The sequence below is a fragment of the Dromaius novaehollandiae genome, chromosome 6 (genome assembly GCF_036370855.1).
Source record: "Dromaius novaehollandiae isolate bDroNov1 chromosome 6, bDroNov1.hap1, whole genome shotgun sequence".
NCBI lineage: Eukaryota > Metazoa > Chordata > Aves > Casuariiformes > Dromaiidae > Dromaius > Dromaius novaehollandiae.
This window is the reverse complement of record NC_088103.1, coordinates 5,333,835-5,473,565: the sequence shown is the minus strand read 5'-3', so window position 1 is coordinate 5,473,565 and position 139,731 is coordinate 5,333,835. Positions and strand designations below refer to the sequence as shown.

The window sequence follows — 139,731 nt, the reverse complement described above, 5'->3', positions numbered from 1 at the left end:
GCCGCCTTCTTTCCAGGTTTCAGCTTCAGACCGAGCTTCGGAGAAGAGCCATGAAACCTGCTGTGAAAGACAGTGCAAAGCCTATTCGAGCAACAAAGGTGAAAGAAGAAGAGCTTAGCGATAAGAGGGTCGAAAAAGGTAACGTCACAGCTGACTCCTTACAGAGCTGTGTAGCTTTCCCTGTTGTCCGTACCCCTAGGGAAGCAGAGCCAAGGTTATCATGGGATGTATGGGAGAGTCTAAAGGGCTTCCTGGGACTTTATTTCACCCAGCATGGCAAATCTCTGGGGACTTGTTCTGGACCAGGAGCCCCCAACAGCCCTGCACCACCAGTTGCAGTTGACAGTGGTGCTCGTCCCACGGGCTGCAGCCGACACTGGTGAAGGACACTTTCTCACTGCACTCCATTCCCGAGCATACGTTGCAAGCTGCTCTTCTCTTTGAGGAGTTTGTGCAGGAAGGCGACAAAAGCTAGGGAAATCCATTGGCTTTGTGAATAACAAATTTTACCTTGAATTCAAAGGGCAGAAAGAACGCTGTAGTTCCTCACAGAACTACTGCGTTTCAATTTGAGGAGAAAAATGACCTAGAGATGATTGTCAAAGGGCTGCCAACCTGTGCCAAAGCTCCATTTCCCTTTCAAAACTGGGAATTTCAAAACGAGGATCTTCAGGCTGAATACGACAAAGTCATGCCCATGAGACCAGCCACAGAGATCAGACATTCTGCTCCTCTCGTGTGAAATTCTTCCCCCCAGAGAGACTTTCTTAAGTCACCATCTCCTCCCAGCAAGCTGTCTTTTTCAGAGTATGGAGCAGGTAAAGCAGCACAAAAGCCATTCCCTGGAGAGCAAGTGAAGGAAGAAACGGAGCAGAGAAAAAAGTCCTCCGTGGGGTGAGTCTCTTGTCGAAAGGGATGAGGGTGAGGCTGTGCTGTTGTTCTGGTGCGAGTGAGAGGTGTCCTTTGAACGCAACTGTCTGCACCAGCTTTGAAGGGCTATGACCACAGGCCACAACAACGCCTGCTTTCTGGCTGCATGGCAAGTGCGTAGTGGGTGTTTGTGAGACTCTCGTGTTGCCTGCATTTCTCGCCTGCCTCTGCTTCCAGGACACAGCTCTTTTGGGCACCTAAAGGCAAGTTGCGACTCCACAAGCTCAGGATCTTTTTCTTCTTCCCCTCAGAGCTATCTGAAAGGATCTTTCTGTTTGATGAAACTGGTTCAGGGTCTATAGACATTTCCATGAGAGCGCAGAGGGATGCAGAAGCTCTCAAATAGCTCTCGGGTGGTGCACGTGTTTGTCTGAGCTGTGTCCTGCTCTGGGTTACTCCTGGGGCTCAGGCAGAACTGGCACAGATAGCATTAAACATGAAGCAGCTCCGTGCTTTAGTTTAACGGATGCTGCTTTACTGAGCTTTGGGGCACTGTTTAGTTCACTAGGAGTCTGTCCCTTTCTGTTGAATGCCAAGAGAAGTGCTGTAGATAGACACGTGGCAGGCTTGCTTTTCTCACTGCATCACTTCCTCCTCCTTCGAGACTGTCCGCAAGTAAGAGTCCTCTTTCCAAACCTAAACACACAGTACTGGAGGCCATCAAAGAGTCTATACTGCAATTGCCAGGAGAGGGGAATGGCGTGTCCTGTCATGTCAAGGGAAAGCGGAGATCCTGGCCTTTCCTTTGCCGACATCACGCCACACCTGGGTGTTACAGCGCAGGCCTATCCCTCTTCTTCTGTTTGCATTTGAGCACAGTTAAGACATTACACCTAACTCTGCTGCGCAATTGCCTTCTGCTGCAGAAGCAGGTGCAGAGCTTGTGAGCCCAGTGTGGAGAGCAAGCTACTGCTGAGCTCATGCCAAGTCTTCCCGCTGTGCATTTCAGCTGGCTGCCAGCAATCCCAGGGTGCTCCTTGAAGAAAGAGAAAGGCAAGCAGGAACCAACACCTCAAGCCCAACGCAAAACCAAGCTTCCCCTTTGTGAAGAGTATCAGAGAGCCAGACAGGTATGTGGTATGGATGTGTGTAACTATTGTGTCGCATTCACTTGTAGAGAAGCCCAGTTATGCGACCATTGGTTCTGAAAAGACCAGACCTTAGGGTGTGTTCCTTGTAACATTGGAGTGTGGCTTTTGGATCTTGAAAAGGGGCAGGGGAGTCGGTACTTTTTGAGCATACTGTTCACTTCTGCAGCCTCAGGAAACACAGCAGAACACTTGCGCAGGCATCATTTGTAGTGGAAAGGTAACTGTGAGGCTTGTATAGGATGATAGAAAAGGGAGAGGTCCTTTTCAGTTCATGGGTTGTTTGCATCCTTGGTCAGAAGGGAGGGGCGTTTCAGGGGTGCCTTGATGAGCTTTACAGCAAACCGCCGCTAACAGAAAGCCTCAAGACACGGGGCAGAAAACTGGGTAAGAATAGCACCCCCTCCCAAAAGAAAAACCACCCACATGCTCTTGCATTCCTGTGGCCCTCCAGGAAATACACGACCTGATCCTGCAAAGGGACCAACGCAATCGCTGGGCCTCCTGGGAGGACAAGCAGCGTAAGAAAGAGCGATCAGAGATGGCAGCTCTGAAAGCTAGAAGAGCGAGGGAAGAGCTCCGAAGGGCGCAGGTACTGGAAGGCTTGGGAAACATTTGGAGAGAGGAGTCTTCTCCTCCTGTGGAGGAGCTGAGTGTTAAAGGTGGCTCAAGTATCCAAGTCATAGCATTGCTGCCAGGCAATAGCGGGCCGTGGGATTGTTGCCTTCCTTGCTTGCCTGCTCATTGCTAGGAGGGAGAAGCTGCCAATAAAACCGGCAGGACAGAAATGGTTACCTGCTGGGGAGAGGGCTTGAAGTCATCATCCCTTCCTTGCACTTAGGCAATCTCTGCCTTCAGTGCATGCCGTGGAGCCTGAACACAAGCTCTCCTAGTCAAATGGCTTGAGCCAGCTGTCCTGAGACTGCATGCAGGGGCAGAGCTCTGAGGGTGGGGGGGCTGCCTTTTTTGTTACTCTACCTCTATTAGCGTAGTCAGTAGTATTCTTCTTAAGAAGAAGGTCTGGTTCTGTAAGTCTACCATAAATACATAAAAAGAAAGACAGAAATAAATACATCAAGAAAGAAAGAGAGAGAGAGACAGGGAAAGAAAGAAGAAGAAAAAGGTTTCTATTGGCTTCTGTGGCTGGAGAGAAGCAGCCTTGAATGTTGACCTGGCTGGAAAAAGACTTCAGGGCTGAATGTGGAGAGCATGGCTGTAGAGTCAGCAGATGCCTTCCAGGCTGCTCGGTGATGCTCCTTCTGGTGGCCTCTCCGACTAAGTGCATTCTCTTTTTTCCCCTTGCTTAACAGTTGGAAAATCAGGCAAGATGCCTGGGAGATTCTGCCATTGATGTGGTGGCTCTTGAAATGGAAAGAAGGAAGAATGTTAACTGGATCAGAGTGGATGAAGTAAGACCTTTTTAGGAAAGGAAAACCTACTTCCCACGCCGGTAACGTCTTTCTCAAAGCTGTGGCGTTGCTTTCTAGCGGTGTGTGGAACAGGCCAAGAAACATGAGGAACTGGGTCCCTGGCTCAAGAAAAGACCTCGTGTGATTAAGCACACGTTTCTAGGAGGACAGTTGTTGGAGGAGCAGCAAGGGTGGCAGTGAGCACTGGTGCTGAGGGTGAAGGCCGGGACCAGAAGGGGTGCTTTGGGTGGGCTGGTCTGACCTGCTGAATCCCTGGCAAGATTGCACAGCAGAGGTGCTGCTCCGCCAAGGGCTGTTCCTTCCCCCTGTTTCTGAGGCCTGGAGTGATCTCAGAGTGAGAGGGAAGTGCTGGAGGGAAAGTGCTGCACAGCCTTGCTCAGACACAGACGTAGCCCTGCGGCAGGCTGAGGCAGTTCCCCCGGTTGTCCAGCTACGGCTGCAGCGTTCCTGCCCCGGGGCAGCTGTTGTCCCTGGGGTGTCTGAGGCCAGAGCAGCAAAATGCTCGGTGCGGCTGCACAGGTCCTGGGGTTCCTGGCTTCTCTAGCGCTGAATCCCCAGTGTGTTGCAGTGAGGCTAGAGGCAAGGCAAAATGTTTTCTCTTATTTGTGCTTCAGCTGGAGCCAAGTCCTGGAACGCTCCCAGCTTTTGACCCTGACTTCTTCCGGTTCCCGACTGACGATGCCGGGCCAAAGAGAAGCTGCCAGGAAGAACAGTCGGCAAGCAGGAAAGCCCTCCTCCGCCAGAAGAAATGAGCAGAGGAGAAAAAGACGACTTCACTCTTCAGTTCTGCAACAGAGAAAAAGGCAGAGGCTAAAGACCAAAGGCTGAGTGTGTGTGTGCCAGCTGCAGGAAAGGCCGGGGACAGGCGCGTGGCGATGCCCCACAGAGGTGTCAGGGATCCACATCCCAGAGCCTTGGGGCTGGATACAGCACCCTCTGGCTTTCTGCAACATGAGATTGCCCTGGGTTCGGCCTGACGCCAGGGGCCCCTCTGACAGCCCAAGCAAATGCCTGCTCCTCATGCTGAATTGAAGAGGCTGTGGGCACAACGGGGACCATGCACGCAGGGCTGGGCCAGGGGCTCAGATGGAGTGAGAAGGAGAAGTTGTCCCTGCTGCTGTGGCCACACTTCACCACGAAGAAGCCCCAGGGCCATGGATCAGACAGCCCTGATATTCGGAGAGTGTTTGTTGGGCACTGAGAAAAAGATGGAAAGAAGGGCCATGAAAGTGCAGGCTAGCAGAAGGGGGTTGATGTTTGGCTCTCCCTTCTCAAACCAGAGAGTCTGTCCTTCCCTCCCAGAGTCTCAAGACTGAGGCGCTTTGCCCTGAGGGTCGGTGCCTGGTCAGTCCGGCGTCTCCTGCCTGCCTGACTCACCAACAGGCTTTGCACACGAGGGTCGCTGTCGCCTGACGGAGGGCACTGAAGCTCCAGCAGATGCAGGTCCAGGTCACCACGCGCTATTTCTGTGCCTTCTCCCTGTGCATCACCCTGAACCCTTCCTATTCACTCCTTAGCACTCGGGGAAGTCTTGGCACCATGACCAGTATGAACAGTGCCAGAGGGAGTGGTGACAGTGACTGCCAGCTGTGCCAGCACACTCTGAGTTTTGTTCGCTTGAATTAAACCAAGGCCCCAAACTGACGGGACTCTTTCCCTGGTGGGGCAGAAAACTGGCTCTTAGCAACATGTGAGCTTTGGCGGGGCAGGACGAGGACAGCTGCGAGTCAGGGTTGCCTGCCAGGCCTTGCTGCCAGGACAGCCGTCTCCGAAGGTCGTGCCGTAACTACTCAGCCGCAGCCCTGGTTGTTGTGACTCAGGGACCTCCCAGTCTCCCTTGGTCACTGGCAGCGGAGGGCAGGGGTGCTGCTGTGCCCAGCACATGCCCTGGTGATGGGGACTCTGCGGGGAGGAGGGAAGAGCTGGCCTAGCCCTCTTGGAGAGAGGAGGGAGCGAGCCCAAGCCTCGCTGCCTGATGCACAGCCCTGGCTGCGTTCGTGTGCGTGCGTTTGGCTTGCCGGAGCGCTGGGCCTTTGGGGTGTGAAGGGGAGAACATGGATCCCAAGAGCGGGAGGTGGAAGCTCAGCTCCAGGCAGCGCTGGGCACTCATGGAGCAGAGCTGCAGGGCCCTGCATCCCATTGCAGGAGAGCAGCAGGGCTTATCAGCCAGGGGCAGGCACAGCCAGGCAGCTCCTGGGTGCCCAGGCCAACCCAGCCAGGGGTCCCCAGCACTGGGCAAGAACTGCCACTGCCAGGGAACAACCTCGTCCAGCAACGCAGCCCCAGGTGACTTTGGGAGCACCTCTTTGAGGGCAGAGGGCAGGGAACGAGATTGGATGGAGGTACCTTCCCTCTGCCAAAGCTGTGTCCTGGGCTTGGGAGTCTTTTCCAGATGCCCCCTGGTCAGAAATGCCTGGGCCTCTCCTCTGAGCAGGTCCTGGAGGGCAGATGGCTGCCCCTCTTTGGCTCGTCCCTTGCCCCGCTCGCTGAGGAGTAAAGACTGCATGGAGCTCCAGACTGGCCAGTCCCTGGGGACGGCACCTCCGGGGCTGAGGGCAGGCATGCTGCTGCGGGACTCCCGCTGCTGCTGTCACTGTCCTGTCATCCTTTGAAACCTGGGTCTTCATCAGGAGGAGCAATGGTGCAACTCCATGCCCTGACATGTCATGTAGCGGGTGAAAGGGGGCCTCTGGCTTTCTTGACAAAACCCCAAGCAGAAGGGCCTCGTGGCTGAGGTGCACTTTGCACGACTACTCTGCAGAGAGCTGTTGCAGGATGTCAGAAGGAGGAGCAGAGAGCATGAGGGGAGATGTCAGGCAAGCGGAGCCTCAGAGGATCTCCTCTCAGGACTGCCTGAAAGCAGAGACCTCGACAAGTAGCCCTTGCTCCTACGGGCTCCTAAGGGGCTCTGCTGCAGGACAGGCAGGGTCTGCCAGTGCTCCTGCCACCACAGAGGGGACCCCACTGTGTGCCATTTTTCAACTGCAGGGGATTCGCCTTTTCTGTCCCGGACATGTTTCTGGACAACTGCAAGGAACCCCACGGTGGGAAGAAGGAGAGAGGCCCACAAGCGCGACGGCACTGGGGAGAGACGGGAGTGATCCAAGAGGCCCATGTCTGTCTGTTGGAGTGAGGGCAGGAGGGATGGCAGAGCCTCTCTCATTTTCTGCCCCACTCTCGAGGTCAGGGCACTTGTGGGAGGGCAGGTTTCAGCAGAGAGGGGCTCTGGGGTGGATGTTTCCGCTTTAGGCGCTAGGACAGAATCCCCTGGCGCTGCCCAGCCCCAGCTGTCCCTGCAATGGAGGCGTGCCTGTGCCTGCCATCAGGGAGGAGGCCAAGGGAGCCTGGGAGCAGGACTGGCAGGCAGAGACGAGGGTGTGCGAGGGAAAGGCAGCCCCCAGGAGTGGAGGATTTCCGCCCAGAGCCAGGGAGCAATGGGAGGCTCTCTTTGTCGACCATCTCTGCGAGGGGCCTGAAGGGCAGGGTCTGCTTGTTGCGAGGGCTCTGAAGAAGCCGCAGGAGCAAAATCCCTGTCTGCCAGGGTAGCCAAGGGCTCTTGTGCCCAGCTTCTGGCCCCCAGACTTCGTCTTCACATGGAACCCAGTGACAGAATGGTGACGGTGTCACAGTGGACAATGCGATGACACGGGTCACCAGGGCCAGGAGATAAAGGCCTCCTGGTGTCTGGCTGGCACTAGGTTGGGAGGCAGCACCTCTGAGCAACCTGGTGAGGTGAGGGGAGTGGGGGCAGGTGTCCAGCAGAGGGATGGCTTGGGGAGGGGTGTGGATCGGGGGTCCTGCGCAGGGCGGAAAGGGCAGCCGCGGAGACAATCCCACTTCTCAGGGGAGCCGCAGAGCTCAAGGGCTGTCAGCCTCCCGTGCCCATCCGCAGTGCCCCTCGCCTGTGGTGCGACAGAGCCTTGGGCAGCACCAGCCTTGCTTGAGTGTCAGGGCAACGGAGGGGCTTGGTGGGTGCTGCTGAGGGAGGGAGCAGGTGCCCATGCCTCTGAGGTCCTGGTGCTGTGCTGCAGTCACCCCCTTGTCCTGCTCGTCCCTCAGGGTCGGCAGAGGAGCCTCTGGAGGGGAAAGCCCAGCCTAGCTGTGGCAGGACCTTTTCAGAGCTCTCAGCACCGACCTGCGCTGTGGCCGCCATGAAGCGGAAGGCTCGCCAGTCGAGGGAGGATGGTGAGAGCAAAGTATCCCAGCAGCTCCCAGAAACCGGGCAAAGGTGTTGTGGGGGTGACTTTTGTGCGGAGCTGGGAGCGGTGGCAATGGGCTGCAGGAGGTGCTCAAGAGCCCCACTGCAGGGCCCCTCTTGAACTTCAGCCAAGGAGGCTTGTTGTGTGGGGAGGGAGGGCTGTGTGGGGAGGGCAGGCGCTGCCCAGAGCTTGCTGTGCTCCAGGAGTCCAGGGAGGAAAGGGGAAGGCAAGGGCAGGGAGAGAGCGGGAGCCTCTGAGGCTGTGGGGAGCTGGGAGGGGCCTTGCTTTGGGCCAGAGCGTGGCACAGTCGGGGAGAGGCGGGGGCTGGAGTCAGCACCTTCTTGGCTGGGGTGTCCGTGGGAGCGGGATGTGCGTGGGAGTGGACGGGGACCGGCTGTGAAGGCAAAGCCCCACGGCCTGTGGGGAGGCGCTCTGACTCCTGAGACCCAGCGACACCCTTCCGCAGGCTGTCTGCCACCTCCTGCCCATCGCACTCCTGGGCGCCTGTTGTGACGCTCATCCCAGCAATGCCCCCTTCCTCTCCAAGGCCCCCGAGGGCCCTGCCAGCGGCTCCAGGCCTGCTGCACCCCCGGCACAGCCGAGAGAGGATGCTCTCTTGGGGGAAATCCTCAGGCTGACTCTCCCCAGCCCCTGGAGAGGTGCTCAGTGGTGGTGATGTGTGCTCTCCCTCGCTGCTTCCCTTCCCTCCCTGCCTCCAGAGTGTGTGCTGTGTCGCAGTGCCCACTCTGAGCCGGATGTCTACGGGCAGACGTGCCAGGAGGACGGCCTCTGCGCACATGAGTTTTGCCTGGTGAGTTCCCCTGGGGCTGCCCACAGCTTTGCCCTGGCACCCCAAGGGGCATGTGTGCATGCGTGGAATCGCAGCCCCAGATGCCCTGTAGGTGCCAACTCCTCCTCCTGCGCTCCCAGCACAGCCCCCCCACCCAGGTGCTGCCGAGCCACCCTATTCCCTGTGCGGGCGAGATCCAAGCCTCCTGAGCTGGCCCTCACAAGCAGATGCGCCCGCCCTGGGGACTCCTTGAGTTGCTTTCCTGAGCCCCCTCTTGCTCTTCACGGCCACCCAAGCATGGCATCTGCTCAGCTCAACCAGACCCAGCCGGACAGCTCTGCAGTGGTGTCCACCAGCTCTTCTCCACAGCTCCCTGGGTCAGTGGCTTGCACTTGCAAAGCCACAGCACAGCCGGGGCTCGCCCCCTCTCCATGCCTTTGTGCTTCTTGCTGAGGGTGAGGTCTAAGGCGAGGACTATTGCAGCTCGCCCAGCCCCAGGGGAAATGAACACTGCCTTGCCTGCTGCTGCTGTCTCTCCAGGCTCAGGACAAGCCATTAGGAGAGGTCCTTGTCTCGCTGACCTCATGAGCTCCTGCACTTTTCTCTCTTCTAGTATCCTGCCAAGGGGCTTTTCCAGAGAGGCACCGACGGAGAGGGATTCTGCCGGTTCCTCCCTGGGGATATCAGGCGGGTAGTGAAGCGGGCAGCTCGGAAGGTGAGGATCTTGCGGAGGGGAGGGCTGTGTTGCTGTGACGGGTCTCCCTCACGGCCTCCCCTAGCCAGTCCCAGCAGGTCACGAGCCCAGATTGCACTAGAGTCCTGTCTGCATGCGGAGCTGCTGGCCTTGACCCAGCCAGGCCTCGACATCCTGCATCCCTTCCTGAGGTGCAGGGCAGGTTTTGAGGTCCCTGACCTGAGGTCACTGACGGGGAGTCGGGGGCTGCTGTGCTCTTTGCAGACCTGCTGTGTGTGTAGGAGGAAGGGGGCCACCGTTGTGTGCCAGCAGAAGCGGTGCACCCGCAAGTTCCACTTCCCCTGCGGGTTCGAAAAGGGCTGCGTCTCGCAGTTCTTTGGGGAGTACAGGTAAGGGCTGCCGTTGCTCGGGCTGCAGCCTCCCGTGCTGCTACATCCCCTCCTGCTCCCTGCAGCCAGCGCTGGCCAAGCAGACGGGGAACCTGCCTGCTCTGCCCTGCAGGGACACCCCTAGTGTCCCCTGGGGCCTGATCCAGGGCATGGAGGGCTCATGTACCCCCTCGTTTATCCCTTTCCTCCTACTCTGTGGTGCTGGAGCTGAATGGGAGGGTGTGTGCCCCAGGGAATGCCTTGGCCTCAGCCCCCGGGGGAGATTCAGGCTGACAAAAAATACAGCTTGTGTTGGTTTCCTAAGGGCTGAAAGCTGCCCAACTGTCAGGGCCCCCACCCTGCAGGCAATGTCTCCAGCTTGGCATGAGTGCCCCAGGGCCCACCAAGGATATGTGGAGCTCAGGCCTCAGCCAGGACATGCCGGGCCCTTTTGGTGGGCAGTATGCTGGGAGGAAAGGCATGCGAAAAGGGACACTTGCACAGTGCACTGCAGAGGTGATGGCCTTTACGGCCTTACTCTTGCCATTCCTCCAGGCTCACCTCTTCCTCCTTCACCCAGGTCGTTGTGCTGGGAGCATCGCCCACAGCAGACAGTGGAGACGCACCAGGATGGGGACACCACGTGCATCATCTGCATGGAGCCTGTGGAGGACAGGACCTCCTACAGCACCATGGTGTGCCCCTTCTGCAAGCACGCCTGGTTCCACCGTGGCTGCATCCAGGTTAGGAGACCCTTCCCTCACCTGCCTCTCCAGGCTGTCTGGGCTCCGCAAGCCACATTTGAGGACCCCCAAGGGTGAGGGTGCAGGGACTGTGGAGACTCTCCATGATCATGCAAAGCTTCTCCTGAGACACGGCCATGCTGGGGCCAACAGAAGACAGCCTGGAAGACCTCCTCCCACCTGGCTTTTTCCCTGGGGGCATGAGGAGGGCTGAGACCCTCTCTGCCCTCTCCCCACCCCCATCTCATGGCCTTCTGCAGAGGTTGCCCTCAGCAGACCTCCCTGGATGGTCTCAATCCCCTGAGGGGCTCAGTGCCCAGCAGCCTGCCTGCTGCTCCGCTCATGTCCCTGGGGCCTGCAGCATGGAACGGAAGGGAATCCCAGGGCCTCTTCCTCCATTGCTGCCCAGCTGGGCCACGTCCTCCACACGAGGCCTTTAGCCTTGCCTTCTCAGTCACTCCGGCCCCGGTTGCACGGCCCACCACGGTGGTCTCTCCTCCCTTAGGCTTCGGGACAGGAGGTGCTCAGCAGCAGTGTCCTCTTCAGGCTGGTTGTGTCTCCCCTGCAGGGACAAGCTCTGCGGTCTGGCTTCAGCAACTTCAGGTGCCCGCAGTGCAAAGACGGGGACAGTTTCCCAGCAGAGATGTTGCGCTTGGGTATCCGAATCCCCATCAGGTAGGTCCCTTGTTCCCTTCCGCCAGGCCTAGGAGAGAGAAGAATGCCCAGGGAGCTGCGCCAGGCCAGCCCACAGTGCTGCAGGCAGGCTGTGTTCCCAGCAAGAGCAGCTGCCTGGAGGAGAGGAGCAAAGCAGCCTGCCTGCAAGAATGCCCCAGGCCCAGGCCCAAGAGTCACACTTGCTGAGCAAGAAGGCAGCTCTTGCTTATTGGGGTATTGCCAGCTCTGCAGGCATTTGCTCTCCCCTGAACTTTCCCTGCTACTCCTTTTTTTTTTTTCTTCTTCTTTTTTTTTCCAACTGGGGTCAGCTTCTGGCCCTCAAAGCTCTTCTGGGGCAAGCTGCTCAGGCAGTTGAGAGCAGAGGTCAGAGGTGTGATTGCCATTTGGCAGCGGGAGAACCTCAGGCCTGGGGCGGGCACAGAATGAAGACAAGTGTGTTAGCCTGGTCCCCTGCTTCACTGAGGTGATGGAAAGAAGGAGGTTCAGAAGACCAGGAACATGCTGGCTCTGCCCAGGGGTGCCAGGGGTGGCCAGGCTCATGTCCTTGCCTTCCTTCGGCTGCAGAAGGCTGGCTCGTGAGGAGGAGGAGGAGGAGGAGAACTTTGCAGACCTCTTCGAAACGTACAGCCGCTGCGATGCCAGCCAGTGCCTCTACAGGGGAGGCAGGGAGCAGTCAGAAGAGGAGGGGTAAGCCTCTGCAGCAGCAGTTTCCCAGCCTCCTCCAAGGAGTGTGGCCAGATGTGTGAAGGGCTTGCAAGAAGGTGGAGGGACGCCCTCCCTGGGGTGGGGTGAGGGAGAGGGACGCACCTCTCCCACGGGGATGCTGTTCTTGCAGAGGAGGCATGCCCCTCTTAGCACTGAGCAAGGGCTCCTCCAAGGAGTGGAGGGTGCTGCTGGGCTCTGCCCAGGCTCTTTGGTCTCAGCAAGAATACGGGCAGCCAGGACACTTGAGAGCCAGGTGGGGCCAGGCCAGGAAGCTCTGTGGGCACCATCCCGCTCCGTCCCCTTGGTCTTTGGTTGGGGGGGGGGAGCTTCCTGGCATCACTCCCTGCTGGGACCTCCCTGCTCAGCAGCCTCTTTGCTTCCCCAGCCCATGGCAGCTGCTGCTGTGCTCCTCGTGTGCTGCCAGTGGGACCCACCGCCAGTGCTCCTCCGTGCGGGATGCCACGGGGCTGTGGGAGTGTGACGGCTGTGCTGGCCAGAGCACTGGTAAGGGGCTGAGGACCTGGGTGCCAGGGCTAGAGGCAGGTGCCAGGCAGGCCCTGGCAGGGGGTGGTCAGGGTGGGCGTGGCGGAGTCACCCAGGAGGGTTGCGGGACACAGATCTGATCTCTCCAGTCCAATGGGTGTGCGGTGGATCTGCTGACCTTTCTGCCTTCCCCTTACAGCATCCAGCATGCCGTCGGCACCAGGCTGCCCCAGCACCAGCCAGGCAGCGCTGGCATCCTCCCAGGGCTCCCCGGATGCTGGGAGCAGCAGCTCGGAGCAGTCTGGGAGAGACAGGAGGGCAGGCCGCTCCAGGTTCCTGCACCGGCCCCCACATCCCTACAGCCGGCCCTGAAGACCGCTGCTGAGGGCACTGATGCCCAGCCGCTGGCAGAGGCAGTCAAGGGGAACACCCCGGGGCTAGCTGTGCAGGAGCTGCCTGCGTGCTACAGCCCCACTGCACTGCCTGCCCTGAGAGGGCCGCTGTCTTCCCAGCAGCAGGGAACCACGCTGTGCCAGCAAGGGGAGGCTTGGAGAAACTGGTGAGGCACTTCTCCCTGTTTGCAATAGTGCAACTGACTGCTCTGTCGCAATGGCTGCAGCCCTGAAGGACGCCAAAGACGAGAAGACCCTTGTGCTCGGGGCTGTGCAAAGGAGTAACTCTCTCAGGCTCCACCTAGGAGAGTTGCCCAGCTGGAGTCTAGGCAGTGAGCAGCAGGCTGCCTAGGGGAGACAGTGTGCAATCTAGGGAGAAAGGCAGCTCTGTGTCTGAGCTGCTTCTGCTGCTTTCACCCTGGAGGTCCTTGTGATGCCCAGAGCACAACGACAAGCACAGGCGGGTTTTCCAGAGAAGTCTGCGATTGCCTTTGTGACCTTAGGAGACAGCGGCTCTGGCTGGGATAAGTTCCTCCGGCTGCTGACTCACTCACTGGGACTGTGAGACTCTGATTGCAGCCTTTTCCTTTGCTGGGGCACTTTCTCCCTTCCTCCTACCAGGAACAGACTCCTAAAAGGCAGCATTACAATAAATACCGATCCTTCCACAGCAGGACTTCAACACACTTCCACAAGCAACTCTACTCAGAGCACCACCAAATTGTCAGCAAGTATCCAGGCAAACTTAAAGGCGATTGAGCCAGCTGTGCTAAAAGGCACCAGGAGTTTGGTAGCAGAGCAAGCCCCTCAGACCAACGCCCAGAAAGACTGCATGCTGCTGCTACACCCACACCCCCATGCAATGCGATGCTTGCATTTTGCCTTCTGGGTAGCATCCTGCCAGCTCCCTAGAGATGTGAATTCAAACATTCAGAGGCATCCTCTCCAAAACGGAGAGGTGCTGTTCCTGAGGGAGCCGTGTCCTGCCAAAGCCCACCCTGGCCCTGCCTGCACCAGCCCATCTACCCACCCTCCCCTCTCCACAGCAGCAGGCTCTGGGCCCAGGGTCCCTGCCCCAGGGCAGAGACACAAAGCTCCCCAGCACTGGCCATGAAGCGTGCGCTTTTTTCCTGCTCCCTGCAGGGTCCGAGCAGCAGCAGAGGGCTCACACAGAGGTGCCAGCGCCTCTGCCGTGGTGCCGCCCCGGGTGGGGATGCTCAGGCCTGTGCAGAGGCCTGGGATATGCCTCTCCTGGGCCAGCTGTGTGTGGAGGAGGGACTGCTCGTGCTGCCTGCCCCACGGAAAAGGCGCTGCAGTATGGACACCCGGTGCTGGGGGGCCGCAGCACCATCGCTCCACACACCAGGAGAGGCTCAGGAGGCACCCGCTCTGCCAGGACCTTGCATGGGAGCAGAGGAAAGGGGCAAGAGAGCCCTCCAAGGGCTGGCATTGGGGCTAGGGGGTTGTTAACAGCTGACCAGCCCAGGGTTTCACCTTGGCAGAGCCACAGCCATTCCCAGCTGCGTCCTGCGCTGCTGAGTGGGAGTGAACTCCTCCTGAGACTGCAGGTCTGACGTACAGCCTGGCAGCAAGTACCTTCTTCGGAACAAAAATGTGAACGGGAAATGTTAACCCAGTCAGCCCTGCAAGGTATTCATTGCTGCTCTAGGGTTTTCTTCTCTCTCTCTCTGTAGACCTGCTCAGAAAGCCCCTGCTCTGCCAATTAGGGCTGGGCTCCGGAGCTGGGCATCTTTTTCTTCTCAGCAAGCCTGGATAGCTCAGTTGGGAGAGCATCAGACTTTTAATCTGAGGCTCCAGGCTTCAAGCCCCTGTTCAGGCGACAGCCTTCCTATTTACTCAGTGAGCTTTCCCCTTTGCACAACAAGTGGCACTGCCAAAACGGAGGAACCCCAGGGGCGTCCTTAGAGCCATAAATAAACTCTTGGCATCCAACTCCTGTCTCCCACAAAAGACACAAGCTCTCTCTATCCTTCCTCAAGGATGAAACCAGCAGAGGCAGCTCAGACACACAGCTACATTTCTTCCCACATTGCACTCTGCCTCCCCTAGGCAGCCTGCTGCTCACTGCCTAGACTCCAGCTGGGCAACTCTCCTAGGCGCAGCCTCAGGGATTTGCTCTTTTGCACACCTCCAAGCACTCCTAGACTTTGGTGTCCTTCAGGGCTGCAGCCACTGCCACAGAGCAGTCACTTGCACTGTTGCCAACAGGGACAAGTGCCTCACCGGTTTCTAAGACAAAATCCTCCCGCAGGAGACGATTGGGTGTGATTTACCCACAGGAAGGCCTGGAGAAGATGAGGAAGGAGCAGCAAAAATACATCTTGCAGGACAAGAGCCTAACAGAAGCAGTAAGTCACAAACTACTGACGTGGGGCTTCTCTCCCCATGTGCAGGCAGGGTGAGCGCCCTCCCCGGGGGATGCATCCCAGCCCTCCCATGCACCAGAGGCCATGCAGAGGGTGTGGGGAGGATGCCCAGGCAGCAAGAGCCAGAGCCAGAGCCAGAGCCAGGCAGGATGCTGCCCTGGTACCCAGTCGCCAAAACTGGCCTCCTGCTCCACCACCTCTCTCCATGTAGCTCCATGGACACTGGGCCGTGGAAGGGGCACAGCCTTTCCCTCCAGGCTGGGACAGAGCTGGCGACTGGGGATTAAAGGGCAGACTAACATGGGTGACACTGCTGTGGGTGTTTGCTGCAGGCCACCTGAGCAGGGAGGAGAAGGAAATGAGGCCTTCTACAGACAGCTGGAAGCAGCCTCACAGTCACAGGCCTTGCTCCTCAGCGGGTTTTGAACCACCCCAATACCTGCTCAAGGCACGACACAGCAAGGCACCAGCAATCCCATGCTGGGATGGGGCTAGAAAGGCCAAGGCCCATCTGGACTTTAAACTGGCAAAAGGTGTCAAGGACAACAAGAAGGGCTTCTCTGAACACCTCCGTAACAAAAAGAAGGCGCGGGCAAATGTGGACCCGCTGCTGAATGGGGCAGGGGCCCTGCTGACAAAGCATACCAAAAAGGCAGAGATGCTCAATGCCTTCTTTGCCTCAGCCTTTACTGGCACGACTGGCCCTCAGGAATCCCAGGCCCTGGAGACCAGGGGAAAAGTCTGCAGAAAGGAAGACTTTCCCTTGGTGGAGGACGATTGGGTTAAGGATCCCTTAAGCAAACTGGACACCCACAAGTCCACGGGCCCTGATGGGATACACACCCACGAGTGCTGAGGGAGCTGGCCGATGTCTTTGCAAGGCTGCTCTCAGTCATCTTGGAAAGGTCATGGCGATCAGGAGAGGTGCCTGAGGACTGGAAGAAAGCAAACGTCACTCCAGTCTTCAAAAAGGGCAGCAAAAAGGACTCAGGGAACTACAGGCCAGTCAGCCTCACCTCGATGCCCGGAAAGGTGATGGAGCAGCTCCTCTCGGACACCATTTCCAAGCCTGTGAAGGATAAGCAGGTGATCAGCAGTCGTCAGCACGGATTCACAAAGGGGAAATCACACTTAACCAACCTGATAGCCTTCCAAGACGGAAGGACTGCCTGGGCAGATGAGGAGAGACCAGGGGATGTTGTCTACCTTGACTTCACTAAGGCTTTTGACACTGTCTCCCACAACATCCTCACAGGCAGGTTGAGGAAGTATGGGCTAGATGAGCAGACAGCGAGGTGGACTGAGAACTGGCTGAATGGCAGAGCTCAGAGGGTTGTGATGAGTGGCACAAAGTCTAGCTGGAGGCCTGTAGCTAGCGGTGTACCCCAGGGCTCAACACTGGGTCCAGTCCTCTTCAACTTCTTCCTCACTGACCTGGATGAAGGGACAGCGTGCACCCTCAGCCAGTGTGCTGATACGAAGCTGGGAGAAGTGGCTGACACACCAGAGGGCTGTGCTGCCATTCAGAGGGCCCTCAACAGGCTGGAGACATGGGCCAAGAGGAAGCTCATGCAGTTCCAAAAGGGAAGTGCGGAGTCCTGCACCTCGGGGTCAGTTACAACCCCATGCACCAGTAAAGGCTGGTGGCTCACCTGCTGGAAAGCAGCCCTGCAGAGAAGGACCTGGGAGTCCGGGTGGACAACAAGCTGACCATGAGCCGACAATGTGCCCCTGTGGCCAAGAAGGCCAACAGTATGCAGGGCGGCATGAGGAAGAGTCTTGCCAGCAGGTCGAGGGAGGTGATCCTTCCCCTCTGCTCAGCCCTGGTGGGGCCACACCCAGAGCACGGTGTCCAGCTCTGGGCTCCCCAGTACAAGAGAGATGTGGAGCTCCTGCAGCGAGTCCAGCAAAGGGCTGCTAAGACGACTGAGGGACTAGAGCATCTCCCCTACAAGGAAAGGCTGTGACAGCTGGGACTGTCCAGATAAATATCTGAAGGGCGGTGGGGCCAGTCACTCTTCAGCGCTGCCCCCTGACAGGACAAGAGGCAAGGGGCACAAACTGAAACACAGCAAGTTCCGTTTGAACATAGCAGGGACAAACTTCTTTCCTGTGAGGGCAGCAGAGCACTGGAACAGGTTGCCCAGAGAGGTTGTGCAGTCTCCAGCCTTGGAGATGTTCAAAAGCTGTCCAGATAGGGTCTCATGCTTGAGCAGGGGGTTGGACTAGGTGACCTCCAGAGGTCCCTGCCAACCTCAGCCATTCTGTGATTCGGTGAACTTCAGGTGAACACATATTCTTGCAACGGCATCTTTCCTGGGACAGATCTTCACTTCATTTCCTATTTTGCTTCAACAAACTCGCTTTTTCTATGCAGGGCTAGTTACCATAGGGAAAAAATTACTCAAATCAGCACCAAGAAATACAGACACCGTCTTCCCTCCCGGGACCCCTATCTGCCATCCTCCTTAACAACTACTGCCTGGACACAGATCTACAATTACTGACTATACCCAGGATTCATAAGCCAGGCAATCAGCTGTTAGACCACCCAGAGCTCGCGTGCAATTGCCCAGGTTAAACACTGGCATTTTGTGGTGACCAAATTTTAACAATCCACTTTGTTTTGCTAAGCAGTCGCCTGCAGCAATGAAGACCAAGTTTTGCCACTTGACAGACGTGCACTTCCAAACCGTCCCAAGGGGTCAGGAAAATCAGCTCAATTCCTGAAGTGCTTTCGCTGTAGATCCCAAACACCAGCACCTCTGAAGTGCAAGTGCACCGGCTCTGCTGGCTTGTGAGTTAAAGCGTTGCTCATGGGACAGCTAGAGATGGGACTCTTACAGGACAACTCTGAGAAGCTCAGAAAGAATGTTTGAAGTAGGTAGATTTGGATAACTTCTATCTTAGATAGAAGTTGCTTAGCCTGAGTAGCCGCACACTTGCTTAGCATGAGTAGCTAAATTTGCTGAAGCCTTAGGCCGCGCTCCTAGTTCGGTAAGAAAGGGCCTCAGAGCTGGTGCAGGCTGGAAAGATAAGGGAGTTACAAGCAGTCTGCATTCCTGTGCCCCACTCTCCGAAAGGGAGGATGCCAAGGCTGAGAAATAAGGCCTGTGTGCCCCACTCTCCGAAAGGGAGGATGCCAAGGCTGAGAAATAAGGCCTGTTTGGGCGCCAGGACCTTGGGAAGCAAAGCTTCCTCGCACTGTTGAAACAGTGCTGACTAAGGGGTCTGGATTATGTCTTCTTCCTCAGGGCCTTGGGAGATAACACCTACTGACCCGGCTGGGGCAGTGTTAATTGACCAGGACCTTGAGGAGCAGGGGTGGGATCCAGGGAATGAAGAAATCACTAACCAATCAGTGTAAAAGGGAAAGTCGTAAATCTGGCAATTTGTGTGTATAAATGCTACTTGAAAAGTTGGGGGGGTGTGCTTGATTTGTGGGAAACCACCGAGCACCCAGGCTTGCGCAACTCTGAAATAAATAAACAAATGTCTCTCCTGAGTGTGTAATTATTGGCTCATTGCACACCGGGCAACGAATCCGCTTTTCGGACAACAGTGTTCTGGCGACCCAGGTGGGACTCTCACTGTAAAGCCTTGCCCGGATCGTCTTGCCAGTGCCAGCGGGGAGACACTGCTCATCGGACTCCAGCGCGCACCGACCGTTTTGTTCGGGGACTCCGTGAGCACTCTCCCTGGTCGGAACAGGTAAGCGGCTCAAAGGTGCAACGCAGTAATTATTAAGAGACATTGCATAAAGGGTATGATACAAGGGTAATTGGTTGTGGTAACCAAAGGTAAGCTTTGTACACGTTTGGACAGTGACGACTGGAGTGTACGAAAGCGTAATTGGTAAGAACGTTCTTTTAAGGGTAATAATATGGGAACAGGACAATCTGTGGGGGTATCCTCCTGTTCTCCTTTAGGATGCATCCTGAAACATTGGAGTAAGTTTGGTGGGAATCCTTTAACAAGGAGAAAATTAAAGGAATACTGTACTCAGTGGTGGCCAATGTATAAACTGGAGGATGAGGAAAAATGGCCAGAAATGGGAACGCTAAACTATAATACAATCTTGCAACTTACATTGTTTTGCAGAAGACAGAACAAATGGGATGAGGTCCCATATGTAGATTTGTTCTTCTCTCTGAGAAATGATCATGAAACTAGAAAAAAATGTAAGCTATTGATCTCTGACTCAAATGTGTTAATGATGATGGGAAACAAAGAGAAAATGCCTCGGTGTTGCTCTGCTTGTAGCATTGGGAAAAGATGTTTAGAAGTGGGTGATGAGGAAGAGGATGTACAATTATTGGTCTCTCCGGAAAGAGATCAAGATAGTGTCGATAGCAGAAAGAAGGGAAGTGAGGCATGTAGCCCGATTGCAGGCAGAACTCGGGCTACTCGGGCTCAACAAAATCCCGCGATTCAGGCTCCGCTGCGTCAAGCAGTCGGACCAGACGGGATGCCTGTGTATGTGAAGGTCCCTTTTTCAACTACAGATGTAATGAATTGGAAGGAGTCTGCCGGGTCGTACCGAGAAAATCCAGAGAAGATGTATCAATCCTTTAAAATGATAATTGAGAATCATAATCCAGATTGGCAGGATTTACAGGTGCTTTTAAATACTTTGCTTGCACCTGAGGAGAAAAGAATGGTATTAGACAAAGCTCAAGAGGAGAATAAAAGCCAAAATGCTAGAGACGGACCAGACCGTTTTATGCCGGCCCAGGAACCGGGTTGGGATCAAAACACAGGGGCAGGCAGGTTAATGACTAAACAGTACCAACAGTTAATATTATATGGGGTAAAGCATGGAGTACCCAGGCCCAAAAATATTGCAAAACTATATCAAGTCGCACAGGGTAAGAATGAGGATCCCTCTGCATTTTACGAGCGGTTATGTGAAACTGCCTGAAAATGGACAGACTTGGATCCCGAGGACGAAGCAAATAAAATGACTTTTACTACATTATTTGTAGGACAATCAGCACCAGATATAAGGAGAAAGCTTCAGAAAGTAGATGGTATGTCGGGGATGTCAATATCGCAATTAATAGAAATTGCATATAAGGTGTACCATAACAGGGAAGAAGTAGAGAGAAAGGAAAAACAAAAGGAGAAACTGAAAGATAAGAGGCAAAATGCTGCAATCTTGGCAGCTGCATTTGCCCGGGCACAAACTCCCTCTCAGGGAAGGGGTTTTCTGAAAGGACAAGGACGTGGAAGAGGGCATAGAGTAGGAGGGAATTGGGGAAATAGAATTCCGCTAAGGAGAGATCAGTGTGCAATTTGCAGGGGGAAGGGGCACTGGAAAAATGAGTGCCCGAAGAGACAATCAGATCATTGGAAACCTCAGTCTGCATCTGTTCCAGAGGCAGATTTGCTCATGATTGGTACAGAGGATTCAGACTGATGGGGACCGGGGGTTGAGGAATTGGATTCCCCAGCCGAACCCCTGGTTTCAGTAAAGCTGGGGAACAAAACAGTTAAATTTTTAGTAGACACTGGAGCAACATATTCAGTACTAAATAGCTGTAAGGGACCAATGAGTAAATTCTCTATGCCAGTAATTGGGGCCACGGGAAAGCGAGAGGTCAAACCTTTCTTTCAACCAATTAAATGTGAAATAGGAAACAGGGTGTTAACACATGAATTCTTCTATATGCCAGAATGCCCATTACCCCTAATGGGGAGGGATTTACTGAATAAACTGGGGGCACAGATAACCTTTGATCAAAACAAAGTTAAGGTGCACATTCCACAAAGTAACGCCTGGAAGGCACAAGCATATATGTTGCAGAAAGCACTGGATTCCGAACAGGTGGAGGATGGACCAAGCGAAATTCCCTCTGAAGTAATGGACGCAGTAGTCCCTTTTGTGTGGGCAATGGAGAAATCTGGAAAAGCCAGATGTGCAGAACCGGTAAAGGTGGAATTAAAACAAGAAGCTAAACCGGTAAGGCGCATCTTTATTACCACTTCATGAAGAGGGGAGGTTGGCTCATGACTGTCTGCAAACTATTGAGCGAGTATATTCCAGCCGTCCAGATTTGAGAGATATTGCAGAATCCGGACTGGGAATTATTTACCGATGGGAGCAGTTTTATAATAAAGGGAGAAAGAAGGGCTGGATACGCTGTTGTCACTTTGGAAGGAGAAATCGAAGCAAGATCGCTACCAGCAAATACATCCGCCCAGAAAGCAGAACTGATTGCTTTAACCCGGGCTCTGGAATTATCAGAGGGAAAACGGACTAATGTGTTTACAGATTCAAAATACGCCTTTGGGGTTATACATGCCCATGGCGCAATTTGGAAAGAAAGAGGATTGCTATCTTCTCAAGGGAATCCTATAAAATACAGTAAGGAGATTATGAGACTACTCAAAGCAGTTAATAAACCCAAAGAAATAGCAGTAACGCATTGCAAAGCGCACCAGTCCGGACAGACTGACATAGTTAAAGGGAACAAAAGGGCCGATGAGGCTGCAAAAAGGGCAGCATTATCCGTGTCGGTGGCAGCCTTAGTTCCAGAAAGAATGTTAAAAATGGAAATTCCAGTATACACTGAAAAAGAAAATAAATTAGCAGAAATACTGAAATGCATAAAAACTCCCAAAGGATGGTAGGTGACATCTACTGGACAATGTGTGGTAACTTTGCCGATAATGAAGAAGCTGATGAAGCAAATACATGATAGCACCCACATGGGAGCCGAGGCACTGGTTGAAACAGTTAAAAGATTTGCTGTGGGAGTCAGTATGCTAATAATTGTAAAGGGTATTACACAAAAATGTGAAATCTGTCTTAGAAATAATCCCAAGGTTCAGAAGAAGCCCCCCCCAGGGGAAGTAAAAAGGGGCTTCATGCCTGGGGATTACTGGCAAATTGATTTTTCTGAATTACCAAGATGTAATGGATATAAATATTTGTTGGTAATTGTTGACACCTTTTCAGGATGGCCTGAGGCTTTCCCGTGTCGTACCAATAAAGCCAGGGAAGTAGTAAAAATGTTATTCAAAGAAATTATACCAAGATTTGGGGTACCAGAAGGGTTTTCTTCAGATAGGGGACCTCATTTTATAGCAGAAATAGTACAGCAAATCTCAAAAATACTACAAATTAAATGGGACTTACATACCCCCTGGAGGCCACAATCCAGTGGAAAAGTGGAAAGAATGAATCAAACAATTAAGAGACAGGTAGGAAAATGGTGTCAGGAGACTCAGATGAAATGGACTGATGTTTTACCTCTGGCATTATTAAGAATCAGAATAACCCCAAGGGTTAGGGAGAAAGTTAGTCCATTTGAGATACTGTATGGTAAACCTTACACTGTAAATCTAACTGGAAATGAAATTCAAATGCACGTTAAGGGCGATCAAATTTTAAGTGATTATCTCTTGTCTATGGCAAAGGTTCTTACTTCTCTCCGTAGGTACATCCAGTTAAGATCTCCTGTACTTTTAGATTCACCTGTACATTCATTCCAGCCGGGAGATCAAGTGTATCTTCGGACCTGGAAGGATGAGCCATTGGCAGAAAAGTGGAGAGGACCGTATCTTGTACTGCTAGCAACAAATACTGCTGTGAAACTGCAGGGAATTGATTCCTGGATCCACTACACCCGAGTGGAAGCAGTACCTCGAGAGACGTGGAAAGCTGAACAAGTTCAACCTTTAAAGCTGAAAATATATAAAGATATATGAGTTGTATTGGAAGCGAATCGGTTTTAAATTTGGATTGTACGCAGGGAAGAATTGCTTTAATCTGTTTGTTAGGAATAGGGTTAATATTGTTGTTATGGCATCTGTGTAAAGATGATGTTCTCCTTAATAACCAGGGGAGAAATGTGGTGGTTAGCTTTTCTAGGTTGCCTGAGCCAAACAATTAAAAGGAATCAGGAAGGATTTTGGGGTCACAATCTCCATTTGGAAGTAATTACAAAATCTATGAAGATAGTTAACCAGAGGGATTGCTGGGTGTGTACCCACTTCCCTGAACATTCCAACAAGGGCTTCCCCCTAATTGGAGTGCCTCTTAATTTTTCCTTTATGGAATTTATGAAACAGATAAGAAATGATAGTGATCAAACGAAATATGATGAAACAACCGAACAGGAATGGGAAGTCCAGAGTGTGACAGGAGATTATTATCAATGTATCCGAAGATGTAATAATAGTAATAGATGGTGGGAGAAAACTGTACTTTATGGAAAGCAACCGATCAACTGCAGTGGAGCCATTAAGGTAGGAGGTTATAAAGATAGCTCTCATATACCTGAAATAGGTTATAAGTGGCCAAGTAAGGAACTAAATGGGTGGCGTGTTCCAAAAGGTAGTGGATGGTATTGGTTGTGTAGGAACAAGGCACGAAAAGTGCTACCTCCTAATTGGTCAGGGACGTGTACTTTAGGGGCAATAATCCCTAATGTTACTATAAGAAAAGAATTGGGTAATAAATATCAAAAATCCTGGCTAAGAACATTCATGAGGAGACAAAAGAGGGTCAGTAATCCTTTAATAGATCGACCTACTAGGTTTCAGTCATTCGTAAGGTGGCTGTTTCCACAACTGGGAGTGAGTGAACTTGAAAAAGCAATAGTAAATATTTCAGCAGTTATTGAAAAAAATAGGGAATAAAACCTCTGATGCCACTGCAGCTTTACAAGAGGAGGTTTCAGAAATTGCTAAAATAAGTACCCAAAACAGGATGGCTCTAGATATGTTATTGGCATCTCAGGGAGGAGTATGTACAGTAATAAATACTAGTTGCTGTGTATATGTGGATCAAAGCGGGAGAATTTCTACCGATCTAAATGAAATCTGGAAGCAGACTGAAATCTTACATGGGGTTCAGAAAGATGATACTTCTTTCGGATTTGAAGAAACATGGAAATGGTTGACTTCCTGGTTCCCTGATGTGAGCTCATGGGTTAAAAAATGTTTAACAATTTTGGGAATGGTGCTAGTAGTTTTTGTATGCGTTAATGTAGTGATTCAATGCATATCCAAGTGTTTTACAAAATTAATATGGGAAAGATTTTAAAAGAGTGAGACTAATATGAAAATGATCATAGAAGTCTCAAAGGGGGGAATTGTTACAAGACAACTCTGAGAAGCTCAGAAAGAATGTTTGAAGTAGGTAGATTTGGATAACTTCTATCTTAGATAGAAGTTGCTTAGCCTGAGTAGCCGCACACTTGCTTAGCATGAGTAGCTAAATTTGCTGAAGCCTTAGGCCGCGCTCCTAGTTCGGTAAGAAAGGGCCTCAGAGCTGGTGCAGGCTGGAAAGATAAGGGAGTTACAAGCAGTCTGCATTCCTGTGCCCCACTCTCCGAAAGGGAGGATGCCAAGGCTGAGAAATAAGGCCTGCTTGGGCGCCAGGACCTTGGGAAGCAAAGCTTCCTCGCACTGTTGAAACAGTGCTGATTAAGGGGTCTGGATTATGTCTTCTTCCTCAGGGCCTTGGGAGATAACACCTACTGTACCTGCTGGGGCAGTGTTAATTGACCAGGACCTTGAGGAGCAGGGGTGGGATCCAGGGAATGAAGAAATCACTAACCAATCAGTGTAAAAGGGAAAGTCGTAAATCTGGCAATTTGTGTGTATAAATGCTACTTGAAAAGTTGGGGGGGTGTGCTTGATTTGTGGGAAACCACCGAGCACCCAGGCTTGCGCAACTCTGAAATAAATAAACAAATGTCTCTCCTGAGTGTGTAATTATTGGCTCATTGCACACCGGGCAACAAATCCGCTTTTCGGACAACAGGACTAGTAAAGATTCCACCAGGTAAGGGGCAGTTACATGCTGCAACATGCCCTTCTTGCACACAAATCCTCCCTAAGCAAGTCACTCCAACATTTACCCACTAATTTGCTCAGAAGAGTCACACTTGCATGCACCTGACCGTTATATGGTGCTAGAGAACTGTACTAAAGTTCTGCTCCTTAGTTCTGCTGATCTTCTTTGGCTTCCCAAAAACTTCAGAAGGACTAAGGACTCAGCTCCTTAACACGTTCATCATGTGCCCAGTCACAGACTCATCAACAGCAAACACCAAGTCCAGCACATCGTTCTAGGGAAACGAAGAAAAGAAATATTGGTACTCGTGTGTCAGGAAGCAACCAGTTCTCCTCGTGTTCTTCTGACGTTCATGGACTACCCAGCTGAAGGCCCATCGCTACCTACAGAATTTAAAAAATGCACAAGCATTAACATCACCTACCCCTGAAAGGTTCTAACAGACTTGTGCGGCTTCTGGTCAGCCTAGCTGAGACAGGCCACCATTTCCCTGTCCTGGTTACATGGCCAGCCTTCCACCTGCCTAAACAAGGGGGAGCACATGTCAGCACCTCAGCTGCCTGAGATCACAGCTCAACAGAAAACTGAGCTTAACCTGCTAACAAAGAGAACTTCTGCTAATGCTAAAGGACGTGAGCTGGGAGGAGGTGCGGGCAGATTTCCTGTGGGGCATATTTGACCTTGAGAGAGGGCTGGCACATACTGAGAGCAGTGGTTTCCAGCCCAGGGGCACATGAAGCAAATGAAAAGATGCAACACCTACAGGCTACCTAGATGCCTGCCAACACCCAGACTCAAACGCCTCTGTCCCTGACCTGGCCCAACTGCCTACTCCCAACGCTACCGTTCCCCAGCAAGCCCAGAGAACGGGGTCTGCAAATGTGCCGTGGGATTGGTCTCAGGGCGACCAGGGTTTAGGCAGGCAAGGATCAGGCCGCACGGCCATACACCCCAGGCATCCCAACACACCCAGCCCCAGCAGTTCAGAGAACAACAAGATGCGTGCAGCATGTGCACAGACCCCGGAATGCAGACGGATCTGCAAGCATGACCAACCCACTGCCAAAATCCAGTCTTTGCCTAAGAAGGAACTGCTCCTCCCCTGGGCAAGCCTAAAGGAGAGTGGGGGAAAAGAAAGGGCGGACAGGGCAGAGAGAGACTTTATTTGATAACACACCTGCCTCATCACCACCTTACCCTGCTACTGCCACTCCTCTCAGAGTCACCACCCCATCTCAGCCCCTTAAGGTAGCTGTTTCTGACCCACACCTTCTCTCACATCCTACCACTGCGTCCCCTCCTGTGTGCAGGACACCAGGCAGCCCAGACACCCCGTCCTTGCTCTCAGACGCACTCCCCAGTTTTGACCTGGCTGTCAGCTGAGGCAGACCAGAGAGGGCTGAGAAGGGCCGCTCTGAACACAGTCCCACAGAGGGACACAGAAGCAGCAAAAACCCATCACAGAAAGGAAAATGAAAAGCAAGGCAGTCTCGGCAGGTGCTCAGAGGAGACTGGGGACCCTCTGTACTTGTGCCTGTGGCTCCTGCAGGCTCTTTGCATGCTCTAAGAGGTGCCCAAATGCGGTGACCTTGACAGGCAGGAGGTTACACGGTGTCTCCGGGGCTGCGGTGGGGTGTGCGGGGCTGTCCCGGGGTCTCGGCCCTGCACAGCCACCTCACCCTCCCATTGCCCCGGGGCTTTTCCCTGGTGCTGCCATCACACCGGGCCATCTCGGCGCCACCCCGTCCCGGCTCTGCCGCTCCTCACAGCCACTGCCGCCCTGGCCCCACTGTTGTCCGAAAAGCCGATTCGTTGCCTGGTGTGCAATAAGCCAATAATTACACACTCAGGAGAGACATTTGCTTATTTATTTCAGAGTTGCGCAAGCCTGGGTGCTCGGTGGTTTCCCACAAATCGAGCACACACCCCCAACTTTTCAAGTAGCATTTATACAAACAAACTGCCAGATTTGCGACTTTCCCTTTTACACTGATTGGTTAGTGATTTCTTCATTCCCTGGGTCCCACCCCTGTCTCTCAAGGTCCTGATGAGGGGAGATCAATTAACACTGCCCCAGCAGGGACAGTAGGTGTTATCTCCCAAAGTCCTGACAAGGGGGAGATAGTCCAGACCCCTTAATTAACTTGTTTCAGCAGTGAGAGGAGGTTTTGCTTCCCAAGGTCCTGGCGCCCAAGCAGGCCTTATTTCAAAGCCTTGACATCCTCCCTTTCGGAGTGTGAAGCGCAGGAATGCAGACTGCTTGTAACTCCCTTATCTTTCCAGCCTGCACCAGCTCTGGGGCCCTTTCTTACTGAACTAGGAGTGCGGCCTAAGGCTTCAGCAAATTTAGCTACTCATGCTAAGCAAGTTTTATACTTAAAGTTAGACGTTATCCTAATCTACCTAGTTCAAACATTCTTTCTGAGCTTCCCAGGGTTGTCTTGTAACACCACTGCCAGGCCCCACAGCTACCCACAGGCCCCACGGCCCCTCGCACCCTCCCATCCCCCCACTGCCCAGGGGCACGGGCTGCCCTCGGCACAGCCCCGCCTGCTCCCCCAAGAGACGGGAAGCCCCGCCGCCCGCGCCAACCTGCGGGCTCTCCCGCCTCTGAGCAGCCCCTGTCCGCCGCGGGACACACGCGCTGGGCCGCCGCAGCGGCGCTGAGCGGCACCCGTACCCGGAACTACACCTCCCGGCGTGCCGCGGGGCACAACATGGCCGCCCGGCAGCCGGACCGAGCGGACTACATGTCCCGGCATGCCGCGGGGCAGGGCGCGCTGCGACGTTCCCCGGCCGCGCTGCCGCCTCGTCCTTGTCGGCGGCCCCGGGGTGCGGCCCCGGCCCTGCGCAGGGCTGCCCCGCTGCAGGCCCTCTTTGGGACCGGCCCTGGTGCTCCCTGCTCCGGCAGGTCTCAGACCCTCCCCAGGGCTCCCCGTCTGGCAAGAGACCCAATGACGAGCTCTGGGGCGCAAGCAGAGGACGAAGCCCAGCCCGTCAGGGGAAGCCAGGCGAGCAGAGGGCCATGTGGCACACTGCAGCACACAGGAAGGGCATTAGGACAACCCCAGCCCCGGAATACAGACTCCTGCGTGGCACGCAGCAGGACAAGTGGAGGGCGCTGGGGGGCACTAGGAGCACCAGGAGCAAAATCAGGGGCTGTCCGTGTCCGTAGTCCTTAAAGAGAGTGATCTTAGGGCATGAAGGCTGTGCTGCAGTTGTAAGTAGCTGCAGAGGCCAGATCCTGAGTTTCTGTTCAAACTCTTGTAGCTTATAGGCATAATCACTCTTGAAAATGCCGTGCAGTCACACGCTGAGCTACAGTATTTGGGGTAAGGAAGTGATGCTGCACCTTCTTTCTCGTGCGGAACATTTCCAATATCGAAGTGAATCCGCGTGGCCTCCCAGGTAGCCGGATGCTAGCCGGAAGGCAAAATACAAGCAGCCCATTGCATGGGGGTGGGAGTGTAGCAGCAGCATGCAGTCTTCATGGGCGTTGGTCTGAGAGGCTTGCTCTGCTACCAAGCTCCTGGTGCCTTTTAGTACAGCTGGCTCAATGCCCTTTAAGTTTGCCTGGATACTTGCTGACACTATATGGTGGCACTCTGAGTAGGGTTTTTTGTGGAAGCGTGTTGAAGTCCTGCTGTGGAAGAATTGGGATAGACACACTAGAGCATGAAGACCCTGAGGAAGATCAGAGCAATTTCCAAGTCGATATTGGCACTGAGCACTTTGGAAGGATTAGTGCAATTCAGTCTGCATCTAACACGCATACCATAAGTATATGCTCAGGTGTATGATTTTGCTGCCTCTTTTCTTGTGGGAGAAAGTTGGAACTCAGCTGGAAAAAGAAGAAGTCTGGTTTGTAACCCCAGGGAGTCAGAGTGACTACTTGGACATGGCCTTTTGTCAGAACAGGAGCTTCCAAAGCAGAAATGTCTGGTAATTTATAGCGCTCAGCAGCACGTGCGTAGACTATTCTGTGGTCATAGCTTGCAGCTCTTGATGTCACTGACTGTGGCAGGAAGACAGTTGTTGGAATGCTGCCTTTTAGGCGTCTGTTTCTAGTAGGAGGTAGTTCACGAGCTGGCACCGAAAGCATATCTATCAGCAACAGTGCCCTTTCCCTTTTGTTGCTGTAACTATTAACCAAAAAGTACCTTTGTGGGGAGGCTGTTTGAAAGAGCAGCCATGTGGCCGTGGTGGCAGGAAGGGAGGCAGGAGCTGTAGGCTAAACCACCTGACAGAGTTGGGAGAGGTAGGGCAAAAAAAGCAGGCCCTGCTCGCCTCCTCGCAACATACAGTAGCACGTCTCTGAGGCCTCCTTCCCTTCTCCCTTTTTAAGCCGCATACCAAATATTACTGAAGCATGCACAGCTCCCTGGCTGTCTATGACACCGTCATCAGCTGACGACAAAAATGCAACACACTCTGCGCACTGCAGCATGTGCACATGGGTGCCGACTGGTCTTCCGTGTCCTGGAAAGAGAGCCCATGCACAGAGAGACACTTTGTGCCTTCTCACCTCAGGCAAAGCACCTGCCCATGGGACAGCACTTGAGTACACGAGGGGACTCCTCCTTTCCTCGGAAAGCACAGCACTGGTGAGGGAGGCATTATTCGGCTTCTAAGGCAGAGCATCTGAAATCTGTGTCAAACTGCTTGGCTCTGCAGAGGCAGTGAAAAAGTGCCCCAGCAAAGGAAAAGGCTGCAGTCAGAGTCTCACAGTCCCAGTGAGTGAGTCAGCAGCCGGAGGAACTTATCCCAGGCAGAGCCGCTGTCTCCTAAGGTCACAAAGGCAATCGCAGACTTCTCTGGAAAACCCGCCTGTGCTTGTCGTTGTGCTCTGGGCATCACAAGGACCTCCAGGGTGAAAGCAGCAGAAGCAGCTCAGACACAGAGCTGCCTTTCTCCCTAGATTGCACACTGTCTCCCCTAGGCAGCCTGCTGCTCACTGCCTAGACTCCAGCTGGGCAACTCTCCTAGGCGGAGCCTGAGAGAGTTACTCCTTTGCACAGCTCCGAGCACAAGGGTCTTCTCGTCTTTGGCGTCCTTCAGGGCTGCAGCCATTGCGACAGAGCAGTCAGTTGCACTAGTGCAAAGAGGGAGAAGTGCCTCACCAGTTTCTCCAAGCCTCCCCTTGCTGGCACAGCGTGGTTCCCTGCTGCTGGGAAGACAGCGGCCCTCTCAGGGCAGGCAGTGCAGTGGGGCTGTAGCACGCAGGCAGCTCCTGCACAGCTAGCCCCGGGGTGTTCCCCTTGACTGCCTCTGCCAGCGGCTGGGCATCAGTGCCCTCAGCAGCGGTCTTCAGGGCCGGCTGTAGGGATGTGGGGGCCGGTGCAGGAGCCTGGAGCGGCCTGCCCTCCTGTCTCTCCCAGACTGCACCGAGCTGCTGCTCCCAGCATCCGGGGAGCCCTGGGAGGATGCCAGCGCTGCCTGGCTGGTGCTGGGGCAGCCTGGTGCCAACAGCCCGCAGGATGCTGTAAGGGGAGGCAGAAAGGTCAGCAGATCCACCCCATGCCTCTTGGGCTGGTGAGGGCAGAGCAGTGCCCCCAACTCTGCAACGGGATTGGAGAAGCTCCGCTACGCCCACCCTGACCACCCCCTGCCAGGGCCTGCCTGGCACCTGCCTCTAGCCCTGGCACCCAGGTCCTCAGCCCCTTACCAGTGCTCTGGCCAGCACAGCCGTCACACTCCCACAGCCCCGTGGCATCCCGCACGGAGGAGCACTGGCGGTGGGTCCCACTGGCAGCACACGAGGAGCACAGCAGCAGCTGCCATGGGCTGGGGAAGCAAAGAGGCTGCTGAGCAGGGAGGTCCCAGCAGGGAGTGATGCCAGGAAGCTCCCTCCCCCCAACCAAAGACCAAGGGGACGGAGCGGGACGGTGCCCACAGAGCTTCCTGGCCTGGCCCCAGCTGGCTCTCAAGTGTCCTGGCTGCCCGTATTCTTGCTGAGACCAAAGAGCCTGGGCAGAGCCCAGCAGCACCCTCCACTCCTTGGAGGAGCCCTTGCTCAGTGCTAAGAGGGGCATGCCTCCTCTGCAAGAACAGCATCCCCGTGGGAGAGGTGCGTCCCTCTCCCTCACCCCACCCCAGGGAGGGGGTCCCTCCACCTTCTTGCAAGCCCTTCACACATCTGGCCACACTCCTTGGAGGAGGCTGGGAAACTGCTGCTGCAGAGGCTTACCCCTCCTCTTCTGACTGCTCCCTGCCTCCCCTGTAGAGGCACTGGCTGGCATCGCAGCGGCTGTACGTTTCAAAGAGGTCTGCAAAGTTCTCCTCCTCCTCCTCCTCCTCACGAGCCAGCCTTCTGCAGCCGAAGGAAGGCAAGGACATGAGCCTGGCCACCCCTGGCACCCCTGGGCAGAGCCAGCATGTTCCTGGTCTTCTGAACCTCCTTCTTTCCATCACCTCAGTGAAGCAGGGGACCAGGCTAACACACTCGTCTTCATTCTGTGCCCACCCCAGGCCTGAGGTTCTCCCGCTGCCAAATGGCAATCACACCTCTGACCTCTGCTCTCAACTGCCTGAGCAGCTTGCCCCAGAAGAGCTTTGAGGGCCAGAAGCTGACCCCAGTTGGAAAAAAAGGGGAAAAAGAAAAAAAAGGAGTATCTGGGAAAGTTCAGGGGAGAGCAAATGCCTGCAGAGCTGGCAATACCCCAATAAGCAAGAGCTGCCTTCTTGCTCAGCAAGTGTGACTGTTGGGGCTGGGCCTGGGCCTGGGGCATTCTTGCAGGCAGGCCGCTTTGCTCCTCTCCTCCAGGCAGCTGCTCTTGCTGGGAACACAGCCTGCCTGCAGCACTGTGGGCTGGCCTGGCGCAGCTCCCTGGGCATTCTTCTCTCTCCTAGGCCTGGCGGAAGGGAACAAGGGACCTACCTGATGGGGATTCGGATACCCAAGCGCAACATCTCTGCTGGGAAACTGTCCCCGTCTTTGCACTGCGGGCACCTGAAGTTGCTGAAGCCAGACCGCAGAGCTTGTCCCTGCAGGGGAGACACAACCAGCCTGAAGAGGACACTGCTGCTGAGCACCTCCTGTCCCGAAGCCTAAGGGAGGAGAGACCACCGTGGTGGGCCGTGCAACCGGGGCCGGAGTGACTGAGAAGGCAAGGCAAAAGGCCTCGTGTGGAGGACGTGGCCCAGCTGGGCAGCAATGGAGGAAGAGGCCCTGGGATTCCCTTCCGTTCCGTGCTGCAGGCCCCAGGGACATGAGCGGAGCAGCAGGCAGGCTGCTGGGCACTGAGCCCCTCAGGGGATTGAGACCATCCAGGGAGGTCTGCTGAGGGCAACCTCTGCAGAAGGCCATGAGATGGGGGTGGGGAGAGGGCAGAGAGGGTCTCAGCCCTCCTCATGCCCCACAAAAAGCCAGGTGGGAGGAGGTCTTCCAGGCTGTCTTCTGTTGGCCCCAGCATGGCTGTGTCTCAAGAGAAGCTTTGCATGATCATGGAGAGTCTCCACAGTCCCTGCACCCTCACCCTTGGGGGTCTTCAAATGTGGCTTGAGGAGCCCAGACAGCCTGGAGAGGCAGGTGAGGGAAGGGTCTCCTAACCTGGATGCAGCCACGGTGGAACCAGGCATGCTTGCAGAAGGGGCACACCATGGTGCTGTAGGAGGTCCTGTCCTCCACAGGCTCCATGCAGATGATGCACGTGGTGTCCCCATCCTGGTGCGTCTCCACTGTCTGCTGTGGGCGATGCTCCCAGCACAACGACCTGGGTGAAGGAGGAAGAGGTGAGCCTGGAGGAATGGCAAGAGTCTGGTTCCCCGTCTGCTTGGCCAGCGCTGGCTGCAGGGAGCAGGAGGGGATGTAGCAGCACGGGAGGCTGCAGCCCGAGCAACGGCAGCCCTTACCTGTACTCCCCAAAGAACTGCGAGACGCAGCCCTTTTCGAACCCGCAGGGGAAGTGGAACTTGCGGGTGCACCGCTTCTGCTGGCACACAACGGTGGCCCCCTTCCTCCTACACACACAGCAGGTCTGCAAAGAGCACAGCAGCCCCCGACTCCCCGTCAAGGACCTCAGGTCAGGGACCTCAAAACCTGCCCTGCACCTCAGGAAGGGATGCAGGGATGTCGAGGCCTGGCTGGGTCAAGGCCAGCAGCTCCGCATGCAGACAGGACTCTAGTGCAATCTGGGCTCGTGACCTGCTGGGACTGGCTAGGGGAGGCCGTGAGGGAGACCCGTCACAGCAACACAGCCCTCCCCTCCGCAAGATCCTCACCTTCCGAGCTGCCCGCTTCACTACCCGCCTGATATCCCCAGGGAGGAACCGGCAGAATCCCTCTCCGTCGGTGCCTCTCTGGAAAAGCCCCTTGGCAGGATACTAGAAGAGAGAAAAGTGCAGGAGCTCATGAGGTCAGCGAGACAAGGACCTCTCCTAATGGCTTGTCCTGAGCCTGGAGAGATAGCAGCAGCAGGCAAGGCAGTGTTCATTTCCCCTGGGGCTGGGCGAGCTGCAATAGTCCTCGCCTTAGACCTCACCCTCAGCAAAAAGCACAAAGGCATGGAGAGGGGGCGAGCCCCGGCTGTGCTGTGGCTTTGCAAGTGCAAGGCACTGACCCAGGGAAGTGTGGAGAAGAGCTGGTGGACACCACTGCAGAGCTGGCCTGCTGGGCCTGGTTGAGCTGAGCAGATGCCATGCTTGGGTGGCCGTGAAGAGCAAGAGGGGGCTCAGGAAAGCAACTCAAGGAGTCCCCAGGGCGGGCGCATCTGCTTGTGAGGGCCAGCTCAGGAGGCTTGGATCTCGCCCACACAGGGAATAGGGTCGCTCGGCAGCACCTGGGTGGGGGGGCTGTGCTGGGAGCGCAGGAGGAGGAGTTGGCACCTACAGGGCATCTGGGGCTGCGATTCCACGCATGCACACATGCCCCTTGGGGTGCCAGGGCAAAGCTGTGGGCAGCCCCAGGGGAACTCACCAGGCAAAACTCATGTGCGCAGAGGCCGTCCTCCTGGCACGTCTGCCCGTAGACATCCGGCTCAGAGTGGGCACGGCGACACAGCACACACTCTGGAGGCAGGGAGGGAAGCAGCGAGGGAGAGCACACATCACCACCACTGAGCACCTCTCCAGGGGCTGGGGAGAGTCAGCCTGAGGATTTCCCCCAAGAGAGCATCCTCTCTCGGCTGTGCCGGGGGTGCAGCAGGCCTGGAGCCGTTGGCAGGGCCCTCGGGGGCCTTGGAGAGGAAGGGGGCATTGCTGGGATGAGCGTCACAACAGGCGCCCAGGAGTGCGATGGGCAGGAGGTGGCAGACAGCCTGCGGAAGGGTGTCGCTGGGTCTCAGGAGTCAGAGCGCCTCCCCACAGGCCGTGGGGCTTTGCCTTCACAGCCGGTCCCCGTCCACTCCCACGCACATCCCGCTCCCACGGACACCCCAGCCAAGAAGGTGCTGACTCCAGCCCCCGCCTCTCCCCGACTGTGCCACGCTCTGGCCCAAAGCAAGGCCCCTCCCAGCTCCCCACAGCCTCAGAGGCTCCCGCGCTCTCCCTGCCCTTGCCTTCCCCTTTCCTCCCTGGACTCCTGGAGCACAGCAAGCCCTGGGCAGCGCCTGCCCTCCCCACACAGCCCTCCCTCCCCACACAACAAGCCTCCTTGGCTGAAGTTCAAGAGGGGCCCTGCAGTGGGGCTCTTGAGGACCTCCTGCAGCCCATTGCCACCGCTCCCAGCTCCGCACAAAAGTCACCCCCACAACACCTTTGCCCGGTTTCTGGGAGCTGCTGGGATACTTTGCTCTCACCATCCTCGCTCGACTGGCGAGCCTTCCGCTTCATGGCGGCCACAGCGCAGGTCGGTGCTGAGAGCTCTGAAAAGGTCCTGCCACAGCTAGGCTGGGCTTTCCCCTCCAGAGGCTCCTCTGCCGACCCTGAGGGACGAGCAGGACAAGGGGGTGACTGCAGCACAGCACCAGGACCTCAGAGGCATGGGCACCTGCTCCCTCCCTCAGCAGCACCCACCAAGCCCCTCCGTTGCCCTGACACTCAAGCAAGGCTGGTGCTGCCCAAGGCTCTGTCGCACCACAGGCGAGGGGCACTGCGGATGGGCACGGGAGGCTGACAGCCCTTGAGCTCTGCGGCTCCCCTGAGAAGTGGGATTGTCTCCGCGGCTGCCCTTTCCGCCCTGCGCAGGACCCCCGATCCACACCCCTCCCCAAGCCATCCCTCTGCTGGACACCTGCCCCCACTCCCCTCACCTCACCAGGTTGCTCAGAGGTGCTGCCTCCCAACCTAGTGCCAGCCAGACACCAGGAGGCCTTTATCTCCTGGCCCTGGTGACCCGTGTCATCGCATTGTCCACTGTGACACCGTCACCATTCTGTCACTGGGTTCCATGTGAAGACGAAGTCTGGGGGCCAGAAGCTGGGCACAAGAGCCCTTGGCTACCCTGGCAGACAGGGATTTTGCTCCTGCGGCTTCTTCAGAGCCCTCGCAACAAGCAGACCCTGCCCTTCAGGCCCCTCGCAGAGATGGTCGACAAAGAGAGCCTCCCATTGCTCCCTGGCTCTGGGCAGAAATCCTCCACTCCTGGGGGCTGCCTTTCCCTCGCACACCCTCGTCTCTGCCTGCCAGTCCTGCTCCCAGGCTCCCTTGGCCTCCTCCCTGATGGCAGGCACAGGCACGCCTCCATTGCAGGGACAGCTGGGGCTGGGCAGCACCAGGGGAGTCTGTCCTAGCGCCTAAAGTGGAAACATCCACCCCAGAGCCCCTCTCTGCTGAAACCTGCCCTCCCACAAGTGCCCTGACCTCGAGAGTGGGGCAGAAAATGAGGGAGGCTCTGCCATCCCTCCTGCCCTCACTCCAACAGACAGACATGGGCCTCTTGGATCACTCCGGTCTCTCCCCAGTGCCGTCGCGCTTGTGGGCCTCTCTCCTCCTTCCCACCGTGGGGTTCCTTGCAGTTGTCCAGAAACATCTCTGAGAGAGCAAAGGCGAATCCCTGCAGTTGAAAAAGGGCACACAGTGGGGTCCCCTCTGCGGTGGCAGGAGCACTGGCAGACCCTGCCTGTCCTGCAGCAGAGCCCCTTAGGAGCCCGTAGGAGCAAGGGCTACTTGTCGAGGTCTCTGCTTTCAGGCAGTCCTGAGAGGAGATCCTCTGAGGCTCCGCTTGCCTGACATCTCCCCTCATGCTCTCTGCTCCTCCTTCTGACATCCTGCAACAGCTCTCTGCAGAGTAGTCGTGCAAAGTGCACCTCAGCCACGAGGCCCTTCTGCTTGGGGTTTTGTCAAGAAAGCCAGAGGCCCCCTTTCACCCGCTACATGACATGTCAGGGCATGGAGTTGCACCATTGCTCCTCCTGATGAAGACCCAGGTTTCAAAGGATGACAGGACAGTGACAGCAGCAGCGGGAGTCCCGCAGCAGCATGCCTGCCCTCAGCCCCGGAGGTGCCGTCCCCAGGGACTGGCCAGTCTGGAGCTCCATGCAGTCTTTACTCCTCAGCGAGCGGGGCCAGGGACGAGCCAAAGAGGGGCAGCCATCTGCCCTCCAGGACCTGCTCAGAGGAGAGGCCCAGGCATTTCTGACCAGGGGGCATCTGGAAAAGACTCCCAAGCCCAGGACACAGCTTTGGCAGAGGGAAGGTACCTCCATCCAATCTCGTTCCCTGCCCTCTGCCCTCAAAGAGGTGCTCCCAAAGTCACCTGGGGCTGCGTTGCTGGACGAGGTTGTTCCCTGGCAGTGGCAGTTCTTGCCCAGTGCTGGGGACCCCTGGCTGGGTTGGCCTGGGCACCCAGGAGCTGCCTGGCTGTGCCTGCCCCTGGCTGATAAGCCCTGCTGCTCTCCTGCAATGGGATGCAGGGCCCTGCAGCTCTGCTCCATGAGTGCCCAGCGCTGCCTGGAGCTGAGCTTCCACCTCCCGCTCTTGGGATCCATGTTCTCCCCTTCACACCCCAAAGGCCCAGCGCTCCGGCAAGCCAAACGCACGCACACGAACGCAGCCAGGGCTGTGCATCAGGCAGCGAGGCTTGGGCTCGCTCCCTCCTCTCTCCAAGAGGGCTAGGCCAGCTCTTCCCTCCTCCCCGCAGAGTCCCCATCACCAGGGCATGTGCTGGGCACAGCAGCACCCCTGCCCTCCGCTGCCAGTGACCAAGGGAGACTGGGAGGTCCCTGAGTCACAACAACCAGGGCTGCGGCTGAGTAGTTACGGCACGACCTTCGGAGACGGCTGTCCTGGCAGCAAGGCCTGGCAGGCAACCCTGACTCGCAGCTGTCCTCGTCCTGCCCCGCCAAAGCTCACATGGTGCTAAGAGCCGGTTTTCTGCCCCACCAGGGAAAGAGTCCCGTCAGTTTGGGGCCTTGGTTTAATTCAAGGGAACAAAACTCAGAGTGTGCTGGCACAGCTGGCAGTCACTGTCACCACTCCCTCTGGCACTGTTCATACTGGTCATGGTGCCAAGGCTTCCCCGAGTGCTAAGGAGTGAATAGGAAGGGTTCAGGGTGATGCACAGGGAGAAGGCACAGAAATAGCGCGTGGTGACCTGGACCTGCATCTGCTGGAGCTTCAGTGCCCTCCGTCAGGCGATAGTGACCCTCGTGTGCAAAGCCTGTTGGTGAGTCAGGCAGGCAGGAGACGCCGGACTGACCAGGCACCGACCCTCAGGGCAAAGCGCCTCAGTCTTGAGACTCTGGGAGGGAAGGACAGACTCTCTGGTTTGAGAAGGGAGAGCCAAACATCAACCCCCTTCTGCTAGCCTGCACTTTCATGGCCCTTCTTTCCATCTTTTTCTCAGTGCCCAACAAACACTCTCCGAATATCAGGGCTGTCTGATCCATGGCCCTGGGGCTTCTTCGTGGTGAAGTGTGGCCACAGCAGCAGGGACAACTTCTCCTTCTCACTCCATCTGAGCCCCTGCCCCAGCCCTGCGTGCATGGTCCCCGTTGTGCCCACAGCCTCTTCAATTCAGCATGAGGAGCAGGCATTTGCTTGGGCTGTCAGAGGGGCCCCTGGCGTCAGGGCCGAACCCAGGGCAATCTCATGTTGCAGAAAGCCAGAGGGTGCTGTATCCAGCCCCAAGGCTCTGGGATGTGGATCCCTGACACCTCTGTGGGGCATCGCCACGCGCCTGTCCCCGGCCTTTCTTGCAGCTGGCACACACACACTCAGCCTTTGGTCTTTAGCCTCTGCCTTTTTCTCTGTTGCAGAACTGAAGAGTGAAGTCGTCTTTTTCTCCTCTGCTCATTTCCTCTGGCGGAGGAGGGCTTTCCTGCTTGCCGACTGTTCTTCCTGGCAGCTTCTCTTTGGCCCGGCATCGTCAGTCGGGAACCGGAAGAAGTCAGGATCAAGAGCTGGGAGCGTTCCAGGACTTGGCTCCAGCTGAAGCACAAATAAGAGAAAACATTTTGCCTTGCCTCTAGCCTCACTGCAACACACTGGGGATTCAGCGCTAGAGAAGCCAGGAACCCCAGGACCTGTGCAGCCGCACTGAGCATTTTGCTGCTCTGGCCTCAGACACCCCAGGGACAACAGCTGCCCCGGGGCAGGAACGCTGCAGCCGTAGCTGGACAACCAGGGGAACTGCCTCAGCCTGCCGCAGGGCTACGTCTGTGTCTGAGCAAGGCTGCGCAGCACTTTCCCTCCAGCACTTCCCTCTCACTCTGAGATCACTCCAGGCCTCAGAAACAGGGGGAAGGAACAGCCCTTGGCGGAGCAGCACCTCTGCTGTGCAATCTTGCCAGGGATTCAGCAGGTCAGACCAGCCCACCCAAAGCACCCCTTCTGGTCCCGGCCTTCACCCTCAGCACCAGTGCTCACTGCCACCCTTGCTGCTCCTCCAACAACTGTCCTCCTAGAAACGTGTGCTTAATCACACGAGGTCTGTTCTTGAGCCAGGGACCCAGTTCCTCATGTTTCTTGGCCTGTTCCACACACCGCTAGAAAGCAACGCCACAGCTTTGAGAAAGACGTTACCAGCGTGGGAAGTAGGTTTTCCTTTCCTAAAAAGGTCTTACTTCATCCACTCTGATCCAGTTAACATTCTTCCTTCTTTCCATTTCAAGAGCCACCACATCAATGGCAGAATCTCCCAGGCATCTTGCCTGATTTTCCAACTGTTAAGCAAGGGGAAAAAAGAGAATGCACTTAGTCGGAGAGGCCACCAGAAGGAGCATCACCGAGCAGCCTGGAAGGCATCTGCTGACTCTACAGCCATGCTCTCCACATTCAGCCCTGAAGTCTTTTTCCAGCCAGGTCAACATTCAAGGCTGCTTCTCTCCAGCCACAGAAGCCAATAGAAACCTTTTTCTTCTTCTTTCTTTCCCTCTCTCTCTCTCTCTTTCTTTCTTGATGTATTTATTTCTGTCTTTCTTTTTATGTATTTATGGTAGACTTACAGAACCAGACCTTCTTCTTAAGAAGAATACTACTGACTACGCTAATAGAGGTAGAGTAACAAAAAAGGCAGCCCCCCCACCCTCAGAGCTCTGCCCCTGCATGCAGTCTCAGGACAGCTGGCTCAAGCCATTTGACTAGGAGAGCTTGTGTTCAGGCTCCACGGCATGCACTGAAGGCAGAGATTGCCTAAGTGCAAGGAAGGGATGATGACTTCAAGCCCTCTCCCCAGCAGGTAACCATTTCTGTCCTGCCGGTTTTATTGGCAGCTTCTCCCTCCTAGCAATGAGCAGGCAAGCAAGGAAGGCAACAATCCCACGGCCCGCTATTGCCTGGCAGCAATGCTCCTATGACTTGGATACTTGAGCCACCTTTAACACTCAGCTCCTCCACAGGAGGAGAAGACTTCTCTCTCCAAATGTTTCCCAAGCCTTCCAGTACCTGCGCCCTTCGGAGCTCTTCCCTCGCTCTTCTAGCTTTCAGAGCTGCCATCTCTGATCGCTCTTTCTTACGCTGCTTGTCCTCCCAGGAGGCCCAGCGATTGCGTTGGTCCCTTTGCAGGATCAGGTCGTGTATTTCCTGGAGGGCCACAGGAATGCAAGAGCATGTGGGTGGTTTTTCTTTTGGGAGGGGGTGCTATTCTTACCCAGTTTTCTGCCCCGTGTCTTGAGGCTTTCTGTTAGCGGCGGTTTGCTGTAAAGCTCATCAAGGCACCCCTGAAACGCCCTTCTCTTCTCACCAAGGATGCAAACAACCCATGAACTGAAAAGGACCTCTCCCTTTTCTATCATCCTATACAAGCCTCACAGTTACCTTTCCACTACAAAGGATGCCTGCGCAAGTGTTCTGCTGTGTTTCCTGAGGCTGCAGAAGTGAACAGTATGCTCAAAAAGTACCGACTCCCCTGCCCCTTTTCAAGATCCAAAAGCCACACTCCAGTGTTACAAGGAACACACCCTAAGGTCTGGTCTTTTCAGAACCAATGGTCGCATAACTGGGCTTCTCTACAAGTGAATGCGACACAATAGTTACACACATCCATACCACATACCTGTCTGGCTCTCTGATACTCTTCACAAAGGGGAAGCTTGGTTTTGCGTTGGGCTTGAGGTGTTGGTTCCTGCTTGCCTTTCTCTTTCTTCAAGGAGCACCCTGGGATTGCTGGCAGCCAGCTGAAATGCACAGCGGGAAGACTTGGCATGAGCTCAGCAGTAGCTTGCTCTCCACACTGGGCTCACAAGCTCTGCACCTGCTTCTGCAGCAGAAGGCAATTGCGCAGCAGAGTTAGGTGTAATGTCTTAACTGTGCTCAAATGCAAACAGAAGAAGAGGGATAGGCCTGCGCTGTAACACCCAGGTGTGGCGTGATGTCAGCAAAGGAAAGGCCAGGATCTCCGCTTTCCCTTGACATGACAGGACACGCCATTCCCCTCTCCTGGCAATTGCAGTATAGACTCTTTGATGGCCTCCAGTACTGTGTGTTTAGGTTTGGAAAGAGGACTCTTACTTGCGGACAGTCTCGAAGGAGGAGGAAGTGATGCAGTGAGAAAAGCAAGCCTGCCACGTGTCTATCTACAGCACTTCTCTTGGCATTCAACAGAAAGGGACAGACTCCTAGTGAACTAAACAGTGCCCCAAAGCTCAGTAAAGCAGCATCCGTTAAACTAAAGCACGGAGCTGCTTCATGTTTAATGCTATCTGTGCCAGTTCTGCCTGAGCCCCAGGAGTAACCCAGAGCAGGACACAGCTCAGACAAACACGTGCACCACCCGAGAGCTATTTGAGAGCTTCTGCATCCCTCTGCGCTCTCATGGAAATGTCTATAGACCCTGAACCAGTTTCATCAAACAGAAAGATCCTTTCAGATAGCTCTGAGGGGAAGAAGAAAAAGATCCTGAGCTTGTGGAGTCGCAACTTGCCTTTAGGTGCCCAAAAGAGCTGTGTCCTGGAAGCAGAGGCAGGCGAGAAATGCAGGCAACACGAGAGTCTCACAAACACCCACTACGCACTTGCCATGCAGCCAGAAAGCAGGCGTTGTTGTGGCCTGTGGTCATAGCCCTTCAAAGCTGGTGCAGACAGTTGCGTTCAAAGGACACCTCTCACTCACACCAGAACAACAGCACAGCCTCACCCTCATCCCTTTCGACAAGAGACTCACCCCACGGAGGACTTTTTTCTCTGCTCCGTTTCTTCCTTCACTTGCTCTCCAGGGAATGGCTTTTGTGCTGCTTTACCTGCTCCATACTCTGAAAAAGACAGCTTGCTGGGAGGAGATGGTGACTTAAGAAAGTCTCTCTGGGGGGAAGAATTTCACACGAGAGGAGCAGAATGTCTGATCTCTGTGGCTGGTCTCATGGGCATGACTTTGTCGTATTCAGCCTGAAGATCCTCGTTTTGAAATTCCCAGTTTTGAAAGGGAAATGGAGCTTTGGCACAGGTTGGCAGCCCTTTGACAATCATCTCTAGGTCATTTTTCTCCTCAAATTGAAACGCAGTAGTTCTGTGAGGAACTACAGCGTTCTTTCTGCCCTTTGAATTCAAGGTAAAATTTGTTATTCACAAAGCCAATGGATTTCCCTAGCTTTTGTCGCCTTCCTGCACAAACTCCTCAAAGAGAAGAGCAGCTTGCAACGTATGCTCGGGAATGGAGTGCAGTGAGAAAGTGTCCTTCACCAGTGTCGGCTGCAGCCCGTGGGACGAGCACCACTGTCAACTGCAACTGGTGGTGCAGGGCTGTTGGGGGCTCCTGGTCCAGAACAAGTCCCCAGAGATTTGCCATGCTGGGTGAAATAAAGTCCCAGGAAGCCCTTTAGACTCTCCCATACATCCCATGATAACCTTGGCTCTGCTTCCCTAGGGGTACGGACAACAGGGAAAGCTACACAGCTCTGTAAGGAGTCAGCTGTGACGTTACCTTTTTCGACCCTCTTATCGCTAAGCTCTTCTTCTTTCACCTTTGTTGCTCGAATAGGCTTTGCACTGTCTTTCACAGCAGGTTTCATGGCTCTTCTCCGAAGCTCAGTCTGAAGCTGAAACCTGGAAAGAAGGCGGCGGCACCAGGTTGGAGTGAGAACACACACATGCCCTTTGCAGTTTGCATTAGGGATCTGGTCACAGAGGTCTTTCAGAGGTGCTGTCAAGTCCAGAGTGTTCCAAAGCAGATGATGTAACATGCTTGCAGATATTTGAGAAAACTGAGACCAGTGCCTGGAGGGGCATAAATCTGCCTTCCTGCCTTTGGATACCACCTCTAATCTCTTATTTGTAGAGTACATGAAGACCGGTCTCTTTTTCTCCAGTTAGACAAGACCATGGGGAAGGCTAGTTCTAAGAGCTACTTTCCACGTAAAAGTCAGTCCACGGGAAATAACCAGAATTCCCCTTCTTGTCTGTTTCCCAGTCTCAACCCTACAGAAAGAGAACCAACGGGCTTTGGAGAAAGCGTTGCTCTTCCACATTACTCCTTGTGAAGACACACTTCGTCCAAAGTAAGGAAAAGCATGCATGGGGTGCAGGCACTTGAAAGAGTTGGTCTCCAGCGACTTCCTGAGTAGACAAGCTCTTGCACGTCAGCCAGGGGCTGCTGAGCCAAACCTACTCACTGTGGAAAGACGATGACGCGGCCGGAACGGGTCTGAGAAGCAGCAGTCTCGGTGCCCAACAGCAAAGAGTCCTTCATCCCCGGCATCTGCAGCAGGCACAGAGACAAGTGAGAGGATGCCAAGGAAATGACTGCCTTGCCCACAAAGGCAGCAAACCTCTCTTCTGCTCACACAAGAAGCTGGCTCTCAGACAGCTCTCAGAAATGGCTCTTTCACTCACACTGCTGCTCACTTCTGAAGAAGAGAAGCGGCACAGAAAACTGAGACTAGCTAATAATGCTGCCAGGCTTCTACAGGGGCAAGAAGCAACAGGCTCCGTCCACGAGACCAGCTCTTTCCTGATGGAAAGGATCAGGCAGGAGTTTTCAAATGGACACACAGAAATACTCTGTGCATTGAACCTGCTGGACTCCCTGCCCCACAATGCCGGATGGGACCAAAGTAGAAGCAGCTTCCAAAAGCAGCGGGATCACCCCGTGCTCTTAACATCCAGGGACACCTTAGCGGGGAGAGGCGGGGAGGGAAGTAGGGTGGGAAGTGCCCTGTTCTTGCCCTCTTTCCCAAAGGATTCGGGGCTGGCAGGCCGGGCTAGAGGGAGCTCTGCCTGCAGCCAGCACAGCTCTTCCGAGGTTCCTCTGGGTTGCCAAGACACTGAAGGTGAGCAAAGGACACCACAGAGCGCTGGCCTTGCCGCAGACCATGTCTAGCTCCAGCACCTGGAAGAGGCTGTGGCCTGCCAGCAGAAATCCGTTCACTCGCCCTGTGAGAGAAGCCCCAAATGACTAGAAGCAGCCCTGGAAAGCAAAAAACTTACGCGGAGAAGAGCTTTGAGCAGCTTGTCAGTCCCATTCAGCCTTTTCAGAAAGTCCTTGTAAAATCTCATTTTCACCTCTTTGCCCTGGATAATGAGCATGCCAATGTCCTTCAAAACAAAGGCAACGTTCTCGCCTTTCTCTGAGTAGTGACAGAAAAGATGCACGGTCTCTCGAATGCAAGCCTTCACTGTCTTCCTTGGAGCCACGACGTCCAAGGCTAAGTCAGCACACTTCAGTGGCTCCATTTGTTTCTGATCTAGCAAACAACAACAACAGACACAAGAACTCACGGGACCGTTCAAGAAACTGAAGCCAAGCTTCAGCTGCCTCCAGGCTCTCAGGCAACACACAGCTTCAGAGCTGTCCTCTTGATGCCTCTGGCAGATTTCAGACACAAGCCGGTTTCCTGCCTTCTGGGAATAGGTTCAAAGCACCAAGCACACTGAGGTGTGTGTGGCCCAGGCCCCACGGCCAGGTGCACTCTGTGCACTCGGGGCTCAAAGGGACTCAGCTGTGCCATGTCAGAGGGGTGTCATGCAGAAGGCAAGCTCAAGGACTGCACAACAGATCTTTGGGTTATTCAGGTCATCGCCCCACAGACCCTCAGATTGCAGCAGCAGATGCCTCAGCTTCTGGTGCCAGAGTCCTGTCCCTGGGCAGTGCCAGACCATCGTTCCCAACGAAGAGATGACGGGGTCATGGGAGGGAAACAAATCACTGCAAACGCTGCCCCGAGCTCTCAGTGCCCCCAGGCACCAGCAATGATGTCACACTGCAGCCACCGTGCTGACAGCACTGGCCAGAAATTATGATCCACATGGTCACCGATGGGATTTTCTACAAACCGCTGTTTCCATTTCTGTCTCAAGGTTGTCTGCAGATGACTTAGTCCCCCTTCAATGAGAACAAGGCCATAGGAGTGAGCCGGAACCCTGGCATTTGCTTCAACAAGATCTGCTGCAGCTTAAATGTGGAGCGCCCACTGGTTAGAATAACCAACCCCAAAACACCGGGGATGTGGCCAGGCATCAAGCAGGTCAAAGACAGAGAGTCTCATGTTAGGCAGGATTCTGATCTGAGGAGTATTAAAAAACTCCTGCAGAAAGGGCCCCTTTTAGAAAGTGCTACTTGGTTGCTTGGTTGGCTGTTCTGGGCGAGCTGATGCTCTTCTTGGCAGCTTTTGAAGAAATCCTCATCACTTCTAAACAGCAATGAGCCCACAGCCCCGCTAGGGTGCAAAGGGAAGGAAAGGTTTTTCCTCCGTCCCCTTACCAAAAGCGTATGCTTTATCATCTGTGAGGCCATGAATGTCTGCAATAGTCTTTGCAAGATGAAACCTGGGTCTCCAAACAGTCAAAAGAGTATTCTCTCCACTCTCTACTTGCGCTCGAACGACATCAAATGTCCCAAGTCTGGGAATTCTGATGCCCTGAAAACAAAAGAGAAGCCAAAGGAGCCATGGTAAGAGTTCTGCAGAGGGGAAAATTCACTCGCGATTCATCAGAGCGTAGGGACAGGGCTTTGCGCCCGGGCCACTCATGATGCGCAGAGGAAAAGACAGGCACCTCGGAAAGCTGCTGAGAAGGCCTAGAGGCTCAGCATTTTTTTCTCCTTACTCTTCTCCCTCAAAGGAAGATCTGATGCAGTAAAAGCCGAGCAAGCCTCCCCAGCCAGATAAGATCCAAGGGACTGCCAGCAATCAAACAACCCCAAAGAACGTCCCGGCTTCCTGTTTGGTCTTTGCACTCTAGCCGTGGGCCCTAGAGAAGCCCCAGAAAGTGTCCAGCACTTTCTCACACGGGGCTAGGCCTGATCGTCTACCTCTCTTGACAGAGGAGCTGCAGCGTCCTTCTGGGGTGGGTTTTCTGCTCCCAGAGGAGGGGAAGAATAATTGCACTGCCTCGCACAGGGGTGCCAGGAGGCCTGCAAGCATCAGGGTTTGATGGGAGGAAGAGCACACAAGACCCACCTTGTTCAGGAGCAGCTGCTGTACAATGTAGTCAGACACACACCCCCAGACAGCGAGGACCTCTGGAAGGCAAGGGAAAGACACGTCATGCTCCAAGTCGACAAGCTCACCATCATTCTGCACTTTCCGAAGCAAGGAGACAACCAGTGCGGGTGTAAGCTCCCCTTCCCTCCTGCCCCAAAACACACAGCCATGACAGGCACCAGCAAGTTCAGGCTTTCGCTTCAGACTGTACGCTTTACTTGGATACCAGGAGAGATCAGAGCTGAACCAGAGGCATGAGACACGCAGTGGACAAGGGCATCCTGCCGTCTGACATCCACAGCGGGAAGGTGCCTCCGAGCTCAAAGCCAGTCCTGCCAATGTGGAGCCGCAAGAAGATGCAGCAGGAGGAGGCCAGAGGCGGTGGCTGGGCTCCCACACAAGAAGCCAAGCAGAGCCACGGGGAACTCAAAGGTCTCTTTGCCTAACACATGCATTGGCAGCATCTCTCCAGAGCCCAGCCAGAGCTGCACGACACCTCAGCCCGCTCCAGCCAGGACTCCTTTCCACTCCACACTGGGGAAACTTGGCAATGGACCTCCATCCACCCTAGTGAGAGGATGGGCCTGTGCCCACAGGAGTCTCGAGGCCTCCCCCAGCGCCTCCCCTGCAGGGACCAGTTTCCCCCATTGCCTCTGTCCTTGCACAGAGACTCTGCACGCCCACCCAAGCAGCTCCAGCTCCTCCACTCAGCTCCAAGCTCCGGGTGGGCCATCCTCATTGCGAGGCTAGCAGCAACCCTCAGGGCCAGGCACTTCTGCCTGGGGCTGCCCCCGGAAGGCAGGGTCCGAGCCAGGACGAGGACCCTGGAGCCCTGGGGGACAGATTGGCACCTCGGCCCATGACTGCACAGTCAGGACTCCCCGTGCAACCCCCAGTCTGTTCACATCACCATCACAGCAGGTTTCCAGCGCTGTGCACAGCTAGTTCTTGAGTGCCTTCTCCACGTGACAAGCCTCAAGAAAGAGCTCCTGAAGGCCTTACCCTTTGTGCTGAGTGTGGGAAACACGGGTATGTGCTGGGTCCTGTGGCAAAGGCCCCCGAAGTCCATCTCTGGGTCCCCCTCCATGCGGCTCAGCACATGCAGGAGGAAGGAGGCCAGGAAAATGTTTCTCTCCAGTCCCTTCCTCCTGTTCTTCACTTCACCACGCAGCCTCCAGCGTGATCCCACCACCTCCCCCTGCCTACTCCTTTGCACGGCAAAGCAGCTCCTGCAAAGCAGAGCAGTGGTGAGAGCAGCCTCCAGCGCCTGGGCTCACCCCAGCCTCGCAGGGATGTGTGGGGAGAGGTCGGGCACAGTGGGGGAGAGGGCAGCTCTGGCTGCCAGGCCCCGTGTGCCACTGACCCCCAGAGCGTGTCACAGAGGAGCTGCAGGGACCCCACGCCCCTGACACTGCCAGGTGTTGCCCAACAATGGGCAGGGCAGGGCAGCTGCACCGGCCTTTTAGGGAGCTGACCCCACCCCGCTGCCCACTCCCCAAGGGGGCCGTGGGGCAGAGAGGAGTACCAGGAGGCTTTCCAGGTTCGAGGTTCACTCCCTGCGCTCTGCTGCACAGATTCCTGTCCTGTCCCCAAACAGGGGGCCACTGGGCTACAGTTGCTGTTGGGGAGGTTGGGAGGGGACCACACGATTGTGTTGCACATCTCTTAGGTTCACAGGAGAAGACCATAGGATAACTGAGGTTGGAAGAGACCTCAGGAGGTCTCTAGTCCCACCTCCTGCTCAAGCAACATGAGCTAGGAGGTCACACCAGGCTGCTGAAAACCTTCAAGGATGGGGACTGCCCAGCCTCTCTGGGCAACCTGTTTCCCTGCTTGACTGTCCCATGGTGAAAAAGTTATTCCTCGCATCCAGTCAGAACCTCTCCTCTTTCAGCTATTGTTCATTGCCTCTCGTCCTCCCACCATGCACCGCTAAGAACCTGGCTCTCTCTTCTCAGCAACCTCCTTGGGGGTACTGGAGGGCTGCTGGGAAGGCCTCCCTGCAAAGCCGCCTCTTCTCCAGGCTGAACAAGCCTGGCTCCTTCAGTCTCTCCCTGACCATCTTGGGGGCTTGCTGCTGAATTTGCCAAGGATTACTGATGTCTCTCTTGTGTTGTGGGGTCCCAAACTGGACACCGTGCTAAGGCGGGCTGCGTAGAGGGGCATAACCACTTCTCCCCATTTACTGGCCCTGCTCCTGGGTCATACAGCCCAGGACACTGTGGGCCTCCTCAGCTCCCAGGGCTCACTGCAGCTTGCTGCCCACCAAGCCCCCCGGGTCTTTCCAGCAGAGCTACTCCCCAGCCAGACAGGCCCCAGGCTGCATCGCTGCAGGAGGACCTTCCTTCCCATGGGCAGGACTTGGCATTTCTCCTTGCTGCACTGCACAGGGCTCCTGTCGGCCCACTCCTGCAGTCTGGCTGGGTGCCTCTGGATGGCAGGCCTGCCTTCACCCACGCTGACCGGCCCCCACAATTTGGTACGTCCCCAAACCTGACCAGAGGTGCTCTGTTGCCTCCTCTGGGTTCATGAGAGAGGTATTACACAGCACAGATCCCAGGGCAGGCCCCTGCCATACTCCATGGTTTCCAGCCTCCAGGCAGAGTATGACCCATTGATCAGCACTCAGCTGCCAGGGCTCACTGCAGGCTCCCCCACATCCTGTCTTGTCATAGCCTGGGCACCATCCGTGTTAACCTGCCATATTAACCTGACAACTCCCTGGAGCCCCGGTGCGATGATTAAGTGCTCCATTTTTCCATGTGCGTGTGGAGACTGTGAAGGCTCGTAGGTTCTGGGAGCGTGTCCGTTGCACGCAGGGCTGAATGCTGACACCGGTCTGGTTACCAAACAGGCTAACTGGATGATCTCCAAATGTAAACGAGCTGTCCAATGAAGGTGATCCTTGGAGCTGATACTGCGTAGCCTGTTCTGCTGCTCCCCACTTTCCCACTTCCATAGGGAAGCTTTCCAGCATCCACGCTCATTTACATGTCAGGCTTCCTTTCCAGGCCCTCTCCTCCCTCCACAGCCACCTGCCAACTCAAGAAAAGGAGAGAGCCATCGTTCTCCGTGGATAATTTTATGAAAATACCAAGCAAAGGGACCAGACAAGAACGGCTCCCCTTTGGAATTCTCCGGAGGGCAACACGAGCAAAGAGGAGGCGTAAAACAGCTCCACTGGGATGAGCAGGTGTTACGAATGAGAATGGTTTGATAGCAGGGAAGCCTGCCCACAGCAGCCTGGTTTCATCTCTCAGGCTCTGCATTGCAGCTGACGGCAAAGATTTTTCCTTTATCCAGAGTGGATAGATGGTGCTGACCGAGAGCAAGCTTCCTCTAAGAGAGGAGTGAGAAGAGGGAAAGCTTCTCTGAAGAAGGAACAGACTGGGGGCCTTTCCAAAGAGAGTTACTAAACCACTCACTTAGATTTCAGATGCCAGCAGTGCTGGGAGATACGATCTCTGGAGCCTTTCTGCTTGTGTAATTGTGGAGTAGAGGGAATAAGCTCATGGGAGTACTGAGGACCCGATCCGTTGAAATCCTGTTCTTACCAGCTCACATGCTTTTCCTGAAGGCTCCCAGGTGGCTTTTGTGTTTACAACTGTCAGGCTTTGTTTGCCAGCATTCACATGAAAGTTTCTCTGATGTTGTCTCATCTTATGCCGAGCACCAGTTTTCACCCTGGCGTGTAAGGCGTGCCTATGAGTCGGACCGACCTCTCAGCCTTGGAAGGAAACGATGTCTGTTCCCCATCAGAGTGTAGAACCCTTGACTCCTGTATGACTCTGCAGGCAGCTTTTAGTTCCAGCTTTGATGACTGTGCAGCATCACCAAAAGGAGGACCGTCGGGGGTCTCAGGAGGTCGGTGGGTCAGGTAGACCGCCTGGAGCAAAGCGCTGTGCAAGAAACAAATCAAGGAAACCCTAATAAACTCTGTTTAGGCGTATGCTCCATGACCCTCTTCTACCAGGATGCTGCTTCTCCTGTGTTCCTGGGGATGGGTGTGACCTTGCTGCTTATGCAACAGTATGCCCAAGGCATTGAGTTTTCTCTTTTAGATGACAAGTAAGCTAAGTAAGCAACACGAATCATTCCTGCCCTGAGCCAAACTGCTTTTCTGTAGTGAGGCTCTTAGCCCCCCCCTAGCTTTAAGAATTAAATCCCCAAAGGCTTCTTTAGATGACAAGTAAGCTAAGTAAGCAACACAAATCATTCCTGCCCTGAGCCAAACTGCTTTTCTGTAGTGAGGCTCTTAGTCCCCCCTAGCTTTAAGAATTAAATCCCCAAAGGCTTCTTCTGAATACCTGTCCTTTCAGCCTTGTCATCTTTTGAAACCTGGGTCTTCATCAGGAGGAGCAATGGTGCAACTCCATGCCCTGACATGTCATGTAGCGCGTGAAAGGGGGCCTCTGGCTTTCTTGACAAAACCCCAAGCAGAAGGGCCTCGTTGCTGAGGTGCACTTTGCATGACTACTCTGCAGAGAGCTGTTGCAGGATGTCAGAAGGAGGAGCAGAGAGCATGAGGGGAGATGTCAGGCAAGTGGAGCCTCAGAGGATCTCCTCTCAGGACTGCCTAAAAGCAGAGACCTCGACAAGTAGCCCTTGCTCCTACGGGCTCCTAAGGGGCTCTGCTGCAGGACAGGCAGGGTCTGCCAGTGCTCCTGCCACCACAGAGGGGACCCCACTGTGTGCCCTTTTTCAACTGCAGGGGATTCGCCTTTTCTGTCCCGGACATGTTTCTGGACAACTGCAAGGAACCCCACGGTGGGAAGAAGGAGAGAGGCCCACAAGCGCGACGGCACTGGGGAGAGACGGGAGTGATCCAAGAGGCCCATGTCTGTCTGTTGGAGTGAGGGCAGGAGGGATGGCAGAGCCTCCCTCATTTTCTGCCCCACTCTCGAGGTCAGGGCACTTGTGGGAGGGCAGGTTTCAGCAGAGAGGGGCTCTGGGGTGGATGTTTCCACTTTAGGCGCTAGGACAGAATCCCCTGGCGCTGCCCAGCCCCAGCTGTCCCTGCAATGGAGGCGTGCCTGTGCCTGCCATCAGGGAGGAGGCCAAGGGAGCCTGGGAGCAGGACTGGCAGGCAGAGACGAGGGTGTGCGAGGGAAAGGCAGCCCCCAGGAGTGGAGGATTTCTGCCCAGAGCCAGGGAGCAATGGGAGGCTCTCTTTGTCGACCATCTCTGCGAGGGGCCTGAAGGGCAGGGTCTGCTTGTTGCGAGGGCTCTGAAGAAGCCGCAGGAGCAAAATCCCTGTCTGCCAGGGTAGCCAAGGGCTCTTGTGCCCAGCTTCTGGCCCCCAGACTTCGTCTTCACATGGAACCCAGTGACAGAATGGTGACGGTGTCACAGTGGACAATGCGATGACACGGGTCACCAGGGCCAGGAGATAAAGGCCTCCTGGTGTCTGGCTGGCACTAGGTTGGGAGGCAGCACCTCTGAGCAACCTGGTGAGGTGAGGGGAGTGGGGGCAGGTGTCCAGCAGAGGGATGGCTTGGGGAGGGGTGTGGATCGGGGGTCCTGCGCAGGGCGGAAAGGGCAGCCGCGGAGACAATCCCACTTCTCAGGGGAGCCGCAGAGCTCAAGGGCTGTCAGCCTCCCGTGCCCATCCGCAGTGCCCCTCGCCTGTGGTGCGACAGAGCCTTGGGCAGCACCAGCCTTGCTTGAGTGTCAGGGCAACGGAGGGGCTTGGTGGGTGCTGCTGAGGGAGGGAGCAGGTGCCCATGCCTCTGAGGTCCTGGTGCTGTGCTGCAGTCACCCCCTTGTCCTGCTCGTCCCTCAGGGTCGGCAGAGGAGCCTCTGGAGGGGAAAGCCCAGCCTAGCTGTGGCAGGACCTTTTTAGAGCTCTCAGCACCGACCTGCGCTGTGGCCGCCATGAAGCGGAAGGCTCGCCAGTCGAGGGAGGATGGTGAGAGCAAAGTATCCCAGCAGCTCCCAGAAACCGGGCAAAGGTGTTGTGGGGGTGACTTTTGTGCGGAGCTGGGAGCAGTGGCAATGGGCTGCAGGAGGTCCTCAAGAGCCCCACTGCAGGGCCCCTCTTGAACTTCAGCCAAGGAGGCTTGTTGTGTGGGGAGGGAGGGCTGTGTGGGGAGGGCAGGCGCTGCCCAGGGCTTGCTGTGCTCCAGGAGTCCAGGGAGGAAAGGGGAAGGCAAGGGCAGGGAGAGAGCGGGAGCCTCTGAGGCTGTGGGGAGCTGGGAGGGGCCTTGCTTTGGGCCAGAGCGTGGCACAGTCGGGGAGAGGCGGGGGCTGGAGTCAGCACCTTCTTGGCTGGGGTGTCCGTGGGAGTGGGATGTGCGTGGGAGTGGACGGGGACCGGCTGTGAAGGCAAAGCCCCACGGCCTGTGGGGAGGCGCTCTGACTCCTGAGACCCAGCGACACCCTTCCGCAGGCTGTCTGCCACCTCCTGCCCATCGCACTCCTGGGCGCCTGTTGTGACGCTCATCCCAGCAATGCCCCCTTCCTCTCCAAGGCCCCCGAGGGCCCTGCCAACGGCTCCAGGCCTGCTGCACCCCCGGCACAGCCGAGAGAGGATGCTCTCTTGGGGGAAATCCTCAGGCTGACTCTCCCCAGCCCCTGGAGAGGTGCTCAGTGGTGGTGATGTGTGCTCTCCCTCGCTGCTTCCCTTCCCTCCCTGCCTCCAGAGTGTGTGCTGTGTCGCCGTGCCCACTCTGAGCCGGATGTCTACGGGCAGACGTGCCAGGAGGACGGCCTCTGCGCACATGAGTTTTGCCTGGTGAGTTCCCCTGGGGCTGCCCACAGCTTTGCCCTGGCACCCCAAGGGGCATGTGTGCATGCGTGGAATCGCAGCCCCAGATGCCCTGTAGGTGCCAACTCCTCCTCCTGCGCTCCCAGCACAGCCCCCCCACCCAGGTGCTGCCGAGCGACCCTATTCCCTGTGTGGGCGAGATCCAAGCCTCCTGAGCTGGCCCTCACAAGCAGATGCGCCCAGCCCTGGGGACTCCTTGAGTTGCTTTCCTGAGCCCCCTCTTGCTCTTCACGGCCACCCAAGCATGGCATCTGCTCAGCTCAACCAGGCCCAGCCGGACAGCTCTGCAGTGGTGTCCACCAGCTCTTCTCCACAGCTCCCTGGGTCAGTGGCTTGCACTTGCACAGCCACAGCACACCTTGGGCTCGCCCCCTCTCCATGCCTTTGTGCTTTTTGCTGAGGGTGAGGTCTAAGGCGAGGACTATTGCAGCTCGCCCAGCCCCAGGGGAAATGAACACTGCCTTGCCTGCTGCTGCTGTCTCTCCAGGCTCAGGACAAGCCATTAGGAGAGGTCCTTGTCTCGCTGACCTCATGAGCTCCTGCACTTTTCTCTCTTCTAGTATCCTGCCAAGGGGCTTTTCCAGAGAGGCACCGACGGAGAGGGATTCTGCCGGTTCCTCCCTGGGGATATCAGGCGGGTAGTGAAGCGGGCAGCTCGGAAGGTGAGGATCTTGTGGAGGGGAGGGCTGTGTTGCTGTGACGGGTCTCCCTCACGGCCTCCCCTAGCCAGTCCCAGCAGGTCACGAGCCCAGATTGCACTAGAGTCCTGTCTGCATGCGGAGCTGCTGGCCTTGACCCAGCCAGGCCTCGACATCCCTGCATCCCTTCCTGAGGTGCAGGGCAGGTTTTGAGGTCCCTGACCTGAGGTCACTGACGGGGAGTCGGGGGCTGCTGTGCTCTTTGCAGACCTGCTGTGTGTGTAGGAGGAAGGGGGCCACCGTTGTGTGCCAGCAGAAGCGGTGCACCCGCAAGTTCCACTTCCCCTGCGGATTCGAAAAGGGCTGCGTCTCGCAGTTCTTTGGGGAGTACAGGTAAGGGCTGCCGTTGCTCGGGCTGCAGCCTCCCGTGCTGCTACATCCCCTCCTGCTCCCTGCAGCCAGCGCTGGCCAAGCAGACGGGGAACCAGACTCTTGCCATTCCTCCAGGCTCACCTCTTCCTCCTTCACCCAGGTCGTTGTGCTGGGAGCATCGCCCACAGCAGACAGTGGAGACGCACCAGGATGGGGACACCACGTGCATCATCTGCATGGAGCCTGTGGAGGACAGGACCTCCTACAGCACCATGGTGTGCCCCTTCTGCAAGCATGCCTGGTTCCACCGTGGCTGCATCCAGGTTAGGAGACCCTTCCCTCACCTGCCTCTCCAGGCTGTCTGGGCTCCGCAAGCCACATTTGAGGACCCCCAAGGGTGAGGGTGCAGGGACTGTGGAGACTCTCCATGATCATGCAAAGCTTCTCTTGAGACACGGCCATGCTGGGGCCAACAGAAGACAGCCTGGAAGACCTCCTCCCACCTGGCTTTTTGTGGGGCATGAGGAGGGCTGAGCCCCTCTCTGCCCTCTCCCCACCCCCATCTCATGGCCTTCTGCAGAGGTTGCCCTCAGCAGACCTCCCTGGATGGTCTCAATCCCCTGAGGGGCTCAGTGCCCAGCAGCCTGCCTGCTGCTCCGCTCATGTCCCTGGGGCCTGCAGCACGGAACGGAAGGGAATCCCAGGGCCTCTTCCTCCATTGCTGCCCAGCTGGGCCACGTCCTCCACACGAGGCCTTTTGCCTTGCCTTCTCAGTCACTCCGGCCCCGGTTGCACGGCCCACCACGGTGGTCTCTCCTCCCTTAGGCTTCGGGACAGGAGGTGCTCAGCAGCAGTGTCCTCTTCAGGCTGGTTGTGTCTCCCCTGCAGGGACAAGCTCTGCGGTCTGGCTTCAGCAACTTCAGGTGCCCGCAGTGCAAAGACGGGGACAGTTTCCCAGCAGAGATGTTGCGCTTGGGTATCCGAATCCCCATCAGGTAGGTCCCTTGTTCCCTTCCGCCAGGCCTAGGAGAGAGAAGAATGCCCAGGGAGCTGCGCCAGGCCAGCCCACAGTGCTGCAGGCAGGCTGTGTTCCCAGCAAGAGCAGCTGCCTGGAGGAGAGGAGCAAAGCGGCCTGCCTGCAAGAATGCCCCAGGCCCAGGCCCAGCCCCAACAGTCACACTTGCTGAGCAAGAAGGCAGCTCTTGCTTATTGGGGTATTGCCAGCTCTGCAGGCATTTGCTCTCCCCTGAACTTTCCCAGATACTCCTTTTTTTTCTTCTTCTTTTTTTTTCCAACTGGGGTCAGCTTCTGGCCCTCAAAGCTCTTCTGGGGCAAGCTGCTCAGGCAGTTGAGAGCAGAGGTCGGAGGTGTGATTGCCATTTGGCAGCGGGAGAACCTCAGGCCTGGGGCGGGCACAGAATGAAGACGAGTGTGTTAGCCTGGTCCCCTGCTTCACTGAGGTGATGGAAAGAAGGAGGTTCAGAAGACCAGGAACATGCTGGATCTGCCCAGGGGTGCCAGGGGTGGCCAGGCTCATGTCCTTGCCTTCCTTCGGCTGCAGAAGGCTGGCTCGTGAGGAGGAGGAGGAGGAGGAGAACTTTGCAGACCTCTTCGAAACGTACAGCCGCTGCGATGCCAGCCAGTGCCTCTACAGGGGAGGCAGGGAGCAGTCAGAAGAGGAGGGGTAAGCCTCTGCAGCAGCAGTTTCCCAGCCTCCTCCAAGGAGTGTGGCCAGATGTGTGAAGGGCTTGCAAGAAGGTGGAGGGACGCCCTCCCTGGGGTGGGGTGAGGGAGAGGGACGCACCTCTCCCACGGGGATGCTGTTCTTGCAGAGGAGGCATGCCCCTCTTAGCACTGAGCAAGGGCTCCTCCAAGGAGTGGAGGGTGCTGCTGGGCTCTGCCCAGGCTCTTTGGTCTCAGCAAGAATACGGGCAGCCAGGACACTTGAGAGCCAGGTGGGGCCAGGCCAGGAAGCTCTGTAGGCACCGTCCCGCTCCGTCCCCTTGGTCTTTGAGGGAGGCTTCCTGGCACCACTCCCTGCTGGGACCTCCCTGCTCAGCAGCCTCTTTGCTTCCCCAGCCCATGGCAACTGCTGCTGTGCTCCTCGTGTGCTGCCAGTGGGACCCACCGCCGATGCTCCTCCGTGCGGGATGCCACGGGGCTGTGGGAGTGTGACGGCTGTGCTGGCCAGAGCACTGGTAAGGGGCTGTGAGGACCTGGGTGCCAGGGCTAGAGGCAGGTGCCAGGCAGGCCCTGGCAGGGGGTGGTCAGGGTGGGCGTGGCGGAGCTTCTCCAATCCCGTTGCAGAGTTGGGGGCACTGCTCTGCCCTCACCAGCCCAAGAGGCGTGGGGTGGATCTGCTGACCTTTCTGCCTTCCCCTTACAGCATCCTGCGGGCTGTTGGCACCAGGCTGCCCCAGCACCAGCCAGGCAGCGCTGGCATCCTCCCCGGGCTCCCCGGATGCTGGGAGCAGCAGCTCGGTGCAGTCTGGGAGAGACAGGAGGGCAGGCCGCTCCAGGCTCCTGCACCGGCCCCCACATCCCTACAGCCGGCCCTGAAGACCGCTGCTGAGGGCACTGATGCCCAGCCGCTGGCAGAGGCAGTCAAGGGGAACACCCCGGGGCTAGCTGTGCAGGAGCTGCCTGCGTGCTACAGCCCCACTGCAGTGCCTGCCCTGAGAGGGCCGCTGTCTTCCCAGCAGCAGGGAACCACGCTGTGCCAGCAAGGGGAGGCTTGGAGAAACTGGTGAGGCACTTCTCCCTCTTTGCACTAGTGCAACTGACTGCTCTGTCGCAATGGCTGCAGCCCTGAAGGACGCCAAAGACGAGAAGACCCTTGTGCTCGGAGCTGTGCAAAGGAGTAACTCTCTCAGGCTCTGCCTAGGAGAGTTGCCCAGCTGGAGTCTAGGCAGTGAGCAGCAGGCTGCCTAGGGGAGACAGTGTGCAATCTAGGGAGAAAGGCAGCTCTGTGTCTGAGCTGCTTCTGCTGCTTTCACCCTGGAGGTCCTTGTGATGCCCAGAGCACAACGACAAGCACAGGCGGGTTTTCCAGAGAAGTCTGCGATTGCCTTTGTGACCTTAGGAGACAGCGGCTCTGGCTGGGATAAGTTCCTCCGGCTGCTGACTCACTCGCTGGGATTGTGAGACTCTGACTGCAGCCTTTTCCTTTGCTGGGGCACTTTTTCACTGCCTCTGCAGAGCCAAGCAGTTTGACACAGATTTCAGATGCTCTGCCTTAGAAGCCGAATAATGCCTGCCTCACCAGTGCTGTGCTTTCCGAGGAAAGGAGGAGTCCCCTCGTGTACTCAGGTGCTGTCCCATGGGCAGGTGCTTTGCCTGAGGTGAGAAGGCACAAAGTGTCTCTCTGTGCATGGGCTCTCTTTCCAGGACACGGAAGACCAGTCGACACCCATGTGCACATGCTGCAGTGCGCAGAGTGTGTTGCATTTTTGTCGTCAGCTGATGACGGTGTCATAGACAGCCAGGGAGCTGTGCATGCTTCAGTAATATTTGGTATGCGGCTTAAAAAGGGAAAAGGGAAGGAGGCCTCAGAGACGTGCTACTGTATGTTGCGAGGAGGCGAGCAGGGCCTGCTTTTTTTGCCCTACCTCTCCCAACTCTGTCAGGTGGTTTAGCCTACAGCTCCTGCCTCCCTTCCTGCCACCATGGCCACATGGCTGCTCTTTCAAACAGCCTCCCCACAAAGGTACTTTTTGGTTAATAGTTACAGCAACAAAAGGGAAAGGGCACTGTTGCTGATAGATATGCTTTCGGTGCCAGCTCGTGAACTACCTCCTACTAGAAACAGACGCCTAAAAGGCAGCTTTCCAACAACTGTCTTCCTGCCACAGTCAGTGACATCAAGAGCTGCAAGCTATGACCACAGAATAGTCTACGCACGTGCTGCTGAGCGCTATAAATTACCAGACATTTCTGCTTTGGAAGCTCCTGTTCTGACAAAAGGCCATGTCCAAGTAGTCACTCTGACTCCCTGGGGTTACAAACCAGACTTCTTCTTTTTCCAGCTGAGTTCCAACTTTCTCCCACAAGAAAAGAGGCAGCAAAATCATACACCTGAGCATATACTTATGGTATGCGTGTTAGATGCAGACTGAATTGCACTAATCCTTCCAAAGTGCTCAGTGCCAATATCGACTTGGAAATTGCTCTGATCTTCCTCAGGGTCTTCATGCTCTAGTGTGTCTATCCCAATTCTTCCACAGCAGGACTTCAACACGCTTCCACAAAAAACCCTACTCAGAGTGCCACCATATAGTGTCAGCAAGTATCCAGGCAAACTTAAAGGGCATTGAGCCAGCTGTACTAAAAGGCACCAGGAGCTTGGTAGCAGAGCAAGCCTCTCAGACCAACGCCCATGAAGACTGCATGCTGCTGCTACACTCCCACCCCCATGCAATGGGCTGCTTGTATTTTGCCTTCCGGCTAGCATCCGGCTACCTGGGAGGCCACGCGGATTCACTTCGATATTGGAAATGTTCCGCACGAGAAAGAAGGTGCAGCATCACTTCCTTACCTCAAATACTGTAGCTCAGCGTGTGACTGCACGGCATTTTCAAGAGTGATTATGCCTATAAGCTACAAGAGTTTGAACAGAAACTCAGGATCTGGCCTCTGCAGCTACTTACAACTGCAGCACAGCCTTCATGCCCTAAGATCACTCTCTTTAAGGACTACGGACACGGACAGCCCCTGATTTTGCTCCTGGTGCTCCTAGTGCCCCCCAGCGCCCTCCACTTGTCCTGCTGCGTGCCACGCAGGAGTCTGTATTCCGGGGCTGGGGTTGTCCTAATGCCCTTCCTGTGTGCTGCAGTGTGCCACATGGCCCTCTGCTCGCCTGGCTTCCCCTGACGGGCTGGGCTTCGTCCTCTGCTTGCGCCCCAGAGCTCGTCATTGGGTCTCTTGCCAGACGGGGAGCCCTGGGGAGGGTCTGAGACCTGCCGGAGCAGGGAGCACCAGGGCCGGTCCCAAAGAGGGCCTGCAGCGGGGCAGCCCTGCGCAGGGCCGGGGCCGCACCCCGGGGCCGCCGACAAGGACGAGGCGGCAGCGCGGCCGGGGAACGTCGCAGCGCGCCCTGCCCCGCGGCATGCCGGGACATGTAGTCCGCTCGGTCCGGCTGCCGGGCGGCCATGTTGTGCCCCGCGGCACGCCGGGAGGTGTAGTTCCGGGTACGGGTGCCGCTCAGCGCCGCTGCGGCGGCCCAGCGCGTGTGTCCCGCGGCGGACAGGGGCTGCTCAGAGGCGGGAGAGCCCGCAGGTTGGCGCGGGCGGCGGGGCTTCCCGTCTCTTGGGGGAGCAGGCGGGGCTGTGCCGAGGGCAGCCCGTGCCCCTGGGCAGTGGGGGGATGGGAGGGTGCGAGGGGCCGTGGGGCCTGTGGGTAGCTGTGGGGCCTGGCAGTGGTGTTACAAGACAACCCTGGGAAGCTCAGAAAGAATGTTTGAACTAGGTAGATTAGGATAACGTCTAACATTAAGTATAAAACTTGCTTAGCATGAGTAGCTACATTTGCTGAAGCCTTAGGCCGCACTCCTAGTTCAGTAAGAAAGGGCCCCAGAGCTGGTGCAGGCTGGAAAGATAAGGGAGTTACAAGCAGTCTGCATTCCTGCGCTTCACACTCCGAAAGGGAGGATGTCAAGGCTTTGAAATAAGGCCTGCTTGGGCGCCAGGACCTTGGGAAGCAAAACCTCCTCTCACTGCTGAAACAAGTTAATTAAGGGGTCTGGACTATCTCCCCCTTGTCAGGACTTTGGGAGATAACACCTACTGTCCCTGCTGGGGCAGTGTTAATTGATCTCCCCTCATCAGGACCTTGAGAGACAGGGGTGGGACCCAGGGAATGAAGAAATCACTAACCAATCAGTGTAAAAGGGCAAGTCGCAAATCTGGCAGTTTGTGTGTATAAATGCTACTTGAAAAGTTGGGGGGTGTGCTCGATTTGTGGGAAACCACCGAGCACCCAGGCTTGCGCAACTCTGAAATAAATAAGCAAATGTCTCTCCTGAGTGTGTAATTATTGGCTTATTGCACACCGGGCAACGAATCGGCTTTTCGGACAACAGTGGGGCCAGGGTGGCAGTGGCTGTGAGGAGCGGCAGAGCCGGGACGGGGTGGCGCCGAGATGGCCCGGTATGATGGCAGCACCAGGGAAGAGCCCCAGGGCAATGGGAGGGTGAGGTGGCTGTGCAGGGCCGAGACCCCAGGACAGCCCCGCACACCCCACCGCAGCCCCGGAGACACCGCGTAACCTCCTGCCTGTCGAGGTCACCGCATTGGGGCACCTCTTAGAGCGTGCAAAGAGCCTGCAGGAGCCGCAGGCACAAGTACAGAGGGTGCCCAGTCTCCTCTGAGCACCTGCCGAGACTGTCTTTCTTTTCATTTTCCTTTCTGTGACGGGTTTTTGCTGCTTCTGTGTTCCTTTGTGGGACTGTGTTCAGAGTGGCCCTTTTCAGCCCTCTCTGGTCTGCCTCAGCTGACAGCCAGGTCAAAACTGGGGAGTGCGTCTGAGAGCAAGGACAGGGTGTGTGGGCTGCCTGGTGTCCTGCACACAGGAGGGGACGCAGTGGTAGGATGTGAGAGAAGGTGTGGGTCAGAAACAGCTACCTTAAGGGGCTGAGATGGGGTGGTGACTCTGAGAGGAGTGGCAGTAGCAGGGTAAGGTGGTGATGAGGCAGGTGTGTTATCAAATAAAGTCTCTCTCTGCCCTGTCCGCCCTTTCTTTTCCCCCACTCTCCTTTAGGCTTGCCCAGGGGAGGAGCAGTTCCTTCTTAGGCAAAGACTGGATTTTGGCAGTGGGTTGGTCGTGCTTGCAGATCCGTCTGCATTCCGGGGTCTGTGCACATGCTGCGCACATCTTGTTGTTCTCTGAACTGCTGGGGCTGGGTGTGTTGGGATGCCAGGGGTGTATGGCCGTGCAGCCTGATCCTTGCCTGCCTAAACCCTGGTCGCCCTGAGACCAATCCCACGGCACATTTGCAGACCCCGTTCTCTGGGCTTGCTGGGGAACGGTAGCGTTGGGAGTAGGCAGTTGGGCCAGGTCAGGGACAGAGGCGTTTGAGTCTGGGTGTTGGCAGGCATCTAGGTAGCCTGTAGGTGTTGCATCTTTTCATTTGCTTCATGTGCCCCTGGGCTGGAAACCACTGCTCTCGGTATGTGCCAGCCCTCTCTCAAGGTCAAATATGCCCCGCAGGAAATCTGCCCGCACCTCCTCCCAGCTCACGTCCTTTAGCATTAGCAGAAGTTCTCTTTGTTAGCAGTTTAAGCTCAGTTTTCTATTGAGCTGTGATCTCGGGCAGCTGAGGTGCTGACATGTGCTCCCCCTTGTTTAGGAGGGTGGAAGGCTGGCCATGTAACCAGGACAGGGAAATGGTGGCCTGTCTCAGCTAGGCTGACCAGAAGCCGCACAAGTCTGTTAGAACCTTTCAGGGGTAGGTGATGTTAATGCTTGTGCATTTTTTAAATTATGTAGGTAGCGATGGGCCTTCAGCTGGGTATTCCATGAACGTCAGAAGAACACGAAGAGAATTGATTGCTTCCTGACACACGAGTACCAATATTTCTTTTCCTCGTTTCCCTAGAACAATGTGCTGGACTTGGTGTTTGCTGTTGATGAGTCTGTGACTGGGCACATGATGAACGTGTTAAGGAGCTGAGTCCTTAGTCCTTCTGAAGTTTTTGGGAAGCCAAAGAAGATCAGCAGAACTAAGGAGCAGAAATTTAGTACAGTTCTCTAGCACCATATAATGGTCAGGTGCATGCAAGTGTGACTCTTCTGAGCAAATTAGTGGGTAAATGTTGGGAGTGACTTGCTTAGGGAGGATTTGTGTGCAAGAAGGGCATGTTGCAGCTTGTAACTGCCCCTTACCTGGTGAAATCTTTACTAGTCCCATCTCTAGCTGTCCCATGAGCAACGCGTTAACTTACAAGCCAGCAAAGCCGGTGCACTTGCACTTCAGAGGTGCTGGTGTTTGGGATGTACAGCGAAAGCACTTCAGGAATTGAGCTGATTTTCCTGACCCCTTGGGACGGTTTGGAAGTGCACGTCTGTCAAGTGGTAAAACTTGGTCTTCATTGCTGCAGGCGACTGCTTAGCAAAACAAAGTGGATTGTTAAAATTTGGTCACCACAAAATGCCAGTGTTTAACCTGGGCAATTGCACGTGAGCTCTGGGTGGTCTAACAGCTGATTGCCTGGCTTATGAATCCTGGGTATAGTCAGTAATTGTAGATCTGTGTCCAGGCAGTAGTTGTTAAGGAGGATGGCAGATAGGGGTCCCAGGAGGGAAGACGGTGTCTGTATTTCTTGGTGCTGATTTGAGTAATTTTTTCCCTATGGTAACTAGCCCTGCATAGAAAAAGCGAGTTTGTTGAAGCAAAATAGGAAATGAAGTGAAGATCTGTCCCAGGAAAGATGCCGTTGCAAGAATATGTGTTCACCTGAAGTTCACCGAATCACAGAATGGCTGAGGTTGGCAGGGACCTCTGGAGGTCACCTAGTCCAACCCCCTGCTCAAGCAGAGCCACCTCGAGCACGTTGCACGGGACCCTATCTGGACAGCTTTTGAACATCTCCAAGGCTGGAGACTGCACAACCTCTCTGGGCAACCTGTTCCAGTGCTCTGCTGCCCTCACAGGAAAGAAGTTTGTCCCTGCTATGTTCAAACGGAACTTGCTGTGTTTCAGTTTGTGCCCCTTGCCTCTTGTCCTGTCAGGGGGCAGTGCTGAAGAGTGACTGGCCCCACCCTCTTTACACCCGCCCTTCAGATATTTATCTGCATTGATACGATGCCCCCGCAGCCTTCTCTTCTCCAGGCTGGATAGTCCCAGCTGTCACAACCTTTCCTTGTAGGAGAGATGCTCTAGTCCCTCAGTCGTCTTAGCAGCCCTTTGCTGGACTCGCTGCAGGAGCTCCACATCTCTCTTGTACTGGGGAGCCCAGAGCTGGACACCGTGCTCTGGGTGTGGCCTCACAGGGGCCACAGGGGCTGAGCAGAGGGGAAGGATCACCTCCCTCGACCTGCTGGCAAGACTCTTCCTCATGCCGCCCTGCATACTGTTGGCCTTCTTGGCCACAGGGGCACATTGTCGGCTCATGGTCAGCTTGTTGTCCACCCGGACTCCCAGGTCCTTCTCTGCAGGGCTGCTTTCCAGCAGGTGAGCCACCAGCCTTTACTGGTGCATGGGGTTGTAACTGACCCCGAGGTGCAGGACTCCGCACTTCCCTTTTGGAACTGCATGAGCTTCCTCTTGGCCCATGTCTCCAGCCTGTTGAGGGCCCTCTGAATGGCAGCACAGCCCTCTGGTGTGTCAGCCACTTCTCCCAGCTTCGTATCAGCACACTGGCTGAGGGTGCACGCTGTCCCTTCATCCAGGTCAGTGAGGAAGAAGTTGAAGAGGACTGGACCCAGTGTTGAGCCCTGGGGTACACCGCTAGCTACAGGCCTCCAGCTAGACTTTGTGCCACTCATCACAACCCTCTGAGCTCTGCCATTCAGCCAGTTCTCAGTCCACCTCGCTGTCTGCTCATCTAGCCCATACTTCCTCAACCTGCCTGTGAGGATGTTGTGGGAGACAGTGTCAAAAGCCTTAGTGAAGTCAAGGTAGACAACATCCCCTGGTCTCTCCTCATCTGCCCAGGCAGTCCTTCCGTCTTGGAAGGCTATCAGGTTGGTTAAGTGTGATTTCCCCTTTGTGAATCCGTGCTGACGACTGCTGATCACCTGCTTATCCTTCACAGGCTTGGAAATGGTGTCCGAGATGAGCTGCTCCATCACCTTTCCGGGCATCGAGGTGAGGCTGACTGGCCTGTAGTTCCCTGAGTCCTTTTTGCTGCCCTTTTTGAAGACTGGAGTGACGTTTGCTTTCTTCCAGTCCTCAGGCACCTCTCCTGATCACCATGACCTTTCAAAGATGATTGAGAGCAGCCTTGCAAAGACATCGGCCAGCTCCCTCAGCACTCGTGGGTGTGTATCCCATCAGGGCCCGTGGACTTGTGGGTGTCCAGTTTGCTTAAGGGATCCTTAACCCAATCGTCCTCCACCAAGGGAAAGTCTTCCTTTCTGCAGACTTTTCCCCTGGTCTCCAGGGCCTGGGATTCCTGAGGGCCAGTCGTGCCAGTAAAGGCTGAGGCAAAGAAGGCATTGAGCATCTCTGCCTTTTTGGTATGCTTTGTCAGCAGGGCCCCCGCCCCATTCAGCAGCGGGTCCACATTTGCCCGCGCCTTCTTTTTGTTACGGAGGTGTTCAGAGAAGCCCTTCTTGTTGTCCTTGACACCTCTTGCCAGTTTAAAGTCCAGATGGGCCTTGGCCTTTCTAGCCCCATCCCAGCATGGGATTGCTGGTGCCTTGCTGTGTCGTGCCTTGAGCAGGTATTGGGGTGGTTCAAAACCCACTGAGGAGCAAGGCCTGTGACTGTGAGGCTGCTTCCAGCTGCCTGTAGAAGGCCTCATTTCCTTCTCCTCCCTGCTCAGGTGGCCTGCAGCAAACACCCACAGCAGTGTCACCCATGTTAGTCTGCCCTTTAATCCCCAGTCGCCAGCTCTGTCCCAGCCTGGAGGGAAAGGCTGTGCCCCTTCCACGGCCCAGTGTCCATGGAGCTACATGGAGAGAGGTGGTGGAGCAGGAGGCCAGTTTTGGCGACTGGGTACCAGGGCAGCATCCTGCCTGGCTCTGGCTCTGGCTCTGGCTCTTGCTGCCTGGGCATCCTCCCCACACCCTCTGCATGGCCTCTGGTGCATGGGAGGGCTGGGATGCATCCCCCGGGGAGGGCGCTCACCCTGCCTGCACATGGGGAGAGAAGCCCCACGTCAGTAGTTTGTGACTTACTGCTTCTGTTAGGCTCTTGTCCTGCAAGATGTATTTTTGCTGCTCCTTCCTCATCTTCTCCAGGCCTTCCTGTGGGTAAATCACACCCAATCGTCTCCTGTGGGAGGATTTTGTCTTAGAAACCGGTGAGGCACTTGTCCCTGTTGGCAACAGTGCAAGTGACTGCTCTGTGGCAGTGGCTGCAGCCCTGAAGGACACCAAAGTCTAGGAGTGCTTGGAGGTGTGCAAAAGAGCAACTCCCTGAGGCTGCGCCTAGGAGAGTTGCCCAGCTGGAGTCTAGGCAGTGAGCAGCAGGCTGCCTAGGGGAGGCAGAGTGCAATGTGGGAAGAAATGTAGCTGTGTGTCTGAGCTGCCTCTGCTGGTTTCATCCTTGAGGAAGGATAGAGAGAGCTTGTGTCTTTTGTGGGAGACAGGAGTTGGATGCCAAGAGTTTATTTATGGCTCTAAGGACGCCCCTGGGGTTCCTCCGTTTTGGCAGTGCCACTTGTTGTGCAAAGGGGAAAGCTCACTGAGTAAATAGGAAGGCTGTCGCCTGAACAGGGGCTTGAAGCCTGGACCCTCAGATTAAAAGTCTGATGCTCTCCCAACTGAGCTATCCAGGCTTGCTGAGAAGAAAAAGATGCCCAGCTCCGGAGCCCAGCCCTAATTGGCAGAGCAGGGGCTTTCTGAGCAGGTCTACAGAGAGAGAGAGAAGAAAACCCTAGAGCAGCAATGAATACCTTGCAGGGCTGACTGGGTTAACATTTCCCGTTCACATTTTTGTTCCGAAGAAGGTACTTGCTGCCAGGCTGCACGTCAGACCTGCAGTCTCAGGAGGAGTTCACTCCCACTCAGCAGCGCAGGGCGCAGCTGGGAATGGCTGTGGCTCTGCCAAGGTGAAACCCTGGGCTGGTCAGCTGTTAACAACCCCCTAGCCCCAATGCCAGCCCTTGGAGGGCTCTCTTGCCCCTTTCCTCTGCTCCCATGCAAGGTCCTGGCAGAGCAGGTGCCTCCTGAGCCTCTCCTGGTGTGTGGAGCGATGGTGCTGCGGCCCCCCAGCACCGGGTGTCCATACTGCAGCGCCTTTTCCGTGGGGCAGGCAGCACGAGCAGTCCCTCCTCCACACACAGCTGGCCCAGGAGAGGCATATCCCAGGCCTCTGCACAGGCCTGAGCATCCCCACCCGGGGCGGCACCACGGCAGAGGCGCTGGCACCTCTGTGTGAGCCCTCTGCTGCTGCTCGGACCCTGCAGGGAGCAGGAAAAAAGCGCACGCTTCATGGCCAGTGCTGGGGAGCTTTGTGTCTCTGCCCTGGGGCAGGGACCCTGGGCCCAGAGCCTGCTGCTGTGGAGAGGGGAGGGTGGGTAGATGGGCTGGTGCAGGCAGGGCCAGGGTGGGCTTTGGCAGGACACGGCTCCCTCAGGAACAGCACCTCTCCGTTTTGGAGAGGATGCCTCTGAATGTTTGAATTCACATCTCTAGGGAGCTGGCAGGATGCTACCCAGAAGGCAAAATGCAAGCATCGCATTGCATGGGGGTGTGGGTGTAGCAGCAGCATGCAGTCTTTCTGGGCGTTGGTCTGAGAGGCTTGCTCTGCTACCAAACTCCTGGTGCCTTTTAGCACAGCTGGCTCAATCCCCTTTAAGTTTGCCTGGATACTTGCTGACAATTTGGTGGTGCTCTGAGTAGGGTTGCTTGTGGAAGTGTGTTGAAGTCCTGCTGTGGAAGGATCGGTATTTATTGTAATGCTGCCTTTTAGGAGTCTGTTCCTGGTAGGAGGAAGGGAAAAAGTGCCCCAGCAAAGGAAAAGGCTGCAATCAGAGTCTCACAGTCCCAGTGAGTGAGTCAGCAGGTGGAGGAACTTATCCCAGCCAGAGCTGCTGTCTCCTAAGGTCACAAAGGCAATCGCAGACTTCTCTGGAAAACCCGCCTGTGCTTGTCGTTGTGCTCTGGGCATCACAAGGACCTCCAGGGTGAAAGCAGCAGAAGCAGCTCAGACACAGAGCTGCCTTTCTCCCTAGATTGCACACTGTCTCCCCTAGGCAGCCTGCTGCTCACTGCCTAGACTCCAGCTGGGCAACTCTCCTAGGCGGAGCCTGAGAGAGTTACTCCTTTGCATAGCTCCGAGCACAAGGGTCTTCTCGTCTTTGGCGTCCTTCAGGGCTGCAGCCATTGCGACAGAGCAGTCAGTTGCACTATTGCAAACAGGGAGAAGTGCCTCACCAGTTTCTCCAAGCCTCCCCTTGCTGGCACAGCGTGGTTCCCTGCTGCTGGGAAGACAGCGGCCCTCTCAGGGCAGGCAGTGCAGTGGGGCTGTAGCACGCAGGCAGCTCCTGCACAGCTAGCCCCGGGGTGTTCCCCTTGACTGCCTCTGCCAGCGGCTGGGCATCAGTGCCCTCAGCAGCGGTCTTCAGGGCCGGCTGTAGGGATGTGGGGGCCGGTGCAGGAACCTGGAGCGGCCTGCCCTCCTGTCTCTCCGAGACTGCACCGAGCTGCTGCTCCCAGCATCCGGGGAGCCCTGGGAGGATGCCAGCGCTGCCTGGCTGGTGCTGGGGCAGCCTGGTGCCGACGGCATGCTGGATGCTGTAAGGGGAAGGCAGAAAGGTCAGCAGATCCACCGCACACCCATTGGACTGGAGAGATCAGATCTGTGTCCCGCAACCCTCCTGGGTGACTCCGCCACGCCCACCCTGACCACCCCCTGCCAGGGCCTGCCTGGCACCTGCCTCTAGCCCTGGCACCCAGGTCCTCAGCCCCTTACCAGTGCTCTGGCCAGCACAGCCGTCACACTCCCACAGCCCCGTGGCATCCCGCACGGAGGAGCACTGGCGGTGGGTCCCACTGGCAGCACACGAGGAGCACAGCAGCAGCTGCCATGGGCTGGGGAAGCAAAGAGGCTGCTGAGCAGGGAGGCCCCAGCAGGGAGTGGTGCCAGGAAGCTCCCCCCCCCAACCAAAGACCAAGGGGACGGAGCGGGACGGTGCCCACAGAGCTTCCTGGCCTGGCCCCACCTGGCTCTCAAGTGTCCTGGCTGCCCGTATTCTTGCTGAGACCAAAGAGCCTGGGCAGAGCCCAGCAGCACCCTCCACTCCTTGGAGGAGCCCTTGCTCAGTGCTAAGAGGGGCATGCCTCCTCTGCAAGAACAGCATCCCCGTGGGAGAGGTGCGTCCCTCTCCCTCACCCCACCCCAGGGAGGGCGTCCCTCCACCTTCTTGCAAGCCCTTCACACATCTGGCCACACTCCTTGGAGGAGGCTGGGAAACTGCTGCTGCAGAGGCTTACCCCTCCTCTTCTGACTGCTCCCTGCCTCCCCTGTAGAGGCACTGGCTGGCATCGCAGCGGCTGTACGTTTCGAAGAGGTCTGCAAAGTTCTCCTCCTCCTCCTCCTCCTCACGAGCCAGCCTTCTGCAGCCGAAGGAAGGCAAGGACATGAGCCTGGCCACCCCTGGCACCCCTGGGCAGATCCAGCATGTTCCTGGTCTTCTGAACCTCCTTCTTTCCATCACCTCAGTGAAGCAGGGGACCAGGCTAACACACTTGTCTTCATTCTGTGCCCGCCCCAGGCCTGAGGTTCTCCCGCTGCCAAATGGCAATCACACCTCTGACCTCTGCTCTCAACTGCCTGAGCAGCTTGCCCCAGAAGAGCTTTGAGGGCCAGAAGCTGACCCCAGTTGGAAAAAAAAAAGAAGAAGAAAAAAAAGGAGTATCTGGGAAAGTTCAGGGGAGAGCAAATGCCTGCAGAACTGGCAATACCCCAATAAGCAAGAGCTGCCTTCTTGCTCAGCAAGTGTGACTGTTGGGGCTGGGCCTGGGCCTGGGGCATTCTTGCAGGCAGGCCGCTTTGCTCCTCTCCTCCAGGCAGCTGCTCTTGCTGGGAACACAGCCTGCCTGCAGCACTGTGGGCTGGCCTGGCGCAGCTCCCTGGGCATTCTTCTCTCTCCTAGGCCTGGCGGAAGGGAACAAGGGACCTACCTGATGGGGATTCGGATACCCAAGCGCAACATCTCTGCTGGGAAACTGTCCCCGTCTTTGCACTGCGGGCACCTGAAGTTGCTGAAGCCAGACCGCAGAGCTTGTCCCTGCAGGGGAGACACAACCAGCCTGAAGAGGACACTGCTGCTGAGCACCTCCTGTCCCGAAGCCTAAGGGAGGAGAGACCACCGTGGTGGGCCGTGCAACCGGGGCCGGAGTGACTGAGAAGGCAAGGCAAAAGGCCTCGTGTGGAGGACGTGGCCCAGCTGGGCAGCAATGGAGGAAGAGGCCCTGGGATTCCCTTCCGTTCCGTGCTGCAGGCCCCAGGGACATGAGCGGAGCAGCAGGCAGGCTGCTGGGCACTGAGCCCCTCAGGGGATTGAGACCATCCAGGGAGGTCTGCTGAGGGCAACCTCTGCAGAAGGCCATGAGACGGGGGTGGGGAGAGGGCAGAGAGGGGCTCAGCCCTCCTCATGCCCCCAGGGAAATATGTTCCCACAAAAAGCCAGGTGGGAGGAGGTCTTCCAGGCTGTCTTCTGTTGGCCCCAGCATGGCCGTGTCTCAGGAGAAGCTTTGCATGATCATGGAGAGTCTCCACAGTCCCTGCACCCTCACCCTTGGGGGTCTTCAAATGTGGCTTGCGGAGCCCAGACAGCCTGGAGAGGCAGGTGAGGGAAGGGTCTCCTAACCTGGATGCAGCCACGGTGGAACCAGGCGTGCTTGCAGAAGGGGCACACCATGGTGCTGTAGGAGGTCCTGTCCTCCACAGGTTCCATGCAGATGATGCACGTGGTGTCCCCGTCCTGGTGCGTCTCCACTGTCTGCTGTGGGCGATGCTCCCAGCACAACGACCTGGGTGAAGGAGGAAGAGGTGAGCCTGGAGGAATGGCAAGAGTCCTTCCTTGTCTCTGGATGAGGCTTCCCAAAGGCCGTACAGGCCATCACCTCTGCAGTGCACTGTGCAAGTGTCCCTTTTCGCATGCCTTTCCTCCCAGCATACTGCCCACCAAAAGGGCAGCTTTCAGCCCTTAGGAAAGCAACGCAAGCTGGGTTTTTTGTCAGCCTGAATCTCCCCCGGGGGCTGAGGCCAAGGCATTCCCTGGGGCACACACCCTCCCATTCAGCTCCAGCACCACAGAGTAGGAGAAAAGGGATAAACGAGGGGGTGCATGAGCCCTCCACGCCCTGGATCAGGCCCCAGGGGACACTAGGGGTGTCCCTGCAGGGCAGAGCAGGCAGGTTCCCCGTCTGCTTGGCCAGCGCTGGCTGCAGGGAGCAGGAGGGGATGTAGCAGCACGGGAGGCTGCAGCCCGAGCAACGGCAGCCCTTACCTGTACTCCCCAAAGAACTGCGAGACGCAGCCCTTTTCGAACCCGCAGGGGAAGTGGAACTTGCGGGTGCACCGCTTCTGCTGGCACACAACGGTGGCCCCCTTCCTCCTACACACACAGCAGGTCTGCAAAGAGCACAGCAGCCCCCGACTCCCCGTCAGTGACCTCAGGTCAGGGACCTCAAAACCTGCCCTGCACCTCAGGAAGGGATGCAGGGATGTCGAGGCCTGGCTGGGTCAAGGCCAGCAGCTCCGCATGCAGACAGGACTCTAGTGCAATCTGGGCTCGTGACCTGCTGGGACTGGCTAGGGGAGGCCGTGAGGGAGACCCGTCACAGCAACACAGCCCTCCCCTCCACAAGATCCTCACCTTCCGAGCTGCCCGCTTCACTACCCGCCTGATATCCCCAGGGAGGAACCGGCAGAATCCCTCTCCGTCGGTGCCTCTCTGGAAAAGCCCCTTGGCAGGATACTAGAAGAGAGAAAAGTGCAGGAGCTCATGAGGTCAGTGAGACAAGGACCTCTCCTAATGGCTTGTCCTGAGCCTGGAGAGACAGCAGCAGCAGGCAAGGCAGTGTTCATTTCCCCTGGGGCTGGGCGAGCTGCAATAGTCCTCGCCTTAGACCTCACCCTCAGCAAGAAGCACAGAGGCATGGAGAGGGGGGCGAGCCCAAGGTGTGCTGTGGCTTTGCAAGTGCAAGCCACTGACCCAGGGAGCTGTGGAGAAGAGCTGGTGGACACCACTGCAGAGCTGGCCGGCTGGGTCTGGTTGAGCTGAGCAGATGCCATGCTTGTGTGGCCGTGACGAGCAAGAGGGGGCTCAGGAAAGCAACTCAAGGAGTCCCCAGGGCTGGGCGCATCTGCTTGTGAGGGCCAGCTCAGGAGGCTTGGATCTCGCCCACACAGGGAATAGGGTCGCTCGGCAGCACCTGGGTGGGGGGGCTGTGCTGGGAGCGCAGGAGGAGGAGTTGGCACCTACAGGGCATCTGGGGCTGCGATTCCACGCATGCACACATGCCCCTTGGGGTGCCAGGGCAAAGCTGTGGGCAGCCCCAGGGGAACTCACCAGGCAAAACTCATGTGCGCAGAGGCCGTCCTCCTGGCACGTCTGCCCGTAGACATCCGGCTCAGAGTGGGCACGGCGACACAGCACACACTCTGGAGGCAGGGAGGGAAGGGAAGCAGCGAGGGAGAGCACACATCACCACCACTGAGCACCTCTCCAGGGGCTGGGGAGAGTCAGCCTGAGGATTTCCCCCAAGAGAGCATCCTCTCTCGGCTGTGCCGGGGGTGCAGCAGGCCTGGAGCCGTTGGCAGGGCCCTCGGGGGCCTTGGAGAGGAAGGGGGCATTGCTGGGATGAGCGTCACAACAGGCGCCCAGGAGTGCGATGGGCAGGAGGTGGCAGACAGCCTGCGGAAGGGTGTCGCTGGGTCTCAGGAGTCAGAGCGCCTCCCCACAGGCCGTGGGGCTTTGCCTTCACAGCCGGTCCCCGTCCACTCCCACGCACATCCCGCTCCCACGGACACCCCAGCCAAGAAGGTGCTGACTCCAGCCCCCGCCTCTCCCCGACTGTGCCACGCTCTGGCCCAAAGCAAGGCCCCTCCCAGCTCCCCACAGCCTCAGAGGCTCCCGCTCTCTCCCTGCCCTTGCCTTCCCCTTTCCTCCCTGGACTCCTGGAGCACAGCAAGCTCTGGGCAGCGCCTGCCCTCCCCACACAGCCCTCCCTCCCCACACAACAAGCCTCCTTGGCTGAAGTTCAAGAGGGGCCCTGCAGTGGGGCTCTTGAGCACCTCCTGCAGCCCATTGCCACCGCTCCCAGCTCTGCACAAAAGTCACCCCCACAACACCTTTGCCCGGTTTCTGGGAGCTGCTGGGATACTTTGCTCTCACCATCCTCCCTCGACTGGCGAGCCTTCCGCTTCATGGCGGCCACAGCGCAGGTCGGTGCTGAGAGCTCTGAAAAGGCCTTGCCACAGCTAGGCTGGGCTTTCCCCTCCAGAGGCTCCTCTGCCGACCCTGAGGGACGAGCAGGACAAGGGGGTGACTGCAGCACAGCACCAGGACCTCAGAGGCATGGGCACCTGCTCCCTCCCTCAGCAGCACCCACCAAGCCCCTCCGCTGCCCTGACACTCAAGCAAGGCTGGTGCTGCCCAAGGCTCTGTCGCACCACAGGCGAGGGGCACTGCGGATGGGCACGGGAGGCTGACAGCCCTTGAGCTCTGCGGCTCCCCTGAGAATTGGCATTGTCTCCGCGGCTGCCCTTTCCGCCCTGCGCAGGACCCCCGATCCACACCCCTCCCCAAGCCATCCCTCTGCTGGACACCTGCCCCCACTCCCCTCACCTCACCAGGTTGCTCAGAGGTGCTGCCTCCCAACCTAGTGCCAGCCAGACACCAGGAGGCCTTTATCTCCTGGCCCTGGTGACCCGTGTCATCGCATTGTCCACTGTGACACCGTCACCATTCTGTCACTGGGTTCCATGTGAAGACGAAGTCTGGGGGCCAGAAGCTGGGCACAAGAGCCCTTGGCTACCCTGGCAGACAGGGATTTTGCTCCTGTGGCTTCTTCAGAGCCCTCGCAACAAGCAGACCCTGCCCTTCAGGCCCCTCGCAGACATGGTCGACAAAGAGAGCCTCCCATTGCTCCCTGGCTCTGGGCGGAAATCCTCCACTCCTGGGGGCTGCCTTTCCCTCGCACACCCTCGTCTCTGCCTGCCAGTCCTGCTCCCAGGCTCCCTTGGCCTCCTCCCTGATGGCAGGCACAGGCACGCCTCCATTGCAGGGACAGCTGGGGCTGGGCAGCGCCAGGGGATTCTGTCCTAGCGCCTAAAGCGGAAACATCCACCCCAGAGCCCCTCTCTGCTGAAACCTGCCCTCCCACAAGTGCCCTGACCTGAAGAGTGGGGCAGAAAATGAGGGAGGCTCTGCCATCCCTCCTGCCCTCACTCCAACAGACAGACATGGGCCTCTTGGATCACTCCTGGCTCTCCCCAGTGCCATCGCGCCTGTGGGCCTCTCTCCTCCTTCCCACCGTGGGGTTCCTTGCAGTTGTCCAGAAACATCTCTGAGAGAGCAAAGGCGAATCCCTGCAGTTGAAAATGGCACACAGTGGGGTCCCCTCTGCGGTGGCAGGAGCACTGGCAGACCCTGCCTGTCCTGCAGCAGAGCCCCTTAGGAGCCCGTAGGAGCAAGGGCTACTTGTCGAGGTCTCTGCTTTCAGGCAGTCCTGAGAGGAGATCCTCTGAGGCTCCGCTTGCCTGACATCTCCCCTCATGCTCTCTGCTCCTCCTTCTGACATCCTGCAACAGCTCTCTGCAGAGTAGTCGTGCAAAGTGCACCTCAGCCACGAGGCCCTTCTGCTTGGGGTTTTGTCAAGAAAGCCAGAGGCCCCCTTTCACGCGCTACATGACATGTCAGGGCATGGAGTTGCACCATTGCTCCTGATGAAGACCCAGGTTTCAAAAGATGACAAGGCTGAAAGGACAGGTATTCACAAGAAGCCTTTGGGGATTTAATTCTTAATGCTAGGGGGGACTAAGAGCCTCACTACAGAAAAGCAGTTTGGCTCAGGGCAGGAATGATTTGTGTTGCTTACTTAGCTTACTTGTCATCTAAAGGAGAAAACTCAATGCCTTGGGCACACTGTTGCATAAGCAGCAAGGTCACACCCATCCCCAGGAACACAGGAGAAGCAGCATCCTGGTAGAAGGGGGTCATGGAGCATACGCCTAAACAGAGTTTATTAGGGTTTCCTTGATTTGTTTCTTGCACAGCGCTTTGCTCCAGGCGGTCTACCTGACCCACCGACCTCCTGAGACCCCCGACGGTCCTCCTTTTGGTGATGCTGCACAGTCATCAAAGCTGGAACTAAAAGCTGCCTGCAGAGTCATACAGGAGTCAAGGGTTCTGCACTCTGATGGGGAACAGACATCGTTTCCTTCCAAGGCTGAGAGGTCGGTCCGACTCATAGGCGCGCCTTACACGCCAGGGTGAAAACTGGTGCTCGGCATAAGATGAGACAACATCAGAGAAACTTTCATGTGAATGCTGGCAAACAAAGCCTGACAGTTGTAAACACAAAAGCCACCTGGGAGCCTTCAGGAAAAGCATGTGAGCTGGTAAGAACAGGATTTCAACGGATCGGGTCCTCAGTACTCCCATGAGCTTATTCCCTCTACTCCACAATTACACAAGCAGAAAGGCTCCAGAGATCGTATCTCCCAGCACTGCTGGCATCTGAAATCTAAGTGAGTGGTTTAGTAACTCTCTTTGGAAAGGCCCCCAGTCTGTTCCTTCTTCAGAGAAGCTTTCCCTCTTCTCACTCCTCTCTTAGAGGAAGCTTGCTCTCGGTCAGCACCATCTATCCACTCTGGATAAAGGAAAAATCTTTGCCGTCAGCTGCAATGCAGAGCCTGAGAGATGAAACCAGGCTGCTGTGGGCAGGCTTCCCTGCTATCAAACCATTCTCATTCGTAACACCTGCTCATCCCAGTGGAGCTGTTTTACGCCTCCTCTTTGCTCGTGTTGCCCTCCGGAGAATTCCAAAGGGGAGCCGTTCTTGTCTGGTCCCTTTGCTTGGTATTTTCATAAAATTATCCACGGAGAACGATGGCTCTCTCCTTTTCTTGAGTTGGCAGGTGGCTGTGGAGGGAGGAGAGGGCCTGGAAAGGAAGCCTGACATGTAAATGAGCATGGATGCTGGAAAGCTTCCCTATGGAAGTGGGAAAGTGGGGAGCAGCAGAACAGGCTACGCAGTATCAGCTCCAAGGATCACCTTCATTGGACAGCTCGTTTACATTTGGAGATCATCCAGTTAGCCTGTTTGGTAACCAGACCGGTGTCAGCATTCAGCCCTGCGTGCAACTGACACACTCCCAGAACCTATGAGCCTTCACAGTCTCCACACGCACATGGAAAAATGGAGCACTTAATCATCACACCGGGGCTCCAGGGAGTTGTCAAGTTAATATGGCAGGTTAACACGGATGGTGCCCAGGCTATGACAAGACAGGATGTGGGGGAGCCTGCAGTGAGCCCTGGCAGCTGAGTGCTGATCAATGGGTCATACTCTGCCTGGAGGCTGGAAACCATGGAGTATGGCAGGGGCCTGCCCTGGGATCTGTGCTGTGTAATACCTCTCTCATGAACCCAGAGGAGGCAACAGAGCACCTCTGGTCAGGTTTGGGGACGTACCAAATTGTGGGGGCCGGTCAGCGTGGGTGAAGGCAGGCCTGCCATCCAGAGGCACCCAGCCAGACTGCAGGAGTGGGCCGACAGGAGCCCTGTGCAGTGCAGCAAGGAGAAATGCCAAGTCCTGCCCATGGGAAGGAAGGTCCTCCTGCAGCGATGCAGCCTGGGGCCTGTCTGGCTGGGGAGTAGCTCTGCTGGAAAGACCCGGGGGGCTTGGTGGGCAGCAAGCTGCAGTGAGCCCTGGGAGCTGAGGAGGCCCACAGTGTCCTGGGCTGTATGACCCAGGAGCAGGGCCAGTAAATGGGGAGAAGTGGTTATGCCCCTCTACGCAGCCCGCCTTAGCACGGTGTCCAGTTTGGGACCCCACAACACAAGAGAGACATCAGTAATCCTTGGCAAATTCAGCAGCGAGCCCCCAAGATGGTCAGGGAGAGACTGAAGGAGCCAGGCTTGTTCAGCCTGGAGAAGAGGCGGCTTTGCAGGGAGGCCTTCCCAGCAGCCCTCCAGTACCCCCAAGGAGGTTGCTGAGAAGAGAGAGCCAGGTTCTTAGCGGTGCATGGTGGGAGGACGAGAGGCAATGAACAATAGCTGAAAGAGGAGAGGTTCTGACTGGATGCGAGGAATAACTTTTTCACCATGGGACAGTCAAGCAGGGAAACAGGTTGCCCAGAGAGGCTGGGCAGTCCCCATCCTTGAAGGTTTTCAGCAGCCTGGTGTGACCTCCTAGCTCATGTTGCTTGAGCAGGAGGTGGGACTAGAGACCTCCTGAGGTCTCTTCCAACCTCAGTTATCCTATGGTCTTCTCCTGTGAACCTAAGAGATGTGCAACACAATCGTGTGGTCCCCTCCCAACCTCCCCAACAGCAACTGTAGCCCAGTGGCCCCCTGTTTGGGGACAGGACAGGAATCTGTGCAGCAGAGCGCAGGGAGTGAACCTCGAACCTGGAAAGCCTCCTGGTACTCCTCTCTGCCCCACGGCCCCCTTGGGGAGTGGGCAGCGGGGTGGGGTCAGCTCCCTAAAAGGCCGGTGCAGCTGCCCTGCCCTGCCCATTGTTGGGCAACACCTGGCAGTGTCAGGGGCGTGGGGTCCCTGCAGCTCCTCTGTGACACGCTCTGGGGGTCAGTGGCACACGGGGCCTGGCAGCCAGAGCTGCCCTCTCCCCCACTGTGCCCGACCTCTCCCCACACATCCCTGCGAGGCTGGGGTGAGCCCAGGCGCTGGAGGCTGCTCTCACCACTGCTCTGCTTTGCAGGAGCTGCTTTGCCGTGCAAAGGAGTAGGCAGGGGGAGGTGGTGGGATCACGCTGGAGGCTGCATGGTGAAGTGAAGAACAGGAGGAAGGGACTGGAGAGAAACATTTTCCTGGCCTCCTTCCTCCTGCATGTGCTGAGCCGCATGGAGGGGGACCCAGAGATGGACTTCGGGGGCCTTTGCCACAGGACCCAGCACATACCTGTGTTTCCCACACTCAGCACAAAGGGTAAGGCCTTCAGGAGCTCTTTCTAGAGGCCTGTCACGTGGAGAAGGCACTCAAGAACTAGCTGTGCACAGCGCTGGAAACCTGCTGTGATCTTGATGTGAACAGACTGGGGGTTGCACGGGGAGTCCTGACTGTGCAGTCATGGGCCGAGGTGCCAATCTGTCCCCCAGGGCTCCAGGGTCCTCGTCCTGGCTCGGACCCTGCCTTCCGGGGGCAGCCCCAGGCAGAAGTGCCTGGCCCTGAGGGTTGCTGCTAGCCTCGCAATGAGGATGGCCCACCCGGAGCTTGGAGCTGAGTGGAGGAGCTGGAGCTGCTCGGGTGGGCGTGCAGAGTCTCTGTGCAAGGACAGAGGCAATGGGGGAAACTGGTCCCTGCAGGGGAGGCGCTGGGGGAGGCCTCGAGACTCCTGTGGGCACAGGCCCATCCTCTCACTAGGGTGGATGGAGGTCCATTGCCAAGTTTCCCCAGTGTGGAGTGGAAAGGAGTCCTGGCTGGAGCGGGCTGAGGTGTCGTGCAGCTCTGGCTGGGCTCTGGAGAGATGCTGCCAATGCATGTGTTAGGCAAGAGACCTTTGAGTTCCCCGTGGCTCTGCTTGGCTTCTTGTGTGGGAGCCCAGCCACCGCCTCTGGCCTCCTCCTGCTGCATCTTCTTGCGGCTCCACATTGGCAGGACTGGCTTTGAGCTCGGAGGCACCTTCCCGCTGTGGATGTCAGACGGCAGGATGCCCTTGTCCACCGCGTGTCTCATGCCTCTGGTTCAGCTCTGATCTCTCCTGGTATCCAAGTAAAGCGTACAGTCTGAAGCGAAAGCCTGAACTTGCTGGTGCCTGTCATGGCTGTGTGTTTTGGGGCAGGAGGGAAGGGGAGCTTACACCCGCACTGGTTGTCTCCTTGCTTCGGAAAGTGCAGAATGATGGTGAGCTTGTCGACTTGGAGCATGACGTGTCTTTCCCTTGCCTTCCAGAGGTCCTCGCTGTCTGGGGGTGTGTGTCTGACTACACTGTACAGCAGCTGCTCCTGAACAAGGTGGGTCTTGTGTGCTCTTCCTCCCATCAAACCCTGATGCTTGCAGGCCTCCTGGCACCCCTGTGCGAGGCAGTGCAATTATTCTTCCCCTCCTCTGGGAGCAGAAAGCCCACCCCAGAAGGACACTGCAGCTCCTCTGTCAAGAGAGGTAGACGATCAGGCCTAGCCCCGTGTGAGAAAGTGCTGGACACTTTCTGGGGCTTCTCTAGGGCCCACGGCTAGAGTGCAAAGACCAAACAGGAAGCCGGGACGTTCTTTGGGGTTGTTTGATTGCTGGCAGTCCCTTGGATCTTATCTGGCTGGGGAGGCTTGCTCGGCTTTTACTGCATCAGATCTTCCATTGAGAGAGAAGAGTAAGGAGAAAAAAATGCTGAGCCTCTAGGCCTTCTCAGCAGCTTTCCGAGGTGCCTGTCTTCTCCTCTGTGCATCATGAGTGGCCCGGGCGCAAAGCCCTGTCCCTGCGCTCTGATGAATCGCGAGTGAATTTTCCCCTCTGCAGAACTCTTACCATGGCTCCTTTGGCTTCTCTTTTGTTTTCAGGGCGTCAGAATTCCCAGACTTGGGACATTTGATGTCGTTGAAGTGCAAGTAGAGAGTGGAGAGAATACTCTTTTGACTGTTTGGAGACCCAGGTTTCATCTTGCAAAGACTATTGCAGACATTCATGGCCTCACAGATGATAAAGCATACGCTTTTGGTAAGGGGACGGAGGAAAAACCTTTCCTTCCCTTTGCACCCTAGCGGGGCTGTGGGCTCATTGCTGTTTAGAAGTGATGAGGATTTCTTCAAAAGCTGCCAAGAAGAGCATCAGCTCGCCCAGAACAGCCAACCAAGCAACCAAGTAGCACTTTCTAAAAGGGGCCCTTTCTGCAGGAGTTTTTTAATACTCCTCAGATCAGAGTCCTGCCTAACATGAGACTCTGTGTCTTTGACCTGCTTGATGCCTGGCCACATCCCCGGTGTTTTGGGGTTGGTTATTCTAACCAGTGGGCGCTCCACATTTAAGCTGCAGCAGACCTTGTTGAAGCAAATGCCAGGGTTCCGGCTCACTCCTATGGCCTTGTTCTCATTGAAGGGGGACTAAGTCATCTGCAGACATTCTTGAGACAGAAATGGAAACAGCAGTTTGTAGAAAATCCCATCGGTGACCATGTTGATCATAATTTCTGGCCAGTGCTGTCAGCACGGTGGCTGCAGTGTGACATCATTGCTGGTGCCTGGGGGCACTGAGAGCTCGGGGCAGCGTTTGCAGTGATTTGTTTCCCTCCCATGACCCCGTCATCTCTTCGTTGGGAACGATGGTCTGGCACTGCCCAGGGACAGGACTCTGGCACCAGAAGCGAGGCATCTGCTGCTGCAATCTGAGGGTCTGTGGGGCGATGACCTGAATAACCCAAAGATCTGTTGTGCAGTCCTTGAGCTTGCCTTCTGCATGACACCCCTCTGACATGGCACAGCTGAGTCCCTTTGAGCCCCGAGTGCACAGAGTGCACCTGGCCGTGGGGCCTGGGCCACACACACCTCCGTGTGCATGGTGCTTTGAACCTATTCCCAGAAGGCAGGAAATCGGCTTGTGTCTGAAATCTGCCAGAGGCATCAAGAGGACAGCTCTGAAGCTGTGTGTTGCCTGAGAGTCTGGGGGCAGCTGAAGCTTGGCTTCAGTTTCTTGAACGGTCCCGTGAGTTCTTGTGTCTGTTGTTGTTGTTTGCTAGATCAGAAACAAATGGAGCCACTGAAGTGTGCTGACTTAGCCTTGGACGTCGTGGCTTCAAGGAAGACAGTGAAGGCTTGCATTCGAGAGACCGTGCATCTTTTCTGTCACTACTCAGAGAAAGGCGAGAACGTTGCCTTTGTTTTGAAGGACATTGGCATGCTCATTATCCAGGGCAAAGAGGTGAAAATGAGATTTTACAAGGACTTTCTGAAAAGGCTGAATGGGACTGACAAGCTGCTCAAAGCTCTTCTCCGCGTAAGTTTTTTGCTTTCCAGGGCTGCTTCTAGTCATTTGGGGCTTCTCTCACAGGGCGAGTGAACGGATTTCTGCTGGCAGGCCACAGCCTCTTCCAGGTGCTGGAGCTAGACATGGTCTGCGGCAAGGCCAGCGCTCTGTGGTGTCCTTTGCTCACCTTCAGTGTCTTGGCAACCCAGAGGAACCTCGGAAGAGCTGTGCTGGCTGCAGGCAGAGCTCCCTCTAGCCCGGCCTGCCAGCCCCGAATCCTTTGGGAAAGAGGGCAAGAACAGGGCACTTCCCACCCTACTTCCCTCCCCGCCTCTCCCCACTAAGGTGTCCCTGGATGTTAAGAGCACGGGGTGATCCCGCTGCTTTTGGAAGCTGCTTCTACTTTGGTCCCATCCGGCATTGTGGGGCAGGGAGTCCAGCAGGTTCAATGCAAGTTGCACAGAGTATTTCTGTGTGTCCATTTGAAAACTCCTGCCTGATCCTTTCCATCAGGAAAGAGCTGGTCTCATGGACGGAGCCTGTTGCTTCTTGCCCTTGTAGAAGCCCGGCAGCATTATTAGCTAGTCTCAGTTTTCTGTGCCGCTTCTCTTCTTCAGAAGTGAGGAGCAGTGTGAGTGAAAGAGCCATTTCTGAGAGCTGTCTGAGAGCCAGCTTCTTGTGTGAGCAGAAGAGAGGTTTGCTGCCTTTGTGGGCAAGGCAGTCATTTCCTTGGCATCCTCTCACTTGTCTCTGTGCCTGCTGCAGATGCCGGGGATGAAGGACTCTTTGCTGTTGGGCACCAAGACTGCTGCTTCTCAGACCCGTTCCGGCCGCGTCATCGTCTTTCCACAGTGAGTAGGTTTGGCTCAGCAGCCCCTGGCTGACGTGCAAGAGCTTGTCTACTCAGGAAGTCGCTGGAGACCAACTCTTTCAAGTGCCGGCACCCCACGCATGCTTTTCCTTACTTTGGACGAAGTGTGTCTTCACAAGGAGTAATGTGGAAGAGCAACGCTTTCTCCAAAGCCCGTTGGTTCTCTTTCTGTAGGGTTGAGACTGGGAAACAGACAAGAAGGGGAATTCTGGTTATTTCCCGTGGGCTGACTTTTACGTGGAAAGTGGCTCTTAGAAAGTGGATCAAAGAGCAGATCCATTCAAGTCTTCTCTTTGTGCCATTTTCATGGGTCCTGTGAGTCTCGAGGGCACAGAATGTCTCCTGACTGCCTCCTTCCTGGGTACAGACGAGGGGTACAGAAGGAGGGATTTCTTGACCTCAGGGTAGCTGCTGTGCAGTGGGGCTCTGCAGAGCTCTGTCATGGGCCCAGGGCTGCAGAGCAACTCCATGAACGACCGAGAGGGTGGAGTTTACTCTTTACAGGTGCACTGACATTTGTCAGGGAAGGTCTGCAAGTGAGCTGGAGGGCAAGACTAGCCTTCCCCATGGTCTTGTCTAACTGGAGAAAAAGAGACCGGTCTTCATGTACTCTACAAATAAGAGATTAGAGGTGGTATCCAATGGCAGGAAGGCAGATTTATGCCCCTCCAGGCACTGGTCTCAGTTTTCTCAAATATCTGCAAGCATGTTGCGTCATCTGCTTTGGAACACTCTGGACTTGACAGCACCTCTGAAAGACCTCTGTGACCAGATCCCTAATGCAAACTGCAAAGGGCATGTGTGTGTTCTCACTCCAACCTGGTGCCGCCGCCTTCTTTCCAGGTTTCAGCTTCAGACCGAGCTTCGGAGAAGAGCCATGAAACCTGCTGTGAAAGACAGTGCAAAGCCTATTCGAGCAACAAAGGTGAAAGAAGAAGAGCTTAGCGATAAGAGGGTCGAAAAAGGTAACGTCACAGCTGACTCCTTACAGAGCTGTGTAGCTTTCCCTGTTGTCCGTACCCCTAGGGAAGCAGAGCCAAGGTTATCATGGGATGTATGGGAGAGTCTAAAGGGCTTCCTGGGACTTTATTTCACCCAGCATGGCAAATCTCTGGGGACTTGTTCTGGACCAGGAGCCCCCAACAGCCCTGCACCACCAGTTGCAGTTGACAGTGGTGCTCGTCCCACAGGCTGCAGCCGACACTGGTGAAGGACACTTTCTCACTGCACTCCATTCCCGAGCATACGTTGCAAGCTGCTCTTCTCTTTGAGGAGTTTGTGCAGGAAGGCGACAAAAGCTAGGGAAATCCATTGGCTTTGTGAATAACAAATTTTACCTTGAATTCAAAGGGCAGAAAGAACGCTGTAGTTCCTCACAGAACTACTGTGTTTGAATTTGAGGAGAAAAATGACCTAGAGATGATTGTCAAAGGGCTGCCAACCTGTGCCAAAGCTCCATTTCCCTTTCAAAACTGGGAATTTCAAAACGAGGATCTTCAGGCTGAATACGACAAAGTCATGCCCATGAGACCAGCCACAGAGATCAGACATTCTGCTCCTCTCGTGTGAAATTCTTCCCCCCAGAGAGACTTTCTTAAGTCACCATCTCCTCCCAGCAAGCTGTCTTTTTCAGAGTATGGAGCAGGTAAAGCAGCACAAAAGCCATTCCCTGGAGAGCAAGTGAAGGAAGAAACGGAGCAGAGAAAAAAGTCCTCCGTGGGGTGAGTCTCTTGTCGAAAGGGATGAGGGTGAGGCTGTGCTGTTGTTCTGGTGCGAGTGAGAGGTGTCCTTTGAACGCAACTGTCTGCACCAGCTTTGAAGGGCTATGACCACAGGCCACAACAACGCCTGCTTTCTGGCTGCATGGCAAGTGCGTAGTGGGTGTTTGTGAGACTCTCGTGTTGCCTGCATTTCTCGCCTGCCTCTGCTTCCAGGACACAGCTCTTTTGGGCACCTAAAGGCAAGTTGCGACTCCACAAGCTCAGGATCTTTTTCTTCTTCCCCTCAGAGCTATCTGAAAGGATCTTTCTGTTTGATGAAACTGGTTCAGGGTCTATAGACATTTCCATGAGAGCGCAGAGGGATGCAGAAGCTCTCAAATAGCTCTCGGGTGGTGCACGTGTTTGTCTGAGCTGTGTCCTGCTCTGGGTTACTCCTGGGGCTCAGGCAGAACTGGCACAGATAGCATTAAACATGAAGCAGCTCCGTGCTTTAGTTTAACGGATGCTGCTTTACTGAGCTTTGGGGCACTGTTTAGTTCACTAGGAGTCTGTCCCTTTCTGTTGAATGCCAAGAGAAGTGCTGTAGATAGACACGTGGCAGGCTTGCTTTTCTCACTGCATCACTTCCTCCTCCTTCGAGACTGTCCGCAAGTAAGAGTCCTCTTTCCAAACCTAAACACACAGTACTGGAGGCCATCAAAGAGTCTATACTGCAATTGCCAGGAGAGGGGAATGGCGTGTCCTGTCACGTCAAGGGAAAGCGGAGATCCTGGCCTTTCCTTTGCTGACATCACGCCACACCTGGGTGTTACAGCGCAGGCCTATCCCTCTTCTTCTGTTTGCATTTGAGCACAGTTAAGACATTACACCTAACTCTGCTGTGCAATTGCCTTCTGCTGCAGAAGCAGGTGCAGAGCTTGTGAGCCCAGTGTGGAGAGCAAGCTACTGCTGAGCTCATGCCAAGTCTTCCCGCTGTGCATTTCAGCTGGCTGCCAGCAATCCCAGGGTGCTCCTTGAAGAAAGAGAAAGGCAAGCAGGAACCAACACCTCAAGCCCAACGCAAAACCAAGCTTCCCCTTTGTGAAGAGTATCAGAGAGCCAGACAGGTACGTGGTATGGATGTGTGTAATTATTGTGTCGCATTCACTTGTAGAGAAGCCCAGTTATGCGACCATTGGTTCTGAAAAGACCAGACCTTAGGGTGTGTTCCTTGTAACATTGGAGTGTGGCTTTTGGATCTTGAAAAGGGGCAGGGGAGTCGGTACTTTTTGAGCATACTGTTCACTTCTGCAGCCTCAGGAAACACAGCAGAACACTTGCGCAGGCATCCTTTGTAGTGGAAAGGTAACTGTGAGGCTTGTATAGGATGACAGAAAAGGGAGAGGTCCTTTTCAGTTCATGGGTTGTTTGCATCCTTGGTGAGAAGAGAAGGGCGTTTCAGGGGTGCCTTGATGAGCTTTACAGCAAACCGCCGCTAACAGAAAGCCTCAAGACACGGGGCAGAAAACTGGGTAAGAATAGCACCCCCTCCCAAAAGAAAAACCACCCACATGCTCTTGCATTCCTGTGGCCCTCCAGGAAATACACGACCTGATCCTGCAAAGGGACCAACGCAATCGCTGGGCCTCCTGGGAGGACAAGCAGCGTAAGAAAGAGCGATCAGAGATGGCAGCTCTGAAAGCTAGAAGAGCGAGGGAAGAGCTCCGAAGGGCGCAGGTACTGGAAGGCTTGGGAAACATTTGGAGAGAGGAGTCTTCTCCTCCTGTGGAGGAGCTGAGTGTTAAAGGTGGCTCAAGTATCCAAGTCATAGCATTGCTGCCAGGCAATAGCGGGCCGTGGGATTGTTGCCTTCCTTGCTTGCCTGCTCATTGCTAGGAGGGAGAAGCTGCCAATAAAACCGGCAGGACAGAAATGGTTACCTGCTGGGGAGAGGGCTTGAAGTCATCATCCCTTCCTTGCACTTAGGCAATCTCTGCCTTCAGTGCATGCCGTGGAGCCTGAACACAAGCTCTCCTAGTCAAATGGCTTGAGCCAGCTGTCCTGAGACTGCATGCAGGGGCAGAGCTCTGAGGGTGGGGGGGCTGCCTTTTTTGTTACTCTACCTCTATTAGCGTAGTCAGTAGTATTCTTCTTAAGAAGAAGGTCTGGTTCTGTAAGTCTACCATAAATACATAAAAAGAAAGACAGAAATAAATACATCAAGAAAGAAAGAGAGAGAGAGAGAGGGAAAGAAAGAAGAAGAAAAAGGTTTCTATTGGCTTCTGTGGCTGGAGAGAAGCAGCCTTGAATGTTGACCTGGCTGGAAAAAGACTTCAGGGCTGAATGTGGAGAGCATGGCTGTAGAGTCAGCAGATGCCTTCCAGGCTGCTCGGTGATGCTCCTTCTGGTGGCCTCTCCGACTAAGTGCATTCTCTTTTTTCCCCTTGCTTAACAGTTGGAAAATCAGGCAAGATGCCTGGGAGATTCTGCCATTGATGTGGTGGCTCTTGAAATGGAAAGAAGGAAGAATGTTAACTGGATCAGAGTGGATGAAGTAAGACCTTTTTAGGAAAGGAAAACCTACTTCCCACGCCGGTAACGTCTTTCTCAAAGCTGTGGCGTTGCTTTCTAGCGGTGTGTGGAACAGGCCAAGAAACATGAGGAACTGGGTCCCTGGCTCAAGAACAGACCTCGTGTGATTAAGCACACGTTTCCAGGAGGACAGTTGTTGGAGGAGCAGCAAGGGTGGCAGTGAGCACTGGTGCTGAGGGTGAAGGCCGGGACCAGAAGGGGTGCTTTGGGTGGGCTGGTCTGACCTGCTGAATCCCCAGCAAGATTGCACAGCAGAGGTGCTGCTCCGCCAAGGGCTGTTCCTTCCCCCTGTTTCTGAGGCCTGGAGTGATCTCAGAGTGAGAGGGAAGTGCTGGAGGGAAAGTGCTGCGCAGCCTTGCTCAGACACAGACGTAGCCCTGCGGCAGGCTGAGGCAGTTCCCCTGGTTGTCCAGCTACGGCTGCAGCGTTCCTGCCCCGGGGCAGCTGTTGTCCCTGGGGTGTCTGAGGCCAGAGCAGCAAAATGCTCGGTGCGGCTGCACAGGTCCTGGGGTTCCTGGCTTCTCTAGCGCTGAACCCCCAGTGTGTTGCAGTGAGGCTAGAGGCAAGGCAAAATGTTTTCTCTTATTTGTGCTTCAGCTGGAGCCAAGTCCTGGAACGCTCCCAGCTTTTGACCCTGACTTCTTCCGGTTCCCGACTGACGATGCCGGGCCAAAGAGAAGCTGCCAGGAAGAACAGTCGGCAAGCAGGAAAGCCCTCCTCCGCCAGAGGAAATGAGCAGAGGAGAAAAAGACGACTTCACTCTTCAGTTCTGCAACAGAGAAAAAGGCAGAGGCTAAAGACCAAAGGCTGAGTGTGTGTGTGCCAGCTGCAAGAAAGGCCGGGGACAGGCGCGTGGCGATGCCCCACAGAGGTGTCAGGGATCCACATCCCAGAGCCTTGGGGCTGGATACAGCACCCTCTGGCTTTCTGCAACATGAGATTGCCCTGGGTTCGGCCTGACGCCAGGGGCCCCTCTGACAGCCCAAGCAAATGCCTGCTCCTCATGCTGAATTGAAGAGGCTGTGGGCACAACGGGGACCATGCACGCAGGGCTGGGGCAGGGGCTCAGATGGAGTGAGAAGGAGAAGTTGTCCCTGCTGCTGTGGCCACACTTCACCACGAAGAAGCCCCAGGGCCATGGATCAGACAGCCCTGATATTCGGAGAGTGTTTGTTGGGCACTGAGAAAAAGATGGAAAGAAGGGCCATGAAAGTGCAGGCTAGCAGAAGGGGGTTGATGTTTGGCTCTCCCTTCTCAAACCAGAGAGTCTGTCCTTCCCTCCCAGAGTCTCAAGACTGAGGCGCTTTGCCCTGAGGGTCGGTGCCTGGTCAGTCCGGCGTCTCCTGCCTGCCTGACTCACCAACAGGCTTTGCACACGAGGGTCGCTGTCGCCTGACGGAGGGCACTGAAGCTCCAGCAGATGCAGGTCCAGGTCACCACGCGCTATTTCTGTGCCTTCTCCCTGTGCATCACCCTGAACCCTTCCTATTCACTCCTTAGCACTCGGGGAAGCCTTGGCACCATGACCAGTATGAACAGTGCCAGAGGGAGTGGTGACAGCGACTGCCAGCTGTGCCAGCACACTCTGAGTTTTGTTCCCTTGAATTAAACCAAGGCCCCAAACTGACGGGACTCTTTCCCTGGTGGGGCAGAAAACCGGCTCTTAGCAACATGTGAGCTTTGGCGGGGCAGGACGAGGACAGCTGCGAGTCAGGGTTGCCTGCCAGGCCTTGCTGCCAGGACAGCCGTCTCCGAAGGTCGTGCCGTAACTACTCAGCCGCAGCCCTGGTTGTTGTGACTCAGGGACCTCCCAGTCTCTCTTGGTCACTGGCAGCGGAGGGCAGGGGTGCTGCTGTGCCCAGCACATGCCCTGGTGATGGGGACTCTGCGGGGAGGAGGGAAGAGCTGGCCTAGCCCTCTTGGAGAGAGGAGGGAGCGAGCCCAAGCCTCGCTGCCTGATGCACAGCCCTGGCTGCGTTCGTGTGCGTGCGTTTGGCTTGCCGGAGCGCTGGGCCTTTGGGGTGTGAAGGGGAGAACATGGATCCCAAGAGCGGGAGGTGGAAGCTCAGCTCCAGGCAGCGCTGGGCACTCATGGAGCAGAGCTGCAGGGCCCTGCATCCCATTGCAGGAGAGCAGCAGGGCTTATCAGCCAGGGGCAGGCACAGCCAGGCAGCTCCTGGGTGCCCAGGCCAACCCAGCCAGGGGTCCCCAGCACTGGGCAAGAACTGCCACTGCCAGGGAACAACCTCGTCCAGCAACGCAGCCCCAGGTGACTTTGGGAGCACCTCTTTGAGGGCAGAGGGCAGGGAACGAGATTGGATGGAGGTACCTTCCCTCTGCCAAAGCTGTGTCCTGGGCTTGGGAGTCTTTTCCAGATGCCCCCTGGTCAGAAATGCCTGGGCCTCTCCTCTGAGCAGGTCCTGGAGGGCAGATGGCTGCCCCTCTTTGGCTCGTCCCTGGCCCCGCTCGCTGAGGAGTAAAGACTGCATGGAGCTCCAGACTGGCCAGTCCCTGGGGACGGCACCTCCGGGGCTGAGGGCAGGCATGCTGCTGCGGGACTCCCGCTGCTGCTGTCACTGTCCTGTCATCCTTTGAAACCTGGGTCTTCATCAGGAGGAGCAATGGTGCAACTCCATGCCCTGACATGTCATGTAGCGCGTGAAAGGGGGCCTCTGGCCTTCTTGACAAAACCCCAAGCAGAAGGGCCTCGTGGCTGAGGTGCACTTTGCACGACTACTCTGCAGAGAGCTGTTGCAGGATGTCAGAAGGAGGAGCAGAGAGCATGAGGGGAGATGTCAGGCAAGCGGAGCCTCAGAGGATCTCCTCTCAGGACTGCCTGAAAGCAGAGACCTCGACAAGTAGCCCTTGCTCCTACGGGTTCCTAAGGGGCTCTGCTGCAGGACAGGCAGGGTCTGCCAGTGCTCCTGCCACCGCAGAGGGGACCCCACTGTGTGCCATTTTCAACTGCAGGGATTCGCCTTTGCTCTCTCAGAGATGTTTCTGGACAACTGCAAGGAACCCCACGGTGGGAAGGAGGAGAGAGGCCCACAAGCGCGACGGCACTGGGGAGAGACGGGAGTGATCCAAGAGGCCCATGTCTGTCTGTTGGAGTGAGGGCAGGAGGGATGGCAGAGCCTCCCTCATTTTCTGCCCCACTCTCGAGGTCAGGGCACTTGTGGGAGGGCAGGTTTCAGCAGAGAGGGGCTCTGGGGTGGATGTTTCCGCTTTAGGCGCTAGGACAGAATCCCCTGGCGCTGCCCAGCCCCAGCTGTCCCTGCAATGGAGGCGTGCCTGTGCCTGCCATCAGGGAGGAGGCCAAGGGAGCCTGGGAGCAGGACTGGCAGGCAGAGACGAGGGTGTGCGAGGGAAAGGCAGCCCCCAGGAGTGGAGGATTTCTGCCCAGAGCCAGGGAGCAATGGGAGGCTCTCTTTGTCGACCATGTCTGCGAGGGGCCTGAAGGGCAGGGTCTGCTTGTTGCGAGGGCTCTGAAGAAGCCGCAGGAGCAAAATCCCTGTCTGCCAGGGTAGCCAAGGGCTCTTGTGCCCAGCTTCTGGCCCCCAGACTTCGTCTTCACATGGAACCCAGTGACAGAATGGTGACGGTGTCACAGTGGACAATGCGATGACACGGGTCACCAGGGCCAGGAGATAAAGGCCTCCTGGTGTCTGGCTGGCACTAGGTTGGGAGGCAGCACCTCTGAGCAACCTGGTGAGGTGAGGGGAGTGGGGGCAGGTGTCCAGCAGAGGGATGGCTTGGGGAGGGGTGTGGATCGGGGGTCCTGCGCAGGGCGGAAAGGGCAGCCGCGGAGACAATCCCACTTCTCAGGGGAGCCGCAGAGCTCAAGGGCTGTCAGCCTCCCGTGCCCATCCGCAGTGCCCCTCGCCTGTGGTGCGACAGAGCCTTGGGCAGCACCAGCCTTGCTTGAGTGTCAGGGCAACGGAGGGGCTTGGTGGGTGCTGCTGAGGGAGGGAGCAGGTGCCCATGCCTCTGAGGTCCTGGTGCTGTGCTGCAGTCACCCCCTTGTCCTGCTCGTCCCTCAGGGTCGGCAGAGGAGCCTCTGGAGGGGAAAGCCCAGCCTAGCTGTGGCAGGACCTTTCCAGAGCTCTCAGCACCGACCTGCGCTGTGGCCGCCATGAAGCGGAAGGCTCGCCAGTCGAGGGAGGATGGTGAGAGCAAAGTATCCCAGCAGCTCCCAGAAACCGGGCAAAGGTGTTGTGGGGGTGACTTTTGTGCGGAGCTGGGAGCGGTGGCAATGGGCTGCAGGAGGTCCTCAAGAGCCCCACTGCAGGGCCCCTCTTGAACTTCAGCCAAGGAGGCTTGTTGTGTGGGGAGGGAGGGCTGTGTGGGGAGGGCAGGCGCTGCCCAGAGCTTGCTGTGCTCCAGGAGTCCAGGGAGGAAAGGGGAAGGCAAGGGCAGGGAGAGAGCGGGAGCCTCTGAGGCTGTGGGGAGCTGGGAGGGGCCTTGCTTTGGGCCAGAGCGTGGCACAGTCGGGGAGAGGCGGGGGCTGGAGTCAGCACCTTCTTGGCTGGGGTGTCCGTGGGAGCGGGATGTGCGTGGGAGTGGACGGGGACCGGCTGTGAAGGCAAAGCCCCACGGCCTGTGGGGAGGCGCTCTGACTCCTGAGACCCAGCGACACCCTTCCGCAGGCTGTCTGCCACCTCCTGCCCATCGCACTCCTGGGCGCCTGTTGTGACGCTCATCCCAGCAATGCCCCCTTCCTCTCCAAGGCCCCCGAGGGCCCTGCCAACGGCTCCAGGCCTGCTGCACCCCCGGCACAGCCGAGAGAGGATGCTCTCTTGGGGGAAATCCTCAGGCTGACTCTCCCCAGCCCCTGGAGAGGTGCTCAGTGGTGGTGATGTGTGCTCTCCCTCGCTGCTTCCCTTCCCTCCCTGCCTCCAGAGTGTGTGCTGTGTCGCCGTGCCCACTCTGAGCCGGATGTCTACGGGCAGACGTGCCAGGAGGACGGCCTCTGCGCACATGAGTTTTGCCTGGTGAGTTCCCCTGGGGCTGCCCACAGCTTTGCCCTGGCACCCCAAGGGGCATGTGTGCATGCGTGGAATCGCAGCCCCAGATGCCCTGTAGGTGCCAACTCCTCCTCCTGCGCTCCCAGCACAGCCCCCCCACCCAGGTGCTGCCGAGCGACCCTATTCCCTGTGTGGGCGAGATCCAAGCCTCCTGAGCTGGCCCTCACAAGCAGATGCGCCCAGCCCTGGGGACTCCTTGAGTTGCTTTCCTGAGCCCCCTCTTGCTCTTCACGGCCACCCAAGCATGGCATCTGCTCAGCTCAACCAGGCCCAGCCGGACAGCTCTGCAGTGGTGTCCACCAGCTCTTCTCCACACTTCCCTGGGTCAGTGCCTTGCACTTGCAAAGCCACAGCACAGCCGGGGCTCGCCCCTCTCCATGCCAATGTGCTTCTTGCTGAGGGTGAGGTCTAAGGCGAGGACTATTGCAGCTCGCCCAGCCCCAGGGGAAATGAACACTGCCTTGCCTGCTGCTGCTGTCTCTCCAGGCTCAGGACAAGCCGTTAGGAGAGGTCCTTGTCTCACTGACCTCATGAGCTCCTGCACTTTTCTCTCTTCTAGTATCCTGCCAAGGGGCTTTTCCAGAGAGGCACCGACGGAGAGGGATTCTGCCGGTTCCTGCCTGGGGATATCAGGCGGGTAGTGAAGCGGGCAGCTCGGAAGGTGAGGATCTTGCGGAGGGGAGGGCTGTGTTGCTGTGACGGGTCTCCCTCACGGCCTCCCCTAGCCAGTCCCAGCAGGTCACGAGCCCAGATTGCACTAGAGTCCTGTCTGCATGCGGAGCTGCTGGCCTTGACCCAGCCAGGCCTCGACATCCCTGCATCCCTTCCTGAGGTGCAGGGCAGGTTTTGAGGTCCCTGACCTGAGGTCCCTGACGGGGAGTCGGGGGCTGCTGTGCTCTTTGCAGACCTGCTGTGTGTGTAGGAGGAAGGGGGCCACCGTTGTGTGCCAGCAGAAGCGGTGCACCCGCAAGTTCCACTTCCCCTGCGGGTTCGAAAAGGGCTGCGTCTCGCAGTTCTTTGGGGAGTACAGGTAAGGGCTGCCGTTGCTCGGGCTGCAGCCTCCCGTGCTGCTACATCCCCTCCTGCTCCCTGCAGCCAGCGCTGGCCAAGCAGACGGGGAACCTGCCTGCTCTGCCCTGCAGGGACACCCCTAGTGTCTCCTGGGGCCGGATCCAGGGCGTGGAGGGCTCATGTACCCCCTCGTTTATCCCTTTCCTCCTACTCTGTGGTGCTGGAGCTGAGCGGGAGGGTGTGTGCCCCAGGGAATGCCTTGGCCTCAGCCTCCGGGGGAGATTCAGGCTGACAAAAAATCCAGCTTGCGTTGCTCTCCTAAGGGCTGAAAGCTGCCCAACTGTCAGGGCCCCCACCCTGCAGGCAATGTCTCCAGCTTGGCATGAGTGCCCCAGGGCCCACCAAGGACATGTGGAGCTCAGGCCTCAGCCAGGACATGCCGGGGCCCTTTTGGTGGGCAGTATGCTGGGAGGAAAGGCATGCGAAAAGGGACACTTGCACAGTGCACTGCAGAGGTGATGGCCTTTACGGCCTTTGGGAAGCCTCATCCAGAGACAAGGAAGGACTCTTGCCATTCCTCCAGGCTCACCTCTTCCTCCTTCACCCAGGTCGTTGTGCTGGGAGCATCGCCCACAGCAGACAGTGGAGACGCACCAGGATGGGGACACCACGTGCATCATCTGCATGGAGCCTGTGGAGGACAGGACCTCCTACAGCACCATGGTGTGCCCCTTCTGCAAGCACGCCTGGTTCCACCGTGGCTGCATCCAGGTTAGGAGACCCTTCCCTCACCTGCCTCTCCAGGCTGTCTGGGCTCCGCAAGCCACATTTGAAGACCCCCAAGGGTGAGGGTGCAGGGACTGTGGAGACTCTCCATGATCATGCAAAGCTTCTCCTGAGACACGGCCATGCTGGGGCCAACAGAAGACAGCCTGGAAGACCTCCTCCCACCTGGCTTTTTGTGGGAACGTATTTCCCTGGGGGCATGAGGAGGGCTGAGCCCCTCTCTGCCCTCTCCCCACCCCTGTCTCATGGCCTTCTGCAGAGGTTGCCCTCAGCAGACCTCCCTGGATGGTCTCAATCCCCTGAGGGGCTCAGTGCCCAGCAGCCTGCCTGCTGCTCCGCTCATGTCCCTGGGGCCTGCAGCACGGAACGGAAGGGAATCCCAGGGCCTCTTCCTCCATTGCTGCCCAGCTGGGCCACGTCCTCCACACGAGGCCTTTTGCCTTGCCTTCTCAGTCACTCCGGCCCCGGTTGCACGGCCCACCACGGTGGTCTCTCCTCCCTTAGGCTTCAGGACAGGAGGTGCTCAGCAGCAGTGTCCTCTTCAGGCTGGTTGTGTCTCCCCTGCAGGGACAAGCTCTGCGGTCTGGCTTCAGCAACTTCAGGTGCCCGCAGTGCAAAGACGGGGACAGTTTCCCAGCAGAGATGTTGCGCTTGGGTATCCGAATCCCCATCAGGTAGGTCCCTTGTTCCCTTCCGCCAGGCCTAGGAGAGAGAAGAATGCCCAGGGAGCTGCGCCAGGCCAGCCCACAGTGCTGCAGGCAGGCTGTGTTCCCAGCAAGAGCAGCTGCCTGGAGGAGAGGAGCAAAGCGGCCTGCCTGCAAGAATGCCCCAGGCCCAGGCCCAGCCCCAAGAGTCACACTTGCTGAGCAAGAAGGCAGCTCTTGCTTATTGGGGTATTGCCAGCTCTGCAGGCATTTGCTCTCCCCTGAACTTTCCCAGATAATCCTTTTTTTTCTTCTTCTTTTTTTTTCCAACTGGGGTCAGCTTCTGGCCCTCAAAGCTCTTCTGGGGCAAGCTGCTCAGGCAGTTGAGAGCAGAGGTCAGAGGTGTGATTGCCATTTGGCAGCGGGAGAACCTCAGGCCTGGGGCGGGCACAGAATGAAGACGAGTGTGTTAGCCTGGTCCCCTGCTTCACTGAGGTGATGGAAAGAAGGAGGTTCAGAAGACCAGGAACATGCTGGATCTGCCCAGGGGTGCCAGGGGTGGCCAGGCTCATGTCCTTGCCTTCCTTCGGCTGCAGAAGGCTGGCTCGTGAGGAGGAGGAGGAGGAGGAGAACTTTGCAGACCTCTACGAAACGTACAGCCGCTGCGATGCCAGCCAGTGCCTCTACAGGGGAGGCAGGGAGCAGTCAGAAGAGGAGGGGTAAGCCTCTGCAGCAGCAGTTTCCCAGCCTCCTCCAAGGAGTGTGGCCAGATGTGTGAAGGGCTTGCAAGAAGGTGGAGGGACGCCCTCCCTGGGGTGGGGTGAGGGAGAGGAATGCACCTCTCCCACGGGGATGCTGTTCTTGCAGAGGAGGCATGCCCCTCTTAGCACTGAGCAAGGGCTCCTCCAAGGAGTGGAGGGTGCTGCTGGGCTCTGCCCAGGCTCTTTGGTCTCAGCAAGAATACAGGCAGCCAGGACACTTGAGAGCCAGGTGGGGCCAGGCCAGGAAGCTCTGTGGGCACCGTCCCGCTCCGTCCCCTTGGTCTTTGGTTGGGGGGAGGGAGCTTCCTGGCATCACTCCCTGCTGGGGCCTCCCTGCTCAGCAGCCTCTTTGCTTCCCCAGCCCATGGCAGCTGCTGCTGTGCTCCTCGTGTGCTGCCAGTGGGACCCACCGCCAGTGCTCCTCCGTGCGGGATGCCACGGGGCTGTGGGAGTGTGACGGCTGTGCTGGCCAGAGCACTGGTAAGGGGCTGAGGACCTGGGTGCCAGGGCTAGAGGCAGGTGCCAGGCAGGCCCTGGCAGGGGGTGGTCAGGGTGGGCGTGGTGGAGCTTCTCCAGCCCTGTGAGAGTTGGGGGCACTGCTCTGCCCTCACCAGCCCAAGAGGCATGGGGTGGATCTGCTGACCTTTCTGCCTCCCCTTACAGCATCCTGCGGGCTGTTGGCACCAGGCTGCCCCAGCATCAGCCAGGCAGTGCTGGCATCCTCCCCGGGCTCCCCGGATGCTGGGAGCAGCAGCTCGGTGCAGTCTCGGAGAGACAGGAGGGCAGGCCGCTCCAGGTTCCTGCACCGGCCCCCACATCCCTACAGCCGGCCCTGAAGACCGCTGCTGAGGGCACTGATGCCCAGCCGCTGGCAGAGGCAGTCAAGGGGAACACCCCGGGGCTAGCTGTGCAGGAGCTGCCTGCGTGCTACAGCCCCACTGCACTGCCTGTCCTGAGAGGGCCGCTGTCTTCCCAGCAGCAGGGAACCACGCTGTGCCAGCAAGGGGAGGCTTGGAGAAACTGGTGAGGCACTTCTCCCTCTTTGCACTAGTGCAACTGACTGCTCTGTCGCAATGGCTGCAGCCCTGAAGGACGCCAAAGACGAGAAGACCCTTGTGCTCGGAGCTGTGCAAAGGAGTAACTCTCTCAGGCTCCGCCTAGGAGAGTTGCCCAGCTGGAGTCTAGGCAGTGAGCAGCAGGCTGCCTAGGGGAGACAGTGTGCAATCTAGGGAGAAAGGCAGCTCTGTGTCTGAGCTGCTTCTGCTGCTTTCACCCTGGAGGTCCTTGTGATGCCCAGAGCACAACGACAAGCACAGGCGGGTTTTCCAGAGAAGTCTGCGATTGCCTTTGTCACCTTAGGAGACAGCGGCTCTGGCTGGGAAAAGTTCCTCCGGCTGCTGACTCACTCGCTGGGATTGTGAGACTCTGATTGCAGCCTTTTCCTTTGCTGGGGCACTTTTTCACTGCCTCTGCAGAGCCAAGCAGTTTGACACAGATTTCAGATGCTCTGCCTTAGAAGCCGAATAATGCCTCCCTCACCAGTGCTGTGCTTTCCAAGGAAAGGAGGAGTCCCCTCGTGTACTCAGGTGCTGTCCCATGGGCAGGTGCTTTGCCTGAGGTGAGAAGGCACAAAGTGTCTCTCTGTGCATGGGCTCTCTTTCCAGGACACGGAAGACCAGTCGACACCCATGTGCACATGCTGCAGTGCGCAGAGTGTGTTGCATTTTTGTCGTCAGCTGATGACGGTGTCATAGACAGCCAGGGAGCTGTGCATGCTTCAGTAATATTTGGTATGCGGCTTAAAAAGGGAGAAGGGAAGGAGGCCTCAGAGACGTGCTACTGTATGTTGCGAGGAGGCGAGCAGGGCCTGCTTTTTTTGCCCTACCTCTCCCAACTCTGTCAGGTGGTTTAGCCTACAGCTCCTGCCTCCCTTCCTGCCACCACGGCCACATGGCTGCTCTTTCAAACAGCCTCCCCACAAAGGTACTTTTTGGTTAATAGTTACAGCAACAAAAGGGAAAGGGCACTGTTGCTGATAGATATGCTTTCGGTGCCAGCTCGTGAACTACCTCCTACTAGAAACAGACGCCTAAAAGGCAGCATTCCAACAACTGTCTTCCTGCCACAGTCAGTGACATCAAGAGCTGCAAGCTATGACCACAGAATAGTCTACGCACGTGCTGCTGAGCGCTATAAATTACCAGACATTTCTGCTTTGGAAGCTCCTGTTCTGACAAAAGGCCATGTCCAAGTAGTCACTCTGACTCCCTGGGGTTACAAACCAGACTTCTTCTTTTTCCAGCTGAGTTCCAACTTTCTCCCACAAGAAAAGAGGCAGCAAAATCATACACCTGAGCATATACATATGGTATGCGTGTTAGATGCAGACTGAATTGCACTAATCCTTCCAAAGTGCTCAGTGCCAATATCGACTTGGAAATTGCTCTGATCCTCCTCAGGGTCTTCATGCTCTAGTGTGTCTATCCCAATTCTTCCACAGCAGGACTTCAACACGCTTCCACAAAAAACCCTACTCAGAGTGCCACCATATAGTGTCAGCAAGTATCCAGGCAAACTTAAAGGGCATTGAGCCAGCTGTACTAAAAGGCACCAGGAGCTTGGTAGCAGAGCAAGCCTCTCAGACCAACGCCCATGAAGACTGCATGCTGCTGCTACACTCCCACCCCCATGCAATGGGCTGCTTGTATTTTGCCTTCCGGCTAGCATCCGGCTACCTGGGAGGCCACGCGGATTCACTTCGATATTGGAAATGTTCCGCACGAGAAAGAAGGTGCAGCATCACTTCCTTACCCCAAATACTGTAGCTCAGCGTGTGACTGCACGGCATTTTCAAGAGTGATTATGCCTATAAGCTACAAGAGTTTGAACAGAAACTCAGGATCTGGCCTCTGCAGCTACTTACAACTGCAGCACAGCCTTCATGCCCTAAGATCACTCTCTTTAAGGACTACGGACACGGACAGCCCCTGATTTTGCTCCTGGTGCTCCTAGTGCCCCCCAGCGCCCTCCACTTGTCCTGCTGCGTGCCACGCAGGAGTCTGTATTCCGGGGCTGGGGTTGTCCTAATGCCCTTCCTGTGTGCTGCAGTGTGCCACATGGCCCTCTGCTCGCCTGGCTTCCCCTGACGGGCTGGGCTTCGTCCTCTGCTTGCGCCCCAGAGCTCGTCATTGGGTCTCTTGCCAGACGGGGAGCCCTGGGGAGGGTCTGAGACCTGCCGGAGCAGGGAGCACCAGGGCCGGTCCCAAAGAGGGCCTGCAGCGGGGCAGCCCTGCGCAGGGCCGGGGCCGCACCCCGGGGCCGCCGACAAGGACGAGGCGGCAGCGCGGCCGGGGAACGTCGCAGCGCGCCCTGCCCCGCGGCATGCCGGGACATGTAGTCCGCTCGGTCCGGCTGCCGGGCGGCCATGTTGTGCCCCGCGGCACGCCGGGAGGTGTAGTTCCGGGTACGGGTGCCGCTCAGCGCCGCTGCGGCGGCCCAGCGCGTGTGTCCCGCGGCGGACAGGGGCTGCTCAGAGGCGGGAGAGCCCGCAGGTTGGCGCGGGCGGCGGGGCTTCCCGTCTCTTGGGGGAGCAGGCGGGGCTGTGCCGAGGGCAGCCCGTGCCCCTGGGCAGTGGGGGGATGGGAGGGTGCGAGGGGCCGTGGGGCCTGTGGGTAGCTGTGGGGCCTGGCAGTGGTGTTACAAGACAGCCCTGGGAAGCTCAGAAAGAATGTTTGAACTAGGTAGATTAGGATAACGTCTAACATTAAGTATAAAACTTGCTTAGCATGAGTAGCTAAATTTGCTGAAGCCTTAGGCCGCACTCCTAGTTCAGTAAGAAAGGGCCCCAGAGCTGGTGCAGGCTGGAAAGATAAGGGAGTTACAAGCAGTCTGCATTCCTGCGCTTCACACTCCGAAAGGGAGGATGTCAAGGCTTTGAAATAAGGCCTGCTTGGGCGCCAGGACCTTGGGAAGCAAAACCTCCTCTCACTGCTGAAACAAAGTTAATTAAGGGGTCTGGACTATCTCCCCCTTGTCAGGACTTTGGGAGATAACACCTACTGTCCCTGCTGGGGCAGTGTTAATTGATCTCCCCTCATCAGGACCTTGAGAGACAGGGGTGGGACCCAGGGAATGAAGAAATCACTAACCAATCAGTGTAAAAGGGAAAGTCACAAATCTGGCAGTTTGTGTGTATAAATGCTACTTGAAAAGTTGGGGGGTGTGCTCGATTTGTGGGAAACCACCGAGCACCCAGGCTTGCGCAACTCTGAAATAAATAAGCAAATGTCTCTCCTGAGTGTGTAATTATTGGCTTATTGCACACCAGGCAACGAATCGGCTTTTCGGACAACAGTGGGGCCAGGGTGGCAGTGGCTGTGAGGAGCGGCAGAGCCGGGACGGGGTGGCACCGAGATGGCCCGGTGTGATGGCAGCACCAGGGAAAAGCCCCGGGGCAATGGGAGGGTGAGGTGGCTGTGCAGGGCCGAGACCCCGGGACAGCCCCGCACACCCCACCGCAGCCCCGGAGACACCGCGTAACCTCCTGCCTGTCGAGGTCACCGCATTTGGGCACCTCTTAGAGCATGCAAAGAGCCTGCAGGAGCCACAGGCACAAGTACAGAGGGTCCCCAGTCTCCTCTGAGCACCTGCCGAGACTGCCTTGCTTTTCATTTTCCTTTCTGTGATGGGTTTTTGCTGCTTCTGTGTCCCTCTGTGGGACTGTGTTCAGAGCGGCCCTTCTCAGCCCTCTCTGGTCTGCCTCAGCTGACAGCCAGGTCAAAACTGGGGAGTGCGTCTGAGAGCAAGGACGGGGTGTCTGGGCTGCCTGGTGTCCTGCACACAGGAGGGGACGCAGTGGTAGGATGTGAGAGAAGGTGTGGGTCAGAAACAGCTACCTTAAGGGGCTGAGATGGGGTGGTGACTCTGAGAGGAGTGGCAGTAGCAGGGTAAGGTGGTGATAAGGCAGGTGTGTTATCAAATAAAGTCTCTCTCTGCCCCGTCCGCCCTTTCTTTTCCCCCACTCTCCTTTAGGCTTGCCCAGGGGAGGAGCAGTTCCTTCTTAGGCAAAGACTGGATTTTGGCAGTGGGTTGGTCGTGCTTGCAGATCCGTCTGCATTCCGGGGTCTGTGCACATGCTGCACGCATCTTGTTGTTCTCTGAACTGCTGGGGCTGGGTGTGTTGGGATGCCTGGGGTGTATGGCTGTGCAGCCTGATCCTTGCCTGCCTAAACCCTGGTCGCCCTGAGACCAATCCCACGGCACATTTGCAGACCCCATTCTCTGGGCTTGCTGGGGAACGGTAGCGTTGGGAGTAGGCAGTTGGGCCAGGTCAGGGACAGAGGCGTTTGAGTCTGGGTGTTGGCAGGCATCTAGGTAGCCTGTAGGTGTTGCATCTTTTCATTTGCTTCATGTGCCCCTGGGCTGGAAACCACTGCTCTCGGTATGTGCCAGCCCTCTCTCAAGGTCAAATATGCCCCGCAGGAAATCTGCCCGCACCTCCTCCCAGCTCACGTCCTTTAGCATTAGCAGAAGTTCTCTTTGTTAGCAGTTTAAGCTCAGTTTTCTGTTGAGCTGTGATCTCGGGCAGCTGAGGTGCTGGCACGTGCTCCCCCTTGTTTAGGCAGGTGGAAGGCTGGCCATGTAACCAGGACAGGGAAATGGTGGCCTGTCTCAGCTAGGCTGACCAGAAGCCGCACAAGTCTGTTAGAACCTTTCAGGGGTAGGTGATGTTAATGCTTGTGCATTTTTTAAATTCTGTAGGTAGCGATGGGCCTTCAGCTGGGTAGTCCATGAACGTCAGAAGAACACGAGGAGAACTGGTTGCTTCCTGACACACGAGTACCAATATTTCTTTTCTTCGTTTCCCTAGAACGATGTGCTGGACTTGGTGTTTGCTGTTGATGAGTCTGTGACTGGGCACATGATGAACGTGTTAAGGAGCTGAGTCCTTAGTCCTTCTGAAGTTTTTGGGAAGCCAAAGAAGATCAGCAGAACTAAGGAGCAGAACTTTAGTACAGTTCTCTAGCACCATATAACGGTCAGGTGCATGCAAGTGTGACTCTTCTGAGCAAATTAGTGGGTAAATGTTGGAGTGACTTGCTTAGGGAGGATTTGTGTGCAAGAAGGGCATGTTGCAGCATGTAACTGCCCCTTACCTGGTGGAATCTTTACTAGTCCTGTTGTCCGAAAAGCGGATTTGTTGCCCGGTGTGCAATGAGCCAATAATTACACACTCAGGAGAGACATTTGTTTTTTTATTTCAGAGTTGCACAAGCCTGGGTGCTCGGTGGTTTCCCACAAATCAAGCACACCCCCCCAACTTTTCAAGTAGCATTTATACACACAAATTGCCAGATTTACGACTTTCCCTTTTACACTGATTGGTTAGTGATTTCTTCATTCCCTGGATCCCACCCCTGCTCCTCAAGGTCCTGGTCAATTAACACTGCCCCAGCCGGGTCAGTAGGTGTTATCTCCCAAGGCCCTGAGGAAGAAGACATAATCCAGACCCCTTAATCAGCACTGTTTCAACAGTGCGAGGAAGCTTTGCTTCCCAAGGTCCTGGCGCCCAAACAGGCCTTATTTCAAAGCCTTGGCATCCTCCCTTTCGGAGAGTGGGGCACAGGAATGCAGACTGCTTGTAACTCCCTTATCTTTCCAGCCTGCACCAGCTCTGAGGCCCTTTCTTACCGAACTAGGAGCGCGGCCTAAGGCTTCAGCAAATTTAGCTACTCATGCTAAGCAAGTGTGCGGCTACTCAGGCTAAGCAACTTCTATCTAAGATAGAAGTTATCCAAATCTACCTACTTCAAACATTCTTTCTGAGCTTCTCAGAGTTGTCTTGTAACAATTCCCCCCTTTGAGACTTCTATGATCATTTTCATATTAGTCTCACTCTTTTAAAATCTTTCCCATATTAATTTTGTAAAACACTTGGATATGCATTGAATCACTACATTAACGCATACAAAAACTACTAGCACCATTCCCAAAATTGTTAAACATTTTTTAACCCATGAGCTCACATCAGGGAACCAGGAAGTCAACCATTTCCATGTTTCTTCAAATCCAAAAGAAGTATCATCTTTCTGAACCCCATGTAAGATTTCAGTCTGCTTCCAGATTTCATTTAGATCGGTAGAAATTCTCCCGCTTTGATCCACATATACACAGCAACTAGTATTTATTACTGTACATACTCCTCCCTGAGATGCCAATAACATATCTAGAGCCATCCTGTTTTGGGTACTTATTTTAGCAATTTCTGAAACCTCCTCTTGTAAAGCTGCAGTGGCATCAGAGGTTTTATTCCCTATTTTTTTCAATAACTGCTGAAATATTTACTATTGCTTTTTCAAGTTCACTCACTCCCAGTTGTGGAAACAGCCACCTTACGAATGACTGAAACCTAGTAGGTCGATCTATTAAAGGATTACTGACCCTCTTTTGTCTCCTCATGAATGTTCTTAGCCAGGATTTTTGATATTTATTACCCAATTCTTTTCTTATAGTAACATTAGGGATTATTGCCCCTAAAGTACACGTCCCTGACCAATTAGGAGGTAGCACTTTTCGTGCCTTGTTCCCACACAACCAATACCATCCACTACCTTTTGGAACACGCCACCCATTTAGTTCCTTACTTGGCCACTTATAACCTATTTCAGGTATATGAGAGCTATCTTTATAACCTCCTACCTTAATGGCTCCACTGCAGTTGATCGGTTGCTTTCCATAAAGTACAGTTTTCTCCCACCATCTATTACTATTATTACATCTTCGGATACATTGATAATAATCTCCTGTCACACTCTGGACTTCCCATTCCTGTTCGGTTGTTTCATCATATTTCGTTTGATCACTATCATTTCTTATCTGTTTCATAAATTCCATAAAGGAAAAATTAAGAGGCACTCCAATTAGGGGGAAGCCCTTGTTGGAATGTTCAGGGAAGTGGGTACACACCCAGCAATCCCTCTGGTTAACTATCTTCATAGATTTCGTAATTACTTCCAAATGGAGATTGTGACCCCAAAATCCTTCCTGATTCCTTTTAATTGTTTGGCTCAGGCAACCTAGAAAAGCTAACCACCACATTTCTCCCCTGGTTATTAAGGAGAACATTATTTTTACACAGATGCCATAACAACAATATTAACCCTATTCCTAACAAACAGATTAAAGCAATTCTTCCCTGCGTACAATCCAAATTTAAAACCGATTCGCTTCCAATACAACTCATATATCTTTATATATTTTCAGCTTTAAAGGTTGAACTTGTTCAGCTTTCCACGTCTCTCGAGGTACTGCTTTCACTCGGGTGTAGTGGATCCAGGAATCAATTCCCTGCAGTTTCACAGCAGTATTTGTTGTTAGCAGTACAAGATACGGTCCTCTCCACTTTTCTGCCAATGGCTCATCCTTCCAGGTCCGAAGATACACTTGATCTCCCGGCTGGAATGAATGTACAGGTGAATCTAAAAGTACAGGAGATCTTAACTGGATGTACCTACGGAGAGAAGTAAGAACCTTTGCCATAGACAAGAGATAATCACTTAAAATTTGATCGCCCTTAACGTGCATTTGAATTTCATTTCCGGTTAGATTTACAGTGTAAGGTTTACCATACAGTATCTCAAATGGACTAACTTTCTCCCTAACCCTTGGGGTTATTCTGATTCTTAATAATGCCAGAGGTAAAACATCAGTCCATTTCATCTGAGTCTCCTGACACCATTTTCCTACCTGTCTCTTAATTGTTTGATTCATTCTTTCCACTTTTCCACTGGATTGTGGCCTCCAGGGGGTATGTAAGTCCCATTTAATTTGTAGTATTTTTGAGATTTGCTGTACTATTTCTGCTATAAAATGAGGTCCCCTATCTGAAGAAAACCCTTCTGGTACCCCAAATCTTGGTATAATTTCTTTGAATAACATTTTTACTACTTCCCTGGCTTTATTGGTACGACACGGGAAAGCCTCAGGCCATCCTGAAAAGGTGTCAACAATTACCAACAAATATTTATATCCATTACATCTTGGTAATTCAGAAAAATCAATTTGCCAGTAATCCCCAGGCATGAAGGCCCTTTTTACTTCCCCTGGGGGGGGCTTCTTCTGAACCTTGGGATTATTTCTAAGACAGATTTCACATTTTTGTGTAATACCCTTTACAATTATTAGCATACTGACTCCCACAGCAAATCTTTTAACTGTTTCAACCAGTGCCTCGGCTCCCATGTGGGTGCTATCATGTATTTGCTTCATCAGCTTCTTCATTATCGGCAAAGTTACCACACATTGTCCAGTAGATGTCACCTACCATCCTTTGGGAGTTTTTATGCATTTCAGTATTTCTGCTAATTTATTTTCTTTTTCAGTGTATACTGGAATTTCCATTTTTAACATTCTTTCTGGAACTAAGGCTGCCACCGACACGGATAATGCTGCCCTTTTTGCAGCCTCATCGGCCCTTTTGTTCCCTTTAACTATGTCAGTCTGTCCGGACTGGTGCGCTTTGCAATGCGTTACTGCTATTTCTTTGGGTTTATTAACTGCTTTGAGTAGTCTCATAATCTCCTTACTGTATTTTATAGGATTCCCTTGAGAAGATAGCAATCCTCTTTCTTTCCAAATTGCGCCATGGGCATGTATAACCCCAAAGGCGTATTTTGAATCTGTAAACACATTAGTCCGTTTTCCCTCTGATAATTCCAGAGCCCGGGTTAAAGCAATCAGTTCTGCTTTCTGGGCGGATGTATTTGCTGGTAGCGATCTTGCTTCGATTTCTCCTTCCAAAGTGACAACAGCGTATCCAGCCCTTCTTTCTCCCTTTATTATAAAACTGCTCCCATCGGTAAATAATTCCCAGTCCGGATTCTGCAATATCTCTCAAATCTGGACGGCTGGAATATACTCGCTCAATAGTTTGCAGACAGTCATGAGCCAACCTCCCCTCTTCATGAAGTGGTAATAAAGACGCGCCTTACCGGTTTAGCTTCTTGTTTTAATTCCACCTTTACCGGTTCTGCACATCTGGCTTTTCCAGATTTCTCCATTGCCCACACAAAAGGGACTACTGCGTCCATTACTTCAGAGGGAATTTCGCTTGGTCCATCCTCCACCTGTTCGGAATCCAGTGCTTTCTGCAACATATATGCTTGTGCCTTCCAGGCGTTACTTTGTGGAATGTGCACCTTAACTTTGTTTTGATCAAAGGTTATCTGTGCCCCCAGTTTATTCAGTAAATCCCTCCCCATTAGGGGTAATGGGCATTCTGGCATATAGAAGAATTCATGTGTTAACACCCTGTTTCCTATTTCACATTTAATTGGTTGAAAGAAAGGTTTGACCTCTCGCTTTCCCGTGGCCCCAATTACTGGCATAGAGAATTTACTCATTGGTCCCTTACAGCTATTTAGTACTGAATATGTTGCTCCAGTGTCTACTAAAAATTTAACTGTTTTGTTCCCCAGCTTTACTGAAACCAGGGGTTCGGCTGGGGAATCCAATTCCTCAACCCCCGGTCCCCATCAGTCTGAATCCTCTGTACCAATCATGAGCAAATCTGCCTCTGGAACAGATGCAGACTGAGGTTTCCAATGATCTGATTGTCTCTTCGGGCACTCATTTTTCCAGTGCCCCTTCCCCCTGCAAATTGCACACTGATCTCTCCTTAGCGGAATTCTATTTCCCCAATTCCCTCCTACTCTATGCCCTCTTCCACGTCCTTGTCCTTTCAGAAAACCCCTTCCCTGAGAGGGAGTTTGTGCCCGGGCAAATGCAGCTGCCAAGATTGCAGCATTTTGCCTCTTATCTTTCAGTTTCTCCTTTTGTTTTTCCTTTCTCTCTACTTCTTCCCTGTTATGGTACACCTTATATGCAATTTCTATTAATTGCGATATTGACATCCCCGACATACCATCTACTTTCTGAAGCTTTCTCCTTATATCTGGTGCTGATTGTCCTACAAATAATGTAGTAAAAGTCATTTTATTTGCTTCGTCCTCGGGATCCAAGTCTGTCCATTTTCGGGCAGTTTCACATAACCGCTCGTAAAATGCAGAGGGATCCTCATTCTTACCCTGTGCGACTTGATATAGTTTTGCAATATTTTTGGGCCTGGGTACTCCATGCTTTACCCCATATAATATTAACTGTTGGTACTGTTTAGTCATTAACCTGCCTGCCCCTGTGTTTTGATCCCAACCCGGTTCCTGGGCCGGCATAAAACGGTCTGGTCCGTCTCTAGCATTTTGGCTTTTATTCTCCTCTTGAGCTTTGTCTAATACCATTCTTTTCTCCTCAGGTGCAAGCAAAGTATTTAAAAGCACCTGTAAATCCTGCCAATCTGGATTATGATTCTCAATTATCATTTTAAAGGATTGATACATCTTCTCTGGATTTTCTCGGTACGACCCGGCAGACTCCTTCCAATTCATTACATCTGTAGTTGAAAAAGGGACCTTCACATACACAGGCATCCCGTCTGGTCCGACTGCTTGACGCAGCGGAGCCTGAATCGCGGGATTTTGTTGAGCCCGAGTAGCCCGAGTTCTGCCTGCAATCGGGCTACATGCCTCACTTCCCTTCTTTCTGCTATCGACACTATCTTGATCTCTTTCCGGAGAGACCAATAATTGTACATCCTCTTCCTCATCACCCACTTCTAAACATCTTTTCCCAATGCTACAAGCAGAGCAACACCGAGACATTTTCTCTTTGTTTCCCATCATCATTAACACATTTGAGTCAGAGATCAATAGCTTACATTTTTTTCTAGTTTCATGATCATTTCTCAGAGAGAAGAACAAATCTACATATGGGACCTCATCCCATTTGTTCTGTCTTCTGCAAAACAACGTAAGTTGCAAGATTGTATTATAGTTTAGCGTTCCCATTTCTGGCCATTTTTCCTCATCCTCCAGTTTATACATTGGCCACCACTGAGTACAGTATTCCTTTAATTTTCTCCTTGTTAAAGGATTCCCACCAAACTTACTCCAATGTTTCAGGATGCATCCTAAAGGAGAACAGGAGGATACCCCCACAGATTGTCCTGTTCCCATATTATTACCCTTAAAAGAACGTTCTTACCAATTACGCTTTCGTACACTCCAGTCGTCACTGTCCAAACGTGTACAAAGCTTACCTTTGGTTACCACAACCAATTACCCTTGTATCATACCCTTTATGCAATGTCTCTTAATAATTACTGCGTTGCACCTTTGAGCCGCTTACCTGTTCCGACCAGGGAGGGTGCTCACGGAGTCCCCGAACAAAACGGTCGGTGCGCGCTGGAGTCCGATGAGCAGTGTCTCCCCGCCGGCACTGGCAAGACGATCCGGGCAAGGCTTTACAGTGAGAGTCCCACCTGGGTCGCCAGAACACTGTTGTCCGAAAAGCGGATTCGTTGCCCGGTGTGCAATGAGCCAATAATTACACACTCAGGAGAGACATTTGTTTATTTATTTCAGAGTTGCGCAAGCCTGGGTGCTCGGTGGTTTCCCACAAATCAAGCACACCCCCCCAACTTTTCAAGTAGCATTTATACACACAAATTGCCAGATTTACGACTTTCCCTTTTACACTGATTGGTTAGTGATTTCTTCATTCCCTGGATCCCACCCCTGCTCCTCAAGGTCCTGGTCAATTAACACTGCCCCAGCAGGGACAGTAGGTGTTATCTCCCAAGGCCCTGAGGAAGAAGACATAATCCAGACCCCTTAGTCAGCACTGTTTCAACAGTGCGAGGAAGCTTTGCTTCCCAAGGTCCTGGCGCCCAAACAGGCCTTATTTCTCAGCCTTGGCATCCTCCCTTTCGGAGAGTGGGGCACAGGAATGCAGACTGCTTGTAACTCCCTTATCTTTCCAGCCTGCACCAGCTCTGAGGCCCTTTCTTACCGAACTAGGAGCGCGGCCTAAGGCTTCAGCAAATTTAGCTACTCATGCTAAGCAAGTGTGCGGCTACTCAGGCTAAGCAACTTCTATCTAAGATAGAAGTTATCCAAATCTACCTACTTCAAACATTCTTTCTGAGCTTCTCAGAGTTGTCCTGTAAGAGTCCCATCTCTAGCTGTCCCATGAGCAACGCTTTAACTCACAAGCCAGCAGAGCCGGTGCACTTGCACTTCAGAGGTGCTGGTGTTTGGGATCTACAGCGAAAGCACTTCAGGAATTGAGCTGATTTTCCTGACCCCTTGGGACGGTTTGGAAGTGCACGTCTGTCAAGTGGCAAAACTTGGTCTTCATTGCTGCAGGCGACTGCTAAGCAAAACAAAGTGGATTGTTAAAATTTGGTCACCACAAAATGCCAGTGTTTAACCTGGGCAATTGCACGCGAGCTCTGGGTGGTCTAACAGCTGATTGCCTGGCTTATGAATCCTGGGTATAGTCAGTAATTGTAGATCTGTGTCCAGGCAGTAGTTGTTAAGGAGGATGGCAGATAGGGGTCCCGGGAGGGAAGACGGTGTCTGTATTTCTTGGTGCTGATTTGAGTAATTTTTTCCCTATGGTAACTAGCCCTGCATAGAAAAAGCGAGTTTGTTGAAGCAAAATAGGAAATGAAGTGAAAGTCCATCCCAGGAAAGATGCCGTTGCAAGAATATGTGTTCACCTGAAGTTCACCGAATCACAGAATGGCTGAGGTTGGCAGGGACCTCTGGAGGTCACCTAGTCCAACCCCCTGCTCAAGCATGAGACCCTATCTGGACAGCTTTTGAACATCTCCAAGGCTGGAGACTGCACAACCTCTCTGGGCAACCTGTTCCAGTGCTCTGCTGCCCTCACAGGAAAGAAGTTTGTCCCTGCTATGTTCAAACGGAACTTGCTGTGTTTCAGTTTGTGCCCCTTGCCTCTTGTCCTGTCAGGGGGCAGCGCTGAAGAGTGACTGGCCCCACCGCCCTTCAGATATTTATCTGGACAGTCCCAGCTGTCACAGCCTTTCCTTGTAGGAGAGATGCTCTAGTCCCTTAGTCGTCTTAGCAGCCCTTTGCTGGACTCGCTGCAGGAGCTCCACATCTCTCTTGTACTGGGGAGCCCAGAGCTGGACACCGTGCTCTGGGTGTGGCCCCACCAGGGCTGAGCAGAGGGGAAGGATCACCTCCCTCGACCTGCTGGCAAGACTCTTCCTCATGCCGCCCTGCATACTGTTGGCCTTCTTGGCCACAGGGGCACATTGCTGGCTCATGGTCAGCTTGTTGTCCACCCGGACTCCCAGGTCCTTCTCTGCAGGGCTGCTTTCCAGCAGGTGAGCCACCAGCCTTTACTGGTGCATGGGGTTGTAACTGACCCCGAGGTGCAGGACTCTGCACTTCCCTTTTGGAACTGCATGAGCTTCCTCTTGGCCCATGTCTCCAGCCTGTTGAGGGCCCTCTGAATGGCAGCACAGCCCTCTGGTGTGTCAGCCACTTCTCCCAGCTTCGTATCAGCACACTGGCTGAGGGTGCACGCTGTCCCTTCATCCAGGTCAGTGAGGAAGAAGTTGAAGAGGACTGGACCCAGTGTTGAGCCCTGGGGTACACCGCTAGCTACAGGCCTCCAGCTAGACTTTGTGCCACTCATCACAACCCTCTGAGCTCTGCCATTCAGCCAGTTCTCAGTCCACCTCGCTGTCTGCTCATCTAGCCCATACTTCCTCAACCTGCCTGTGAGGATGTTGTGGGAGACAGTGTCAAAAGCCTTAGTGAAGTCAAGGTAGACAACATCCCCTGGTCTCTCCTCATCTGCCCAGGCAGTCCTTCCGTCTTGGAAGGCTATCAGGTTGGTTAAGTGTGATTTCCCCTTTGTGAATCCGTGCTGACGACTGCTGATCACCTGCTTATCCTTCACAGGCTTGGAAATGGTGTCCGAGATGAGCTGCTCCATCACCTTTCCGGGCATCGAGGTGAGGCTGACTGGCCTGTAGTTCCCTGAGTCCTTTTTGCTGCCCTTTTTGAAGACTGGAGTGACGTTTGCTTTCTTCCAGTCCTCAGGCACCTCTCCTGATCGCCATGACCTTTCAAAGATGATTGAGAGCAGCCTTGCAAAGACATCGGCCAGCTCCCTCAGCACTCGTGGGTGTGTATCCCATCAGGGCCCGTGGACTTGTGGGTGTCCAGTTTGCTTAAGGGATCCTTAACCCAGTCGTCCTCCACCAAGGGAAAGTCTTCCTTTCTGCAGACTTTTCCCCTGGTCTCCAGGGCCTGGGATTCCTGAGGGCCAGTCGTGCCAGTAAAGACTGAGGCAAAGAAGGCATTCAGACCTTTTGGTATGCTTTGTCAGCAGGGCCCCTGCCCCATTCAGCAGCGGGTCCACATTTGCCCGCGCCTTCTTTTTGTTACGGAGGTGTTCAGAGAAGCCCTTCTTGTTGTCCTTGACACCTCTTGCCAGTTTAAAGTCCAGATGGGCCTTGGCCTTTCTAGCCCCATCCCAGCATGGGATTGCTGGTGCCTTGCTGTGTCGTGCCTTGAGCAGGTATTGGGGTGGTTCAAAACCTGCTGAGGAGCAAGGCCTGTGACTGTGAGGCTGCTTCCAGCTGTCTGTAGAAGGCCTCATTTCCTTCTCCTCCCTGCTCAGGTGGCCTGTAGCAAACACCCACAGCAGTGTCACCCATGTTAGTCTGCCCTTTAATCCCCAGTCGCCAGCTCTGTCCCAGCCTGGAGGGAAAGGCTGTGCCCCTTCCACGGCCCAGTGTCCATGGAGCTACATGGAGAGAGGTGGTGGAGCAGGAGGCCAGTTTTGGCGACTGGGTACCAGGGCAGCATCCTGCCTGGCTCTGGCTCTGGCTCTGGCTCTTGCTGCCTGGGCATCCTCCCCACACCCTCTGCATGGCCTCTGGTGCACGGGAGGGCTGGGATGCATCCCCCGGGGAGGGCGCTCACCCTGCCTGCACATGGGGAGAGAAGCCCCACGTCAGTAGTTTGTGACTTACTGCTTCTGTTAGGCTCTTGTCCTGCAAGATGTATTTTTGCTGCTCCTTCCTCATCTTCTCCAGGCCTTCCTGTGGGTAAATCACACCCAATCGTCTCCTGTGGGAGGATTTTGTCTTAGAAACCGGTGAGGCACTTGTCCCTGTTGGCAACAGTGCAAGTGACTGCTCTGTCGCAGTGGCTGCAGCCCTGAAGGACACCAAAGTCTAGGAGTGCTTGGAGGTGTGCAAAAGAGCAACTCCCTGAGGCTGCGCCTAGGAGAGTTGCCCAGCTGGAGCCTAGGCAGTGAGCAGCAGGCTGCCTAGGGGAGGCAGAGTGCAATGTGGGAAGAAATGTAGCTGTGTGTCTGAGCTGCCTCTGCTGGTTTCATCCTTGAGGAAGGATAGAGAGAGCTTGTGTCTTTTGTGGGAGACAGGAGTTGGATGCCAAGAGTTTATTTATGGCTCTAAGGACGCCCCTGGGGTTCCTCCGTTTTGGCAGTGCCACTTGTTATGCAAAGGGGAAAGCTCACTGAGTAAATAGGAAGGCTGTCGCCTGAACAGGGGCTTGAAGCCTGGACCCTCAGATTAAAAGTCTGATGCTCTCCCAACTGAGCTATCCAGGCTTGCTGAGAAGAAAAAGATGCCCAGCTCCGGAGCCCAGCCCTAATTGGCAGAGCAGGGGCTTTCTGAGCAGGTCTACAGAGAGAGAGAGAAGAAAACCCTAGAGCAGCAATGAATACCTTGCAGGGCTGACTGGGTTAACATTTCCCGTTCACATTTTTGTTCCGAAGAAGGTACTTGCTGCCAGGCTGCACGTCAGACCTGCAGTCTCAGGAGGAGTTCACTCCCACTCAGCAGCGCAGGACGCAGGTGGGAATGGCTGTGGCTCTTCCAAGGTGAAACCCTGGGCTGGTCAGCTGTTAACAACCCCCTAGCCCCAATGCCAGCCCTTGGAGGGCTCTCTTGCCCCTTTCCTCTGCTCCCATGCAAGGTCCTGGCAGAGCGGGTGCCTCCTGAGCCTTTCCTGGTGTGTGGAGCGATGGTGCTGCGGCCCCCCAGCACCGGGTGTCCATACTGCAGCGCCTTTTCCGTGGGGCAGGCAGCACGAGCAGTCCCTCCTCCACACACAGCTGGCCCAGGAGAGGCATATCCCAGGCCTCTGCACAGGCCTGAGCATCCCCACCCAGGGCGGCACCACGGCAGAGGCGCTGGCACCTCTGTGTGAGCCCTCTGCTGCTGCTCGGACCCTGCAGGGAGCAGGAAGAAAGCGCACGCTTCATGGCCAGTGCTGGGGAGCTTTGTGTCTCTGCCCTGGGGCAGGGACCCTGGGCCCAGAGCCTGCTGCTGTGGAGAGGGGAGGGTGGGTAGATGGGCTGGTGCAGGCAGGGCCAGGGTGGGCTTTGGCAGGACACGGCTCCCTCAGGAACAGCACCTCTCCGTTTTGGAGAGGATGCCTCTGAATGTTTGAATTCACATCTCTAGGGAGCTGGCAGGATGCTACCCAGAAGGCAAAATAAAGCATCGCATTGCATGGGGGTGTGGGTGCAGCAGCAGCATGCAGTCTTTCTGGGCGTTGGTCTGAGAGGCTTGCTCTGCTACCAAACTCCTGGTGCCTTTTAGCACAGCTGGCTCAATCCCCTTTAAGTTTGCCTGGATACTTGCTGACAATTTGGTGGTGCTCTGAGTAGGGTTGCTTGTGGAAGTGTGTTGAAGTCCTGCTGTGGAAGGATCGGTATTTATTGTAATGCTGCCTTTTAGGAGTCTGTTCCTGGTAGGAGGAAGGGAAAAAGTGCCCCAGCAAAGGAAAAGGCTGCAATCAGAGTCTCACAGTCCCAGTGAGTCAGCAGGTGGAGGAACTTATCCCAGCCAGAGCTGCTGTCTCCTAAGGTCACAAAGGCAATCGCAGACTTCTCTGGAAAACCCGCCTGTGCTTGTTGTTGTGCTCTGGGCATCACAAGGACCTCCAGGGTGAAAGCAGCAGAAGCAGCTCAGACACAGAGCTGCCTTTCTCCCTAGATTGCACACTGTCTCCCCTAGGCAGCCTGCTGCTCACTGCCTAGACTCCAGCTGGGCAACTCTCCTAGGCGGAGCCTGAGAGAGTTACTCCTTTGCATAGCTCCGAGCACAAGGGTCTTCTCGTCTTTGGCGTCCTTCAGGGCTGCAGCCATTGCGACAGAGCAGTCAGTTGCACTAGTGCAAAGAGGGAGAAGTGCCTCACCAGTTTCTAAGGTGAAATTTTCCCTCAGGAGAGGGTTGGCTCCTGGACCGCCAGGAGCAGATTTCCTCCAGGAGAGGAAAGATCTCCCCTCAGTAGAGAAGGATCAGCTTGGAGAACATGGAGAAAACCAGCTGGGCACACAGCAGTCTATGGGTCCTGATGGGATGCTGGCAGGGTTTTTCTCTTTTACTGTACTGGCTCCACTAATCTTTAATATCTTCATTAACGACCTGGATGATGGGACCGAGGGCACCTTCAGCAAGCCTGCAGACAATACAAAACGGTTGCTCTCAGACGCACTCCCCAGTTTTGACCTGGCTGTCAGCTGAGGCAGACCAGAGAGGGCTGAAAAGGGCCACTCTGAACACAGTCCCACAGAGGGACACAGAAGCAGCAAAATCCCGTCACAGAAAGGAAAATGAAAAGAAAGGCAGTCTCGGCAGGTGCTCAGAGGAGACTGGGGACCCTCTGTACTTGTGCCTGCGGCTCCTGCAGGCTCTTTGCACGCTCTAAGAGGTGCCCAAATGCGGTGACCTCGACAGGCAGGAGGTTACGCGGTGTCTCCGGGGCTGCGGTGGGGTGTGCGGGGCTGTCCTGGGGTCTCGGCCCTGCACAGCCACCTCACCCTCCCATTGCCCCGGGGCTCTTCCCTGGTGCTGCCATCATACCGGGCCATCTCGGCGCCACCCCGTCCCGGCTCTGCCGCTCCTCACAGCCACTGCCGCCCTGGCCCCACTGTTGTCCGAAAAGCCGATTCGTTGCCTGGTGTGCAATAAGCCAATAATTACACACTCAGGAGAGACATTTGCTTATTTATTTCAGAGTTGCACAAGCCTGGGTGCTCGGTGGTTTCCCACAAATCAAGCACACCCCCCAACTTTTCAAGTAGCATTTATACACACAAACTGCCAGATTTGCGACTTTCCCTTTTACACTGATTGGTTAGTGATTTCTTCATTCCCTGGGTCCCACCCCTGTCTCTCAAGGTCCTGATGAGGGGAGATCAATTAACACTGCCCCAGCAGGGACAGTAGGTGTTATCTCCCAAAGTCCTGACAAGGGGGAGATAGTCCAGACCCCTTAATTAACTTTGTTTCAGCAGTGAGAGGAGGTTTTGCTTCCCAAGGTCCTGGCGCCCAAGCAGGCCTTATTTCAAAGCCTTGACATCCTCCCTTTCGGAGTGTGAAGCGCAGGAATGCAGACTGCTTGTAACTCCCTTATCTTTCCAGCCTGCACCAGCTCTGGGGCCCTTTCTTACTGAACTAGGAGTGCGGCCTAAGGCTTCAGCAAATTTAGCTACTCATGCTAAGCAAGTTTTATACTTAAAGTTAGACGTTATCCTAATCTACCTAGTTCAAACATTCTTTCTGAGCTTCCCAGGGCTGTCTTGTAACACCACTGCCAGGCCCCACAGCTACCCACAGGCCCCACGGCCCCTCGCACCCTCCCATCCCCCCACTGCCCAGGGGCACGGGCTGCCCTCGGCACAGCCCCGCCTGCTCCCCCAAGAGACGGGAAGCCCCGCCGCCCGCGCCAACCTGCGGGCTCTCCCGCCTCTGAGCAGCCCCTGTCCGCCGCGGGACACACGCGCTGGGCCGCCGCAGCGGCGCTGAGCGGCACCCGTACCCGGAACTACACCTCCCGGCGTGCCGCGGGGCACAACATGGCCGCCCGGCAGCCGGACCGAGCGGACTACATGTCCCGGCATGCCGCGGGGCAGGGCGCGCTGCGACGTTCCCCGGCCGCGCTGCCGCCTCGTCCTTGTCGGCGGCCCCGGGGTGCGGCCCCGGCCCTGCGCAGGGCTGCCCCGCTGCAGGCCCTCTTTGGGACCGGCCCTGGTGCTCCCTGCTCCGGCAGGTCTCAGACCCTCCCCAGGGCTCCCCGTCTGGCAAGAGACCCAATGACGAGCTCTGGGGCGCAAGCAGAGGACGAAGCCCAGCCCGTCAGGGGAAGCCAGGCGAGCAGAGGGCCATGTGGCACACTGCAGCACACAGGAAGGGCATTAGGACAACCCCAGCCCCGGAATACAGACTCCTGCGTGGCACGCAGCAGGACAAGTGGAGGGCGCTGGGGGGCACTAGGAGCACCAGGAGCAAAATCAGGGGCTGTCCGTGTCCGTAGTCCTTAAAGAGAGTGATCTTAGGGCATGAAGGCTGTGCTGCAGTTGTAAGTAGCTGCAGAGGCCAGATCCTGAGTTTCTGTTCAAACTCTTGTAGCTTATAGGCATAATCACTCTTGAAAATGCCGTGCAGTCACACGCTGAGCTACAGTATTTGGGGTAAGGAAGTGATGCTGCACCTTCTTTCTCGTGCGGAACATTTCCAATATCGAAGTGAATCCGCGTGGCCTCCCAGGTAGCCGGATGCTAGCCGGAAGGCAAAATACAAGCAGCCCATTGCATGGGGGTGGGAGTGTAGCAGCAGCATGCAGTCTTCATGGGCGTTGGTCTGAGAGGCTTGCTCTGCTACCAAGCTCCTGGTGCCTTTTAGTACAGCTGGCTCAATGCCCTTTAAGTTTGCCTGGATACTTGCTGACACTATATGGTGGCACTCTGAGTAGGGTTTTTTGTGGAAGCGTGTTGAAGTCCTGCTGTGGAAGAATTGGGATAGACACACTAGAGCATGAAGACCCTGAGGAAGATCAGAGCAATTTCCAAGTCGATATTGGCACTGAGCACTTTGGAAGGATTAGTGCAATTCAGTCTGCATCTAACACGCATACCATAAGTATATGCTCAGGTGTATGATTTTGCTGCCTCTTTTCTTGTGGGAGAAAGTTGGAACTCAGCTGGAAAAAGAAGAAGTCTGGTTTGTAACCCCAGGGAGTCAGAGTGACTACTTGGACATGGCCTTTTGTCAGAACAGGAGCTTCCAAAGCAGAAATGCCTGGTAATTTATAGCGCTCAGCAGCAAGTGCGTAGACTATTCTGTGGTCATAGCTTGCAGCTCTTGATGTCACTGACTGTGGCAGGAAGACAGTTGTTGGAATGCTGCCTTTTAGGCGTCTGTTTCTAGTAGGAGGTAGTTCACGAGCTGGCACCGAAAGCATATCTATCAGCAACAGTGCCCTTTCCCTTTTGTTGCTGTAACTATTAACCAAAAAGTACCTTTGTGGGGAGGCTGTTTGAAAGAGCAGCCATGTGGCCGTGGTGGCAGGAAGGGAGGCAGGAGCTGTAGGCTAAACCACCTGACAGAGTTGGGAGAGGTAGGGCAAAAAAAGCAGGCCCTGCTCGCCTCCTCGCAACATACAGTAGCACGTCTCTGAGGCCTCCTTCCCTTCTCCCTTTTTAAGCCGCATACCAAATATTACTGAAGCATGCACAGCTCCCTGGCTGTCTATGACACCGTCATCAGCTGACGACAAAAATGCAACACACTCTGCGCACTGCAGCATGTGCACATGGGTGTCGACTGGTCTTCCGTGTCCTGGAAAGAGAGCCCATGCACAGAGAGACACTTTGTGCCTTCTCACCTCAGGCAAAGCACCTGCCCATGGGACAGCACCTGAGTACACGAGGGGACTCCTCCTTTCCTCGGAAAGCACAGCACTGGTGAGGCAGGCATTATTTGGCTTCTAAGGCAGAGCATCTGAAATCTGTGTCAAACTGCTTGGCTCTGCAGAGGCAGTGAAAAAGTGCCCCAGCAAAGGAAAAGGCTGCAATCAGAGTCTCACAATCCCAGTGAGTGAGTCAGCAGCCGGAGGAACTTTTCCCAGCCAGAGCCGCTGTCTCCTAAGGTGACAAAGGCAATCGCAGACTTCTCTGGAAAACCCGCCTGTGCTTGTCGTTGTGCTCTGGGCATCACAAGGACCTCCAGGGTGAAAGCAGCAGAAGCAGCTCAGACACAGAGCTGCCTTTCTCCCTAGATTGCACACTGTCTCCCCTAGGCAGCCTGCTGCTCACTGCCTAGACTCCAGCTGGGCAACTCTCCTAGGCGGAGCCTGAGAGAGTTACTCCTTTGCACAGCTCCGAGCACAAGGGTCTTCTCGTCTTTGGCGTCCTTCAGGGCTGCAGCCATTGCGACAGAGCAGTCAGTTGCACTATTGCAAACAGGGAGAAGTGCCTCACCAGTTTCTCCAAGCCTCCCCTTGCTGGCACAGCGTGGTTCCCTGCTGCTGGGAAGACAGCGGCCCTCTCAGGGCAGGCACTGCAGTGGGGCTGTAGCACGCAGGCAGCTCCTGCACAGCTAGCCCCGGGGTGTTCCCCTTGACTGCCTCTGCCAGCGGCTGGGCATCAGTGCCCTCAGCAGCGGTCTTCAGGGCCGGCTGTAGGGATGTGGGGGCCGGTGCAGGAGCCTGGAGCGGCCTGCCCTCCTGTCTCTCCCAGACTGCACCGAGCTGCTGCTCCCAGCATCCGGGGAGCCCTGGGAGGATGCCAGCGCTGCCTGGCTGGTGCTGGGGCAGCCTGGTGCCAACAGCCCGCAGGATGCTGTAAGGGGAGGCAGAAAGGTCAGCAGATCCACCCCATGCCTCTTGGGCTGGTGAGGGCAGAGCAGTGCCCCCAACTCTGCAACGGGATTGGAGAAGCTCCGCCACGCCCACCCTGACCACCCCCTGCCAGGGCCTGCCTGGCACCTGCCTCTAGCCCTGGCACCCAGGTCCTCAGCCCCTTACCAGTGCTCTGGCCAGCACAGCCGTCACACTCCCACAGCCCCGTGGCATCCCGCACTGAGGAGCACTGGCGGTGGGTCCCACTGGCAGCACACGAGGAGCACAGCAGCAGCTGCCATGGGCTGGGGAAGCAAAGAGGCTGCTGAGCAGGGAGGCCCCAGCAGGGAGTGATGCCAGGAAGCCCCCCTCAAAGACCAAGGGGACGGAGCGGGACGGTGCCCACAGAGCTTCCTGGCCTGGCCCCAGCTGGCTCTCAAGTGTCCTGGCTGCCCGTATTCTTGCTGAGACCAAAGAGCCTGGGCAGAGCCCAGCAGCACCCTCCACTCCTTGGAGGAGCCCTTGCTCAGTGCTAAGAGGGGCATGCCTCCTCTGCAAGAACAGCATCCCCGTGGGAGAGGTGCGTCCCTCTCCCTCACCCCACCCCAGGGAGGGCGTCCCTCCACCTTCTTGCAAGCCCTTCACACATCTGGCCACACTCCTTGGAGGAGGCTGGGAAACTGCTGCTGCAGAGGCTTACCCCTCCTCTTCTGACTGCTCCCTGCCTCCCCTGTACAGGCACTGGCTGGCATCGCAGCGGCTGTACGTTTCGAAGAGGTCTGCAAAGTTCTCCTCCTCCTCCTCCTCCTCACGAGCCAGCCTTCTGCAGCCGAAGGAAGGCAAGGACATGAGCCTGGCCACCCCTGGCACCCCTGGGCAGATCCAGCATGTTCCTGGTCTTCTGAACCTCCTTCTTTCCATCACCTCAGTGAAGCAGGGGACCAGGCTAACACACTTGTCTTCATTCTGTGCCCGCCCCAGGCCTGAGGTTCTCCCGCTGCCAAATGGCAATCACACCTCTGACCTCTGCTCTCAACTGCCTGAGCAGCTTGCCCCAGAAGAGCTTTGAGGGCCAGAAGCTGACCCCAGTTGGAAAAAAAGGGGAAAAAGAAAAAAAAGGAGTATCTGGGAAAGTTCAGGGGAGAGCAAATGCCTGCAGAGCTGGCAATACCCCAATAAGCAAGAGCTGCCTTCTTGCTCAGCAAGTGTGACTGTTGGGGCTGGGGCTGGGCCTGGGGCATTCTTGCAGGCAGGCCGCTTTGCTCCTCTCCTCCAGGCAGCTGCTCTTGCTGGGAACACAGCCTGCCTGCAGCACTGTGGGCTGGCCTGGCGCAGCTCCCTGGGCATTCTTCTCTCTCCTAGGCCTGGCGGAAGAGAACAAGGGACCTACCTGATGGGGATTCGGATACCCAAGCGCAACATCTCTGCTGGGAAACTGTCCCCGTCTTTGCACTGCGGGCACCTGAAGTTGCTGAAGCCAGACCGCAGAGCTTGTCCCTGCAGGGGAGACACAACCAGCCTGAAGAGGACACTGCTGCTGAGCACCTCCTGTCCCGAAGCCTAAGGGAGGAGAGACCACCGTGGTGGGCCGTGCAACCGGGGCCGGAGTGACTGAGAAGGCAAGGCAAAAGGCCTCGTGTGGAGGACGTGGCCCAGCTGGGCAGCAATGGAGGAAGAGGCCCTGGGATTCCCTTCCGTTCCGTGCTGCAGGCCCCAGGGACATGAGCGGAGCAGCAGGCAGGCTGCTGGGCACTGAGCCCCTCAGGGGATTGAGACCATCCAGGGAGGTCTGCTGAGGGCAACCTCTGCAGAAGGCCATGAGACAGGGGTGGGGAGAGGGCAGAGAGGGGCTCAACCCTCCTCATGCCCCCAGGGAAATACGTTCCCACAAAAAGCCAGGTGGGAGGAGGTCTTCCAGGCTGTCTTCTGTTGGCCCCAGCATGGCCGTGTCTCAGCAGAAGCTTTGCATGATCATGGAGAGTCTCCACAGTCCCTGCACCCTCACCCTTGGGGGTCTTCAAATGTGGCTTGCGGAGCCCAGACAGCCTGGAGAGGCAGGTGAGGGAAGGGTCTCCTAACCTGGATGCAGCCACGGTGGAACCAGGCGTGCTTGCAGAAGGGGCACACCATGGTGCTGTAGGAGGTCCTGTCCTCCACAGGCTCCATGCAGATGATGCACGTGGTGTCCCCATCCTGGTGCGTCTCCACTGTCTGCTCTGGGCGATGCTCCCAGCACAACGACCTGGGTGAAGGAGGAAGAGGTGAGCCTGGAGGAATGGCAAGAGTCCTTCCTTGTCTCTGGATGAGGCTTCCCAAAGGCCGTAAAGGCCATCACCTCTGCAGTGCACTGTGCAAGTGTCCCTTTTCGCATGCCTTTCCTCCCAGCATACTGCCCACCAAAAGGGCCCGGCATGTCCTGGCTGAGGCCTGAGCTCCACATGTCCTTGGTGGGCCCTGGGGCACTCATGCCAAGCTGGAGACATTGCCTGCAGGGTGGGGGCCCTGACAGTTGGGCAGCTTTCAGCCCTTAGGAGAGCAACGCAAGCTGGATTTTTTGTCAGCCTGAATCTCCCCCGGGGGCTGAGGCCAAGGCATTCCCTGGGGCACACACCCTCCCATTCAGCTCCAGCACCACAGAGTAGGAGGAAAGGGATAAACAAGGGGGTACATGAGCCCTCCACGCCCTGGATCAGGCCCCAGGGGACACTAGGGGTGTCCCTGCAGGGCAGAGCAGGCAGGTTCCCCGTCTGCTTGGCCAGCGCTGGCTGCAGGGAGCAGGAGGGGATGTAGCAGCACGGGAGGCTGCAGCCCGAGCAACGGCAGCCCTTACCTGTACTCCCCAAAGAACTGCGAGACGCAGCCCTTTTCGAACCCGCAGGGGAAGTGGAACTTGCGGGTGCACCGCTTCTGCTGGCACACAACGGTGGCCCCCTTCCTCCTACACACACAGCAGGTCTGCAAAGAGCACAGCAGCCCCCGACTCCCCGTCAAGGACCTCAGGTCAGGGACCTCAAAACCTGCCCTGCACCTCAGGAAGGGATGCAGGGATGTCGAGGCCTGGCTGGGTCAAGGCCAGCAGCTCCGCATGCAGACAGGACTCTAGTGCAATCTGGGCTCGTGACCTGCTGGGACTGGCTAGGGGAGGCCGTGAGGGAGACCCGTCACAGCAACACAGCCCTCCCCTCCGCAAGATCCTCACCTTCCGAGCTGCCCGCTTCACTACCCGCCTGATATCCCCAGGCAGGAACCGGCAGAATCCCTCTCCGTCGGTGCCTCTCTGGAAAAGCCCCTTGGCAGGATACTAGAAGAGAGAAAAGTGCAGGAGCTCATGAGGTCAGTGAGACAAGGACCTCTCCTAATGGCTTGTCCTGAGCCTGGAGAGACAGCAGCAGCAGGCAAGGCAGTGTTCATTTCCCCTGGGGCTGGGCGAGCTGCAATAGTCCTCGCCTTAGACCTCACCCTCAGCAAGAAGCACAGAGGCATGGAGAGGGGCGAGCCCCGGCTGTGCTGTGGCTTTGCAAGTGCAAGCCACTGACCCAGGGAGCTGTGGAGAAGAGCTGGTGGACACCACTGCAGAGCTGGCTGGCTGGGCCTGGTTGAGCTGAGCAGATGCCATGCTTGTGTGGCCGTGACGAGCAAGAGGGGGCTCAGGAAAGCAACTCAAGGAGTCCCCAGGGCTGGGCGCATCTGCTTGTGAGGGCCAGCTCAGGAGGCTTGGATCTCGCCCACACAGGGAATAGGGTCGCTCGGCAGCACCTGGGTGGGGGGGCTGTGCTGGGAGCGCAGGAGGAGGAGTTGGCACCTACAGGGCATCTGGGGCTGCGATTCCACGCATGCACACATGCCCCTTGGGGTGCCAGGGCAAAGCTGTGGGCAGCCCCAGGGGAACTCACCAGGCAAAACTCATGTGCGCAGAGGCCGTCCTCCTGGCACGTCTGCCCATAGACATCCGGCTCAGAGTGGGCACGGCGACACAGCACACACTCTGGAGGCAGGGAGGGAAGGGAAGCAGCGAGGGAGAGCACACATCACCACCACTGAGCACCTCTCCAGGGGCTGGGGAGAGTCAGCCTGAGGATTTCCCCCAAGAGAGCATCCTCTCTCGGCTGTGCCGGGGGTGCAGCAGGCCTGGAGCCGTTGGCAGGGCCCTCGGGGGCCTTGGAGAGGAAGGGGGCATTGCTGGGATGAGCGTCACAACAGGCGCCCAGGAGTGCGATGGGCAGGAGGTGGCAGACAGCCTGCGGAAGGGTGTCGCTGGGTCTCAGGAGTCAGAGCGCCTCCCCACAGGCCGTGGGGCTTTGCCTTCACAGCCGGTCCCCGTCCACTCCCACGCACATCCCGCTCCCACGGACACCCCAGCCAAGAAGGTGCTGACTCCAGCCCCCGCCTCTCCCCGACTGTGCCACGCTCTGGCCCAAAGCAAGGCCCCTCCCAGCTCCCCACAGCCTCAGAGGCTCCCGCTCTCTCCCTGCCCTTGCCTTCCCCTTTCCTCCCTGGACTCCTGGAGCACAGCAAGCTCTGGGCAGCGCCTGCCCTCCCCACACAGCCCTCCCTCCCCACACAACAAGCCTCCTTGGCTGAAGTTCAAGAGGGGCCCTGCAGTGGGGCTCTTGAGGACCTCCTGCAGCCCATTGCCACCGCTCCCAGCTCCGCACAAAAGTCACCCCCACAACACCTTTGCCCGGTTTCTGGGAGCTGCTGGGATACTTTGCTCTCACCATCCTCCCTCGACTGGCGAGCCTTCCGCTTCATGGCAGCCACAGCGCAGGTCGGTGCTGAGAGCTCTGAAAAGGTCCTGCCACAGCTAGGCTGGGCTTTCCCCTCCAGAGGCTCCTCTGCCGACCCTGAGGGACGAGCAGGACAAGGGGGTGACTGCAGCACAGCACCAGGACCTCAGAGGCATGGGCACCTGCTCCCTCCCTCAGCAGCACCCACCAAGCCCCTCCGTTGCCCTGACACTCAAGCAAGGCTGGTGCTGCCCAAGGCTCTGTCGCACCACAGGCGAGGGGCACTGCGGATGGGCCCCGGAGGCTGACAGCCCTTGAGCTCTGCGGCTCCCCTGAGAAGTGGCATTGTCTCCGCGGCTGCCCTTTCCGCCCTGCGCAGGACCCCCGATCCACACCCCTCCCCAAGCCATCCCTCTGCTGGACACCTGCCCCCACTCCCCTCACCTCACCAGGTTGCTCAGAGGTGCTGCCTCCCAACCTAGTGCCAGCCAGACACCAGGAGGCCTTTATCTCCTGGCCCTGGTGACCCGTGTCATCGCATTGTCCACTGTGACACCGTCACCATTCTGTCACTGGGTTCCATGTGAAGACGAAGTCTGGGGGCCAGAAGCTGGGCACAAGAGCCCTTGGCTACCCTGGCAGACAGGGATTTTGCTCCTGCGGCTTCTTCAGAGCCCTCGCAACAAGCAGACCCTGCCCTTCAGGCCCCTCGCAGAGATGGTCGACAAAGAGAGCCTCCCATTGCTCCCTGGCTCTGGGCAGAAATCCTCCACTCCTGGGGGCTGCCTTTCCCTCGCACACCCTCGTCTCTGCCTGCCAGTCCTGCTCCCAGGCTCCCTTGGCCTCCTCCCTGATGGCAGGCACAGGCACGCCTCCATTGCAGGGACAGCTGGGGCTGGGCAGCGCCAGGGGATTCTGTCCTAGCGCCTAAAGCGGAAACATCCACCCCAGAGCCCCTCTCTGCTGAAACCTGCCCTCCCACAAGTGCCCTGACCTCGAGAGTGGGGCAGAAAATGAGGGAGGCTCTGCCATCCCTCCTGCCCTCACTCCAACAGACAGACATGGGCCTCTTGGATCACTCCCGTCTCTCCCCAGGGCCGTCACGCTTGTGGGCCTCTCTCCTCCTTCCCACCGTGGGGTTCCTTGCAGTTGTCCGGAAACATGTCCGGGACAGAAAAGGCGAATCCCCTGCAGTTGAAAAAGGGCACACAGTGGGGTCCCCTCTGCGGTGGCAGGAGCACTGGCAGACCCTGCCTGTCCTGCAGCAGAGCCCCTTAGGAGCCCGTAGGAGCAAGGGCTACTTGTCGAGGTCTCTGCTTTTAGGCAGTCCTGAGAGGAGATCCTCTGAGGCTCCGCTTGCCTGACATCTCCCCTCATGCTCTCTGCTCCTCCTTCTGACATCCTGCAACAGCTCTCTGCAGAGTAGTTGTGCAAAGTGCACCTGAGCCACGAGGCCCTTCTGCTTGGGGTTTTGTCAAGAAGGCCAGAGGCCCCCTTTCACCCGCTACATGACATGTCAGGGCATGGAGTTGCACCATTGCTCCTCCTGATGAAGACCCAGGTTTCAAAAGATGACAAGGCTGAAAGGACAGGTATTCAGAAGAAGCCTTTGGGGATTTAATTCTTAAAGCTAGGGGGGGCTAAGAGCCTCACTACAGAAAAGCAGTTTGGCTCAGGGCAGGAATGATTCGTGTTGCTTACTTAGCTTACTTGTCATCTAAAAGAGAAAACTCAATGCCTTGGGCACACTGTTGCATAAGCAGCAAGGTCACACCCATCCCCAGGAACACAGGAGAAGCAGCATCCTGGTAGAAGAGGGTCATGGAGCATACACCTAAACAGAGTTTATTAGGGTTTCCTTGATTTGTTTCTTGCACAGCGCTTTGCTCCAGGCGGTCTACCTGACCCACCGACCTCCTGAGACCCCCGACGGTCCTCCTTTTGGTGATGCTGCACAGTCATCAAAGCTGGAACTAAAAGCTGCCTGCAGAGTCATACAGGAGTCAAGGGTTCTACACTCTGATGGGGAACAGACATCGTTTCCTTCCAAGGCTGAGAGGTCGGTCCGACTCATAGGCACGCCTTACACGCCAGGGTGAAAACTGGTGCTCGGCATAAGATGAGACAACATCAGAGAAACTTTCATGTGAATGCTGGCAAACAAAGCCTGACAGTTGTAAACACAAAAGCCACCTGGGAGCCTTCAGGAAAAGCATGTGAGCTGGTAAGAACAGGATTTCAACGGATCGGGTCCTCAGTACTCCCATGAGCTTATTCCCTCTACTCCACAATTACACAAGCAGAAAGGCTCCAGAGATCGTATCTCCCAGCACTGCTGGCATCTGAAATCTAAGTGAGTGGTTTAGTAACTCTCTTTGGAAAGGCCCCCAGTCTGTTCCTTCTTCAGAGAAGCTTTCCCTCTTCTCACTCCTCTCTTAGAGGAAGCTTGCTCTCGGTCAGCACCATCTATCCACTCTGGATAAAGGAAAAATCTTTGCCGTCAGCTGCAATGCAGAGCCTGAGAGATGAAACCAGGCTGTTGTGGGCAGGCTTCCCTGCTATCAAACCATTCTCATTCGTAACACCTGCTCATCCCAGTGGAGCTGTTTTACGCCTCCTCTTTGCTCGTGTTGCCCTCCGGAGAATTCCAAAGGGGAGCCGTTCTTGTCTGGTCCCTTTGCTTGGTATTTTCATAAAATTATCCACGGAGAATGATGGCTCCCTCCTTTTCTTGAGTTGGCAGGTGGCTGTGGAGGGAGGAGAGGGCCTGGAAAGGAAGCCTGACATGTAAATGAGCGTGGATGCTGGAAAGCTTCCCTATGGAAGTGGGAAAGTGGGGAGCAGCAGAACAGGCTACGCAGTATCAGCTCCAAGGATCACCTTCATTGGACAGCTCGTTTACATTTGGAGATCATCCAGTTAGCCTGTTTGGTAACCAGACCGGTGTCAGCATTCAGCCCTGCGTGCAACGGACACGCTCCCAGAACCTACGAGCCTTCACAGTCTCCACACGCACATGGAAAAATGGAGCACTTAATCATCGCACCGGGGCTCCAGGGAGTTGTCAAGTTAATATGGCAGGTTAACACGGATGGTGCCCAGGCTATGACAAGACAGGATGTGGGGGAGCCTGCAGTGAGCCCTGGCAGCTGAGTGCTGATCAATGGGTCATACTCTGCCTGGAGGCTGGAAACCATGGAGTATGGCAGGGGCCTGCCCTGGGATCTGTGCTGTGTAATACCTCTCTCATGAACCCAGAGGAGGCAACAGAGCACCTCTGGTCAGGTTTGGGGACGTACCAAATTGTGGGGGCCGGTCAGCGTGGGTGAAGGCAGGCCTGCCATCCAGAGGCACCCAGCCAGACTGCAGGAGTGGGCCGACAGGAGCCCTGTGCAGTGCAGCAAGGAGAAATGCCAAGTCCTGCCCATGGGAAGGAAGGTCCTCCTGCAGCGATGCAGCCTGGGGCCTGTCTGGCTGGGGAGTAGCTCTGCTGGAAAGACCCAGGGGGCTTGGTGGGCAGCAAGCTGCAGTGAGCCCTGGGAGCTGAGGAGGCCCACAGTGTCCTGGGCTGTATGACCCAGGAGCAGGGCCAGTAAATGGGGAGAAGTGGTTATGCCCCTCTACGCAGCCCACCTTAGCACGGTGTCCAGTTTGGGACCCCACAACACAAGAGAGACATCAGTAATCCTTGGCAAATTCAGCAGCGAGCCCCCAAGATGGTCAGGGAGAGACTGAAGGAGCCAGGCTTGTTCAGCCTGGAGAAGAGGCGGCTTTGCAGGGAGGCCTTCCCAGCAGCCCTCCAGTACCCCCAAGGAGGTTGCTGAGAAGAGAGAGCCAGGTTCTTAGCGGTGCATGGTGGGAGGACGAGAGGCAATGAACAATAGCTGAAAGAGGAGAGGTTCTGACTGGATGCGAGGAATAACTTTTTCACCATGGGACAGTCAAGCAGGGAAACAGGTTGCCCAGAGAGGCTGGGCAGTCCCCATCCTTGAAGGTTTTCAGCAGCCTGGTGTGACCTCCTAGCTCATGTTGCTTGAGCAGGAGGTGGGACTAGAGACCTCCTGAGGTCTCTTCCAACCTCAGTTATCCTATGGTCTTCTCCTGTGAACCTAAGAGATGTGCAACACAATCGTGTGGTCCCCTCCCAACCTCCCCAACAGCAACTGTAGCCCAGTGGCCCCCTGTTTGGGGACAGGACAGGAATCTGTGCAGCAGAGCGCAGGGAGTGAACCTCGAACCTGGAAAGCCTCCTGGTACACCTCTCTGCCCCACGGCCCCCTTGGGGAGTGGGCAGCAGGGTGGGGTCAGCTCCCTAAAAGGCCGGTGCAGCTGCCCTGCCCTGCCCATTGTTGGGCAACACCTGGCAGTGTCAGGGGCGTGGGGTCCCTGCAGCTCCTCTGTGACACGCTCTGGGGGTCAGTGGCACACGGGGCCTGGCAGCCAGAGCTGCCCTCTCCCCCACTGTGCCCGACCTCTCCCCACACATCCCTGCGAGGCTGGGGTGAGCCCAGGCGCTGGAGGCTGCTCTCACCACTGCTCTGCTTTGCAGGAGCTGCTTTGCCGTGCAAAGGAGTAGGCAGGGGGAGGTGGTGGGATCACGCTGGAGGCTGCGTGGTGAAGTGAAGAACAGGAGGAAGGGACTGGAGAGAAACATTTTCCTGGCCTCCTTCCTCCTGCATGTGCTGAGCCGCATGGAGGGGGACCCAGAGATGGACTTCGGGGGCCTTTGCCACAGGACCCAGCACATACCCGTGTTTCCCACACTCAGCACAAAGGGTAAGGCCTTCAGGAGCTCTTTCTTGAGGCTTGTCACGTGGAGAAGGCACTCAAGAACTAGCTGTGCACAGCGCTGGAAACCTGCTGTGATGGTGATGTGAACAGACTGGGGGTTGCACGGGGAGTCCTGACTGTGCAGTCATGGGCCGAGGTGCCAATCTGTCCCCCAGGGCTCCAGGGTCCTCGTCCTGGCTCGGACCCTGCCTTCCGGGGGCAGCCCCAGGCAGAAGTGCCTGGCCCTGAGGGTTGCTGCTAGCCTCGCAATGAGGATGGCCCACCCGGAGCCTGGAGCTGAGTGGAGGAGCTGGAGCTGCTCGGGTGGGCGTGCAGAGTCTCTGTGCAAGGACAGAGGCAATGGGGGAAACTGGTCCCTGCAGGGGAGGCGCTGGGGGAGGCCTCGAGACTCCTGTGGGCACAGGCCCATCCTCTCACTAGGGTGGATGGAGATCCATTGCCAAGTTTCCCCAGTGTGGAGTGGAAAGGAGTCCTGGCTGGAGCGGGCTGAGGTGTCGTGCAGCTCTGGCTGGGCTCTGGAGAGATGCTGCCAATGCATGTGTTAGGCAAGAGACCTTTGAGTTCCCCGTGGCTCTGCTTGGCTTCTTGTGTGGGAGCCCAGCCACCGCCTCTGGCCTCCTCCTGCTGCATCTTCTGGCGGCTCCACATTGGCAGGACTGGCTTTGAGCTCGGAGGCACCTTCCCGCTGTGGATGTCAGACGGCAGGATGCCCTTGTCCACCGCGTGTCTCATGCCTCTGGTTCAGCTCTGATCTCTCCTGGTATCCAAGTAAAGCGTACAGTCTGAAGTGAAAGCCTGAACTTGCTGGTGCCTGTCATGGCTGTGTGTTTTGGGGCAGGATGGAAGGGGAGCTTACACCCGCACTGGTTGTCTCCTTGCTCCTTGGAAAGTGCAGAATGATGGTGAGCTTGTCGACTTGGAGCATGACGTGTCTTTCCCTTGCCTTCCAGAGGTCCTCGCTGTCTGGGGGGGTGTGTCTGACTACATTGTACAGCAGCTGCTCCTGAACAAGGTGGGTCTTGTGTGCTCTTCCTCCCATCAAACCCTGATGCTTGCAGGCCTCCTGGCACCCCTGTGCGAGGCAGTGCAATTATTCTTCCCCTCCTCTGGGAGCAGAAAGCCCACCCCAGAAGGACACTGCAGCTCCTCTGTCAAGAGAGGTAGACGATCAGGCCTAGCCCCGTGTGAGAAAGTGCTGGACACTTTCTGGGGCTTCTCTAGGGCCCACGGCTAGAGTGCAAAGACCAAACAGGAAGCTGGGACGTTCTTTGGGGTTGTTTGATTGCTGGCAGTCCCTTGGATCTTATCTGGCTGGGGAGGCTTGCTCGGCTTTTACTGCATCAGATCTTCCTTTGAGGGAGAAGAGTAAGGAGAAAAAAATGCTGAGCCTTTAGGCCTTCTCAGCAGCTTTCCGAGGTGCCTGTCTTTTCCTCTGCGCATCATGAGTGGCCCGGGCGCAAAGCCCTGTCCCTGCGCTCTGATGAATCGCGAGTGAATTTTCCCCTCTGCAGAACTCTTACCATGGCTCCTTTGGCTTCTCTTTTGTTTTCAGGGCATCAGAATTCCCAGACTTGGGACATTTGATGTCGTTGAAGTGCAAGTAGAGAGTGGAGAGAATACTCTTTTGACTGTTTGGAGACCCAGGTTTCATCTTGCGAAGACTATTGCAGACATTCATGGCCTCACAGATGATAAAGCATACGCTTTTGGTAAGGGGACGGAGGAAAAACCTTTCCTTCCCTTTGCGCCCTAGCGGGGCTGTGGGCTCATTGCTGTTTTGAAGTGATGAGGATTTCTTCAAAAGCTGCCAAGAAGAGCATCAGCTCGCCCAGAACAGCCAACCAAGCAACCAAGTAGCACTTTCTAAAAGGGGCCCTTTCTGCAGGAGTTTTTTAATACTCCTCAGATCAGAATCCTGCCTAACATGAGACTCTCTGTCTTTGACCTGCTTGACGCCTGGCCACATCCCCGGTGTTTTGGGGTTGGTTATTCTAACCAGTGGGCGCTCCACATTTAAGCTGCAGCAGATCTTGTTGAAGCAAATGCCAGGGTTCCGGCTCACTCCTATGGCCTTGTTCTCATTGAAGGGGGACTAAGTCATCTGCAGACAACCTTGAGACAGAAATGGAAACAGCGGTTTGTAGAAAATCCCATCGGTGACCATGTGGATCATAATTTCTGGCCAGTGCTGTCAGCACGGTGGCTGCAGTGTGACATCATTGCTGGTGCCTGGGGGCACTGAGAGCTCGGGGCAGTGTTTGCAGTGATTTGTTTCCCTCCCATGACCCCGTCATCTCTTCGTTGGGAACGATGGTCTGGCACTGCCCAGGGACAGGACTCTGGCACCAGAAGCGAGGCATCTGCTGCTGCAATCTGAGGGTCTGTGGGGCGATGACCTGAATAACCCGAAGATCTGTTGTGCAGTCCTTGAGCTTGCCTTCTGCATGACACCCCTCTGACATGGCACAGCTGAGTCCCTTTGAGCCCCGAGTGCACAGAGTGCACCTGGCCGTGGGGCCTGGGCCACACACACCTCCGTGTGCATGGTGCTTTGAACCTATTCCCAGAAGGCAGGAAACCGGCTTGTGTCTGAAATCTGCCAGAGGCATCAAGAGGACAGCTCTGAAGCTGTGTGTTGCCTGAGAGCCTGGAGGCAGCTGAAGCTTGGCTTCAGTTTCTTGAACGGTCCCGTGAGTTCTTGTGTCTGTTGTTGTTGTTTGCTAGATCAGAAACAAATGGAGCCACTGAAGTGTGCTGACTTAGCCTTGGACGTCGTGGCTTCAAGGAAGACAGTGAAGGCTTGCATTCGAGAGACCGTGCATCTTTTCTGTCACTACTCAGAGAAAGGCGAGAACGTTGCCTTTGTTTTGAAGGACATTGGCATGCTCATTATCCAGGGCAAAGAGGTGAAAATGAGATTTTACAAGGACTTTCTGAAAAGGCTGAATGGGACTGACAAGCTGCTCAAAGCTCTTCTCCGCGTAAGTTTTTTGCTTTCCAGGGCTGCTTCTAGTCATTTGGGGCTTCTCTCACAGGGCGAGTGAACGGATTTCTGCTGGCAGGCCACAGCCTCTTCCAGGTGCTGGAGCTAGACATGGTCTGCAGCAAGGCCAGCGCTCTGTGGTGTCCTTTGCTCACCTTCAGTGTCTTGGCAACCCAGAGGAACCTCGGAAGAGCTGTGCTGGCTGCAGGCAGAGCTCCCTCTAGCCCGGCCTGCCAGCCCCGAATCCTTTGGGAAAGAGGGCAAGAACAGGGCACTTCCCACCCTACTTCCCTCCCCGCCTCTCCCCGCTAAGGTGTCCCTGGATGTTAAGAGCACGGGGTGATCCCGCTGCTTTTGGAAGCTGCTTCTACTTTGGTCCCATCCGGCATTGTGGGGCAGGGAGTCCAGCAGGTTCAATGCACAGAGTATTTCTGTGTGTCCATTTGAAAACTCCTGCCTGATCCTTTCCATCAGGAAAGAGCTGGTCTCGTGGACGGAGCCTGTTGCTTCTTGCCCCTGTAGAAGCCCGGCAGCATTATTAGCTAGTCTCAGTTTTCTGTGCCGCTTCTCTTCTTCAGAAGTGAGGAGCAGTGTGAGTGAAAGAGCCATTTCTGAGAGCTGTCTGAGAGCCAGCTTCTTGTGTGAGCAGAAGAGAGGTTTGCTGCCTTTGTGGGCAAGGCAGTCATTTCCTTGGCATCCTCTCACTTGTCTCTGTGCCTGCTGCAGATGCCGGGGATGAAGGACTCTTTGCTGTTGGGCACCGAGACTGCTGCTTCTCAGACCCGTTCCGGCCGCGTCATCGTCTTTCCACAGTGAGTAGGTTTGGCTCAGCAGCCCCTGGCTGACGTGCAAGAGCTTGTCTACTCAGGAAGTCGCTGGAGACCAACTCTTTCAAGTGCCTGCACCCCATGCATGCTTTTCCTTACTTTGGACGAAGTGTGTCTTCACAAGGAGTAATGTGGAAGAGCAACGCTTTCTCCAAAGCCCGTTGGTTCTCTTTCTGTAGGGTTGAGACTGGGAAACAGACAAGAAAGGGAATTCTGGTTATTTCCCGTGGGCTGACTTTTACGTGGAAAGTGGCTCTTAGAAAGTGGATCAAAGAGCAGATCCATTCAAGTCCTCTCTTTGTGCCATTTTCATGGGTCCTGTGAGTCTCGAGGGCACAGAATGTCTCCTGACTGCCTCCTTCCTGGGTACAGACGAGGGGTACAGAAGGAGGGATTTCTTGACCTCAGGGTAGCTGCTGTGCAGTGGGGCTCTGCAGAGCTCTGTCATGGGCCCAGGGCTGCAGAGCAACTCCATGAACGACCGAGAGGGTGGAGTTTACTCTTTACAGGTGCACTGACATTTGTCAGGGAAGGTCTGCAAGTGAGCTGGAGGGCAAGACTAGCCTTCCCCATGGTCTTGTCTAACTGGAGAAAAAGAGACCGGTCTTCATGTACTCTACAAATAAGAGATTAGAGGTGGTATCCAATGGCAGGAAGGCAGATTTATGCCCCTCCAGGCACTGGTCTCAGTTTTCTCAAATATCTGCAAGCATGTTACGTCATCTGCTTTGGAACACTCTGGACTTGACAGCACCTCTGAAAGACCTCTGTGACCAGATCCCTAATGCAAACTGCAAAGGGCATGTGTGTGTTCTCACTCCAACCTGGTGCCGCCGCCTTCTTTCCAGGTTTCAGCTTCAGACCGAGCTTCGGAGAAGAGCCATGAAACCTGCTGTGAAAGACAGTGCAAAGCCTATTCGAGCAACAAAGGTGAAAGAAGAAGAGCTTAGCGATAAGAGGGTCGAAAAAGGTAACGTCACAGCTGACTCCTTACAGAGCTGTGTAGCTTTCCCTGTTGTCCGTACCCCTAGGGAAGCAGAGCCAAGGTTATCATGGGATGTATGGGAGAGTCTAAAGGGCTTCCTGGGACTTTATTTCACCCAGCATGGCAAATCTCTGGGGACTTGTTCTGGACCAGGAGCCCCCAACAGCCCTGCACCACCAGTTGCAGTTGACAGTGGTGCTCGTCCCACGGGCTGCAGCCGACACTGGTGAAGGACACTTTCTCACTGCACTCCATTCCCGAGCATACGTTGCAAGCTGCTCTTCTCTTTGAGGAGTTTGTGCAGGAAGGCGACAAAAGCTAGGGAAATCCATTGGCTTTGTGAATAACAAATTTTACCTTGAATTCAAAGGGCAGAAAGAACGCTGTAGTTCCTCACAGAACTACTGCGTTTCAATTTGAGGAGAAAAATGACCTAGAGATGATTGTCAAAGGGCTGCCAACCTGTGCCAAAGCTCCATTTCCCTTTCAAAACTGGGAATTTCAAAACGAGGATCTTCAGGCTGAATACGACAAAGTCATGCCCATGAGACCAGCCACAGAGATCAGACATTCTGCTCCTCTCGTGTGAAATTCTTCCCCCCAGAGAGACTTTCTTAAGTCACCATCTCCTCCCAGCAAGCTGTCTTTTTCAGAGTATGGAGCAGGTAAAGCAGCACAAAAGCCATTCCCTGGAGAGCAAGTGAAGGAAGAAACGGAGCAGAGAAAAAAGTCCTCCGTGGGGTGAGTCTCTTGTCGAAAGGGATGAGGGTGAGGCTGTGCTGTTGTTCTGGTGCGAGTGAGAGGTGTCCTTTGAACGCAACTGTCTGCACCAGCTTTGAAGGGCTATGACCACAGGCCACAACAACGCCTGCTTTCTGGCTGCATGGCAAGTGCGTAGTGGGTGTTTGTGAGACTCTCGTGTTGCCTGCATTTCTCGCCTGCCTCTGCTTCCAGGACACAGCTCTTTTGGGCACCTAAAGGCAAGTTGCGACTCCACAAGCTCAGGATCTTTTTCTTCTTCCCCTCAGAGCTATCTGAAAGGATCTTTCTGTTTGATGAAACTGGTTCAGGGTCTATAGACATTTCCATGAGAGCGCAGAGGGATGCAGAAGCTCTCAAATAGCTCTCGGGTGGTGCACGTGTTTGTCTGAGCTGTGTCCTGCTCTGGGTTACTCCTGGGGCTCAGGCAGAACTGGCACAGATAGCATTAAACATGAAGCAGCTCCGTGCTTTAGTTTAACGGATGCTGCTTTACTGAGCTTTGGGGCACTGTTTAGTTCACTAGGAGTCTGTCCCTTTCTGTTGAATGCCAAGAGAAGTGCTGTAGATAGACACGTGGCAGGCTTGCTTTTCTCACTGCATCACTTCCTCCTCCTTCGAGACTGTCCACAAGTAAGAGTCCTCTTTCCAAACCTAAACACACAGTACTGGAGGCCATCAAAGAGTCTATACTGCAATTGCCAGGAGAGGGGAATGGCGTGTCCTGTCATGTCAAGGGAAAGCGGAGATCCTGGCCTTTCCTTTGCCGACATCACGCCACACCTGGGTGTTACAGCGCAGGCCTATCCCTCTTCTTCTGTTTGCATTTGAGCACAGTTAAGACATTACACCTAACTCTGCTGCGCAATTGCCTTCTGCTGCAGAAGCAGGTGCAGAGCTTGTGAGCCCAGTGTGGAGAGCAAGCTACTGCTGAGCTCATGCCAAGTCTTCCCGCTGTGCATTTCAGCTGGCTGCCAGCAATCCCAGGGTGCTCCTTGAAGAAAGAGAAAGGCAAGCAGGAACCAACACCTCAAGCCCAACGCAAAACCAAGCTTCCCCTTTGTGAAGAGTATCAGAGAGCCAGACAGGTATGTGGTATGGATGTGTGTAACTATTGTGTCGCATTCACTTGTAGAGAAGCCCAGTTATGCGACCATTGGTTCTGAAAAGACCAGACCTTAGGGTGTGTTCCTTGTAACATTGGAGTGTGGCTTTTGGATCTTGAAAAGGGGCAGGGGAGTCGGTACTTTTTGAGCATACTGTTCACTTCTGCAGCCTCAGGAAACACAGCAGAACACTTGCGCAGGCATCCTTTGTAGTGGAAAGGTAACTGTGAGGCTTGTATAGGATGATAGAAAAGGGAGAGGTCCTTTTCAGTTCATGGGTTGTTTGCATCCTTGGTCAGAAGGGAGGGGCGTTTCAGGGGTGCCTTGATGAGCTTTACAGCAAACCGCCGCTAACAGAAAGCCTCAAGACACGGGGCAGAAAACTGGGTAAGAATAGCACCCCCTCCCAAAAGAAAAACCACCCACATGCTCTTGCATTCCTGTGGCCCTCCAGGAAATACACGACCTGATCCTGCAAAGGGACCAACGCAATCGCTGGGCCTCCTGGGAGGACAAGCAGCGTAAGAAAGAGCGATCAGAGATGGCAGCTCTGAAAGCTAGAAGAGCGAGGGAAGAGCTCCGAAGGGCGCAGGTACTGGAAGGCTTGGGAAACATTTGGAGAGAGGAGTCTTCTCCTCCTGTGGAGGAGCTGAGTGTTAAAGGTGGCTCAAGTATCCAAGTCATAGCATTGCTGCCAGGCAATAGCGGGCCGTGGGATTGTTGCCTTCCTTGCTTGCCTGCTCATTGCTAGGAGGGAGAAGCTGCCAATAAAACCGGCAGGACAGAAATGGTTACCTGCTGGGGAGAGGGCTTGAAGTCATCATCCCTTCCTTGCACTTAGGCAATCTCTGCCTTCAGTGCATGCCGTGGAGCCTGAACACAAGCTCTCCTAGTCAAATGGCTTGAGCCAGCTGTCCTGAGACTGCATGCAGGGGCAGAGCTCTGAGGGTGGGGGGGCTGCCTTTTTTGTTACTCTACCTCTATTAGCGTAGTCAGTAGTATTCTTCTTAAGAAGAAGGTCTGGTTCTGTAAGTCTACCATAAATACATAAAAAGAAAGACAGAAATAAATACATCAAGAAAGAAAGAGAGAGAGAGAGAGGGAAAGAAAGAAGAAGAAAAAGGTTTCTATTGGCTTCTGTGGCTGGAGAGAAGCAGCCTTGAATGTTGACCTGGCTGGAAAAAGACTTCAGGGCTGAATGTGGAGAGCATGGCTGTAGAGTCAGCAGATGCCTTCCAGGCTGCTCGGTGATGCTCCTTCTGGTGGCCTCTCCGACTAAGTGCATTCTCTTTTTTCCCCTTGCTTAACAGTTGGAAAATCAGGCAAGATGCCTGGGAGATTCTGCCATTGATGTGGTGGCTCTTGAAATGGAAAGAAGGAAGAATGTTAACTGGATCAGAGTGGATGAAGTAAGACCTTTTTAGGAAAGGAAAACCTACTTCCCACGCCGGTAACGTCTTTCTCAAAGCTGTGGCGTTGCTTTCTAGCGGTGTGTGGAACAGGCCAAGAAACATGAGGAACTGGGTCCCTGGCTCAAGAACAGACCTCGTGTGATTAAGCACACGTTTCTAGGAGGACAGTTGTTGGAGGAGCAGCAAGGGTGGCAGTGAGCACTGGTGCTGAGGGTGAAGGCCGGGACCAGAAGGGGTGCTTTGGGTGGGCTGGTCTGACCTGCTGAATCCCTGGCAAGATTGCACAGCAGAGGTGCTGCTCCGCCAAGGGCTGTTCCTTCCCCCTGTTTCTGAGGCCTGGAGTGATCTCAGAGTGAGAGGGAAGTGCTGGAGGGAAAGTGCTGCACAGCCTTGCTCAGACACAGACGTAGCCCTGCGGCAGGCTGAGGCAGTTCCCCCGGTTGTCCAGCTACGGCTGCAGCGTTCCTGCCCCGGGGCAGCTGTTGTCCCTGGGGTGTCTGAGGCCAGAGCAGCAAAATGCTCGGTGCGGCTGCACAGGTCCTGGGGTTCCTGGCTTCTCTAGCGCTGAATCCCCAGTGTGTTGCAGTGAGGCTAGAGGCAAGGCAAAATGTTTTCTCTTATTTGTGCTTCAGCTGGAGCCAAGTCCTGGAACGCTCCCAGCTTTTGACCCTGACTTCTTCCGGTTCCCGACTGACGATGCCGGGCCAAAGAGAAGCTGCCAGGAAGAACAGTCGGCAAGCAGGAAAGCCCTCCTCCGCCAGAAGAAATGAGCAGAGGAGAAAAAGACGACTTCACTCTTCAGTTCTGCAACAGAGAAAAAGGCAGAGGCTAAAGACCAAAGGCTGAGTGTGTGTGTGCCAGCTGCAGGAAAGGCCGGGGACAGGCGCGTGGCGATGCCCCACAGAGGTGTCAGGGATCCACATCCCAGAGCCTTGGGGCTGGATACAGCACCCTCTGGCTTTCTGCAACATGAGATTGCCCTGGGTTCGGCCTGACGCCAGGGGCCCCTCTGACAGCCCAAGCAAATGCCTGCTCCTCATGCTGAATTGAAGAGGCTGTGGGCACAACGGGGACCATGCACGCAGGGCTGGGGCAGGGGCTCAGATGGAGTGAGAAGGAGAAGTTGTCCCTGCTGCTGTGGCCACACTTCACCACGAAGAAGCCCCAGGGCCATGGATCAGACAGCCCTGATATTCGGAGAGTGTTTGTTGGGCACTGAGAAAAAGATGGAAAGAAGGGCCATGAAAGTGCAGGCTAGCAGAAGGGGGTTGATGTTTGGCTCTCCCTTCTCAAACCAGAGAGTCTGTCCTTCCCTCCCAGAGTCTCAAGACTGAGGCGCTTTGCCCTGAGGGTCGGTGCCTGGTCAGTCCGGCGTCTCCTGCCTGCCTGACTCACCAACAGGCTTTGCACACGAGGGTCGCTGTCGCCTGACGGAGGGCACTGAAGCTCCAGCAGATGCAGGTCCAGGTCACCACGCGCTATTTCTGTGCCTTCTCCCTGTGCATCACCCTGAACCCTTCCTATTCACTCCTTAGCACTCGGGGAAGTCTTGGCACCATGACCAGTATGAACAGTGCCAGAGGGAGTGGTGACAGCGACTGCCAGCTGTGCCAGCACACTCTGAGTTTTGTTCGCTTGAATTAAACCAAGGCCCCAAACTGACGGGACTCTTTCCCTGGTGGGGCAGAAAACTGGCTCTTAGCAACATGTGAGCTTTGGCGGGGCAGGACGAGGACAGCTGCGAGTCAGGGTTGCCTGCCAGGCCTTGCTGCCAGGACAGCCGTCTCCGAAGGTCGTGCCGTAACTACTCAGCCGCAGCCCTGGTTGTTGTGACTCAGGGACCTCCCAGTCTCCCTTGGTCACTGGCAGCGGAGGGCAGGGGTGCTGCTGTGCCCAGCACATGCCCTGGTGATGGGGACTCTGCGGGGAGGAGGGAAGAGCTGGCCTAGCCCTCTTGGAGAGAGGAGGGAGCGAGCCCAAGCCTCGCTGCCTGATGCACAGCCCTGGCTGCGTTCGTGTGCGTGCGTTTGGCTTGCCGGAGCGCTGGGCCTTTGGGGTGTGAAGGGGAGAACATGGATCCCAAGAGCGGGAGGTGGAAGCTCAGCTCCAGGCAGCGCTGGGCACTCATGGAGCAGAGCTGCAGGGCCCTGCATCCCATTGCAGGAGAGCAGCAGGGCTTATCAGCCAGGGGCAGGCACAGCCAGGCAGCTCCTGGGTGCCCAGGCCAACCCAGCCAGGGGTCCCCAGCACTGGGCAAGAACTGCCACTGCCAGGGAACAACCTCGTCCAGCAACGCAGCCCCAGGTGACTTTGGGAGCACCTCTTTGAGGGCAGAGGGCAGGGAACGAGATTGGATGGAGGTACCTTCCCTCTGCCAAAGCTGTGTCCTGGGCTTGGGAGTCTTTTCCAGATGCCCCCTGGTCAGAAATGCCTGGGCCTCTCCTCTGAGCAGGTCCTGGAGGGCAGATGGCTGCCCCTCTTTGGCTCGTCCCTTGCCCCGCTCGCTGAGGAGTAAAGACTGCATGGAGCTCCAGACTGGCCAGTCCCTGGGGACGGCACCTCCGGGGCTGAGGGCAGGCATGCTGCTGCGGGACTCCCGCTGCTGCTGTCACTGTCCTGTCATCCTTTGAAACCTGGGTCTTCATCAGGAGGAGCAATGGTGCAACTCCATGCCCTGACATGTCATGTAGCGGGTGAAAGGGGGCCTCTGGCTTTCTTGACAAAACCCCAAGCAGAAGGGCCTCGTGGCTGAGGTGCACTTTGCACGACTACTCTGCAGAGAGCTGTTGCAGGATGTCAGAAGGAGGAGCAGAGAGCATGAGGGGAGATGTCAGGCAAGCGGAGCCTCAGAGGATCTCCTCTCAGGACTGCCTGAAAGCAGAGACCTCGACAAGTAGCCCTTGCTCCTACGGGCTCCTAAGGGGCTCTGCTGCAGGACAGGCAGGGTCTGCCAGTGCTCCTGCCACCACAGAGGGGACCCCACTGTGTGCCATTTTTCAACTGCAGGGGATTCGCCTTTTCTGTCCCGGACATGTTTCTGGACAACTGCAAGGAACCCCACGGTGGGAAGAAGGAGAGAGGCCCACAAGCGCGACGGCACTGGGGAGAGACGGGAGTGATCCAAGAGGCCCATGTCTGTCTGTTGGAGTGAGGGCAGGAGGGATGGCAGAGCCTCTCTCATTTTCTGCCCCACTCTCGAGGTCAGGGCACTTGTGGGAGGGCAGGTTTCAGCAGAGAGGGGCTCTGGGGTGGATGTTTCCGCTTTAGGCGCTAGGACAGAATCCCCTGGCGCTGCCCAGCCCCAGCTGTCCCTGCAATGGAGGCGTGCCTGTGCCTGCCATCAGGGAGGAGGCCAAGGGAGCCTGGGAGCAGGACTGGCAGGCAGAGACGAGGGTGTGCGAGGGAAAGGCAGCCCCCAGGAGTGGAGGATTTCCGCCCAGAGCCAGGGAGCAATGGGAGGCTCTCTTTGTCGACCATCTCTGCGAGGGGCCTGAAGGGCAGGGTCTGCTTGTTGCGAGGGCTCTGAAGAAGCTGCAGGAGCAAAATCCCTGTCTGCCAGGGTAGCCAAGGGCTCTTGTGCCCAGCTTCTGGCCCCCAGACTTCGTCTTCACATGGAACCCAGTGACAGAATGGTGACGGTGTCACAGTGGACAATGCGATGACACGGGTCACCAGGGCCAGGAGATAAAGGCCTCCTGGTGTCTGGCTGGCACTAGGTTGGGAGGCAGCACCTCTGAGCAACCTGGTGAGGTGAGGGGAGTGGGGGCAGGTGTCCAGCAGAGGGATGGCTTGGGGAGGGGTGTGGATCGGGGGTCCTGCGCAGGGCGGAAAGGGCAGCCGCGGAGACAATCCCACTTCTCAGGGGAGCCGCAGAGCTCAAGGGCTGTCAGCCTCCCGTGCCCATCCGCAGTGCCCCTCGCCTGTGGTGCGACAGAGCCTTGGGCAGCACCAGCCTTGCTTGAGTGTCAGGGCAACGGAGGGGCTTGGTGGGTGCTGCTGAGGGAGGGAGCAGGTGCCCATGCCTCTGAGGTCCTGGTGCTGTGCTGCAGTCACCCCCTTGTCCTGCTCGTCCCTCAGGGTCGGCAGAGGAGCCTCTGGAGGGGAAAGCCCAGCCTAGCTGTGGCAGGACCTTTTCAGAGCTCTCAGCACCGACCTGCGCTGTGGCCGCCATGAAGCGGAAGGCTCGCCAGTCGAGGGAGGATGGTGAGAGCAAAGTATCCCAGCAGCTCCCAGAAACCGGGCAAAGGTGTTGTGGGGGTGACTTTTGTGCGGAGCTGGGAGCGGTGGCAATGGGCTGCAGGAGGTGCTCAAGAGCCCCACTGCAGGGCCCCTCTTGAACTTCAGCCAAGGAGGCTTGTTGTGTGGGGAGGGAGGGCTGTGTGGGGAGGGCAGGCGCTGCCCAGAGCTTGCTGTGCTCCAGGAGTCCAGGGAGGAAAGGGGAAGGCAAGGGCAGGGAGAGAGCGGGAGCCTCTGAGGCTGTGGGGAGCTGGGAGGGGCCTTGCTTTGGGCCAGAGCGTGGCACAGTCGGGGAGAGGCGGGGGCTGGAGTCAGCACCTTCTTGGCTGGGGTGTCCGTGGGAGCGGGATGTGCGTGGGAGTGGACGGGGACCGGCTGTGAAGGCAAAGCCCCACGGCCTGTGGGGAGGCGCTCTGACTCCTGAGACCCAGCGACACCCTTCCGCAGGCTGTCTGCCACCTCCTGCCCATCGCACTCCTGGGCGCCTGTTGTGACGCTCATCCCAGCAATGCCCCCTTCCTCTCCAAGGCCCCCGAGGGCCCTGCCAGCGGCTCCAGGCCTGCTGCACCCCCGGCACAGCCGAGAGAGGATGCTCTCTTGGGGGAAATCATCAGGCTGACTCTCCCCAGCCCCTGGAGAGGTGCTCAGTGGTGGTGATGTGTGCTCTCCCTCGTTGCTTCCCTTCCCTCCCTGCCTCCAGAGTGTGTGCTGTGTCGCAGTGCCCACTCTGAGCCGGATGTCTACGGGCAGACGTGCCAGGAGGACGGCCTCTGCGCACATGAGTTTTGCCTGGTGAGTTCCCCTGGGGCTGCCCACAGCTTTGCCCTGGCACCCCAAGGGGCATGTGTGCATGCGTGGAATCGCAGCCCCAGATGCCCTGTAGGTGCCAACTCCTCCTCCTGCGCTCCCAGCACAGCCCCCCCACCCAGGTGCTGCCGAGCCACCCTATTCCCTGTGCGGGCGAGATCCAAGCCTCCTGAGCTGGCCCTCACAAGCAGATGCGCCCGCCCTGGGGACTCCTTGAGTTGCTTTCCTGAGCCCCCTCTTGCTCTTCACGGCCACCCAAGCATGGCATCTGCTCAGCTCAACCAGACCCAGCCGGACAGCTCTGCAGTGGTGTCCACCAGCTCTTCTCCACAGCTCCCTGGGTCAGTGGCTTGCACTTGCAAAGCCACAGCACAGCCGGGGCTCGCCCCCTCTCCATGCCTTTGTGCTTCTTGCTGAGGGTGAGGTCTAAGGCGAGGACTATTGCAGCTCGCCCAGCCCCAGGGGAAATGAACACTGCCTTGCCTGCTGCTGCTGTCTCTCCAGGCTCAGGACAAGCCATTAGGAGAGGTCCTTGTCTCGCTGACCTCATGAGCTCCTGCACTTTTCTCTCTTCTAGTATCCTGCCAAGGGGCTTTTCCAGAGAGGCACCGACGGAGAGGGATTCTGCCGGTTCCTCCCTGGGGATATCAGGCGGGTAGTGAAGCGGGCAGCTCGGAAGGTGAGGATCTTGCGGAGGGGAGGGCTGTGTTGCTGTGACGGGTCTCCCTCACGGCCTCCCCTAGCCAGTCCCAGCAGGTCACGAGCCCAGATTGCACTAGAGTCCTGTCTGCATGCGGAGCTGCTGGCCTTGACCCAGCCAGGCCTCGACATCCTGCATCCCTTCCTGAGGTGCAGGGCAGGTTTTGAGGTCCCTGACCTGAGGTCACTGACGGGGAGTCGGGGGCTGCTGTGCTCTTTGCAGACCTGCTGTGTGTGTAGGAGGAAGGGGGCCACCGTTGTGTGCCAGCAGAAGCGGTGCACCCGCAAGTTCCACTTCCCCTGCGGGTTCGAAAAGGGCTGCGTCTCGCAGTTCTTTGGGGAGTACAGGTAAGGGCTGCCGTTGCTCGGGCTGCAGCCTCTCGTGCTGCTACATCCCCTCCTGCTCCCTGCAGCCAGCGCTGGCCAAGCAGACGGGGAACCTGCCTGCTCTGCCCTGCAGGGACACCCCTAGTGTCCCCTGGGGCCTGATCCAGGGCATGGAGGGCTCATGTACCCCCTCGTTTATCCCTTTCCTCCTACTCTGTGGTGCTGGAGCTGAATGGGAGGGTGTGTGCCCCAGGGAATGCCTTGGCCTCAGCCCCCGGGGGAGATTCAGGCTGACAAAAAATACAGCTTGTGTTGGTTTCCTAAGGGCTGAAAGCTGCCCAACTGTCAGGGCCCCCACCCTGCAGGCAATGTCTCCAGCTTGGCATGAGTGCCCCAGGGCCCACCAAGGATATGTGGAGCTCAGGCCTCAGCCAGGACATGCCGGGCCCTTTTGGTGGGCAGTATGCTGGGAGGAAAGGCATGCGAAAAGGGACACTTGCACAGTGCACTGCAGAGGTGATGGCCTTTACGGCCTTACTCTTGCCATTCCTCCAGGCTCACCTCTTCCTCCTTCACCCAGGTCGTTGTGCTGGGAGCATCGCCCACAGCAGACAGTGGAGACGCACCAGGATGGGGACACCACGTGCATCATCTGCATGGAGCCTGTGGAGGACAGGACCTCCTACAGCACCATGGTGTGCCCCTTCTGCAAGCACGCCTGGTTCCACCGTGGCTGCATCCAGGTTAGGAGACCCTTCCCTCACCTGCCTCTCCAGGCTGTCTGGGCTCCGCAAGCCACATTTGAGGACCCCCAAGGGTGAGGGTGCAGGGACTGTGGAGACTCTCCATGATCATGCAAAGCTTCTCCTGAGACACGGCCATGCTGGGGCCAACAGAAGACAGCCTGGAAGACCTCCTCCCACCTGGCTTTTTCCCTGGGGGCATGAGGAGGGCTGAGACCCTCTCTGCCCTCTCCCCACCCCCATCTCATGGCCTTCTGCAGAGGTTGCCCTCAGCAGACCTCCCTGGATGGTCTCAATCCCCTGAGGGGCTCAGTGCCCAGCAGCCTGCCTGCTGCTCCGCTCATGTCCCTGGGGCCTGCAGCATGGAACGGAAGGGAATCCCAGGGCCTCTTCCTCCATTGCTGCCCAGCTGGGCCACGTCCTCCACACGAGGCCTTTAGCCTTGCCTTCTCAGTCACTC

General features: G+C 56.1%; 2 non-coding genes across 2 annotated transcripts; both read right to left on the bottom strand.

The window, feature by feature from the left end:
• Positions 1–64,561: 64,561 nt before the first annotated feature.
• TRNAK-UUU (transfer RNA lysine (anticodon UUU)) lies at positions 64,562–64,634 on the bottom strand. Its single transcript has one exon. It is a non-coding gene; the product is annotated as a tRNA-Lys (tRNA).
• Positions 64,635–108,776: 44,142 nt separating this feature from the next.
• Positions 108,777–108,849, bottom strand: TRNAK-UUU (transfer RNA lysine (anticodon UUU)). Its single transcript has one exon. It is a non-coding gene; the product is annotated as a tRNA-Lys (tRNA).
• Positions 108,850–139,731: the final 30,882 nt, after the last annotated feature.